The sequence below is a fragment of the Zootoca vivipara genome, chromosome 10, assembly GCF_963506605.1.
Source record: "Zootoca vivipara chromosome 10, rZooViv1.1, whole genome shotgun sequence".
NCBI classification, from domain to species: Eukaryota; Metazoa; Chordata; class Lepidosauria; order Squamata; family Lacertidae; genus Zootoca; species Zootoca vivipara.
In genome coordinates, this window is record NC_083285.1 from 69,018,053 (window position 1) to 69,161,356 (window position 143,304).

General features: G+C 48.9%; 2 protein-coding genes across 2 annotated transcripts; one reads left to right on the forward strand and one right to left on the reverse strand.

The window, feature by feature from the left end:
- Positions 1-551: 551 nt before the first annotated feature.
- LOC118091543 (cadherin-related family member 5-like) lies at positions 552-38,928 on the forward strand. Its single transcript, XM_060279763.1, has 15 exons — positions 552-561; positions 2,932-3,081; positions 7,799-8,013; positions 9,043-9,102; positions 9,499-9,591; positions 11,460-11,546; positions 13,254-13,364; positions 18,025-18,195; positions 18,313-18,403; positions 25,833-25,939; positions 27,130-27,330; positions 28,532-28,663; positions 28,967-29,045; positions 31,879-32,069; positions 38,029-38,928. Exons 1-15 carry the CDS (start codon positions 552-554, stop codon positions 38,926-38,928), a joined length of 2,598 nt encoding a protein of 865 aa, XP_060135746.1.
- A 4,141-nt stretch (positions 38,929-43,069) lies between these two features.
- Positions 43,070-57,546, reverse strand: LOC118091544 (alpha-2,8-sialyltransferase 8F-like). Its single transcript, XM_035128632.1, has 7 exons — positions 57,479-57,546; positions 55,312-55,392; positions 50,970-51,122; positions 50,702-50,843; positions 46,913-47,025; positions 45,349-45,438; positions 43,070-43,511 (listed from the first exon to the last, which is right to left on the reverse strand). Exons 1-7 carry the CDS (start codon positions 57,544-57,546, stop codon positions 43,070-43,072), a joined length of 1,089 nt encoding a protein of 362 aa, XP_034984523.1.
- Between the last annotated feature and the right edge of the window lie 85,758 nt (positions 57,547-143,304).

A 143,304-nucleotide genomic window follows, 5' to 3' on the forward strand; every position in this document is an offset into this window, starting at 1 on the left:
TTCTTATAACACACCACAACTTGGAATTGCCTAAAACCAAAACGGAAGTTTAAACATTCCTGCATCCGTGGTTCTCGAAGGGTGTGTGGCAAGAGAGAATAGCAAGGGTGACAGAGAGATTCGAGGGCAATCCAAGAAACATTTAAACATTTCCGTATAATATCATCATCATCATTATTATTATTTTTAAAAATGTGGATTATGGATACCAGTAGATACCCTTTCAAAATGAGAGCAAAAACATCAAATGATACCGATTCAGAATCTCTATTCGAACAGAGCTTTGCAGGAGACTCGTTTAATTCTTGTGTAGCTGCATCATTTTACACTTTCTGAATGCCCCGCGATTGTATTATAAATTAGCTGTGTTCTGTGTTATAAATCCAGCACTGCTCAGAGTTCTTTATTTTTGTGTTCCAGTGCATTTCTTTCTTTCTTTCTTTCTTTCTTTCTTTCCTTCCTTCCTTCCTTCCTTCCTTCCTTCCTTCCTTCCTTCCTTCCAACACCTTTATTGAAAGTTCAAAAAGTACATAATTATACGTGCACTAAGCATGGTGAGACGTAAATAAAAGAGAGAAAAAGAGAAATGGAACCCACGTAGAAGGGGAAATAAAGGGGGGGAGCCCCCAAAACTGTATATTTTACAAGGTTGTTATCGTACTTCACCAGATCTTAACCTATTACAGTATTTGTAAGAACGGATTCCAGTTATCATGGAAATTGTCCATGGCAAATCTGCGTTTATACGCAAGTTGTTCATATGTTGCGAGTTTGTATAAGTCTTCGATCCAATTGTAGAAGAGAGCCGCGTTTTTCTTTTTCCAATTCATCAGTGTTCCCGTGCATTTCTTATCAATACAATTTTTCGATGTGGTGTGAGCAAGTTTTTATTCTGAAAGGGTGGTCCAGAGGAAAAAGTTTGAGAACCACTGCTATGCATAACACACCCCACCCTTTGAAGGAGGCCACATTATGTAAAATATTAGTATTCACATTCATATTGGTATGATATAAATATGGTGAAGGGCCTTAGAAATATTCTCTCTCTCTTTTATTTTTTCTCTTGCTTTTATAACTTTCAGTTCTCTTTAATATTACTGTTCCGTAGACTAGTTTGATCCTTATTGTATTTTATGTCGAGAGATTCCAATAATTTTTTTAAAAAAAAAGTAAAATACAGTATTTGCATTGGGCACAGCTGTCAACTTTTCCCTTTTCTTGCGAGGAATCCTATTTGGCAATAGGGAATTTCCTTTTTAAAAGGGGGAAACTTGACAGCTATGGCATTGGGAAGCCCTGTGAGATTTGAGGCTGCTTTTCCCCGCTTCCATGCCAGGCTGCTTTTCAAATCCTTGGCATTTCTGCTTCGGCAAAGGGATATGAAAAATACTCAGAGTCCTGTACAGTGGAACCTCGGTTTATGAACACCTCAGTTTATGAATTTTCGGTTTACGAATGCCGCGGACCCATCTGGAACGGATTAATTCACTTTCCACTGTAAAACAGTGAATGATGTTTCGAATTGTTGTTGTGCTCAGCTCTTGCTTGCCACTGTGAGAACAGGATGAAGCCAGGCTAGGATGGTCCTTTGACCTGATACAGAAGGTATCTTCTGATGTTCCAATGCTCTCTCACATCCCATACACCTGGAGCTCGGTCAGATGTGTTGATTTAGTGACTGAACTCTGCACGTGGTCAGAGGCAGCTGGTTCTGCATTTTGCAGGGTTCTGTGCATTGAAGTTTTGCATCTTTTGTTCTGGAAGCAAGTTCTGGAAATGGCCTTGGTCCTGTATACCTGAAGGAGCGTCTCAACTCCCATCATTCAGCCCGGACACTGCGGTCCAGCGCCCAGGGCCTTCTGGCGGTTCCCTCCCTGCGAGAAGTGAGGTTACTGGGAACTAGGCAGAGGGCCTTCTTGTTGGTGGCTCCTGCCCTGTGGAATGCCCTCCCAGCAGATGTCAAGGCAATAAGCAACTATTCTACTTTTAAAAGACAACTGAAGGCGGCCCTGTTCCCTGTTTAGGGAAGTTTTTAATGTTTGATGCAGTATTGTTTTTAATATTTGGTTGGAAGCCGCCCAGAGTGACTGGGGAAACCCAGCCAGATGGGTGGGATATAAATAATAAATTATTATAATAATATTATTATTATTCCGGGGCTGAACCTTTGAGCTCGGATCAGTCTTTCAGCTCAGAACCGGCTTCTTCTCCTCCCTGGGGGAAGGATCTACTGTAAAACCCCGAATTTGGTCTCGAATTTGGTCTTCTAGCAGAATTCGGACAAATAAATGGAAGGAAGTCAGATTAGGTCAGGAAATGCCAGCTGGCTCTCTTCACTGTGTAGATTTGCTTCTTGCGGACTGTGCAAAACTGTGGAACCGGAGGTAAAATGAGCCGACCTGGACTTTGCTAGGGGGGAGAAAGATTAGGAGAGGCTGAGTTTGTAGAGCCAGACGAACCACTTGGGACACCTTGGCCCTTGAGCTGGTGTGGCATTTTGGAGCCAATAAAAACGTTTAGGGGTACTCTCATTTTGACTCGAGAAAATCACCATTTTATAGCCCAAATCGGGAAAAATAAATACAATCAACGGACAAAAGTACAAAGATTCACAAAATGTTTAGGGGTGTGCGTACCCCTGCGTAACCCCCAGGAGAAAAAAAGCACTGTATTCAGGAAATGTCACTTGCAAAAATGTGGATATTAGTCCCGATTTCATGCAAAAAAAGAGAAAGAAAAAAGTTTATATTGGTAGAAATTGGCACTAAAATGATGCTGAGTTTTCATGTGGATGTTTTATATATGTTTCTTTAAAAATTGCAAATGGATGTGGAAATCAACTGAAGTTTGGGGGAAGTGAAATGGTCCGATTGGATTCCCCTGATCTGTATTCAGCTCATCCATTGGCCGTGACGCTTTCTTCCGCTCCAGGAAACCTGCTTGCGGCTGCCTCGCCTGCCCTGCCCTGCAGTCCTGCATGTGAGAACCGCTTCTCCCGGGTCGCCTGGCTGCAAAATATGCCTCCTTTGACATGCGGAATCCTCTTCCTCGCCATCGACATGTCCTTCCGGCTCATCACAGGTGAGTCCAGGAACTGTGATTGGCAGAGAGGTGGAGCCACAGGCAGGCAGGCAGGCAGTCTGGGCTCGGAGGTGCCACGGTGACCTTCTCGGGATCCAGGTGGTCTTTTCGGCATAGCACTCTCGAACTGCGTAAGAGGCTTTCGAGGCCAAAAGCAGCTCTTTGAATTGGGTCCATAAACGGATTGGCAGCCAGTGGAGTCGGACCAGAACTGTCAGGGGATGGACTGAGGAGGAATGGTGGAGTCCGACCCCCTCCCTCTTCCTGTACCTTCCTGAGAATAGGAGGAGAGTATAGATTAAGAACAGTGGTTTGCAGAAGGGCATTGTTCAGAGGCTGCAGAGGGGAGAAGCTGGGAAATATTGGAAGACGAATAGCAGGAAGAAGAAGCAGCAGCAGGGGAGAGACAGCTGACACACTCAGTGTCTCTAGAAAGCATTCCTGATCCCCCTTCTCCCAGGACCAGGCGTGCTGTGAGAGTAGGAGAACAGAAAGCTCAGCGGCAGAAAGCACAGGTCAGCAGGAGTAGTGTAGGATAGGGACGACGTAGTGGGGTGGGACTTTACTCGGAGCAACGGTCATTATCTAAGAGAGACCGCATTCCTTTGTCTCTCTCTGTGAATATTGAATAAGGTACCTTGGTTCTCAAACTTAATCAATTCCGGAAGTCCGTTCCAAAACCAAAGCATTCCAAAACCAAGGCACACTTTCCCATGGAAAGTAATGCAAAACGGATCAATCCGTTCCATGCTTTTAAAAACAACCCCTAAAACAGCAATGTAACATGAATTTTACTACCTAACAAGACCATTGATCCATAAAATGAAAGCAATAATCAATGTGCTGTACTATAAAATAAATAAGACAGTATTGTAGATGATAAAAATTAAAATTATTATTTTTTCTTACCTGCATTGATGATAGTCATTGTTTGGAGGGGGGCTTTTAACCATTTCCGCAGTCACACAATCAATCGATCAATCAATCAATCAGTAGCTGAACTGGGTTCCACACAGTCACAAAAACAAATTAACCGAAAAAGCCTCAAAAACAAAAACACAAAATAAATAGCAAAAACAAAAGCGCCAAACTTAATCCGTTCCGGAAGTCTATTTGACTTCCGAAATGTTTGAAAACCAAGGCACAGCTTCTGATTGGTGCAGGTGCCCTGGAAACAATAGCCGACAGCCACACCGGACATTCCGCTTCCAAAAACCGGAACACTTCTGGGTTTTTGGCGTTTGAGAACCAAGGCGTTTGAGAACCAAGGTACCACTGTACTTGGTAAGAACTGTTCTTGTTCTCTGCTTCTTGCCATCCCACCGTAGGAGGGATAGGATTCCTTGAAGCCTGACAAGAACATGCTTTCTTTCTCCTGTTAGCAATCCATCTGCCACACTGGGCATCCGCCATAGCTTCCGAACAGTCTCCGGGGGCAGCCCCACACACAACACATTGCAGGAGTCTAGCCTGGTGGTTACCAGATAGGGACACAGCTCGGCTATGACCCAAAGCTGGCAGAAGGCACTCCTTAAGGGAAATGGTTTTGCTAGGTAGATGGATCTGTGGCATTGCAGAACAGATCCGCCCGATTCAGGAGGAGAGAAAGGGCTCTTGTGTTCGAATCTCGCGGGTTTTCCCGCAGGCAAAATGTTCAGCCACTGTGAGAACAGGATGCTGGACTGGCGATGCAATTGGCCGTATGTTAATCTTACCAGTGATTTGGGAGGTGCCATGACAGGACAGGATTTCTGGGCAGCTCAGTCAACAGGAGGGACTCCAGACCCAGGCAGGCAGCCTTCCTACATCTTGAAATAAATGGAGAAAATACCACGTTGCTACCTAAAAGCAGGGGTGGCGCTGTGGGTTAAACCACAGTGCCTAGGGCTTGCTGATTAGAAGGTTGGCAGTTCGAATCCCCGTAGCGGGGTGAGCTCCCATTGTTCGGTCCCAGCTCCTGCCAACCTAGCAGTTTGGAAGCACGTCAAAGTGCAAGTAGATAAATAGGTACCGCTACAGCGGGAAAGTAAACAGCGTTTCCGTTTTCTGGTTTGCCAGAAGCGGCTTTGTCATGCTGGCCACATGACCCGGAGCTGTACGCCATCTCCCTCGGCCAGTAAAGCGAGATGAGCGCCACAACCCCAGAGTCGTCTGCGACTGGACCTAATGGTCAGGGGTCCCTTTACCTTTACCTAAAAGCAGGGCGGTTGGGAACAAGTCCAGAGTCTGAAACGTTCTTTCTCTACCACTGGGTACCAGACAGGTTTTGTCCGGGGGTGAAACTTGTTAATGAGTCCAGAAATCTTAGTGGATGCAGGAAGGAAGAGCTTCTGGCACAAGCTGCTTTGGATAAGGGGTTTAAAGCACGCTACGAAATTACAAGGTTTCCCCAAGTCCTTCTCAGGTCTTCCAGCTGCCAGGCCTTTCCATTTGTGTTGCAAAACAGAAAGCTCTGAACAAGAACAAACAACACGTCAATAATACTGTAAGCTGGTCCATGGCCATTAGATGTACCTTTGGGGACAATGTAATAAGTTCTGGAAGAACTGTTACCCTATTGCTACATTTGGAGCACCTACCGTATCATTGCATTTGCAGGATGCTGACTGTGGAAAGGCTTTTTTTGCCTCCATCTCAGTGATCTTTGATAGTGACTCACCCCTCCTATATTCCTGTTCAAGGAACATTTATTTGATTCCTATTATTTGTGACTCCATGCACATATTCTATATCTTCTGTTTATGAATTTTGAAACAATATAATGTTATAAATATTTTGTCAGTATATTATTACCCGATGTGTTGCTTGTTGTTGTTCAGACCTTTCCGTTTGGCTGGCCGAAGGCAACGTTGTGCATCCGTACGCTTAAAATAAAAACAATTGGAATAGAAAAAATATCTCCCTGCTCAATTAAATACAGCACATTTCCCCCCTCTGAATCTTCCTGTGTTCTGCTTTGGTTGAAATTTATCTGTACATATTTAGATATTAGATCTTGCTCCCCAAAATGGCTTCAGTCTGAAAACCAAGATGGCTGTTCAACCTGTGGATTCTGTTTTGCTTATGTTGTGCTGTGGAGTTCAGGGATGGTAAAGAAATTCAGGCCGGTTTGCTTTCAAAGGCAAACCTCCCTAATGTACATTTCCCAAAACTAAGCGCAAACCAAATGCTCATTCCCACTTCTGTTTGTCCTGCCGTCCCCCCCCCCCCCCAGGAAAACCCACTCTCTGCCACTGAATTGGAGCAAACCTCAACTGAGTTTTCTGCTGAATGGTGTTTGCTCTGATTCAGCAGTAGGACTCGAACGCATGGCTTCAAATTAGAAGAAAGGAGATTTCGATTAGACATCAGGGGAAACTTTCTGACGGCAAGAGCTGTTTGACAGTGGGAACGGTCTCCCTTGGGAGGTGGTGGACTCTCCTTGGAAGTTTTAAAGCAGAGGTTGGATGGCCATCTGTCCTGGATGTTTCGGTTGAAATCCCTGCATTGCAAGGGACTGGACTAGATGACCCTTGGGCAATCCTTCCAACTCTACAATTCTGTGATTCTAAAGAGAAGGTTTTCATGGCGTGGCAAATGGAAAAAAAACTCTCAGCTCCGTGCTTTCTAGGTGTGAGGCAAACGGTATGGAGAAACCCCAAAATGCAGCCATCATTCAAAAGCCACACCTCTCTGAATTTCTCCATTTCTCAATGGAGTTACAGTGGAACATCGGTTTCTGAACACCTCGGTTTACGAATTTTCGGTTTACGAATGCCACAGACTCATCTGGAACGGATTAATTCACTTTCCATTACTTTCAATGGGAAAGTTCGCTTCAGTTTATGAACGCTTCAGTTTATGAACAGACATCCGGAACCAATTGTGTTCATAAACCGAGGTACCACTATATCTAGTTACATTACACATCTAAAAATGCTTTCCATATTTTTCCGTGTATAACTCGCCCCCATGTATAGGACACCCCCTATTTTGGGGGGACTAAAAATTAAGAAAATGGGGTAAGATTGCCCAGAGCTCTTGAGCTTTTTTTTTTTTTGCAGAGGACTGCACAGAGTTGTTGAGCTTTTTTTAGGGGGGGCATTGCCGAAAATCAAACACCCGCATGGCAGATGCTAACACTTGCACCCGTCGCGACAGTCGATCGCCGGCCCAGTTGTTGCAGCAACACCCAATCAACACCACCCCTTGCTGCGCGCTGAAGACCATCTCAGGCTCGCGGCATCAAGCAATCCCACACCACCACCCCTGGGCACTACCCATGTATAAGACAACCCCCTATTTTAAACATAATTTTTCAGGAAAAAGCCCCCCTAGTTTTATATACGGTAGAGGATGTTAGATTTGGGTAAAGTGTGACCGCTCTGGGGTGGATCCGAAACTGCGACAAATGCAGAAGCGAGATCGGTTGGGGTGTCTACACCACAAGGCCCTCCATCAAATGCCCAGGTTGTAAATATGTGCCAATAAAACCATTTATCCTCCACTGACCTTTCTTCCGAGGAAGCAGGACGCCAAGTAAGTGCTGGAACTCTAGAGTTTTCTCACCCATCGGAGATTGGGGCGGCATGGAACAGTCTCGCCCAAGCCCTGAATACTCATGGATGTGGATCGAGCCGGTCGAGGGGTGGGGTTGGATGACCTTTGGGGGTCTCTGCCACTCTGTGAAATTCTCAGCGGTGTCTGACCTGTCCCTTTCCCCCTCCGGGACTGCCAGCGGTTGCTGACCAGTGCAGCGGGGGGAGCAACATCTTCACCGAGATCCCGGAGAACAGTCCCTACGGCACCTTGGTCTGCCGGTTAATGGTGTCCGCCGATCCCGAGGGCGACTCTGTCCAGCTGACCTTGGGCGGGATCGATGCCGATTGGTTCTACTTGGACGGGAAGGCTGTGCGGCTGAACGTCTCCGAGGAAAAGGTGTTGGACCGAGAGGTGAGTGCAGCCCCCCCCCCCTGCCAGTGCCAGGTTTACGAATAAGCTAAACAAACTATAGCTTACGGCCCCACTCTCCTGGGAGCCCTTAAAAAAAACTACAGTGGTGCCTCGCTTAACAAATGCCCTGCTTAACGAAATTTCCGCTTAACGAAAGGATTTGTCGAGCAGAGCTTGCCTCGCTAGACGAATGCGTTTTACGAAAAATTCGTCTAGCGAATCACGGTTTCCCATAGGAATGCATTGAAATTCAATTAATGCGTTCCTATGGGGGGAAAAAATTCCAAAAAAAATGAATGCATTCCTATGGGATTCGCTAGACGAATTTTTCACTATAAGAAAAGACTCGTGGAACGAATTAATTTCATCTAGCGAGACACCACTGTAAAGGGAAAAAAAACACTGGATGTACATTTCCAAAATATAAAATGAAAAACAAATAAAATAAAGCCTACATACCATAGCTGCCAAGTTATCCCTTTTTTACAGGGATTTTCCCTTATGCTGAATAGGCTTCCTCGCGAGAAAAGGGAAAACTTGGCAGCTATGCTACATACAGCAACAGTGTTTTGCGTTGTGTAGGCTCCTAGGATGTACAGATTCTATTATTCATCCTATATTTGTGCCTTAGATTTTTTCCCTGCCTAAGCGCAGTACCATCTCTTTGTCCCTACTGAGATCCATTTAGTTACTTCTGGCCCTGTTCTCCAATCTTTAAGGCCGTCCTAAATCCTGATTCTGTCTTCTGTGGCATCAGCTACCCCTCCCAGTTTGGTACCACCTGCAAATATGGCGAGCATCTTCTCAATTCCTTTTATCCAAGCCATTTATAAAATTGTTGTACGACACCGGGCCCAGGAGAGAGGCCTGCAGCGCCCATCTTCTCCTCTTTCCCCCCAGAATGATGAGGAACCCTTGGTGAGCACAAATAAAAAGGATTAAAAAAATAACAATTCTGCATTTGCAAAGTTGAGGAAAGAGATGCTTGAATGATGTCGGGTGACGCTCTCTTTTCTCTCTCTCTTCCAGGCATTGGAAACTCCTGTTCTGATGGTTTCCTTCACATGCACGGAAGACGGCTTCTCGCCGGTACAAAACATTGCATTTTATTGTTGTTGTTATTTAGTCGTTTGGTCGTGTTTCTGAACTGATCCTGGAATGTCCCACTTTTCCTTATTGTTGTTTAGTCGTTTAGTCGTGTCCGACTCTTCGTGACCCCATGGACCCCGTCTCCTGTAGCTCTGGCGCCCTGTGACACTTCTCCCATGGGAGCCTTGCTGTAAAATGTAGCACAAAATCGTAAACAGAGATCCAGGATCCTCGGGGGACCCGCTGCTGCATTGCTGTCCATGATCCCCGTCTCCCAACTCCAGGGCGCAGGCCCACCCCCCACCCATCTCCATTTCTCCCAGCAAAGGGAACTATAGTTTTCCGGGGCAGGCGGCGCTCGAGGGAAGCTCACAACACCCTCTTCTTCCCTGGCAGGCTGAGTACAGGATTATAGTCCAGGTGATGAACGAGAACGACAACAAGCCGCGGTTCCGGGAGGACACCATTTTGACGCAGAACATCAGTGAGGTGAGCGCCTGGCGCCCAGCTGGGACTGGAGGGGTCAGGAAGACCCCGGGCTCCTTCTCCAGAATAGGGGACTCGAGAGGAGAAAGACCAAGCATTTTGCGGGGAGTTCAGGAAGAGAAATAATCATGCGTTTCACACACACAGAGGAATTTTTCTGGCTTTTCCTTCCTTCTTCCTGAGAGTGGGGGTGTCACCCCATGTTGGGGGGTGTGTCCTGCCAAGGTCCCGGTCCTACCATTTGGCAGAGTGAGCTAGCGGCCTCCGGTGGCGGCGGCTGGGTGTTACGGATGTCGGGGACTCAAGGAGTGGTCGCTCTGAGTAGGATGAAAGGAGCGAGCTCAGTCGTGTTCACTCGCTTTATTTCTTTATTTGCTGCATTTGTAATAATAATGGAAATGAGTTATAACCCGCCTTATCCTGAAGTTGGCTCGGACATGGTTAGAGTCATAGACTCGTAGTGTTGGAAGGCACCAGAAGGCCCATTTAGTCCAAATCGTTCTAGGTATGGGTCCAAGCGGTCTGGCTTTTCCCAAAGAAAACCCGCTCTTTATTGCTCAATCGGAACAAACAGCAAACCACAGGAAACCAGGTTCTTCCATCCCCTGTCCAACAGGTTGATCGCAATCTACTAGTCGATCACGGGGCGCCCCTGGCTGATCTTGGTTGATCGTGTGATCCTGGTTGATCACCCCCCCCAAAAAAAGCTCAACAACTGTGGGTCTTCCTCCCACATACCCCTCAACATTTAGTGGATCTAAGTTTGGTCTCATTGAGGGGCAGTATTTGAATATGAGTAGGAAAATGAGAGTACCCCCTAAACATTGTATTAAAGAAAACAAGCACTGGCTCTTGGCAACATCCTTTGGCTCACGCAGAAGTGCTGGACCCCAAAAATAGGACATTCTGGGATCCAATCCGAAGCTGTGAACGGCTTCTGTGATTCTGGGGTGTCTCAGTCAAATCGGGGCGGCTGCGGGACATCTTATTTCAGTGCTAAAGATCGGGTTTCTTTTTATTATCTTCTTCCTCCAAGGAGCAGACGATGTTCTCTGCACACCTCTAGCCATTTTATCTTCCCAACAGCCCTGCAAGGCAGGTTAAACTGAGTGATATTAGTGACTGGCCTGAGGTCAGGGTGCTGGATATAGGGGGCAGAAAAAGGTTCACCCCACTCAATATTATGAGGCAGGGGGCTGAGCCCCCCCTCACCCAATATTGAGGGGGCCATCATGCCCACCACCCCTGGGCGAGCACTGGGGTGCCGGGTGAAGGCGAGCGGCTTAGAGGGTGATTTTTGCCCTCCATGGTCCCCGCCAGAGCATCCCGGTAGGCATGGCCCAACTGGAGGGGGGGCGTTGTGACATCATCAATGTGCAACAGGGCCCCCCCCCCACATGTTGGGTGCAACTCGGCGCGCCTGCCTGAGGTCACTCAGTAAGCCTTTGATAGCGGCATGAGGATTTGAACCCGGGTCTCCTTGGTCCTCAATGCATGACTTAACTGCGAAACCGCGGTGGAAAAGGCTAATCCTGAGGAAGTTGATATTCTGCCAAAAAAGAGTGTTTCCTGTTCCCTCTCACAGCGGGCAGATGAGACGTCACTGGTATGAGGGACGAGGTTCTCTAGCCAGCCACATTGCCTGGATTCGCCCTACCTAATTTCGTTTCATTTCATCACTTTATAACCATTTTTTTTAAAAAAAAAATGCTTCGGGGGGCAGCTGCCCCCCTGCCCCTTGCTGGGTACGCCCATGCCTGGGTATGCTTTATCCCCATATCCCAGGAAGGATGAGAGAGTGGATAAGGAGGACCCCTCTCACTAGACCTGACTTCCCACCTAACCCTGCTCTCCCACTCTCTTGTCCCCAGCTGGCTGCCCCCCACTCCGTGATCTTCAGCACCCAGGCGGAAGATGCCGATGGCGACACCCTCATGTACGTGATCGACGGCACGTCGGTGAGTCCTCTCCCCAAGGCCACAGGGAGGAGGAAGGCAAACTTTTAGTTGGGGATGGGGATTGCTTTAGTTTAAGTATAAATGTTCTGGAAGTTGGGCAATAAGGGCAGTACAGGATTCCTTTTGGTGTACCGACCTCCCCGCTGCACCAAGGACCAGGTGCGCAGCCTGGGAGTCATTTTGGACTCACAGCTGTCCATGGAGGAGCAGGTCAATTCTTTGTCCAGGGCAGCTGTCTACCAGCTCCATCTGGTACGCAGGCTGAGACCCTCCCTGCCCGCGGACTGTCTCCCCAGAGTGGTGCATGCTCTGGTTATCTCCCGCTTGGACTACTGCAATGCGCTCTATGTGGGGCTACCTTTGAAGGTGACCTGGAAACTACAACTAATCCAGAATGCAACAGCTAGACTAGTGACTGGGAGCGGCTGCCAAGACCACATAACACCAGTCTTGAAAGACCTACATTGGCTCCCAGGATGTTTCTGGGCACAATTCAAAGTGTTGGTGCTGACCTTGAAAGTCCTAAACGGCCTCGGTCCAGTATACCTGAAGGAGCGTCTCCACCCCCATCACTCAGCCCAGACACTGAGGTCCAGCTCCGAGGGCCTTCTGGCTGTTCCCTCACTACGAGAAGCCAAGTTACAGGGAACCAGGCAGAGGGCCTTCTCGGTGGTGGCACCCGCCCTGTGGAACACCCTCCCATCAGATGTCAAGGAAATAAACAACTATCTGACTTTTAGAAGACATCTGAAGGCAGCCCTGTTCAGGGAAGTCATTGATGTTTGATGCTGTATTGTGTTTTAAATATTTAGTTAGGAGCTGCCCAGAGTGGCTGGGGAAACCCAGCCAGATGGGCGGGGTATAAATAATAAAATTTATTATTATTATTATTATTATTATTATTATTATTATTATTATTAGAATTCTAGCACCCCAAAACTTGTGCTGGGGTGATGTTCCGGGGCTTTGCACGCAAAGGCAAAATTGCACTCGGAACAACTGGGCTGTGGGAATCATAGAACTGTAGAATTGGAAGGGATCCTGGCGGTCATCTAGTCCAACCCCCAGGGAAGGTCATGCAAACTTTTAAAACCCTACCACCTTCCTCAGGGAAGTTTGCATGAGATTTCACTGGGCCATCGCAAGAACTCAGGCGCCCCTTCTGACTGCTTCCCTCTCCGTTTATGGATCCATTCTCCCGCCAACCACACAGAGCCACAACCGTGTCAGCAAAAAAGTTGTGTGTCTCCTGCGGTCAGCACTGGCGCCACCTGCTGTTCAGCTCCCGACCTTCCGCCCTACCAGCCCCAAATGGGTCGCCGGCAGCAGAAAGCAAAGCAAGCAAAGGCGTTGGCACCGTTTTGTGTTGAAGCCGTGGCTGAGTTGGACGGTGCCCAGCCCTCACTCAGCCAGAACCGTGGGGCTGCAGTGCACCTGCCCGTCCCTCGCCGACCCCCGTTGCTCCATGGCAACGCCAGCGTGGGCGTGGGATTAGCCAAGGGGGAACCAGGACACCTAGACCTGGCCGTGGGCGTAGATTACGGCCAATACCTGTGCGGGTGGAGGAAATGGATTTGCAGGGCAAAGGGTGAGCGGGCGGGAGAAGCGCCTTTGGGAGAGGGGACCCTGAGGGATGCTGGGCTTGTCACCCTCTGTGGGCATCAGCCGTGCCAGCTGCGTGGCTACCACCCCTGTTTGAACTTCCAGGCCGACGCCAAATATTTCCGGATCGACCTGCCCAACAGCGGGAGGATCGTCCTGGGCAAAGCGCTGGATTTCGAGACCAAGAGGCACCTTGAGTTTGTGATCCATGCTGTGGTGAGGAGGGGAGCGGGATATTGGGGGGGGATGGGGGCACCCACAAGGGCCAAATCCTCTCTTCGCTGGTGCCCCTCGCTGCTCCCACACATCAGGATGCCAGCCAGTATGCTGTGTTCTCAGTAACTCGTAAGAACATAAGAAAAACTTGCTGGATGAGGCCAATGGCAACCTGTTCTCACAGCAGCTAACCAGATGCCTTTGGGGAGCAGAATCCAAACACATTATTCTTATTCTTATTAATATCCCACCTTAAGGCCCCAGGCCGGCCCACAAGATTTTGAACGTTAAAATGTTAAGTAAGACCAGTTTAAAATAACTTGCAGTTACAGAAATAAGGTGGGTCCTAAAAACATATACCTGAAGGGTCAAAGGCCAGGGACAGGTTTCTTCAGCATCCTCCAGAAGCTGTGCAATGAAGGTGCCAGACATGCCTCTGTAGGGAGGGAGTTTCATGGCTTAGGGGCCACCACAGAAAAGGCCCTTTCTCCCAGGCTACCATCCTGAGCCTCTGAGGATGGAGGAACTCTCAAGAGGTCCCCCTCTGGGGCCTGAGTCACTTAGGGCTTTAAACATTAACATGAGCACCTTGTGAGAACATAAGAACGCTTTTCTCCTGCTCTGGGATGTAGGACCCATGGATTCAGGCTAAACATCAGGAATAACTTTTTGACGGTAAGAGCTGTTCGACAGGGGAGAACGGTCTCCCTTGGAAGGTGGTGGACTCTCCTTCCTTGGAGGTTTTTAAGCAGAGGCTGGGTGCTTATCTGTCCTGGATGCTTTAGCTGAGATTCCTGCATTGCAGGGGGTTGGACTAGATGGCCTTTGGGGTCCCTTCCAACTCTACAATTCTATGATTCCAAGGCAAGTCTGCCGGATTAGGCCAACGGCCCATCCAGTCAAGAACTCTCTTTTCACAATGGTCAGCCAGATGCCTGTGGGAAACTCGCAAGCAGGATCCGACCACAAGAGCCCTCTCCTCTCATGTGGTTTCCAGCAATTGGTATTCAGAAGCATTGCAGCCTCCAACTGCAGAGGAATCGTGGAACCGTGGAATTGTAGAGTTGGAAGGGTCCTCTAGCCCAACCCCTTGCGATGCAGGAATGAGAGCACAGCCATTGTGAGCCCTCGAGAGCCCTCACCCGGTCCTCTTTCAATGCCGTTCATGTTGGCGGCCATCCCAAAGGAGACTTCCTTTGGTCACGGGGTGCCCTGGGTAGCCACGCCAAGACGGTGCCCTTGAGATGCACGTGCCGTGCTGATCGGAGACGTCGGCCGAAACATCTGGCGGGCGCCAGGTTGGGGAAGGCTGTCGTGGAGAAAGTCAAAGGGTTCTCCCGTCCAACTGCCCTGCGGTGCGGGAATCACCACCAAAACCTAAGTGGCGGGAGAGAGCGAGGCCTTTCGGAAAGACCAGGAACCTCTTCCTTGTGGGCAGCTATTTTCAGGCACACCCCCACCCCCACCGCTGCTCGCCGGCTCATTAACAGCTGCCTGGGCCTCTCTAAGCTGGCTAATTGGGGGTGACGTGATCCTGTCAGCTCCCCCCCTTCAGGGCTAATGGCTTAAATCTCTCCCCCTCTTCTTTTAATTTCCCTAAGAGGGCTCACGTGAAGCGGCACCTCGCTGCATCCAGAGCTGGCCCCCATACCCTCGTGGCCCCAGGAATGCCAAGAGCCCCCCCCCGCCATCTGTGTGGCTCACCCCCTCTTTGCCCAAACAGGGTGTGCCCCCCGGTTTCGCTCCAGCCCTTCTGCATCACTTGCCCTGAGAGGGAGATTTGGGCTGCTCTCCAGGTGGCACGGTGCCCAGCGGCGCCACCTTCCTTTGCACGAGGCCCATCCTGCTCCCTCTCCCACCTCTTCCTCCTTGCCCCCCCCCCTGCTTGTTTGCTTCCGAGCCAGGCGCCCTTCAGGTATGCCCTGGGGCAGCCACCCACGGCACGTGCCCGCAGGTGCTCAAGGCAACGCCGGGGCTTCCGTCTGACGTGTTTGGAGAGCATTTGCCGCGATTCGTTTGCAGGAGGATGCTTTGCTGTTCAATGAGCGTTCGTTCTGATTTTGTAGAATCATCAAATTGCAGAGTTGGAAGGGACCCCAAGGGTCATCTAGTCCAACCCCCTGCAATGCAGGAATCTCAGCTAAAGCATCCAGGACAGGTGGCCATCCAACCTCTGCTTAAAAACCTCCGAGGAAGGAGAGTCTGCCACCTCCCAAGGGGGAGACCGTTCCCCTGTCAAACAGCTCTTACCGTCAGAAAGTTCTTCCTGATGTCTAGTCAGATTCTCCTCAAAGCCATGGGTTCGAGTCCTACCGTTGCATCGCCAGAAGACCTCAAAGCTGTTTACAAAAATCACATCCTGCTTCCCTTTGCTCCCATTTTGCATTACCAGATTAGTTTTTTTAAAAAATAAATAAATAACAAATAATAATGGTTACAGGTAGGTAGCCGTGTTGGTCTACCGTAGCCGAAACAAAATTTAAAAATTCCTTCCAGTAGCACCTTAGAGACCAACTAAGTTTGTCATTGGTATGAGCTTTCGTGTGCATGCACACTTCTTCAGATAATGATGATGATGATGATGATGATGATAATAATAATAATAATAATACAGTAATGGATTTGAGTCTGACCCTCCAGAACAGGAGAAAACAAGCTTGCTCCATCCACCACGTAACAGCCCTTACGGTAGTTGAAGATGGCTGTCCTATCTTCTCCTCAGTCTCCTCTTCTCCAGGCTAAACATACCCAGATCCTTCAACCGTTCCTCATCAGGCTTGGTTTCCAGACCCTTGATCATCTTGGTCGCCCTCCTCCACACACCTTCCAGCTTGTCAACATCCTTCTTTAATTGTGGTGCCCAGAACTGGACACAGTATTCCAGGTGTGGTCTGACCAAGGCAGAATAGAGGGGGACTATGACTTCCCTTGATCTGGACACTCGACTTCTGTTGATGCAACCCAGAATAGCAATGGCCTTTTTTGCTGCTGCATCACACTGTGGACTCATGTTCAGCTTGTGGTCCAACAAGACCCCAGGATCCTTTTCACATGCACTGCTAGTGAGGCAGGTGTCCCCCATCCTATATTTGTGCATCTTCCTGCCTAAGGGCAGAACCCTGACATTTGTCCCTATTGAGATTCATTTTTGTCTACCCCGAACCTGAAGATGCTCTAACACTGAGCTGTAGCCCTTCTCCGAGGTTCTGCGCATGCAACCTCTCTTTTTCTGAGCCTGAGCTGGAACCTAAGGAGAAATGCAGAACCTGTATTTAGTTCACCTGGCCGCCGGGACTCAAATCCCCTCTGCTATGTTTCTCTGCTGGAGGTGTTTGTGCATAAAAGCGGGTGTTAATTTTTCAGGGCAAAATTTGTCCCACTGAGGGGAGTGTCCGCCTGCATAAGTGACCGACCCATACGAAGGCTGAGCCAGGGAAATAGAAATCTGCAAATCTGCTTTTCATCTCCGGGAGATAGGAAGCCAGCCTTGCAATTAGAGGATGGGAAGAGCCTTCAGGATCAGGCCAATGAAAGAAGTGAAAATCCAGAAACAAAAGTTTGGGGCAGAATTACAGGATTTTGGCAGATTTTTTTCTGGAAATTCGCCAAAAACTACACTTCCAACCTGGGTTGGCATACATCCGATCTTTCCCAGACATTTCCGCGATTTCTGCTGTTTATGAGGGCCGAAGCCCAGCTACGTTCAGGGAATTCCCAACCTTTTGCAGCCCTACCTCTGAGGTGTGTGTAGAAATGCATGGATTAATGAAAATTACATTGTGCGTTACGATGAGGGGGAATTTCCTTACAAAATGGCGTCTTTGTTAATATCAGGAGATGAACTTGCGGGCGGATTTTCACCTGGACCGATAAAAGAAATTCCTTTTAATCGCAGCGTTCACCTGCGGAACTCCCTCCCACAGGAGGCAGGGATGGCCACCAACCTAGATTGCTTTAAAAGAGGGTTAGATAAATTCATGGAGGAGGAGAGGGCCATCCATGACTACGAACCACAATAGCTCTGCTCTATCCTCCACCAGTTTCTGGAAGCCACAGGAGGGGAAGAGGGGTCTTGTGTTCAGATCCTGCTGGAAGGTTTCCTGTTGAGGCCTCTGGTTGGCCCCTGTGAGTCTTCTTCCTTCTTCTTTGGTGATCACTTTGCCGAGTAAGATTGTCTTCCATAAACACAGTTTTAACAATGGGTCCGTAAGTGACTGTGGAGGCCAATTCTGGATCCACACGTCCTTCTAGTGGGGACATTGGTTTCCGGGCAGGAGTTAATCACGGTGTGGATTTGCCAAGCGTGCCTTCCTCTTAGCACGTTTCTCCCTTGCGTCCTGAGATAGAGTATCTTCAAAGCCCATGACACCTTTGGTAAAGGCTGTTCTCCAACTGGAGCCCTTGCAGGCCAGTGTTTCCCAGTTGTCAGTGTTTCAACTACATTTTTTAAAGATTTGCCTTGAGACAGATTTTAAACCTCTTTTGTTGACCACCAGCATGACGCTTTCCATGTTTATGTTCGGAATAGAGCTTTGGAAGACGATCATCAGGCATCCGGACAGTACAGGATGCTGGACTCGATGGGCCACTGGCCTGATCCAGAAGCACTCTTCTTATGTTCTTACACTGGGGCGTTTAACCTGAGCTTTCTCTGCCCCAGGAAATGAACACAAAGGAGAGGTACAATTCCTCAGCCAGGATCCAGGTCAACGTGATGGACGGGGATGACCAGTACCCCCAGTTCCTGCCGTGCAACTTCCTGTCGCACGACGGGGTCGGCGTCTGCATCAGCCCTGTCTACACCACCAACATCACGGAAGGGGAGGTCAAGGTGAGGAGGGGCACCTGGCGTTAAAAATGTGACGTGCAGGGCAGAAACTCGCACTCGCTCCCCTGCCGCTTCACGTTTCTCTGCCTGCTTTCCCTGAAGGTTGTTTATCTTTTGCAGACAGGACCCCTCCAGTTCCTGCCTGGTCCCATCCACGCCGAGGACGGAGACCGCGACCTGAAGGCTGCCATCACCTATTCTATTCTCTCAGGTACTGGGCGGTCCCCGGCTGGCTCCTGGATAAGGTCTAAGAGGGGTGATCGAGCCCAGCATGCTTTTGTTCTTCCCATGGCCCAGCAGGTTCTAGAATCAGGGCATCTTAGAGTTGGAAGGGTCCCCGAAGGCCATCTAGTCCAACCCTGTGCAATGCAGGAATCTCAGCCAAAGCAGCCAGGACAGGTGACACGGCGAGCCTCTTCAACATGCAAGGCCTGTGCTTAGAGGTCTGAACTGGTTGCCTTAACAAAAAAGATCATAGAGTTGGAAGAGACCACAAGGGCCATCCAGTCCAACCCCCTTCCAAGCAGGAAACACCATCAAAGCATTCTTGACATATGCCTGTCAAGCCTCTGCTTAAAGACCTCCAAAGAAGGAGTCCCCACCACACTCCTTGGTAGCAAATTCCACTGCCGAACAGCTCTTACTGTCAGGAAGTTCTTCCTAATGTATAGGTGGAATCTTCTTTCTTGTAGCTTGAATCCATTGCTCCATGTCCGCTTCTCTGGAGCAGCAGAAAACAACCTTTCACCCTCCTCTATAGGACATCCTTTCATATATTTGAACATGGCTATCATATCACCCCTTAACCTTCTCTTCTCCAGGCTAAACATACCCAGCTCCCTAAGCCGTTCCTCATAAGGCATCATTTCCAGGCCTTTGACCAGGCATCCCCAAACTTCGGCCCTCCAGATGTTTTGGACTACAATTCCCAACTTCCTAACTAAGTTGTTGCATTTGTTTTTGTTTGTTTATGCCCTGACGGGACTCAAGGCGGCTTACGGATAAAACCAAGAATGGCTAAAAACCAGGTGGCCAGGGACCCAGGTGGTGCTGTGGGTTAAACCAGAGAGTCTAGGGCTCGCTGATCAGAAGGTCGGCAGTTCGAATCCCTGCAATGGGGTGAGCTCCCATTGCTCGGTCCTAGCTCCTGCCAACCTAGCAGTTCGAAAGCACATCAAAGTGCAAGTAGATAAATAGGTACCGCTACAGCGGGAAGGTAAACGGCGTTTCCGTGCGCTGCTCTGGTTCGCCAGAAGCAGCTTTGTCATGCTGGCCACATGACCCGGAAGCTGTCTGCGGACAAACGCCGGCTCCCTTGGCCTATAGAGTGAGATGAGCGCCGCAACCCCAGAGTCGGACACGACTGGACCTGATGGTCAGGGGCCCCTTTACCTTTTATGCCCTGATAGGACTCAAGGCGGCTTATGGATAAAAACAAGAATGGCTAAAAACATAGAAAAAAACCAATCATTAAAAAGGCAACGAAACACTGGTAGTACAGTCATACCTCGGTTTAAGTATGCCTTGGTTTGAGTACTTTCAGTTTAAGTACTCCACGAACCCGTCTGGAACGGATTAATCCCCTTTCCATTACTTTCATTGGGAAAGTTCGCTTCAGGTTAAGTACGGACTTCCAGAACCAATTAAGTACTTAACCTGAGGTACCACTGTACATTGATTATTGCCTTAATTTTATGGATCAATGGTCTCATTAGACAATAAAATTCGTGTTAAATTGCTGTTTTAGGGGGTGTTTTTCATCGTCTGGAACGGATTAATCCACTTTCTATTACTTTCAATGGGAAAGTTCGCTTCAGGTTAAGTACAGACTTCCGGAACCAATTGTGTACTTAAACCGAGATACCACTGTATTAAAATTTTGTCTGTGTGTGTGTGTGTGTGTGTGTGTGTGTATTCTCTCTCTCTCTCTCTCTCTCACACACACACACACACACACACACACACAGAGTGGTACCGCGGTTTTCAAACGTCTCCGTTGATGCCCGTTTCGGTTTTCAAATGCCGTAAACCTGGAAGTAAATGCTTCCATTTTTGAACACACCTCGGAAGTCGAATGGCTTCCTCTGAGTGCGTATGTTATTTTTCTCTGTTTTCTCTTTTAAATTTGCAGACCGCCCTTTGTGCCTCGGTTTTTGAACGTTTCGGAACTCAAACGGTCTTCCGAGACGGATTACGTTTGAAAACCGAGGTACCGCTGTATATCTGGACAAGGTAGTAAAAAGCCCTTTAGCTTAAAGCAGTCGGTTCCCTAAAGTCTGTTGGAACAAGAAAAATCTTCATCTGCCGGCAGAAGGACGAGGAGGGGAGCCAGTCGAGCTTCCAGCCAAGTCAAAGGTGTTGCGGTTAAAATACAAAGCCTGTAACAAATTGGGGCGACGAGATTGCCTGACCCCCCCTTCACCCCCTCAACCGCTTCACTTGGCAAAACTGGCACAGCCACAGGGGCCGTCCAATTCCCGCTATCCGTTGATAAAAACTCGGTTGTTTTGTGCTGCCTCCCCTTTGGAACTCCCCGCCGATTGAGATTGAGCAGGCGCCTTCGCTGTGACCATTCTTCTATAGACAGGCCTGCCTTAGAAAGTCGAGGTGAATTTCATCTTGTTTCAGCCTTTTAATCTTTCACGAGCGTGGTTGTGAATTTTTCTCTATTTTGCTGTTTTATCTTTTGTGAGCCGCTTAGAGGTTTCTGGCTTTCCCAGCCCAGCAGCGTATAATTTTTAAGAAAGAAATGGCAAAACCAGGGTTTGCTCAGCTAAAGCACACTGCTGAATCTGCTCCCTCCAGCAAATCGAGGAAGGAATGGCAGGTGCCTCTCGGCGCTGCTTAGATTACCTGGATGTTGGGGTCACGTGCCAAAGATTATTTCCAGGATATCTGCCAGTGAAGTAAAACTCCTCTGAAGTGCATATATTAGTGAAAATAACACACAAAGGTGCATAACATTGGGGATTTTTTGGGGTGGGTGGGTGTGCAAAATTGCATACTTGTGTTTATCAGAAGTAGATATATAGGAGATGGACTTTCATGATTTTTTTTTTATTAAATTGCTTTTTTATTGAAAAAAATCAATTATAAAGCAATAAAGTGATACAAAAATAAAAAAACACACACAACTGTGTAAAGGGGGAAAACATTATATGAATATGTACAAAAATAGCCTAACCCATACATTCTTTTAGAAATTTGATATTCTTATCCTAATACTAATGTAAATATTAATAGCCTCCTACGTTTTGCATAAATTTGTTCCAAATATTGTCGTATTTATCCAAGCAGAGTCCACATCCATAATCTGTCCGTTCGTAGTGTTATCCTATAATCAGTCCACTGATTGAAGGAGATACAGTTCATCAATATCAGCTACCATTAGAGTGCCTAAAATCCATTTTTGTTGTCCCATGGTTAACTTCCATATAGTAGGCATACGGCTGGGGGTTATTGCTATTAATATTTTTATTTTGCAAAATTGCATACATGTGTGTAACGGGGGTTGATATATATAAAGGAGATGATTTTTCATGATAAAAGAAAGCCCTTCTTCGCACAGAGTAGAGCAGGCATCCCCAAACTTCGGCCCTCCAGATGTTTTGGACTACAATTCCCATCTTCCCCGACCATTGGTCCTGTTACCTAGGGATCATGGGAGTTGTAGGCCAAAACATCTGGAGGGCCGCAGTCTGGGCATAGCTGGAGTAGAGAGTTCATCTGTGGAACTCCCTCCCACAGGAGGCAGGGATGGCCAGGATTAGACAAATTCATGGAGAAGGAGTTGTTGTTTAGTCGTGTCCGACTCTTTGTGACCCCATGGACCAGAGCACGCCAGGCACTCCTGTCTTGCACTGCCTCCTGCAGTTTGGTCAGACTCATGTTCGTAGCTTCGAGAAGACTGTTCAACCATCTCGTCCTCTGCCGTCCCCTTCTCCCTGTGCCCTCCATCTTTCCCAACATCAGGGTCTTTTCCAGGGAGTCTTCTCTTCTCATGAGGTGGCCAAAGTCTTGGAGCCTCAGCTTCAGGATCTGTGCTTCCAGTGAGCTGATTTCCCTCAGAATGGATAGGTTTGATCTTCTTGCAGTCCATGGGACTCTCAAGAGTCTCCTCCAGCACCAGAATTCAAAAGCATCAATTCTTTGGCGATCAGCCTTCTTTATGGTCCAGCTCTCACTTCCATGGAGAGGAGAGGGCTAGCAATGGCTTTATAGTCATGACGGAGGCCATTCCCTTCCTCTGTGGTTGGAGACAGCAAGGCTTCTGAATCCCAGTTGCAGGAATGCAGAGGGGAAAGGGCTGTCGGGCTCAAATCCTGCATGCAGGGCTTCCCAGAATAAGCATCTGGTGGGGCATTGCAAGGACCCAGTGCCGGATTTACGTATAAGCTAATCAAGCTATAGCTTAGGGCCCCCCCAAAAAATTAAAAGGAAAAAAACCACTGGATGTACATTTCCAAAATATAAGATAAAAAACAAATAAAATAAAACCTACATACAGCAACAGTGTTTTTGTGTTGTGTGGGCTCCTATTTTTTATGTGCAAATGGCTTGAGATACCTATTAGGTCCATCAGTGACCATATAGGATATATTCAACACAACAAACAGCGACAATTGGATGTTGACAATGGACAGCTGGACATAGAAAAGGCCCCAGGACTTTCAGTAGTTTAGGGCCTCATCAAGCCGAAATCCGGACCTGCAAGGACAGGATGAATTGCCACATGCCATGGATCATGGGTAGGCAAGCTAAGGCCCAGGGGCCGGATCCTGCCCAATTGACTTCTAAATACGGCTCACGTATGGCCCGGGAATCAGTGTGTTTTTACATGAGTAGAATGTGTGCTGTTATTTAAAATGCATCTCTGGCTTATTTGTGGGGCATAGGAATTTGTTCATTCTTCCCCCCCCCCAAAAAAGTATAGTCCGGCCCCCCACAAGGTCTGAGAGACAGTGGACCGGCCCCCTGCTGAAAAAGTTTGCTGACCCTGCCATGGATGCTTTAGCTGAGATTCCTGCAGAATCTCAGAATTCAGAAATGAGTGCAGAAATGTGAGGAACTGAGAGTAAGATCGGGTAAATTTATAGATGTTTACGGCCTACTTTTTTAAAAAATGATTTTTGAGATGTTTTGAACTGTTTTAATTTTAATGCACTTTAATTGCTATGACCCGCCCTGGGACTTTGGGGGGGGGGGAGGAATAGCAATAAATGGCTGGCTCACCCGCTCCGGCTCATAGCTGCCAAGTTTTCCCTTTTCTCGCGAGGAAGCCTATTCAGCATAAGGGAAAATCCCTTTAAAAAGGGGATAACTTGGCAGCTATGCTCCGGCTGCAACACAGAGTCAGATTCTGCAAAACTGTGTCACCTGCAGAGTGACGGCTGAGCAATCCAATTGCCTGGTCCAATGGCTGTTCAGGGAGCAAATTGGATGGAAGGTGCTGGAAGCAGGTGCTGGAGGTTGGAGGTGGCCGGGGGGGGGGATTTGAATCCCTCCTCCCCGATGCAATTGGGAGGGTTATTAAAGAGTTTAAGCTGGGCTGGGATTATGTGGCAGGTGAACCTAGTGGGTGGGGGTGGGGAGAGAACTCTTGGGGGGGGGCAGATTCCTGCCTCTCTCCGCAAGATTCAGAGATGCACAAATTTCAAAGGGGACCCGCGTTTCAGCTCGGATTAGCAGTTTCTGAAGTGCAAACTAGGTAGTTGCTCTCCTTTTTTTGGTCAAATCTTTTAAATTAAGTTTTACACTGCAAATTAAAATCCAAACATTAAACATCAGCATCATCATTTAGGATTCCCTGAATTCTTCCACTCGCCTTCGCCCTTCCATGGTTTCCATTATCAATCTTTTCCCAACTGCTTCTCTTATTTTCTGTATATATATATATAGTTTTAAAATAGTCCATTTTAAGTACATATTTTTAGTATATTACAAGCATTACTCAAATCCTGCCAAAGTTTTTAGTTTTTTTACAGTGTTCTCTTAAATACATTGTAAATTTCTCCCATTCCTTCTTAAAGTTCTTCTCTTCCTGGTTTTCCCGGTCAATTTCGCCATTTCGGCAGAGTCCATCATCTTCATCAGCCATTCATCTCTGGTCGGGACTTTATCTTCTTTCCATCTCTGGGCCAGTAGTGTTGGTTCTCAAACACCTTGGAACTCAAACAACTTGAAACCCAAACACTGCAAACCCGGAAGTAAGTGTTCCGGTTTGCGAACTTTTTCGGAAGCCGAACATGCTCCGTTTTGAGTGCCCACTTCTGTTTTGAGTGTTACGCTGAGGTCTGCCTGTTTTTGCTATTTATTTCGCGTCTTTGTGGCCCTTTTTTATGTTTTGTTTTTGTGCCTGTGTGGAACCCAGATCAGCTACTGATGGATTGATTGTGTGACTGCAGTACATTGTTTATTGCTTTTATGGATCAATGGTCTCGTTAGATAGTAAAATTCATGTTAAATTGCTGTTTGAGGGGTTGTTTTTAGACGTCTGGAACGGATTAATCTGTTTTGCATTACTTTCTATGGGAAAGCATGCCTCAGTTTTGAAACGCTTTGGTTTTGGAACGGGCTTCCGGAACGGATGAAGTTTGAGAATCCAGGTACAGTGGTGCCTCGACTTACGAATTTAATCCGTTCCGAAGGCACCTTCGTAGGTTGAAAAATTCGTAAGTCGAAAAGCGCCATTGGAAACATGATTTCCCATAGGAATGCGTTGGAAATGGAAAAACTTGTAAGTCGAAGCAACCCCATCTGAAAATTCGTAAGTCGAAAAAACCTGCCGCGGTTTCCGTTCGGATGTCGAGAAATTTGTAAGCGCGCAGTCATTTGCCCCATTCGTAAGTCGAAAAATTCGGTTGTCGAGTCGTTCGTAAGTCGAGGTACCACTGTACCACTGTAATCGTTTCTGCTCCTTTGGTATGTCTGCACCTAAGATTCCTAATAGCAAAGCCTCTGGCTTCAAACTAGGTAGTTTCTGATCAAAACGGCAAAGAAAAACCAATTTCTCCCCCTGATGCAACAGAGATCAGGTGGCCCTCTGCCATAGATACTTCAGTTGAGATTCCGGCATTGCACGGGGTTCGACGATGTAAGAGAGAGGGCTTGCAGAGAGCAGCCCACTCTGCTTACTTCCATCAGATGGGAGAGCAGCAGCAAGTCTGGGAGGGAAAACCAGGAACAGGAAGGGTTAAGAATGGTCCAGGGCTCTGCAGAGTCCTGAAGGCTCAGCTCCAGGCTGCGAGAAGGGAAGCAGGGGTGGAGCTAGCTTCAGCAGGGACTGAAAAGGAGGGAGTAAGTAGAACGGCACCTCAGGAGCCTGTTTTGGGACCACGGAGGACCCATAGAGCAAGGAGGAGGGGCGTTTGGATGCCCAGTCTTAAAAGGGGGGTCAGAGCCCACGAGACGCCATTGTGGGCTTCTGCCCCATGCAGAGCAGACATGATTTGAGACATCTCACCACTGTATATAGCATGCACAATAAAACTCTGAAAATCCAGAGGATGTGTGGAGTGCTTACTCGGGAGTAGCCAACACCCATCTGTGACAGACGACATGACCTTAGGGGGTCGCTCCGAACTCTACTATCTTATGATTCAATGGTCCCTATCGTAACCCTGTCTCCCCTTCTTTCCTAGGGACAGACCATGGCTACTTCCACATGGACAATGTCACGGGTGCCATCACCATGCTGCGGCCTGTGGAGAGCAGGATTCGCACTCCGGTCTACAGCCTCAGTGTCATGGTAGGCCCCTGCAGCTGAGAGAGCAGAGGTCATGTGTCCCCCTGGCTTCTTCGCATCCGGGGCAGGAGGGGGAAATTGCAGTTCTCAACTCAGCCCCCAATCCCGGTGTAATTTATTTTCTTTATTTTTATGTCACAGGTATTTTTTTTAACACTGCTTAATTTTTGGTTCCTAATTGCTTTGAGTTGCCCTTGGGAAGAAAAAGCGATGAATCAATTTAACCGATCGATCGATCATCACCAAAGCATCTAAGCCTAAAATATACATCCCAGTTCCTGTTAAAATGAGATGTTAGAAACCAATTAGCCAGATTTTTTTTTTCAAAACGAGCGCTAAAAATAGAAATATACATAATAAGAATTAAACTGCGTGTTGCAATAATACATGCCAGATCTGGTTACATGCCTAGGTGGGCTTGCTTAAACAAAGAAAATAAGAATAATACCGTATTGGCCCGAATATAAGCCACACCTGCAAATAAGGCACACCTGTAAAATTGAAGGGGGGGACAAAAAAAGACAATACTCGGGTGATCCCGGGGGGGGGGGGCAAAGCCGCGCTGATTTTCCTGGCGGCATAAGTTCGTGAATATAAGCCGCACTTTAACTATTCATGGCTGGAAACTGGAAAAAGTGTGGCTTATAGCCAATACGGTAATAATAATAATAATAATAATAATAATAATAATAATAATAATAATATACTCCGCCCATCTGACTGGGTTGCCCCAGTCCTCTGGCTGGCTTCCAACAAATTATAAAACCACAGTAAAACAGCAAACATTAAAAACTTCCCTATATGGCGAAGGCTCCAGTCTTGCGTGGCGTCAATGGGCAGGGAGTTCCAAAGTGCAGGTGCTCTTTGCTTTATTTCTGCCTCCAGCTCTCCTGCCTTCCTGCTCCCCCCATGGATTTTGCACCGCTGAGGATCAGAAAGAACGGCATGCACCCACTCCCTCTGCGCATGCCCCCCCCCGAAAAAGCTTGCCCATTAATTGATTCATTTAAAAACAGTCAAACGTAAAAGGAAAGAATTAACGGAGGGTCTTTTAATCCCACCGTGCAAAGCCAAAGCCAGGAACTGCGGCTGGATTCAGCCCTGCCCTGCAACTGAATTCTGCTGCTCGCCGGTCGCATTTCTTCTGCAAACTGCCTTCTCTCTCTCCCTCCCGCCTGCTTCCCCCCCCCAAGGCCTCTCAGGTGAACGACGCCAAGAAATACGCCGTGACCGAGGTCCGCGTGCGAATCCTGGCAGCCAACAGCCATGCGCTGCACTTTGAGAAGCCGCAGCTCCAGGCCTTCGTCCACGAAGGCGAGAGCACGGCCTCTCTGGTCCTGACGTACAGCAGGAGGGTGCTCTTTGTCCTGGCCACCGACCTGGACTTCCATGATGTGAGTCGCCTGGGTGCGGTTTGGGTGGGGCAGCCCAGAAAGGGCGGTTGTGGCGAGGAATCCTAGTCGCAGAGTTGGAAGGGACCCCGAGGGTCATCCAGTTCAACCCCCTCCAATGCGGGGATGTCAACCGGAAGGCATGCAGGAGGTCCCCGGCCCCCAGCCCCAGTGGCAAAGGAATCACGCCCATCTTGAAACCCTGGAGAGATGCTGCCGGCCAGTGTGGGCAATGCTAAGCCACAGGGGCCAAGGGGCTTGCTCAATACAGTGGTACCTTGGTTCTCGAACATAATCCGTTCCGGAAGGCCGTTCGACTTCCGAAACCATTCGAAAACCAAGGCGCGGCTTCCGATTGGCTGCAGGAGCTTCCTGCGCTCAAGAAGAAACCGCGCCGGACGTTCGGCTTCCGAAAAACGTTCGAAAACCAGAACGCTCACTTCCAGGTTTTCGGTTTCGGGAGCCAATTTGTTCATCAACTAAGCCGTTTGAGAACCAAGGTTCCGTTGTATAATAAGGGAGTGAAAATAACTCTGCAGTGGGGTGGGGTCTTTCCTAGTCTGTTGGGGTTATTGGATGTGGCTGACTGAGGCTCCTTCGTTTCAATGGGTCTACTCTGAGTAGGGTTTAGCCAAACACAGCCCAGTGTGTTTCCTGAATACTCCTTCAGGAATGACTTGTCCTCACCCAAGTTGCCACCGGCGACTTCTCTTGTGCTTCCTCCCCCCCCGTACTTCTCCCCCCTCCCTTCCCTCTTCCCTCCCCCCTCTATCTCGCCTCCCCCCCCCCCACTTCTGGATGTCCAGTATAAAACCCCTATTACTGCACATGCTGCTGTATTCAGAAGCTGCAGAGCCCCAATTGGAGCCTCCCCCCCCCCCGTTTCCTCTGCCCCCATTTCCCCATCCCATTTCGAGAGGCACTATAAGCAGCCTGGGCCTTCCTGCTCTCCTATAGCGCCAGCCCCACCTCCCTGGGTGCATAGCAACATGGGATCCAGACCCTCCCTCCTCCCCGCTCAGAATTGACCCCCCCCCCCCGACCGGCAGTGGCTGTTTGGGATTTCGGCCAAGGGATCTTCCCAGCCCTGTTTGGAGGTGGGACCTTCTGCATGCAGATGCTCTATGCACCGAGACACACCCCTTTCCCGTTGCCTTTGCCCCGGAGGCTGCTTCCTCCCCTCACGTGGGTCCTTTCTCCCCAGGGCTTCAACCCTGCAGTGCGGTACAGCCTCAGGCGCCAGTCCAACCACACTCAGCTCTTCCAGGTCACCCCTGGCGGACTCCTCATCGCCCGCGCCAACCACCTGAGCGCTCAACAGCGATACGCCTTGCAGGTTCGAGCCGAGCCCTCCTTCCCCCCCCCCAGCGGCTGGCCAGGGTCGCTCTCCTGCACTGTACAGGGACAGGGGGAAGCTGGCTCCTGGTGGGTCTGGTTGGGCGGAAGGCAGGGAGCCCAACAGCAGGTGGCGCCAGAGCCAAGAGCGTGGGAATCCCTGGCAGGCGGCGCTCGGCCCTCTGCTCAAAAACTCCCTGGGAAGGAGAGTCCTCCACCTTCCAAAGGAGACGGTTTCTTCCCAAATTCTCTTGGCACTCACCTGTGTGCTTCTGGCGATGCTCAGCTCTCGTTCCTCCTTTAGATCCTTGCGCGAGACGAGGAGTCGGGTGAGACCGCCAACGCTACGGTCAACGTGGAGGTGCTGAGTCCTGGCCAGGCAGGTATGCTAGGGCAGGCAATTGGGTGGGTGGGCGACCGGGTGGGCAGGCTCCCTTTCTGCACATGGCCTCTCAGCTACCCACGAAAGGACATACGTGCAATGCGTTGCTGAAGGCTGGCGGTGTGTAGCAATAGGCCCTTATTCAGTTACAGTCAGGCATAGGCAAACTCGGCCCCCCAGATGTTTTGGGACTACAACTCCCATCTTCCCTAGCTAACAGGACCAGTGGTCAGGGATGATGGGAGTTGTAGTCCCAAAACATCCGGGGGGGCGAGTTTGCCTATGCCTGTGCTACAGTGGTACCTCGGTTTTCTAACGCAATCCATTCCAGAAGACCGTTCGACTTCCGAAAACCGAGGCGCAAAGGGCGACCTGCCAATTCTGTAGAGAAAATTGTGAAAAAACAACAGATACACGCCACGGAAGCAATTTGACTTTCAAGGCGCGTTTGAAAACAGAAGCATTCACTTCCAGGTTTTTGGCTTTTGAAAACCTAAATGTTCAGCAACGGAGACACCCGAAAACCGAGGTACCACTGTATTATATAAGCCTGGGGTCCCCAAACTTGGGGGGGCACGGCCCCGTTGGTTTTCCAAACTCATCGCCAGTGCCCCCTACCCTACAAAGAAGCATTATTCAAAGTAGCCATTTGCACGACACATTGAGGAATGAGAACAATACAATTCAAAATGAATCACACCTTTATTCCGAACCCAATCGAAACTCCTTGGTTTAATTAATTCCACGAAATTGCTAAACTTGCTCCGGAGAGTCCAGCTTTTCACTGCCATAAAGCCGATGGCTAAAACTCGCCTACCTTACGGGATTGTGGTAAGGATCTATGCCAATATGGCAAAAATGACCGAAATAATCTGAAATCGGGAAGGCCAGAAATTTTAATAAGGAATGAGGGACAATTATAATTTATCTTAAAAACCATTGTAAACAGTTAGAATCGTTAGTAGGGTTGGCATAACACTTCAATGGTGAATTTTGGATACGATGGAGATGTAAAAGATTTGGATTGTTATAAAAGATGCAGGAGGAAATGATTAATAATAGGACCCACAAAGCGGAGGAGGGAAGTCCAGGAGATTCTCTGGAATCTTGTTTTTATGTTGTGTGTTGGATATGTGATTGTGAAATTCTTATTTGAAAAACCAAATAAATAAATATTTTTTTTTAAAAAATAGGATTGTTGTGAGGATCACCAACCACACATCAAGAAGGCCCTTTGAACAATCAGCGCTTTGTAAATATTGTTGTTAGAGAGGAATCTGATCGACGCAGGGCCAGTGGTGGAGGAAGGGTGTGTGTTGGGGGGGGGGAGTGGTCCGCCCCGGGTGTCATCACTAAGAGGGGGTGACAAAATGACAAAAACATGAGTTTTACTAAATGAAAAATTGGGCTCATGGAACTTTTTAGTTCAGTCAACATAGTAATGTCTTAAGGGTATCCAGCGCCGTGCTGCAAAAATCCTCCTGCGCCCCCCCCCCGGCGGCAGTAGCGCATGGCCATTGAGCTTCCTCTCCTCCTCTTCTTGCCCATGAAGCAGAATCAGCGAGACTCCTGCCTAGAGCGGCAGCAGGCTCATGGTGCCACTCTAGGCAGGAGTCTCGCTGATTCTGCTTCATGGGCAAGAAGAGGAGGAGACGCCAGCCCATGAAGCAGAATCATGAAGCAGATTGGCACCCCTTCTGCGCCCCCTGGTGGCCAGGCACCCTGGCGCCTTGCGCCACCCAGCCCGGCCCTAGAGACGGCCCTGAGTCAACAAACTGGGTGCCACACCGCGGGGGCCGGCACTTGCCGCGGGACCTGCAGCGTGCCTGAGCCATGCATCTGTTGGAATGTAATATATAAAGTAAAAATAATATTGGGAATGACTGGGTACTAAACACAAATCACCCAGTTACCAGTGGCCCCTTAAAGTATGCTTCACGCAGAGTATGCGCAGTTAGAAGTTGACCTGGCTAAGCAAAACACCACCAAGAGTGTAGGTATAATCTGCCTTTTGTGACACCCCTTACTAGCTGTATGCTTGTCAAAGCATACAGATGAAAAACAACCTGTTGGGTTTCTTCAACGGAAAAACAAACTGACTCTAAAGGCTTTAAACTAAAGATAAATACTTTCTCCCACATCCAAAACCTCCCACAAAAAACCTCCCACAAAACTCTCATTAAACTACCCGAGAACTATCAGCAAACAAAGTAATTATACTAAGGTTTAACTAAAGGGATCTCTTAAACTAAGAACAAACAGAGAGTGATCCATAACGAGATGTATCAAACTGCAAGATCTAGCAAAGAGATGAGGAAGGCTTTCTGGCAGAGCCTTATATACAAAAAAACCCCAAAAAAACAGAGCCCACGCCTGTGAGCAATTAAGAGAAACGCTTGCACCTGTTTCTCTTAAACAGACAGTGTTTACATTAGACCGGCACTAAAGTAATGACTATTCAAAACAAAATCCAACAGCATCTCTCCTGGGAGTGACGTGGTGGCTTGGTCGCCTGCAGGCTCCGCGCTGCCTGAAACGGCAGTGTGGGGCTTGCGTCTGTCCTCTGTCTCTCCCTCAGCTGAGGGGGAGGAGGCGGAGAGACCACACAGCGTGCCCCGCCTCCATGGGGGGCTCACCCCGCACCCGGCTGAAGGATGTGTGCGCCGCACCCAGCACCCAAGCGGCTAGCTACGCCGCTATGCAGGGCCCCTGCAGTCCTGAGCTCTCTCTGCTCCACTTATTGCAACTCAGAGTGAGACCCAATACTCTTTTCCTCTCTCTCTCTCTCTCTCTCCCGCCCCCCATCTCCGGCACCCTCTCTGCTTCCTGAGCAGTCCCCATGGATCCTCTCGAAGCCGGGCACCAGGGGACGATGGACGCTGGGATCCTGGCAGGCGGCCTGGGGGCGCTGCTCTTGGTGACGGCCATCATCCTCTTCCTCATCCTGCGGGCCATGAAGAAGAGGCAGCGGCGCCAGCAGAACATGGAGAGGGCGGCTCTGGCCATGGAGAAGCACCCCAATGTGGTAAGCGGGAAGGGTGCGCGCTGATGTGCTTGTGGGTGAGCAAGCGCCAAAGAGCGGGCACCGCAGGAGAAACACCTTGTCTGGAGCCATCTATGGGAAACTTCCAGCTATGGTGTTTGATGCTCATCTCCTAAGCAGGGCTGGGAATGTCCCCCAGTGTGAAATCACGGAGAGACACGCCTACACAATCCCAGTCAGTTTGGACAGCACTGGGTGAGATGGAACAAGGGGTCTGATCTGCGCTGGATCTACATGGATCTGTAAAAAACGTTATTCAATATAACATCATACCTGCCAAGTTGCTGTCAGAGAAATAAGGGACCGGGCGGAAATAGCAGACCGGAAGTAGCACTGCCACCATTTTGAAACTGGGCGGAGCATGCTCAGAAGTGACTTTTGATGCTGCTTTGCCCAGTTCCAAAATGGCCGCCGCGCCAGAAGCCGCACTGCAGCCATTTTGGAACTGGGCAAAGCAACATCAAATTCGCTTCTGAGCATGCTCTGCCCAGTTCCAAAATGGCCACCGCGCCAGAATAAACCGGGGGGGGGGGATCAGTTTTTCCAGCTAGGAACAGCTGGAAAAACGGGGATTTCCCGGGGGAAATGGGAGACTTGGCAGCTATGTATAACATTATATAACTCTCCGTGCATTTTTCCAACAAACAACAACAACAATTTATTATTTATACCCCAACCATCTGGCTGGGTTTCCCCAGCCACTCTGGGCGGCTCCCAACAGGATATTAAAAACACGAAAAATACATCGAACATTAAAAACTTCCTGGAACAGGGCTGCCTTCAGATGTCTTCTAAAAGTCAGGTAGTTGTTTTTCTCTTTGACATCTGGTGGGAGGGCTTTCCACAGGGCGGGTGCCACTACCAAGAAGGCCCTCTGCCTGGTTCTTTGCAACCTCACTACTCGCAGGGAGGGAACCGCCAGAAGGCCCTCGGAGCTGGACCTCAGTGTCTGGGCAGAATGATGGAGTTGGAGACGCTCCTTCAGGTATACAGGACCGAGGCCAGTTAGGATTTTAAAGGTCAGCACCAACACTTTGAATTGTGCCCAGAAACGTACTGGGAGCCAATGTAGATCTTTCAAGACCGGTGTTATGTGGTCTCGGCGGCCGCTCCCAGTCACTAGTCTAGCTGTTGCATTCTGGATTAGTTGCAGTTTCTGGGTCACCTTCAAAGGTAGCCCCACGTAGAGTGTTATGCAGTACAGTGGAACCTCGGTTTATGAACACCTCGGTTTATGAATTTTCGGTTTATGAACGTCGCGGACCCATCTGGAACGGATTAATTCACTTTCCATTACTTTTAATGGGAAAGTTCGCTTCAGTTTATGAACGCTTCAGTTTATGAACAGACTTCCGGAACCAATTACACCCATGTTTCAGTTTATGAACGCTTCAGTTTAAGTACTCCGCGGACCCGTCTGGAACGGATTAATCCACTTTCCATTACTTTCAATGGGAAAGTTCGCTTCAGTTTATGAACGATTACTCCGCGGACCGTCTAGAACGGATTAATCCACTTTCCATTACTTTCAATGGGAAAGTTCGCTTCAGTTTATAAATGCTTCAGTTTATGAACAGACTTCTGGAACCAATTGTGTTCATAAACCGAGGTACCACTGTAGTCCAAGTGGGAGATAATCTTATCCTCCACAAACTCATCTAATCCTCTTTGAAAGCCATCCAGGTTGGTGGCCTTTGCTTCTTCCTGTGGCTGTGAGTTCCATAGGTGCATTGCATGAAGAAGGACTTCCCTTTATCTCTCCTGACTGCTCAGAGAGACCCCCCCCCCAAATATCTGGCCTTCCTTCCTCAGAAAAAGGCCTTCCGCTGTCTCTAGATGCTCACAACCCCCACCCCTGCATTTTCCTTCTGCTTTTCTCCTCTCTGTTACTGAACTGCCTTCAACCACCCTCCTCTTTTCCCACCCTTACCTGGCCTTTTGACACTCACCCCCCCCCCAGCCTGACATGAACACCCCCCGTTTCCAGGGATGCTCTGGCCTCTTAGATGTAGCTGGACTCCAGCTGACACCAGCCTGGGCCAATGGTCAGGGGAGGATCATAGAGTTGGAAGGGACCCCTGAGGGTCATCTAGTCCAACCCCCTGCAATGCAGGAATCTTTTGCCCAAGGCGGGGCTCGAACCCGCAACCCCGAGATCAAGAGTCTTGTGCCCTAACGACTGAGGTATCCCAGCAGCGGGATTTTTCTTGCAAATCATAGGAGGATGGGAGTTGGACTCCAACAATATCTGCAGGTTGTGAGGGGAACAGCCGTTCACAGAAACTCCCTGAAGCCCCTTTTTTCGGGCTGTTTACCAGTGCAAAGCTTTCTGCAGCTGCAATAATGATTTTGCAAGTGTGAAATTTTGTGAACGGGATCATGAAGAATTATCGGGCGAGGCCGTCCTGATTTCATTGTTCCCATGTGCAAATTCAGTTTAAATCACCATCGCATGGGCAGGTCAGAATACGCCTAGGGCTGCCTTGCCCAACCTGGAGCCCTTCAGCTGCCTGGCGCTACAACTCCCAACAGCCTTTGCGTAACATGTGCTGTGGCTGATGGCAATTGCAGTCCGAAAATCTGGAGGGCACCGAGTTGGGGAAGGACGCTCTAGACCAGGCATCCCCAAACTTCGGCCCTCCAGATGTTTTGGACTACAATTCCCATCTTCCATGACCACTGGTCCTGTTAGCTAGGGATCATGGGAGTTGTAGGCCAAAACATCTGGAGGGCCGTAGTTTGGGGATGCCTGCTCTAGACACTACTGGAACCCAGAAATCCTGACTTATCGACAACTATAGGAGAAGGAAAAATCTCCAGCAGTTAGAAGAGATTTGGACAAATCACTCCGGGTAAGTCTGAGTGGTTTAACAAGCCCTCGTGAACTGCCCCTGGCTAGTTTTAGCCGCCTGCTAGCCATTCATAGAATTTAAAGCATTCCAGTTGTTATTTATGATTTTCACAAACTGCATTTATCGCTTGGTTTTCTTTCTTTTTTAAAAAAAAAAAGTCAAAGCAATTTACGAAATGTGTGCATGCAAAATTCATGCATGCTTCTGCCCGGGCCTCTTCCCAAAGTCCCTTTGCAGCACCTTGGTTGCTTAAAAAGGGTCGTGCAACACTCTCCGCCCCGGTCAGGCTGTGGGTCTCCCCTCTGGCGTGCCTGCCTTGCTGTGGTTCTCTGTGCATGCTCGTTCTCAAGCCTTGACCTTCTCTTTCTCTCTCTCTCATTCTCTCTCCCCCGTCTGTCTGTCGCTCTCGGCTCGCCCTGCCACCCGACAGAGCTTAAAATGGTTCCAGCCGGTGAGTGACCAGATGGGAGGGGAAGGGGGGAGGGCAAGCGGGGGGGGGGAGAAGACCCCACCCTACCCCCTGCCACCCACCACCCAGCACCTCCGCTATTGCTGCACCTACCTCGTTCCAAACTGATGCCCGGGGATAACTAGACCACGCTCGCGATCCGGATATTCATGGCTAGCAGCCTCAAACAACCCAGAGGAAGCCAATGTTCTCAGAATTGTAGAGTTGGAAGGGACCCCCAAGGACCATCTAGTCCAACCCCCTGCAAGGCAGGAATCACAGCTAAAGAATCTCGGATGGAGAGTTACTGAACGGAACCGCTATGTGCCAATTGGGGGGAAAGGAGAAGGACTACCTGTTGGATGCCGTAGCAATCATGGCCAAACTTGGCCCTTCAGCTGTTTTGGGACTACAGTTCCCATCATCTCTGACCACTGGTCCTGTTAGCTAGGGATGATGGGAGTTGTAGTCCCAAAACAGCTGGAGGGCCGAGTTTGGCCATGCCTGCCTTAGAGGCTTAAGGGAAGGATCACAAAGAGGGTGGGTGGCCCCATAGGAAAGGGGGAGCTGAGGGGGGGCAGATCTGGGTGACCTAGGCCAGGGGTCCCCAGACTTACCGAGCGGCGGGCCGGTGCCCGCCGCGCCGCCCGCGCGGTGGGCCGGACGGCAGGGGAGTGCGCGCGCAGCGGGCCGGAGGGCGGGGGAGTGCGCGCCCGTGCGCATGCGCACACGCACACGGGCGGAAAAAAATAGCCGAAAATCGCTTGTGCGCATGCGTATGGGCCTCCCCCGACCCGGAAGTGCACCAGAAATGACCTCTTCCGGGTCGGGAGAGGCCTGTACGCATGCGCACAAAGGATTTTCGGCGATTTTTTGCCGATTTTTTTGATTGTCGCTGCGCCGCGCGCCGTGAGAGCAGGCAGCGGCAGCGGGCGGCGGGGGTCGTCGCGGGCCGGATTGGAAGGCCGATTGGGCCGCATCCGGCCCGGGGGCCGTAGTTTGGGGACCCCTGACCTAGGCCAAAGACAGGGGTCCTTCAAGCCTTAATGAAAGTAGGCAGTGTGGCACAGTGTTGGACTAGGACCTGGGAGAGACCAGGGTTCGAATTCCTACTCAGCCACAAAGCTCATGGGGTAACCATGGGCCCATCACCACCTCTCTCATCCTAACCTCCCTCCCTCGCAGGGTTGTTGTGAGGCTAAGGTAATAAACGGGCTGAAAACCACTAGTAGAATTATAAAACTGCAGAGTTGGAAATGACCCAAAGGGTGATCTAGTCCGACCTCCGAAATGAAGAGAAGAACTTTGTGTGCTTCTAGGAGGAAGGGTGGGATACGAAGGAAGGAAGGTAGGCCTGCATGCACATTTGAAACATGTCTTGACCAGACAGCCTCTGAGAAACAACAAAAATTTATCCCAGCGGAGGCTTCTTCTGTGCCACCAATGGATTAGGCCAAATAAAATGTGACTGGGAGGGAGGTGGTGCGGGTGGGGAGCCCATAACAAAAGAGCGAGCCGGCAGTAAACTTATTGATTAGCAAAAACGCAATCTTCACAAACTTGGTGGAGCGCTAGGAACGCAGCAGCTCAACCCTGGTGGATCTTGCCCCATGGATCTTGCCAAGGCTGAAAGTCCCCACCTCCCCACAGCCGTCAATGTCTCCTCCTCTCCAGGGCTTTCCCCAAGCGATCGGAGACTGTGCCTGCATGCAAACAGCCTGTCCTCCGCCCTCTTCACGCCTCTTCTGGTTCTGGGAGACCAGGGGGGAGGAGAGCTTGTTGCAGCAGCAGCAGGGGGAGACATCAATGACTCTTCACCAGCTGGACTCATCTCTGCCTCTTGGCCTCCCTCCTCTCCCGATTCAGCTTCTGCCTCTGATTCTGGACTTCTCTCTGCCACAAACTCCTCCAGCTCACGAAGCCATGTTACCTTTTCAGATTCCGACACCTCCTCTTCCCAGTCTTCTCCCTCTGACCACTCATCTTTGTCCCACCACCAACCCCTGGGCTCCGAACCTTCTTCCCTTGGTGGCTCCCCAGTTGGTACCTCCCACCATTCCTCTGCCTCCAACCAGTCCATGACACCCCAGGATTTTGTTTTCAGGGGGAGGGGGTTGCCTCCAATAACCAGTCAGAGCATGGCCCGGGCACGGATAGCTCAGTTAGTTAGGGCATGGTGCCGATACAGTCAAAGCTCGGTTGTCGAGCGTAATCCGTCCCGGAAACCCGTTCCGACTCTTGAAACGTTTGACAACCGCAGCTTGGCGGTTCCAAGAGCTTCTTGCAATCAAGCGGAAGCCGTGTCGGATGTTCGGGTTCTGAAAAACCTTCAAAAACCGGAGTATTTACTTCTGGGTTTTCGGCGTTCTGGAGCCAAAATGTTCGAAAACGGAGCCGTTCAGGAACCAAGGATTGACTGTAATGCCAAGGTTGCAGGTTCAGTCTTTGTACAGAACAGCTGCATATTCCTGCATTGCAGGGGGTTGGACTGTATTATTATTATTATTATTATTATTATTATTATTATTATTATTATTATTATTATTATCATCCTGAGATGAAAGCCCCTGACGCCAGGTCCTGCCATCTTGCCTGGCTCGCCTCTCCTAACGGGGCCCTTTCCCCTTCTCCCCTTCTACAGGTCAATGCTGGAAAGCCCTCCCCGCACCCCGATAACGTCTACTTCCAGAACGAGGGGTACAGCGACCTTGGCGACGAGGCGCCCAGGACGTACGGAGGCCAGGCGTCCTTGAACTCCAAGCTGGATTCGGCAAGGAGCGGGAAAGGCCTGCCCGTCGGTGAAGCACCGCTGGCCAACTCGGTGCCCAAGGCCGGGGGCCAGGCCCGAGCCAGTGCGGCCCCCAAGAAGCCCGAGGAAGAAGAGGAGGCCAAGACGGCTCTCGTCAACGGAAAGGCCCTTGAGCAATGCCCCTCTCTCTGCCTGGAAGACGAGACCTTGCCCAAAGGTGCGGAGCGGCCAGTGGAAATGCAGGTGGTGGAAGACGAGGACGAGGAAGACGAGGAAGATGAGGCTACCCTCTTCCCTGTGGACAGTGAGGAGAAACAGTTTGGAGACACCGCAGGAGGACCCGGGGAAGAACCGTGCTCCGAGGGCAGTTCAGAGCAAGGGGGAGAGTCCGTGCCAGAAGGCAAGATGGCTGCCAACGGGGGCCCAAGCCACGTGGAGCCCGCTCCTCAGAGCCCCACTGCTGACAGAAACTGTGAGGGTGGCAGAGGGGCTGGGGAGCACCCTGGGTCCCCCAGCGAAAGCATGGACACATCCCAGGCTGTTCCCTGTGGCATTGCCACTCCAGGGGCCACAGAGCCCAGCGACGCAACCCCGGTCCCCAAGGAACCCGTCCCCCCACTGCCGAAGCTGGAAGAGCTGCCCACGGAGGACGAGGAGGAGGAAGATGACGGGGAGGAGACGCCGAAGGCCACGTCACCCACTTATCAAGACCCCCTGGCACCTCTGCCTGTCAGCGACGTCAGGATGCCCGCCACGCTTTTGCAGCTTCTGGAAGATTCCATCGAGTGCTAGCCTGCGTCTCGCTGCCCCACCCCGAGCGCGGCCTGCTCGTCCAGGGCGGAGGGAGGGAGGACAGTGGATGGTGTAGAGACAATCTCCTTTCACTGAGGCGAGCGTAGCGGGGCAACCGTAGCTCCGGGCATTGGTTTGTGCTGAGCGGGCAGACTTAGCGGGGGGGTCGTCTGCCCCTGGATCCCGGGGCTCGTGCCAACATTGGGGGGCTCCTTTCCTCAGCTCTGTCCGCCGTGCGCACAAAGGCATTTTATTTCCTTGAATGGGGCGTTGCTGACTCTTTAAACCCACAATAGACCCGTAAGGATCCCCCTGTAAGTTGCGGTCGGCCAGGCAGCCCACCAAGGCGCACCAGCTTCTACCTACCAACCAGGGAGAGGGGAATGCTTTAGCCTGGGGTGGGGTGGGCGGGGGCGTATTCCCTTCTCAGCAGCTTCCTTGGCTGGATGAAGAAGAGTGGGGAACCCCCAAAGGAGGAAGGCTCAGAGCCGAGGAGAGGTCAGAAGTGCTAAATGATGCAGAGGCAACAGGGTTTAGTGAGCAGGAAGAACAGGTGACAGGGTGAAGTTCAGACTCCGAAGGTGAAGCAGGGGGGGGGAGGGGTCAAGAGGCTGCTGAAAAATCCAGGGCGTCTCCCTCTCCGGCTGCAAAAAGCTCCCCTCTCCCCTGGTCTCTGAGAGCGCACAAAGTAATGAGAGGAGCAGAACAGAGACCAGAGGTGTGCAGATGCAATTTGAGACAGCTTGGGAAACATGTGGGAGAGGAGTCAGCCTTAGAGAGGGTGGATGGAAGGCAGGGACCGTCACTCCAGGCAACTGCTCACCTACTGGGGTGTGTTGCTGAGTTGTACATTCATTTCCGGGAATAAAAAGTCAACTTCACCGACAACAGAGCTCTGCCTCTTTCGTGCCAACTCGCGTCCGACTCCAGCCCTGATAGCCAGATGTTCTGGACGGCAACATCCATCATCAGTTCCAGCCAACGCCCAGCTGGGTCGTCTGAAAACATCTGGAGGGCAACAGGTTGGCTAGGGATGTTCTAGAAGCTCTCCCGACGTCACGCCGTGCGGGAGCTGCTGGTTCTCATCCCGAAACACCCCAGTGGGATGCCCTCAGGGTGTTGCTGGACTCCATCTCCCATCAGCCCCAGACAGCGTGGCCGATGGCCAGGGAAGATGGGAACTGTAGTCTAGCAGCATCCAAAGGGCACCATCTTAGATATCTCGGCAGTACCGATGGTGTCGGAGGCCCTTTTCCCGGATGCTGAAGGAGAACAAAAACGCCCGCGAAGCTGAAGGATGGAGAGGCTGATTGCCCCAAGGGTCTAGATGTACAAGGCTCTCAGGCAAAGCAGCGTCAAACCTCCCCTCACCTAGCCAGGAGCTCACCTGTGCTACTTCTGCAACTGCTCAGTCGAAGCCATATCCCTGGGGCTGGAAGCGCGTCCTGGGGGGCTTGGGGACACTCTGCCCAGGAAGGACCAAGGCCAAGGAAAGCCCAGGGCTACCCCAATGTCTCACCACCAGCCCTTCCTCTGCAAGCCTGTTGGTGGCTGTCCTGCAATATAAAACTGAATGTTTGTCTAGCTTGCGTCTTGGGTTGGTGGGTCCGAGGAAGCTGCGTTCCTCACTCCAGAAGCTACATCTAAAGGAGGTGTGGGACGAGTGGCCCGAGAGGACATTGTGTTAGAGAGGAGGAGGAGGAGGAGGAGGAGGAGAAAGCCTCTTCCTTGGGCAATCCATGCCACCTTGTCCATTTGTATTTTGAAATTAAAGAAAACGTTTTAAAATAAAATTTTAAAAAGCCAGATGACCTTTGTGTTCACCAGGGGGGAGGTTCTGGGACAGGGTTTAGCAGCGATGTCCCAGAATTTGCTCAGAGTTGCAGCCAGCTCACGACTTGCAGAGTCCACAGGTGGTTTTTTTTTGGGGGGGGGGTCATATGGAAGTTTTTAATATTTGATGCATTATCGTGTTTTTAATATTTTGTTGGTAGCCGTCCAGAGTGGCTGGAGAGGCCCAGCCAGATGGGCGGGCTATAAGTAATAATTTGTTATTAAAATTATTATGGGTGCTGCAGAGGATTCTGGGGCACAGCCTTGGCTTGCAGGTAGTCATGCAAGAACCAAGAATCTGCGTGCATTATGAACAGTGCCATTCTAGGCATGGCCGTGGGACCAGCTGCTTCCAGATGTGTGGTTGCAGTGGAATCAGTGAGACTCACACGTCCCAAACTTTTTTCTGGCATCCACACGACATCTGCATAAAAATGTCAGCCCATGTTCCTCCCCGCTACTTAACCTGGATTTACCCTTTCACGAGAGCATGAGTGCAGCCTGCGAGAGATCAGGCCAAAGGGTGCCCACTAGTCTGTGGTCCTGTTGTCACGGTGGCCAACCAGGTGCCCCGATGGGATTTGAGCAACCCTCCCCTCCTATGGTTTTGAGCAACTGCTATTTAGAAGCATCGTTGCTGCCTCCAGCTGTGGAGACAATGCCTAGCAACTGGATTTTCTGCGGCCTGAGAAAATGCAGGATGACCCTAATGGAATGACGACATGGCAACTCAGCATAAAATGTGCGGAAACCTGGTGCGGAAAGCCCCTGGGCTTACCTTTGCAGAAGCCATGCTGGTTCTCCTTCAGCAAGACTTGTCCTTCACTAGGCTCGATAGTTTCATTTACAATTTGCAGCTGTTAAGATGACTGACCAGCAATTTCCTCTATAAGTCCCCCTCTTGACTCTAGTGGGGAAGCCGAACAAAGACCTTTGCAGACCCCAGCTGAGGCTTCGGAGTTTAATGAAGACTTACGTTCTATGCAAGCTGAGTTGTGGTTGGGGAAAGTAGAGCTGTGCTTGTATCAAGTTTTATTTCAGAACCTCTCTGATTTTTCTTTACACTTGTTTCTGAAGATCTGAACAGACATGAACCTGGGCCCTGCAGCCCCAACAGAACACATGAAAAAGCATTCAGCTGTAAAAACAACAACAACTAACAACACAGTAAAAGTAGGATTGGTGTGGAAAGCAGGTTGGGGATCAGACCGCCTATTGCTCCGCTACAAATCTGGGAAGTGTCTTTCTGCATCCCTGGCAAGGGCAACTTTTTGCCCAAGCATCCAGCAATGCGCTCTTTGATGTGTCCCAAAACTGACCGTGTAGTTTTCCAAAGAGCTGAGATGAAGAAGGCAGCGCGATGGCCAGTTCCTGCTCTCCAGCGCAGACATCCCACAAACACAACAAACACCAACGAAACCTAGAAACTCAACTGGGGGAAATCCTCACTTCCGGTCATGGTGGCCGAAGCTGCTTCCTGACTCCTGACTGTTTAGAAGCAGCTGGAATCAGAGGCTGAGGTTTGAACACCCTTGCACCGCAGACAAAGCTTGGGGGTGCCTTGTACCCCCCCCACCCCGTCTCTGCAGCTGGGATACTGTCCCCTTCAGGAATGCACCAGAGACCTCCCTTATCCAGGGACAGGGAACCTGTTTGTGTGGCCCCGCAGCCGGCCAATGAGACCATTTTGACCCCTTGTGGCAAAAGCAGCAGGTCCGGGACAGGTAAAGAAGACACAGCTGGGTCGAAAGGGGGCTTTGCAAGCCCTGACAACCAGCTGATTCTCTAGACTGCTTTTTGCATGGGTCATGCCGTTATGGGGATGGCTCCTGGAGGTCAATGGAAAACCATTGCCCAATCCTTATTTCTGGGGTGCAGGGGCGCATGACGACCTCCAGCTCTTTGTTCAGGCTGTTCATAGAACTCTACTCTCAGGAAAAGAGTAGGGCCAACGTTAGCCTTTCGAAAGGACCCCCCCCCCTTTCCCCAATTCGGGAGACTCCGGTAGTAGGAGCAGGGAGCCCGTGAGGTCCCTCCAAGCGGTATCGCCAGACTCCAGCTCCCATCATCCCTCTGCGCTCCTGGTGGAAGATGGGAGATGGAGTCCAGCAACACCGAAAGCAACACCCAAGCCCCTCCCCCCCGCTCCCGAAGAAGGGCATCAGTGCTGCAAACCAACCCTCCAGGGCGGGCTTCTCCAAAATGGCTTGCCCACGCCAGAACGGAAGTCTGCGTGGAAACCTCCAAGCGGTGCCTGTTTGAAAACGCAACCTCCTCCTTAGCCCAGAGAGAGAGAGACTCCTGTTCCTCAATGGCACTTGCCCAGCCGCAGCCTCAGGATGCCCTGCAGGTACATCTTCAGGTAGCAAGAGAACTCGCTGGGCCTGACGCGCACCTGGGAGTGGCGCGGGATGGGCTGGCCACTCAGGCTGTGCGCGAAGGGCCAGAAGCCGTAGAGAGTGATGCGCTGGCAGAGCTCCAGAGCCAGGCTGACAAAGGCGAAGTTGGGCGAGAGGCACTCGGGCTGGAAGCCCTCGCGGGTCCAGTAGCTCCCCAGGGCAGCCAGGTACTGGGGGTTCAAGAAGGAGGCCCGCTGCAGCACGTCCGAGTCCTCCAGTGGGTGCAGAGGGGGGTTCCTGGGGCGGCTTTGGAGGGTGGGGGTGACGGAGGGGGCGAGGAGGAGGAGGAGGAGGGCGTCCCGGTAGGGGCGCAGGGTATCTGCAAGACGCTTCCGCTGGGAGCCCCGGGACCTGTGGGAGGAGGAAAGGAAAAGGAAGTTGCCTTCAGGAAAAAGCAATGCATGCGTGGGAATACATCACCATCTTTTATTATTTATACCCCACCCATCTGGCTGGGTTTCCCCAGCCACTCTGGACGGCTCCCAACTAATTAAAAACATGCTAAAACATCAAACATTAAAAACTTCCCTAAACAGGGCTGCCTTCAGATGTCTTCTAAATGTCATATAGTTGTTTATTTCCTTGACATCTGATGGGAGGGCGTTCCACAGGGCATGCGCCACCACCGAGAAGGCCCTCTGCCTAGTTCCCTGCAACCTCACTTCTCGCAGGGAGGGAACCGCCAGAAGGCCCTCGGAGCTGGACCTCGGTGTCCGGGCAGAACGATGGGGGTGGAGACGCTCCTTCAGGTCTACTGGGCTGAGGCCGTTTAGGGCTTGAAAGGTCAGCACCAACACTTTGAATTGTGCCCGGAACATAGCTGCCAAGTTTTCCCTTTTCTCGCGAGGAAGCCTATTCAGCATAAGGGGAAATCCCTGTAAAAAAGGGATAACTTGGCAGCTATGGCCCGGAAATGTATTGTGAACCAAGGTAGGTCTTTCAAGACTGGTGTTATATAGTCTCGGTGGCCGCTCCCAGACACCAGCCTAGCTGCCGCATTCTGGATTAGTTGTAGTTTCCGAGTCACCTTCAAAGGTAGCCCCACGTAGAGCACATTGCAGTAGTCCAAGCAAGAGATAACCAGATAAAATAAAAAAATTTAGAAATTGGACTCACGGCACTTTTTGGGGGGAAAATAATATTATTTAAAATGAGTTTAATAACTTCATCTGACAATTAATTAACCTCAACAAGTCAACATAATATGTATTGAAACTTTTTAGTTCAGTCAACAAACGCGCAACGTAACATGGCTAAACAGTTTGTACTCGAGTGGGGGGACGGACAAGAAATTTTCCACCTGACCTTGCTACGCCACTGAGTCCCACCTGGGCCTGATGAAGCCAATGGCTCTACTGATGTGCTGAAACCCTTTTAGCTGGTGCACAGAAGTCTTTTTTTGGCCATCATTTATACACAGGGCCTTTTTTTAACAATTAAATCATGCACTTGTATTGAACAGCATTAGCTGTTTCTTGAGCTGCTTGGTTTTGCGCTGTTCATGTGCTGTTGTGGGTTGTTTTGTTTTTTAAAAAAACTTTTTGCTGATTTTTAAATGCTCTGCTATTCTGGCGAGCTACGCTGAGCTCAGTGTCGTTCTTGGGAGAGCAGGCCAGTATCAGTTCGGACCTAATTTGGGGTGAGGCCATAGCTGCCAAGTACCCCGTTTTCCCTGGGAAACCCCCGTTTTTACTTACCTTTTCCCGGTGGTTCCCCCGTATCACTTCGTCTCCCATTTTTCTTCATTATTTTCTCCTGCCGGAGGCCATTTTTTTCTTTCCGATTTGCCCTTCTATGGGCACTAAAAATGGCCGCCGCCAGCTTCAAAAGTCGCATCTACGCATGCCCGGAAGTGCATAGACGCGACTTCTGGCGTCGGCCATTTTTGGTGCCCATAGATGGGCGGAGCGACACCGGAAGTCGCGTCTATGCACTTCTGGACATGCGTAGATGCGACTTTTGAAGCCGGCGGCGGCCATTTTTGGTGCCCATAGAAGGGTAAAGCGACACCGGAAGTTATGTCGATGCAACTTCCGGTGTCACACGGCTGCCAGTCCCGGATTCTGCAGTCCAGGACTTGGGAGGTAAGGGTGAGGCAGCAGCTCAGTGTCGCCAACTGCACCTGCTCCCCAAAGGGACAAGGCGTTTCAGCATGCCAGACACCCCCCCGGCCCCCCACTCCTCTTACTTAATGTCCAGGCTGCTGAGGTTCAAGGCCACGAGACTCGTCTTGGACCCCACATCTTCCGAGGAATTCGTGGGGGGAGGCAAACTGAACCTGGTTTGCAAGAGGAGAGGGTGAGATGGAAGAGAAAATCAAAGTCTGCGTTAGCAGTCAGATAAACACTCTCCTATTTGTTTATTTCATAAAATTTAGGAGATATGCTGCTCTACCTTCCCGATATTTAGCTGTTATAATCTTAATAAGGTTACCAGACGTCCCCGTTTCCCGGGGACAGTCCCTGGATTTAAAAAACAGCCCCCCTGACAAAATCCTATCATTTCTACCAGGGCCGTCTTAAGCATATCTGGCGCCCTGGCGCGAAGATCCCTCCGGCGCCCCCCCCCTCGCCCAGTTTCCCAGCGCGGCTGTTTGGCGGGCATAGCGCAGCTGCCGCAGCGCGGTACCCCCTGGCGGCCTGGCGCATTGCGCCACCCAGCCTTGCCTTAGGGCCGGCCCTGATTTCTCCTGAAGTTGAAAAGTGTCCGTGGATTCATTGAAAATAATCTGGTAACCTTATCTCAGTAGCAGGTTGAAGGTTATTTTTGGATCATTTTCCGGACGAGTGTCTTTTAGATAACCAAGCAGAAGTGTTTTACATTCCAAGGGTATTGGAGGCATCCTAACATATCAAGAGATCTGGGCCTGATCAGATTTAATTTCTATTTGAGAACAATTCCAGAAACCTCCCTCCCTCCCCAGAACTGCTGACCTTTAGCTGAGCAAATTCAGCGGCGTGCATTCGCTGAGTGAACCATGGTTTTGTGAGTTATCTGTTTATCCGGTTCATAAAATCTATTTAAACCTCCCCCCCCCAAAAAAAATAAACAGTCTTTTCATTTTTGTTTTTTTGCAACTGTCAGAGGTTCTTGCGACTACTCTAGAGTAACGACGCTCCGCGTGCTTGTCTTTAAACAGTTTTTATTAGTGCAGTCTATTTACAGTGAGACTGCTGTGTAAAACATGTCTGCTCAGTCCGATGCAGAATCCGGCACTGAACCGCCCCTTGACTTCCTCCAACATAAGAGTCTTGGGACAGCAAACCTCCTTCCCCTCCTTCTCCTGCGTAATTCCGGAACCGGAGGAAAGGGTCTACGCTCCATGTTTTCCTTCTCCCCCCTTTCCCCCCTCTCTCTTCCTCCCTCCTGTGTAGCAGGGGCTCCCCCATGCTGAGAGTGCCCCGGCCCTCTCTCTCCACTTCCTGACTGGTCTCCTCAGCGTCCTCGCTGCCATCGCTGCTTGGGGAGGAGCTGCTTCTGATGAGAGGGGGAGGTTCTCCATACTCTCTTCCCCTTACAGCAACAATAACTGAAGACTTTCAAAAAGTTAAAATAACAACAGGTTGAAAACAGATTAAAACTCGCCTCACTTTTCAAAACATCCCGGTAGTCTGGCCTAAACAATATCTTGGCTCAAAGGGTACGACAGCAAAGGCGTTTGCCTGATCTCAATCGGCAGGGAGTTCCCAAGTTTAGTAAGGAACGTTTCCCCTACTTGAAGAGCTCTGAGTCACTCTCAAAGGAAGAGTTACCTGATTACGAAGTCTGCCTGGTCGATCTCTTTCCCGCAGCGGCTCCTCTGCAGGATCCCACCATTGCCCACCACGGCGCAATGCTTGTACTCAACTTCCGAGAAGGTGGATCTCTGGAGGTTTCGAGGGGAAAGGGAGAGATTTCGAAACATCTGTGTTTTAAAACGTTTTCAGAATCAACGTGCAAAAGAAATGCTGGGTTTTGTACACAGGGGGGCAGCCTTGGGCATCCCGGTGCCCAATGGCGGGTGCCAGTTTGGCCAAAGGCTGATTCCACCCTGGGAGACCCCAAGGATCCTATATAATAATGTCCATGTTGTCCCTGCGTCCAGTTGTCCCGTGTGTCCCTGGGGTACTGCGCATGTACCCCAGAGACACAGGGATTGGACGGAGGGACAACGGCCAACCGCCGCTCCGCCAACCGCCGCTCCGAAGCCCAGTCTCATGCTGGAGGCGGCGGGGGAAAGAAGCGCTCCCCCGGCAGCCTTGCCGCGCACCGCCGGCATGGGACGGCGCTTCCTCGGCGAACACAAGCAGGCAGACAGCCCGCCTGCTTGCTTCCCCGAGGAAGCCGAAGCGGCAGCGGGCGCCGAGGGAAGCCGGCTTTCTCCGAAGCCCCTTCCCATGTCGGCGCTGCGCGGCGAGGCGGCGGGGGGGAGAAGCGCTCCTCCCCCCCGCCGCCTCACCACGCAGCGCCGACATGGGAAGGGGCTTCGGAGACCTTCTCCGAAGCCCCGTCTCATGCGGGAGGTGCCCGGCGAGGCGGCGGGGGGGGAAGAAGCGCTCCTCCCCCCCCGCCGCCTCGGCACGCAGCGCCGGCATGGGACGGAGTTTCGGAGAAGGTCTCCGAAGCCCCGTCTCATGCGGCAGGTGCGCGGTGGGGGGGGGCAGAGAAGTGCTTCTCTCCCCCCCGCCGCCTCGCCGCGCACCTCCCGCATGAGACGGGGCTTCGGAGACCTCCAAAGCTCCGTCCCATGCCGGCGCTGCACGACAGCAGCGTTCTAGCGCCCGTTTTTAAACGGGCTGAATTCCACTAGTATGCTATAAGAATGCTAAGGTCTCAAATATAGAAAATAATAATAATAATAATAATAATAATAATAATAATAATAATAATAATAATTTATTATTTATACCCCACCCATCTGGCTGGGTTTCCCCAGTCACTCTGGGCGGCTTCCAACAGAAATATTAAAATACACTAATTTCTTAAAGATTAAAAGCTTCCCTAAACAGGGCTGCCTTCAGATGTCCTCTAAAAGTCTGGTGGTTATTTTTCTTTTTGACATCTGGTGGGAGGGCATTCCACAGGGCGGGTGCCACTACCGAAAAGGCCCTCTGCCTGGTTTCCTGTAGCTTTGCTTCTCGCAGTGAGGGAACCGCCAGAAGGCCCTCGGAGCTGGACCTCAGTGTCCGGGCAGAACGATGGGGGTGGAGACACTCCTTCAGGTCTACTGGGCCGAGGCCGTTTAGGGCTTTCAAGGTCAGCACCAACACTTTGAATTGTGCTCGGAAATGTACTGGGAGCCAATGCAGGTCTTTCAAGACTGGTGTTATGTGGTCTTGGCGGCTGTTCCCAGTCACCAGTCTAGCTGCCGCATTCTGGATTAATTGCAGTTTCCGGGTCACCTTCAAAGGTAGCCCCACATATTCATAAATGCACACACGTCTAAATATATGAACCATGCATCTGAAATAGCACGGGAGAGCAATCCTGAAGCCATTTGGACTCTCCCAATGACCTCAAATATTCCTCTGCAGTAAGGGAGACAAATGGGGAAAGCCTTCCTGTTGTCTTTTTGCTTACAAATCCTGTCTTAAGGACATACCCGTATATTCCGGCGCACAAGACGACTGAGCGTATAAGACGACCCCCAGCTGTTCCAGTTAAAATATAGAGTTTGGGATATACTCGCCATATAAGAAATACGACCTGGCGTATAAGACGACCCCCGACTATGGAGAAGATTTTCCTGGGTTAAAAAGTAGTCTTACACGTATTTGTGTATGGATAGGGTGAGCCTGTGACCTGGACTCAGGAACTAATCCTCCCTTGTGCATTTATGAACATTTATTCTATATTGGAGGCCTTAGAATTCTTGCAACGCAGGCAAGCAAGAGGCATCTCACAACCGCAGCTGCTTTTGCTGGAGGATGCAAGGCCTGAACTTGTGGCCTTCTGCCCTCAAGGCAAGTGTCTTCCTGCCGCTGTGCCTTGCCCCCATCCCAAGCTCCTTTCCCCGCTGCCAAAAGCAAGGTTGGTTTTTAAATGTTCTATCTGTTTGGCATCCCTGGGCTCCTTGCCAAGGAAGGGAAGGAAACAACAACAACAACAACAACAACAACAACAACAACAACAACAAATAATAATAATAATAATAATAATAATAATAATAATAAGATCAACAACAACAACAAATAATAATAATAATAATAATAAGATCAACAACAACAACAACAAATAATAATAATAATAAAAAGATCAACAACAACAACAAATAATAATAATAAAAAGATCCCAGCCTCCAACACATATAAAAACATAATAAAACATAAAACATTAGCAATCTGATCCAGTATGAAAAGTCACCATATATTTTAAAGTGATTTTATTTATTTTAAACCATTTATATCAAATACAGTGGTACCTTGGTTCACAAACTTAATCCGTTTCAGAAGTCCGCTCCAAAACCAAAGCGTTCCAAAACCAAGGCGCGCTTTCCCATAGAAAGTAATGCAAAGCAGATTAGTCTGTTCCAGACTTTAAAAAAACAACCCTTAAAACAGCAATTCAACATGAATTTTCCTATCTGATGAGACCATTGATCCACAAAATGAAAGCAATAAACAATGTACTGCAGTCACACAATCAATCAGGAGCCGAACTGGGTTCCACACAGACACACACACACACACACACACACACACACACACAGCTGGAAAAATGCAAAATAAATGCCGTGTTTCTCCAAAAAAATAAGCCATACTCCGAAAATAAGCCATACCCTGAAAATACCCCCCCCCCCCCGAAAATAAGCCATACCTTGAAAATAAGCCATAGTGATAGGCAGTTTAACCTTGTAGGTTAAACTGTACCATACTTAATAAAAAAAATATAAGACATCCCTTGAAAATAAGCCACCGTGTTTTTTTTTTTGCGGAAAAATAAATATAAGACGGTGTCTTATTTTTGGAGAAACACGGTGGTAAAAACCTCGGTGTAACACTCAAAACGGAAGTGTGGCACTCAAAACGGAGAACGTTCGACTTCCTGAAAAAAGTTTACAAACCAGAACACTTGCTTCTTCCAGGTTTTCAGTGTTTGGGTTCCAAGTTGTTTGAGTGCCAAGGTGTTTGAGAACCAAGCATAGCTGCCAAGTCTCCCGTATTCTCCGGGAAATCCCCGTTTTTCCAGCTGTTCTAAGTTGAAAAAACGGATTTTTTATTATTTTCCCCCGGTTTATTCTGGCGCGACGGCCATTTTGGAACTGGGCGGAGCATGCTCAGAAGCGACTTTTGATGCTGCTCTGCCCTATTCCAAAATGGCTGCAGTGTGACTTCTGGAACGGCGGCCATTTTGGAACTGGGCAAAGCAGCATCAAAAGTCACTTCTGAGCATGCTCCGCCCAGTTCCAAAATGGCGGCAACGCTACTTCCGGTCTGCTACTTCCGGCCGGTCCCTTATTTCTCGGACAGCAACTTGGCAGGTATGGAACCAAGGTACTACTGTAACAACAACAACAACAACAACAACAACAACAACAACAACAACAACAGTCTCCCCAGCACCTCAGGGAGCAGGTCCACCAGCTCAGGTGTCACGGCCACTTTTCGTCCATCCTTCCCAAAGACGATGTTTGATCCCAGAGGGGTGTTTTCCTTGGTCAGGATGAGCAAGGAGGAAGCGTTGCAACATTGCTCCAGTTCTACCCTGCAAAGGAAAGGGAAGGAAGGTTAGGGATGTGCCCTTAGGGAAAGGCAGGCGGTCCACACACACCCTCACCTGTCGTCTCCAAGGGCACCTCGCCGACCAGGTGAGTAGGAAGGGTATTCTTACCTGTACTGGGCCACAGCTGCCGCATCCGGGTCCCAAGGGCATTCCTCCGTGAGCAGCATGTGCTCCAGGATCTTCCTGTCCTCGATCCAGGTATTCCACTTCTTGACGGCACGGGTCCTCTTCTCATCCCTGGACGTCTTGCGGTACTGGAAGCTGACACCGGGGGAGAGAAAGAGAGAAGACGACCAAAGGCTCTCACGCAGCAGGACTTCTTCGCTTTCTAGTTAGGGCTCTGTGGAATTGCACCTGGCACCTGGTGGGTGCGCTAGTTTAATAAAATTAATATTACTACTACTACTACTACTACTAATAATAATAATATTTTAGAATTTTAGAAGACATCTGAAGGCAGCCCTGTTTGGGGAAGCTTTTAACGTTTAACAGACTATTGTATTTTCAAGGGAAGTAATAGTACCACTGTATTCTGCTCTGGTCAGACCTCACCTGGAGTACTGTGTCCAGTTCTGGGCACCACAGTTCAAGAAGGATACTGACAAGCTGGAACGTGTCCAGAAGAGGGCAGCCAAAATGGTCAAAGGCCTGGAAACGATGCCTTATGAGGAACGGCTTAGGGAGCTGGGTATGTTTAGCCTGGAGGAGAGAAGGTTAAGGGGTGATATGATAGCCATGTTCAGATATATGAAAGGATGTCATATAGAGGAGGCAGAAAGGTTGTTTTCTGCTGCTCCAGAGAAGCGGACACGGAGCAATGGATTCAAACTTCAAGAAAGAAGATTCCACCTAAACATTAGGAAGAACTTCCTGACAGTAAGAGCTGTTCAGCAGTGGAATTTGCTACCAAGGAGTGTGGTGGAGTCTCCTTCTTTGGAGGTCTTTAAGCAGAGGCTTGACAGGCATATGTCAAGAATGCTTTGATGGTGTTTCCTGCTCGGCAGGGGGTTGGACTGGATGGCCCTTGTGGTCTCTTCCAACTCTACGATTCTATGATTCTAATATTTTATTGGAAGCTGCCCAGAGTGTCTGGGGAAACCCAGCCAGATAGGCGGGGTATAAATAAATTATTATTATTACATTTTTTTGAAACGGTTGTGCAAGATCCCTGCAAAATACAGTGCTACCAGACAGGATCTGATGGCAAAATGCACAGACAATGCACAATTGCCCATCACCGCCGAACGCAAACAGACATGAAATGAAAGCAGGCTAAATAAACCGCAGGTAGGCGAATGTGTGGAGGGTAGAGACTGGAACACTTGTGTTTTGTTTGTTTGTTTGATTTATTTATTTAACTTGCATGTTGCCATTTACCTGCAGACCTTGGGGCTTTTCACAGCATTCTACCTGTACTCACTGTACACATATGACTGCTAATAATAATAATAATAATAATAATAATAATAATAATAATTTATTTATACCCCGCCCATCTGGCGGGGTTTCCCCAGCCACTCTGGGCGGCTTCCAACAGAAAAATAAAATACAATACAGTGGAACCTCGGTTTATGAACACCTCGGTTTATGAACGCCGCGGACCCATCTGGAACGGATTAATTCACTTTCCATTACTTTTAATGGGAAAGTTCGCTTCAGTTTATGAACGCTTCAGTTTATGAACAGATTTCCGGAACCAATTACACCCATGTTTCAGTTTATGAACGCTTCAATTTAAGTACTTCACGGACCCGTCTGGAACGGATTAATCCACTTTCCATTACTTTCAATGGAAAAGTTCGCTTCAGTTTATGAACGGTTACTCCGCGGACCGTCTAGAACGGATTAATCCACTTTCCATTACTTTCAATGGGAAAGTTCGCTTCAGTTTATGAACGCTTCAGTTTATGAACAGACTTCCGGAACCAATTGTGTTCATAAACCGAGGTACCACTGTAATCTATTAAACATTAAAAGCCTCCCTAAACAGGGCTGCCTTCAGATGTCTTCTAAAAATCTGGTAGCTGTTTTTCTCTTTGACATCTGGTGGGAGGGCGTTCCACAGGGCGGGTGCCACTACCGAAAAGGCCCTCTGCCTGGTTCCCTGCAACTTGGCTTCTCGCAGCGAGGGAACCGCCAGAAGGCCCTCGGTACTGGACCTCAGTGTCCGGGCAGAACGATGGGAGTGGAGACGCTCCTTCAGGTATACTGATATCTGATCCATGCACAGTAATGATTACGTTTGCAGATGATACTACCATAATGGGTCTAATTACAGGTGGAGATGAATCAGCGTACAGGGGAGGTTCAAAAAGTATCTACATGGTGCTTAGAGAATAACTTGCACCTAAATACAGTGGTAAAAAGGCCCCTGACCATCAGGTCCAGTCGTGTCCGACTCTGGGGTTGCGGCGCTCATCTCGCTCTATAGGCCGAGGGAGCCGGTGTTTGTCCGCAGACAGCTTCCGGGTCATGTGGCCAGCATGACAAAGCTGCTTCTGGCGAACCAGAGCAGCACACGGAAACGCCGTTTACCTTCCCGCCGGAGCGGTCCCTATTTATCTACTTGCACTTTGATGTGCTTTCGAACTGCTAGGTGGGCAGGAGCTGGGACCAAGCAACGGGAGCTCACCCCGTTGCAGGGATTCGAACCGCCGACCTTCTGATCAGCAAGCCCTAGACTCTGTGGATTAACCCACAGCACCACCTGGGTCCCTAAATACAGTGGTACCTCGGTTTAAATACACAATTGGTTCCGGAAGTCTGTACTTAACCTGAAGCGTACTTAACCTGAAGCGAACTTTCCCACTGAAAGTAATGGAAAGTGGATTAATCCGTTCCAGACGGGTCCGCGGAGTACTTTAAACTAAAAGTACCCAAACCGAAGCGTACTTAAACCGAGGTATGACTGTATTAGTAAGACAAAGAAGATGCTGTTGGACTTCCGGAGGAGGATGGGGGAAACTAGCCCCGTTGTATATGGGGGGGGGTTGTGTGGAGAGTGTCTCTTCCTTTAAATTCCTGCGAGTTTACCTTAGTGAGGACCTCACTTGGAAAATCAACATAACTGATAACATAACTCAGGTGGTCAGAAAGACTCCATTTCCTCAGGGTCTTGCGAAAGAACAATGTTAAACAACAACTGATGAACTCCTTCTAGCGGTCCACAACAGAAAGTGTCCTTTCATATTGACAGCCACAGACAGAAAGTCTTCTTTACAGAGGGTGGTGAACACAGCACATGATATTATGGGCTGTCCCTTGAGTCCGCTAGATGACATCGCAAGGGATCGTTGCCTTAGGAGAGCGAGAAACATTCTCAGGGGTGACTCACACCCCGGCCAGCACCTCTTTAATCTTCTACCCTCGGGCAGGAGATATAGAAGTATAATCAGCCGTACCAACAGGCTAAAAAATAGCTTCTGTCCATGGGCTGTTAGGCTGATGAATGGAAAAGAACATAGCAAAATTGACTTGCGAGGTGGTGCGTTGTTCGATAAAAGATTGAGTGTGGGGGGGTCGTTTAATTACATTGTAAACAGGTTGTACAATGACAATAAAGGAGATAGTAATAATAATAATAATCATAATTCTATCTATCTATCATCTATCTATCTCTCATCTATCTATCTTTCTCATCTACCTATGTTGTTGTTTAGTCGTTTAGTCGTGTCCGACTCTTCGTGACCCCAATATCTACCTATATTACAGGATAAAAACAAAAACAAACCAATAAGCCCCTCCCCCAAGCACTTTTAAAAGGAGAATAAGATGTCAATCAGCCCAAGGCCTGGTTGAAAATGAATATTTTCACCTGGCCCCTAAAGATATGTAATGCTGGGAATTGTAGTATGGGGGAGCGCCAGGTTGGCGAAGGCTCGCTCATAGTGCTTAGATCAGGGGTCCCCAGACTACGGCCCGGGGGCCACATATGGCCCCTGAGGCTCTTTTATTCGGCCCCCGGGGACCCCCGCCGCTCGCTCTTACCAGCGCGGTGCGGCGCGGCTGCCGACTTCCGACCTGGAAAAGCGACAGAAATAGCTTGTGCACATGCGCAAGCGTCATTTCCGGTGTACTTCCGGGTCAGATTAGGCTTCTGCACATGCGCACAAGCTATTTCTGGCGCTTTCCAGGTCGGGAGTGTGACAGAAATAGCGTTTGCGCATGCGCATGGGCGCACACAGCCGCGCCCCCCTGCGTGCGCTCCCCCACCCTCCGGCCCACCATGCAATCGGCGCGGCGGGCATCCAGCCCAAAGCCGGGTAAGTTTGGGGACACCTGGCTTAGATGGAGAGAAGGTAGAGAAGCGGTGAAGTTTTGGAAGCCGTGGGCAGGAATTTGAGATGGGACCTGAAAAGTGAGGGTAGTGGATTTCGGGTGGCAAGCCGGAGCAAGCCCGTGAGTCGCCCGTGACCTCTAGCGTTGGCCACCGACCTGTGTTAATACTCACTTTCCGAAGAAGAGGTTCTTAGATTCAAGCAACCAAACCAGTTCCTGGCATTCCTTCTGCTCTTGTACGTGAGCCCATTCTCTGGAAAAGGAAGCCGCAGGCAGAAAGAGGGGGTTTCATCTCAGGGGTGCCAGTCGTAGTCCTGAATGCCCACCCCGCGTGAGCCATGGTTTGAGCAATGTCTAAACCCCCCCCCCAAAAAAAGGGGGTTCTCTGCACTGTCGGGTAGCCCATGGTCTTTCCCTCGTGAAGATTAAAAATTATCAGGTGGGGTGTTATGTACTGAGCTGAATCCTAGAACAATAGGATCCAGAATGCAGCAGTCTGATTGGTCCGCAGGCGCCACCCAATCCAGCTCCAGGTGGAAGTGAATCAGCAACCTGATTGGCCTGCAAGAGCAGCCAATCAGGCTGCTGGCAGAAGTGACTCCACAACCTGATTGGCCGGAAGGAGCAGCCAATCAGGCTGCTGGCAGAAGTCAATCCGCAACCTGATTGGCCCACAGGTGCAGCCCTGAAGTAGCCAATCACACAAGGCCCATTGTGTAAATAATGTATATAAGCAGAAGTTTTTTGGGGAAAGAGCCATTCTTCTCTTCTTCCTCTTCCTCTGAATAAAGGGCATGAAATTAACTCTCGACTCCGAGTATATTTCAGGGATCTTCGTGGGATCTGCCTCGGCCGGGGCATTTTGAGGGAGCTCTGCGCACGCTAGTCGTGAAATGGCACAGAGTGGGTGCCACATCCAAAAGAACAGGGGGGAGGAAATAAGAAAATATTCCTTTATACTACAGGGGCTGCGAGAACACTTAATTGCCAAAAATTGGGAGGGGGGAGGGGGGAATACCCACCAAAAAAGAGTGGCAAAATAAATTATTTGACTATATTGAATTGACTAGATGACAGAAGCCATTAGGGGTCAGCAGCCCAAACAAAAATTTCAAAAAGAATGGGGAAAATATAGAGACTACCTTAAAAAGCAGTGCCCACAAATTAATACTTGGACTTGTTTTGATTAACTCCGGCAAAATAAATTGTGGTATAAAAGTTAAAAACAGAAAGGAAAGGGGCTAATAATGCACTAAGAAGGAGACAGTTAACCAAAATCGAAAAGAGAACCTTGTTGAGGATGAAGGAAGTCAATTATAAGAAACGAAGAATTGAAATATGATATAGAAATATTGTTGACTTTTTGATCTGTAGAAGTTGCCGTATGTTATTATGTTTGCTTCGTATTTCTTTTTTGTTGTTGTTTTCTATTGTACATTGTTATTTCTACGATTAGTTTTATGAGTGTGTGTGTGTTGTAAAATAAACTTAATAAAAATTATAAATTAAAAACAAACAAAAAACAAAATGACAGAGGGGGAGGGGGAAGAGGAGGAGACGGAGAAGAAGACAGGACCTGGTCAGCTGCTCTTGACCATGGGAAAAGGCATGGAAGAGGCCAGGCCATTGCAAAGAGGAACTGGGACGGAATATGATTCGAACCCACGACCCTGAGCTTAAGAGTCTCATGCTCTACCGACTGAGCTATGTACAGTCGTACCTTGGATCTCGAACGCCTTGCGACTCGAACGTTTTGGCTCCCAGACGCCACAAACCCAGAAGTGAGCGTTCCGGTTTGCGAACGTTTTTCCGAAGCAGGGCGTCCAATGAGGCTTCCGATTGGCTGCAGGAAGTTCCTGCCACCAATCAGAAGCCGCACCTTGGTTGTCAAGCGTTTTCGGAAGTCGGACGGACTTCCGGCTCAGATTCCGTTTGACAACCAAGGCATGACTGTATGTAGTTTTGATTTTATCTCTTTTTAGTTGTTTTTGCAAGGGTTGCTTCCCACCCCCATGTTCTTAGTTGTTCCTATCTGTAAGCCCGTTGGAGAAAAAGGCCAGTTATGAATCAATCTATGTCACGGCCATCTGTCACGGATGTTTTAGCTGACATTCCTGCCTTGGCAGGGGGTTGGACTAGATGACCCACGGGTCCCTTCCAACGCTACAATTCTGATTCTATATAATAAAGATGAAGGGCGGGCAGCCTTCTTGAGGGCAAAAGGTATCTTTACTGAGAGCTTTTGTGGGCCCCCTTGCCTTGCGGATCGCTGGCAAGGGGAATCAGCGCCCGCGGGCACCGTGTTGGGCAACCCCTGCCTTTAACCCTCGGAAACTTACCTTGCTCTATGCAGGAGCAAGAGGGCCACCCCCAGGAAAAGCAACGAACAGAGTGGTCCCAGCGCCATGGACCATTTCCGGGGCAGCCAATTCGAGGACATGATGGCACGAACCGCTGGCACCAAGAGAAACAAGCCTGTTTAGTCTGGGGAACAGAGCAGGGGCACAGTAGAGCAAGGAAGCTGAAGAGAAAAGATTGCATCCTGCCGCAAGCCTCATTTAATTGCGAATAAAAATAAAAAGGGGGGGGGACTGGGCGGAGATGGGTCCTACACCTTGCACCAGCCCCTGGCGACTGATGGGCAATTGCCTGGCTGAATAAAAATGACCAGCAAATGTAAGGAGATAATATCAACAGGCTTGTATGTAATTAAAATTATAAAACTATAATGGCCTGCGCAATGTAAAATCACTATACTGGATCAGGGCGGGGAGTCCTGTGTCCACTTCCGGGCACCACCATTTTAGAAGGATATTCACAAGTTGGAAGTTGTGCAAGGCCAAGAACAGGGGTCAGCAAACTTTTTCAGCAGGGGGCTGGTCCACTGTCCCTCAGACCTTGTGGGGGGCCGCTTTCTCTCTATTTTTTTGGGGGGGGGAGAATGAATTCCTATGCCCCACAAATAACCCAGAGATGCATTTTAAATAAAAGAACACATTCTACTCATGTAAAAACACGCCGATTCCAGGACCATCCGTGGGCCGGATTGAGAAGGCAATTGGGCCGCATCCGGTCCCCAGTCCTTGGTTTGCCTACCCATGGCCAGGACGGTCAAGGATCTGGAAACGGAGCCTGATGAGGAACGGTTGAAGGAGTTGGGGGTGTTTAAGCTTGTTTTCTCCTGCTCTGGCGGGTAGGACCCGAACCCATTATTATGACCTGTTTTAAAAGGCTAATCTGGTAAAGCAAAATGGTAGCAAAGGAAAGCAGGATGTGATTTTTGCAAACCGCTCCAAGGTCTTCGGATGAAGCAACAGCAGCATGTAAATCTGGTTTAATAACAGTGAAGAATTCATCCGAATCGATTTAACGACCTCTGATGAATTAAGCCGGCACCCTCCTGCAATGGTTATGGGCGCCCAGTGGGTCACCCATTTCTCAGCCCAACCCACCTCGCAGGGTCGTCGTGAGAGAGGCAGAACTGCCTAGGCCACCTTGAGATTCTGGGAGGAAAAGGTGGGATTTAAATGCAATAAAAACGGTGGTGGTGCGGGCAGGCGGCTAAATGTAGCGAACGGGGGAAAACCCCTTGTATTTCTTTTGGGGGTGGGGGGTGGGGGACACACAAAAAAACCCCAAGCTCTTCTAGTTTTAGAGATGAACTGAGCATGGTGCGCAATTTGCACCCAGGACTGAGCCAAAGATTTCCAGCCAACCCTCCGCCTGCCCCCTTTACGTACCAACAGCCCAAGGAGATGCTCGGGGGCCGCATTGGGGGGGCTGCCTGCCCCCCTGGGGGGGACCCTTCCCCTTCTGTGGAGCTGAGCGGGGGCCACCCGGCTCTTCCTGGCCCGATCCCCACATGAAGAAACCCCAACAAGGGAGAAGTGGAGCCCTTGGAGGTCGGAGCCAAAATGGGCTCAGCCTAGCCTGTCCTGCGGGTTCTTATACCAAGCAGCCGGCCAATCAGGGACCCCAAAGCACAGCTGTGTCCTTCCGGCCGGCCAATGGGCCGCTAGCATGCTGCTGGAGGGCGTGGCCTGCAGCTGTCTCTGGATGTCGCACATGCGTGGCTCCTTCCCCCCCTCCCAAATAACCGCAAAGAATCATGGGAACTGTAGTTGTGGGTGCCCAACTCAGAACTACGTTTCACGGCACCCTAGAAACTACGCTTCCCAGGATTCTTTGCAGGAGAAAATGTGCTTTCTGTGCGTGGCGTGTTTGTTTGGCATGGGAAGAGGCCTCCTTCTGCCACATCCCGGCTTTCATAGTGTTGTAGAATGGAGGAGCTGGCAGGGACACCCTGGGGTTATCTAGTCCAACCCCTGGCAATGCAGGGAATCACAACTATAGTATCCCTGGCAGGTGGCCATCCAAACTCTGCTTAAAAACCTCCCATGAAGGAGAGCCCACCAGCTTTGTTGCTGTGCTCTGTGGGGGTATAATAATAATAATTATTATTATTATTATTATTATTATTATTATTATTTATATCCTGCCCATCTGGCTCCCAACAGAATATTAAAAACATGATAAAACATCAAACATTAAGAACTCTCCTAAACAGGGCTGCCTTCAGATGTCTTCTAAAAGTCAGGTAGTTGTTTATCCCCTTGTTCGCCAGGGCGGGCGCCGCCACCGAGAAGGCCCTCTGCCTGGAGGTTTTCAAGCAGAGGTTGGATGACCATCTGTCATGGATGCTTTAGCTGAGATTTCTGCATTGCAAAGGGTTGGACTAGATGACCCTTGGGGGTACCCTTCCACCTCTACAGTTCCCTGATTCTAGGAGGTAAAGGTAAAAGGACCCCTGACAGTTAAGTCGAGTCGCGAACGACTCTGGGGTTGCAGCGCTCATCTCGCTTTACAGGCCAAGAGAGCCAACGTTTGTCTACTTCGCAGACAGTTTTTCCAGGTCATGTGGCCAGCATCACTAAGCCGCTTCTGGCAAAACCAGAGCAGCCCATGGATACGCCGTTTACCTTCCCTCCAGAGCGGTACCTATTTATCTACTTGCACTTCTACCTGCTTTCAAACTGCTAGCCCCCACCCCCTTCATTCTTCTTATAATAGCCTCCTCTGGCAAGGGAATTGCCACCTCCAGATGTGCCAGACAGCCGACTATCTTCTACACAATGGATTTTCCTCCCAAACTGGATTGACTCAGGATCAAATCAAAGTCAGCTATCACCTTCATAATGACTGTGAAACTTCTCTTTGTCCTGTGGAATGTAACAGGGAGGGGGTGAGAAGAGGCCAGGAGCAGCTGGCCAGGTACTCAAATTTCTACCTCTGGACCCCTCCTTTTTGTGATGTATCAATGACATATTAGTGATGTATCTATAGGGCTGTACCTTGGTGGTGGGATGCTAATAAAAAGGGAAGACCCCCACCCTTTGTTCGGGGTCTCCATCTTGCTTCACCTTGTTGCAGGTGGGGCCCTGTCGCGACAGTACTTTCTTTAATAAAGGCCAAGCCTACTGGCTGCTGTTTCGCTCTGATATTTTGGCTGGAGTCTTGGTTTGTCCAAGGGAGCCCTCAAATTTCCGTTAACAGTTTCATATATCTGAAAAAGTGTGCATGCACACGAAAGCTCATACCAAAATAAGAACTTAGTTGGTCTTTAAGGTGCTACTGAAGGAATTTTTTAAAATTTTGTTTCGACTCAGACCAACACGGCTACCTACCTGTAACTAGTTTCATATATAGAATGGAATGCAAAGAGATCACGTGCAGCAAGGCGCTGCTTAGAGAGAGTTCTTTGTTTGCTTGCTTAATGTGTATTCATTAAAGGAACCCCTGACCATTAGGTCCAGTCGTGACTGACTCTGGGGTTGCGCGCTCATCTCGCATTATTGGCCGAGGGAGCCAGCGTACAGCTTCCAGGTCATGTGGCCTGCATGACAAAGCCGCTTCTGGCAGACCAGAGCAGCGCATGGAAACGCCGTTAACCTTCCCGCTGTAGCAGTTCCTATTTATCTACTTGCATTTTGGCGTGCTTTCGAACTGCTAGGTTGGCAGGAGCTGGGACCAAGCAACGGGAGCTCACCCCGTCACAGGGATTCGAACCGCCGACCTTCTGATCAGCAAGCCCTAGGCTCTGCGGTTTAACCACAGCGCCACCTGGGTCCCTCTTAAGGAAAGACCATAAATGGTATGCTAATAGGGCAATGTAGCCTAGGATAGGAGAAGTTGCCTCAGTTTATGCATATGCATTGCCTTAGGAGATAACAGAAATGTACCGTATATTCAGGCGCGCACCCTTTTATGGGTTGGGCGCAGACTTTGCAGTTTACTCCTCTGTGCCTATTTTGCTGGCTTGCAAAAAAAAAAAAGCCCTTTGTTTTCCTCATTTGCTGCAGGAGTTTTCCCCGGAACAAAATCTGACAGGTGAAATGAAAGGTGTCAATTTTGAAGGGAGCTGCCTTTGTCTCCCAAACTCCATGGAATGAGGATGCAAATGAAGCTCTCCTGAAGGGAGAGTGAGCAGCCCAAGGCCAAGGAAGAAAGAGAGAAAGAGAGAAAAAAAGAAAGAAAGAGAAAAAGAGAGAGAGAGACCTTAGCTTCCAGGTCTATTTGGATTGTTTCATATTTTCTAAGATGCTGAGCCCGTGCTGGACAGCTCAGAATACTTCATGGATATGTTGGACATACATTGGATGTTTAAATTCTGCTTTTAAAGAAAGGTTCTGCCAGTTAAAGTTTGAATGATATTTGTAGGGGACTGGGCAATGCTTCATTTCCGAAGGAGCCAGTTCTTATGCTTCCAGTCGCTTCAAACGGCACACTATAAATACAGTGGTACCTTGGTTCTCAAACGCCTTGGTACTCAAACGCTGAAAACCCGGAAGTAAGTGTTCCGGTTTTCAAACGTTTTTCAGAAGCCCTACATCTGATGCAGCTGTCGGCTATTGTTTCCGGGGCGCCTGCACCGATCAGAAGCCACGCCTTGGTTTTTGAACATTTCGGAAGTCAAACAGACTTCCGGAACGGATTAAGGCTTTTTCGGTTCATTTGTTTTTGTGACTGTGTGGAACCCAGTTCAGCTACTGATTGATAGATTGTGTGACTGCGGAAATGGATTTAAAAAAAAACCCATCCAAACAATGACTATCACCAGTGCAGGTAAGAAAAAAAAATTCATTTTATTTTTTATCATCTTCAATACTGTCCTATTTATTTTATAGTACAGCACGTGGGTTATTGCTTTCATTTTATGGATCAATTTTCTGTTTAGATATGTCAGGGGGGCTCCTTGCAGGGACCCTCCCCCAGTCATCCTGACCAGCACTTCGCCCAGTGACAGCACTAGCAGCAGGTCAGGAGGAGGGAATGAGGAATGGAGCGGGATGGAGAGGGGACTCTCAGATGTGTCAGAGCCTAGGCACCGACCCAGCTGGCCAGAGGAGGAAGGACAGTGCAGAGAGGTGTCGGAGCCTCTGCAACGCTCCAGCCAAAGGACGGGAGAAGGAACGCAGCCCCTTCCAGCGCCCGAATTGAGGCACGCGCCCACACGCAGGGCTAGGGGGTGGCGTTTTGGGGTGCCCAGGCTTTTAAGCTGACCGAAGAGCCGGAAGCAGCCATTGCCGGGTTCTGAATCGGACTAGGCATGCATGTTTTCTGATATCTCTGCACTGTAAATAATATGCACAATAAAACTCTGAAAGGCAGAGCGGACTGGAGCGTCTTTACTCGAGAGTACCCCTGACAAGATAGTAAAATCCATGTTAAACTGCTGTTTTAGGGGTTGTTTTTAAAAGTCTGGAATGGATTAATCCGTTTTGCATTGCTGTCTATGGGAAAGCGCGCCTTGGTTTTGGAACGCTTTGGTTTTGGAGCAGACTTCTGGAACGGATTAAGTTTGAGAACCAAAGTCATAGCTGCCAAGTCTCCTGTTTTCCCCAGTGGTCCCCCGTATCACTTCGTCTCACGTTTTTCTCCGTTATTTTCTCCTGCCGGCGGCCATTTTTTTTTTCTGACCGGAAGTGCATAGATGCGACTTCCGGTGTCGGCGGTGGCCATTTTGGTGCCCATAGATGGGCGGGGCGACACCAGAAGTTGCGTCGACACACTTCCGGTCATGCGTAGAAGCTACTTTTGAAGCTGGCGGCGGCCATTTTGCGTGCCCATAGAAGGGCAAAGCGAAACCGGAAGTTACGTTGACGCAACTTCCAGTGTCACATGGCTGCCGGTCCCGGATTCTGCAGTCCGGGACTTGGAAGGTAAGCAAAGTACCACTGTATCTGCAACGACATGAGTGCGGGGGATTCCTCCCTGAGGAGCAGAGACATTTCACTGTGTTGGGCTGGCAGAAGAAGACACATGAAGAGAGGGCCTCCTTCCACAGCCCACATTTGTGGCATCCCACCTCTGGTGGAAGGCTACAAAAGGAAAGATCTCAAAGTGGAGCCACTGAGCATCAGTCCCAAGATCACCCGAGAGAGATCAACGGCCGAGAGCTGCAGAGGTAGTATAATACACATTTATTTTTTAACATCTATTGACTTATTCTTCCGGATCACCCTTCCCTCTGTCAGGATCACAGAACGGTTTACCATACACATGAGAACGGCAACGAAAACATCAATAAACCAACAGCCAAGCCGATGCACGGCCGGCCAAACAGTAAAAAGAACAGCTGCAATTGGATTTCAGCAGCAAACGGGGAGTTTCGATTTTGGCAGATCTCACCCAGCGGCTCAGTCCTGCCTTGCCTCCGAAGGCCCGAAACAAAGTCTTAAGGGGCAGAGGCAGAACCTTGCCAGAACACCAGGCCCACACCGTGCGCCTTCGTAGGGTAAGATGCTCCCCTTTGCGAGAGATGTCCATGGATGCTGTTTCCGCGAGGGTCCCTAGAGAGGGGCGCCTGGGCCCGGGGGGGGCGTGGCTGCCTGCTTCATTCCACCGATTTCTTGCACAGACACTGGTGCTCTCTGCTGCACTCATGGTTGGATGGCTCGCCTTTGCTGTAGGTGATGCTGATGTCCTCCGTGGTGTTGATGTACTTCCAGGCTCCAGGTCTGCTAGGGATAAGGAAGCTTAGCCTATTTTGTTTTTTAATGCAATTCCTTTGGATTGGGGTAGTGGCCTGCCATAGCGAATGGGAAGAACCTGCTGCAAGCAGAGATTGTGGGAGATAACCGCAATTCACACAGCAGCAAGGTGCTACCACTAAAGCATTTGCTAATAGCTAGCCGCCTAGTTGCGGCTGAAGGCTGCATGGGGGGGCTTCTGCATCTGCTATTAGGGGCTGGTTTTTTAAAAAGCTTTATTCATAACCAGAGAAATGAATCCACCAACTCTGGGTTCTTAGAGGGGAAGCAGACCTTTGGGGCTTCGCAACTGTCTGTCGGGTCATGTGTTTTTTTATTAGCTTATTTAAGGACACAGCCTCACGGGTGGCAAATTCCACCCAATTATTATTTTGCCTGTCACCATTTTCCATTATATGAGTTTTTCATCCCCTATTTATATCTTGGCTTGGAATACTGGTGTATCGCCTCTTTTGAAAGAGTTTCCTCCAAATATATAGTGCGTACAGCCAAACCTCGGTTGTTGAGCGCAATCCGTTCCGGAAGACCGTTCAACTTCCGAAACGTTGGACAACTGAAGCGCGGCTTCCGATTGGTTGCAAGAGCTTCGAAAAAGGTTCGGAAACGGGAGCATTTACTTCCAGGTTTCCGGCATTTGGGAGCCAAAACGTGCGAAAATGGAGCTGTCCGAGAACCGAGGTTTGACTGTACTGTTGTAAGAAATTACCAGAGAGACCCTTGGCCAATGCAGCTACTCAAAGGACTTGTGTAGATCTCTGAGAGCCCTCACAACAGTACACAGTCTTTTCATTATTATTATTAAATCAATACAGTGGTACCTCTACTTACAAATAACTACTTACGAATTTTTCTACTTACAAATGGAGCTTCACCCACCATCTTGGATGCGGTTTAGATAGGATTTTTTCTACTTACGAATTTTTAGATAGGGTTGCTTCGACTTACGAATTTTTTCTCCCAATGCATTCCTATGGGATTCGACTTACAATTTTTTTCGACTTACAAATGTGTGTTCGGAACACATTAAATTCGTAAGTAGAGGTACCACTGTATTATACGTAGGCAAAATCAATATACATCAAACACCCTTGCTTCTCGTACAGAAAAAAAGGAGGAGACTCACACCCTGATGTGCAGAGATGCCCCGTCGGCCCACTTCCAGTTATTGTCAGACATGGTGCAGATCAGGCCGATCCAGTAACTTCCACCTCGGAGGTGGTTGTTGTCCATCATGAACCAGTCCGTTGTCAGAAACAGCAGGAATTCCTGTGGGAGAAGGAACCCCAGAGGCCCATCATACGGGGCGCATCATGAAGGGCTGCCAGAATTTTGCAGGGAGCATGCAGGGGCGTCTTACCCATAGAGGCTAGTGGCGCAGGGCACCAGGGTGCCAAGTTCTGGAGGGCTCCAAGGAAGAGGCAGAGGCTGGACGCGGCACCTCCCAGCATCTGCTCACCGCCCTCGCCTGCCACCGCATGCCGCGCTGAAGAAGCGCAGCGCCCAGAGTCTACGCCTATCGTGGCACGAAGCGGCCAGCTGAGCCGGGAGCTGCCACATCCAGCCTCTGCCTCTTCCCTGCTGGAGGAGCTGCCCTCCAGCCGCTACCCGCCTCTTCCAGCCCCGCAAAGCTGGGCGCATCACCGGCAGCGCCGTCTTCCCTAAAAAAGGGTCAGCAACTCTGGGAAACCGGAGGCAGGGTGGGGGGCGCTGGAGGGATCTTTGCACCATGGTGCAGGATATGCTCAAGACGGCCCTGGGAGCATGCAAGTGTACACCAGGAAACTCAGGTTTGCACAAGCAAAGCACTCTGTCACTCTAGCATAACACTAAAAAACCCCAGACTTTTTGCAGTTAGGAAAGTGATGGGGAAAGGCACTGAAAAGCCTGGGCTGGGGACTTCCGGGTTGAGCGCCGGCCATCACAGTCGGAGGTTTGCAGACCTTGGTGCATCAAAGGTGGGGGAACAGACTCCCTCCGGAAGTTGTGGACTTTCCTTCCTTGGAGGTTTTTATGCAGAGGTTGGGCAGTCACCTGTCAGGGATGCTTTAGCTGAGATTCCTGCATTGCAGGAGTTTGAACTAGAAGACCCTCGAGGTCCCTTCCAACTCTACAGTTCCGTGTTTTTAAGAAATATTCAAGCACAACATATGAGGTCCCAACGCGCAACGAGCCCGAAAGGAGTGTCAGGGTTGCGTGTGAGAACGGCAGGTTTGTGTGAAAGCTGCACACCTACCGTTGAGGTTTATGCAATTTCTGCCCTAGGCACGTACATGCCCCAATTCCCCAACCCATAGCTGCCAAGTTTTCCCTTTTCTCGCGAGGAAGCCTATTCAGCATAAGGGAAAATCCCTGTAAAAAAGGGATAACTTGGCAGCTATGCCCCAACCCCGTTCCAGAGCAGGAACCCCACACCGCTCCAGCTCGAAAGAGCTTTCACCATTTCTCCTTCGGTGCTCCCCATCACGAGGCTGCTTTTGAGTGACTTGCAGTGGCTCACACAGTCTCTCCAGGTCATGGGTTCTGTGGTATACAGGTAGCAATTGTCTCCCCACTGCATCCAGTGCCCTTTGCAGGATCTGCATGTCAGGGCTGCGGAGATAAAAGCACAAGGGTGGGTGGGAGGGAGATATTTCGGAGGATTTCCGGAGGTTGAGCAGAGGCGGAGAAGGTACAGAGTGGCTGCTGGGTTAGGTCCAGGGGCCCATCTGGTCAGCATACCTGCCAAGTTACTGTCGGAGAAATAAGGGACCGGGCCGGAAGTAGCAGACCGGAAGTAGCACTGCCGCCATTTTGGAAATGGGCGGAGCATGCTCAGAAGTGACTTTTGATGCTGCTTTGCCCAGTTCCAAAATGGCCGCCGCGCCAGAAGTCGCACTGCAGCCATTTTGGAACTGGGCAGAGCAGCATCAAAAGTCGCTTCTGAGCATGCTCCGCCCAGTTCCAAAATGGCCGCCACGCCAGAATAAACTGGGAAAAAACAAAAAAATCCGTTTTTTCAGCTAGGAACAGCTGGAAAAACGGGGATTTCCCAGGGAATACGGGAGACTTGGCAGCTATGCTGGTCAGGCATTCTGTTCTCCAAGCAGCCAACTAGGTGCCCATTATGGGAAACCTGCCAGCAGGATCCAGGCACAAGAGCAACACTCTCCCCTCCTGCAGTTTCCAGCAACTGGGAGCATCCAGCCTCTGACTGGGCAGGCAGCGTGGCCTCCGTAGCATCAGCTGCATTTCTTTTTTAGAATGCACACACAAAAACCCTGCGTTATATATTTTCACTGCACTGATTTCCACATTCATTTTGCAGAAGAGCCGGATATGCGCTGCTGGAAGAACGGGCAAGAGTGTCGGTATCAAGATATCCCCTTTTGCACCCCGTAATCGCAGCGGCGAAATTTTTCATAGGGGAACGGTTAGGGCCAGAGGCACCAGCTTTCAAGGGCAATTGCTGGTGGCGTGAACAGAGCCAAATTTAGGTTTGATGAGGCCCTAAGCTCCTGAAGGTAATGGGGCCCTTGATATGTCCAGCTGTCCTTTGTCAACATCCAATTGCTGCTGTTTTTTTGTGTTGAATATACGCTATATGGTAATTGATGGACCTCATAGGTAGGCTATCTCAAGCCATTTGCCCATTTTGCCATGCATCCAGTCCATGCAGAATGTAGGCACCCTATATATAGAAAGGAGCAAACCAGGGATATTTTAGGGAGCAGGCGAGCAGGCGGGGCCCATGGCTTACATCATAGGAACCTATCACAACACAAAACACTGCATGTAGGTCGAAACATAAAATAAATAAATAAAATCCTTCCAGTAGCACCTGTTTGTCATTGGTATGAGCTTTTGTGTGCATGCACACTTCTTCCGATACACTGATACAGTACAGAAGTCACCAGACCCTTATATATAGTGAGAGGGTGGGGAGGGGTATTACTCAGAAGGGTGGTGGGAATGGGTGATTGGCTGATAGGAGTGGTAAACCTGTTGACGACTGTTAATGACTGTTAACGACTGCAATTGGTCTTGCAGGAAAAAGCAAGGGGTGAGATGGCTAAAGAAAGCTTGATCATGTATAATGAGATAAGAATCCAATGTCCTTATTCAGACCAGGTCTCTCCATGGTTTTAAGCTTGGTAATGAGTTGCAATTCAGCAACTTCTCTTTCCAATCTGTTTCTGAATTTTTTCTGTAATAAGACAGCTACTTTGAGATCTACTTTGAGGTGCTACTGGAAGGAATTTATTTTATTTTATCTTTTGACTACGTCAGACCAACACGGCTACCTACCTGTAACTAGTACTACCGGTATGTATGTAGGTTTTATTGTATTTATTTTTTATCTTATATTTGGAAATGTACATCCAGTTGTTTTTTTTCCTTTAATTTTTTTGGGAAACCCCCCCCCCCCAAGAGAATGGGGCCCTAAGCTATGGCTTGCTTAGCTTACATGTAAATCGAGCATATAAGCGAAACAAGCTATACCCTGCAGAGGTCAGCAAACTTTTCCAGCAGGGGACCAGTCCACTGTCTCTCAGACCTTGTGGGAAGCCAGACTACATTTTGAAAATAAAAATGAACAAATTCCTATGCCCCACAAATAACCCAGAGATGCATTTTAAATAAAAGCACACCTTCTACTCATGTAAAAACACCAGGCAGGCCCCACAAATAACCCAGAGATGAATCCTATATAATAATATCCAAGTGTCTCTGCTTCCAGTCCCTGTGTCCGTGCTACTGCGCATGTGCCCCACGGACACAGGGATTGGACGAAGAGGCACTTCGGAGAGGGGAGCTTGGTGCCCGCTCGGCCCGGCAGGGAGACGAGCCAGGCTGAGGCGGCGAGGCGGGCAAGAGGACCGCCCCCCCCGGCCGGCCGCTCCCCTTCAATCCCCTCACAGCCGGAGTGGCCGCCTCGAGCTCCAGGCTCCTTCCTCCTCCTCCTCCTCCTCCAGCAGCAGGAGTGCGACACCTCTGGCCGGGACAGTGGCGGGACCCCCTCCTCCCACCTCCCGGCAGCTCCGGCTGCCCCTCGCGGCTCCTCATGGGCGTGCCTCGCCCTCACGCGGCGGAGGCTATGGCGATGCCCGTGAGGAGCCACGAGGGGCGGCCGGAGCTGCCGGGAGGTGGGAGGAGGGGGTCCCGCCATTGTCCCGGCCAGAGGTGTCGCACTCCTGCTGCTGCTGCTGGAGGAGGAGGCGGAAGGAGCCCGGAGCTCGAGGCGGCCTCCCCAGCGGCCCCCTCGGCTCGCCGCCCGCCGCCTTGGCCCGGGCTGCCCTCCTCAGCCCGCCACCTCCTCAGCCGCCTCCCCTACGGGGAGTAGGCTCGCTGGCCCCGGGATCCACCCACCGCCACCTCCTTTCCGCACCTTGGCTGCCTGAGCCCCGACACCTCTTCTTCTCCCAGTGGCGCCCATGGTGGCAGGCAAACAAGGGGCGGAAAGGAGGAGACGGTGGATGGATCCCGGGGCCGGCGAGCCTACTCTGTGTAGGCCGGGCCTGGCCCGACCGAGGAGGCGGTGCCCCGGCCCCGGCTTCTCCTATATCCGAGTGCCGGGGTTGCGATCCGGCCTTGCCGCTGCCGCGACACACGCTCTAGCACCCGTTATTTTAACGGGCTTCAATATACTAGTTTGAAATAAAAGGACACATTTTACTCTTGTAAAAACATGCTGATTCCAGGACCGTCCGTGGGCCGGATTTAGAAGGCGATTGGGCCGGATCCGTCCCCCGGGCCTTAGTTTGCCTACCCATGAGCTATAGCATATAAGCTAAACTGGACATGAGCATTGTGCCCCCCCCTTAAGCTGGGCAGAAAGTTTCCTGGGCCTCTGGAAGGAGGTGCCAGGTTTTAATACTTCATTGCTCTAATTTACCGTGAACATTAAGGAAACTAGCCTCGTCCCCGTAGTCCCCTGACCGCATGCCACTGCATTATTGTTGAATTATTTCACAAGTGATGGTGGCATTCTTGCAGAGCGACATCAATTCTCCCTGGAGCAAGCTGAACTGGGCTGGGCCTTGGATATCCCCAGAGGACTAAGGAAAACCAGTGCCAGGAGGGTCATCAAAGGCCTGGCTCCTTCGCAGCCCGGCTGGGCAATTCAGAGGCCAGCGGCACAGATCCAGACCCAGGGACTCCTCATAAGCGCACCAGAGCTTCGTCGATGAGAAGCAAGGGCTGCTCCTTTTTTCTTTTCTTTTCTTTGCCAAAGATTAATTGGTTTCGTCATTTTACCCATTCCCACCGGTTTCCCTATTGCATCTCTCCTGCAGCAATGACTGACACTATTGCTTTAATAAACAAGTAAAGAAAATATCTCACTTCTGCCCCTCGCTTCCTTCTGAACCTCATCTCTGAGCCTCTTTGAGCGCTGCAGGTTTTGAGATTTTGCATTGATTTCTGTCGCGAAGGAGATATCTGAAATGAAAACATATTTCTCTCTGTGTTTTCCCCCTAATAATAATAATAATAATAATAATTAATAATAATAATAATAATAAAGGATTTATTGCACTAGGGCAACAGAGCACTTTCCTTGTGCCAACTTAAAGGTATGTGCTTGAAACCCTCCCGGCTGCTAGTCTTGTTAACTTGCCCTGTGACTGCAGAATAATAATAATAATAATAATAATAATAATAATAATAATAATAATAATGCCCTTGAGTTCGGCAGTCCCAGAGCCAGTTAACGATACAGAAGTATGCACATGGATCATGCAGCCCAGCCGCTTTATGATTAATCGGGTCCTCCCTAACCAGAGGGTACGTGTTGCGGTGCGACCCGGCAACCAAACCCTGTGTTGTGGGTGGGAACGTTTGGATGGCCACAAAACCCTGTTGGAGGTCCCTCAATGCTGGGAGCAATCAGACCAATGGGATGCCATCTGAAGTCCATCGAGGGACCTCTATTTAAGCCCATGCACGTTTCCCTGAGCTTTTGGGCCAGTGCATCAGAACACCCACCCACCTCTCCCTATATTTAGGGCTTGCACGCATGACCTTGCTATGCCGTTGTGTGTCATCTATCGTTGGGACAGGGGCACGCCAGGAATTTCCCCCTCTTGGCTGATTGGCTGGTGCCATTGGGGTTTCGCCTGCCGCGTCGCAAATCGTCACAACTTGTAAGGTTGCCGATAGGCACTGGTTCAGGTGGATAGGGGTGGCAGAGGGGTCTGGCCATCCCTATGCGATGGGTATTCCATTAAAGGAATCCTGGGACTCTATGGTTGGTCAACCCTGTGAGGGGTTGTGCCCTGAGCCCGAGACCAGGGGGGGGGCATCTGGTTGGTGGACTGGCTTGACCTCGCCTTCCACTTTGCCGGGTGTTCACCCAAGGCTGACCTATGGTTGGTGCCCAGGGTCAGCGCTGCCTGCAAGGGTGCAGGGAGCCAGTCGAACCAGAGCCTAGGCAACCACTCACTTGATTGTAATCAATAAAGTTGTGGCCTAAATTCTGCCAAAAACCAAACCAAAAATTTGAGTCTTATCTGAATTTATTTGGGGGTGGTTAAAAGGTCTACACATGCAATTTCCACCCCAAACATTGCAGCAGGTGCCCTCCTCTAGGGCAGCATGCAGGCCCCAGAGGAAGGGAGACCTGGGTTGGGGGGGGGGGTCGGAAGCCTCTTTCGGAGCCCCCCGCCGGTACTCACAGTCGTAAATCAAAATGACCAGGGTGATAAATAAGGCCAACGAAAGAACCACCAAGAACAGCGCCGAGATCTGCCACCAGCTGGAGACGCCCAAACGCTCTGCGGGGGGCAAAGGAGAAGCATTAGGAGCACACCCGTTGCTGCTTTCCTGCCTGGCACGCCGAGGCCTCTGAAGAATTGCGGAATTGCAGAGTGGGAAGGGGACCCCAGGGGCCATCTAGTCCAACCCCCTGCAGTACATGAACAAATACAGAAATGTAATATATATATATGGTTTTCGAAATCTGGGACTGGTCCTGGAAAATAGGGACACTTGGAAGGTCTAGAATATCAGAATTGCAGAAAAGGAAGGGGAGCCCACGGGTCCTCTAGCCCAGCCCTCTGCAGTACATAAACAAAGACATCAATGTAATGTTGTTGCTTTTCATATATATATAAAGGTAGTGGGTGAATTAAGCAGGGATGGGGTGCGGGTAACAGCATCCTAAAATCCCCACCCACTGGGATGCTGCTATTGTTACTTTCTGTTTTGCAGAATTACCGTATTTTTCCATGTATAGGACTAAGTCCCCCCCCTAAAAAATAATGTCCAGGATTTGGGGGCGTCTTATACACGGGGGCCACCTCCATCCCGTTTTCTTAAACCGGAGTCACCTAAAATAGGAATTGTCTTATACATGGGGGTGTCTTATAGACGGAAAAATACGGTAACTGTATAATCCGGTATTTTAACAGGAGGGATTTTGCCTTCGGAGGTAGCCGCGTGAGGACCTGCAAAACTCAACCGAAATAAATAAATAAAATTAACAAAGAGGGCTGATAGAAACGATGTACAGGGTCGGAGCCGTAGACGAAAGACGGCAGCCGGTTCCAGTCCTCAGACTTTCAATCAGCCTTCCTCAACCGGGCGCCCTCTAAGTTTCTTTCGGCACCGGGTTGGGGAAGCCGCCTTTCACCAAACCAGCCAGCGAGTGTTCAAGTCCTCAAGGAGAGGTAGCTTGGAAGCGGAGAAGCCAGGAACCCGTGCGTGGAAAAGGGACTTATTCACAAAATCTGCATGCTCCCTGAAGATCTTGGGGGGCGGGGGCGGTAAATGAAATAAAAAACCCAAACCCCAAATAAGAAAATGAGGAATCTCGTTTTGAAACAGTAAGATCTCGTCAAAATAAATAAATAAAAATTAATGGTAAATTAAGAGACCAACTAAGTTTGTTCTGGGTATATGTAAGGTGGTCTCTAAGGTGCTACATGACAATTTTTAAATTTATTTTGACTGCGTCAGACCAACACGGCTACCTGCCGGAATCGAGTAAGATCTAGGTTTGAGATAGAATTACTGGATGATAGTAGGAAAATATTATCGGAAATGTATAAATTATTACTGGAGTGGCATACCAACAATGAGGAGGTTAAAGGGGTGATGATACAATGGGCTAAAGATTTTGGATATAATATTCAGCTGGAATCCTGGGAAAGGTGGTGGAAGGAAGGTATCAATTTTCCTGCAGGCAGAAAGAAAATGTTACAAAAATGATGTACAGATGGTATTCAACACCAGCTAAATTAGCTAAAATCTTCAAGACAAGAACTAATGAGTGCTGGAAATGTAAAGAGAGGGAAGCTATCTTCTACCACATGTGGTGGACTTGTAAAGAGGGAAAGGCTTTCTAGGAAATGGTATATAATGAGCTAAAGAAATTATTTAAAAATACTTTTGTTAAAAAAAACCCAGAAGCCTTTTTACTGGGTATAGTGGGGGAAGAGATACCAAGGGAAGATAAAAGACTGTTTATGGATGCGACAACCGCGGCAAGAATCTTTTTTAGCCCCAAGATGGAAACATCAAGAAGTAGCAATGAAAGAAGAGAGGCAGATGAAGATGATGGACTTTGCGGAACTGGAGAAGCTGACGGGGAAAATCCGAAACCGGCACAACCAAGTATTCCAGAAGGACTGGAGTAAATGTATACGATATCTGAAAGATTATTGTTAGCAATTAAACACCACTAGCAAGGTTCTTCGGTGACTTCGAAGGATAGGTTTTCCATCTCCCTATATTGATTTAAATTTTTGAGCCATTTTGCAACGAGCGTCATTAGAATTGGAAAACGCCTAAATTGCAACGATAGAAAGCAGGCACACCCAACAGGTCACTGGAAGTCTGTGGTAGATCACTGGTGGATCCCTGGCTCAACAACTTAAAAAGGTAAAGCTAAAGGGACAATTAGGTCCAGTCGTGACCGACTCTGGGGTTGCGCGCTCATCTCGCATTATTGGCCGAGGGAGCCGGCGTACAGCTTCCAGGTCATGTGGCCAGCATGACAAAGCCGCTTCTGGCAAACCAGAGCAGCGCACGGAAACGCCGTTTACCTTCCCGCTGTAGCGGTTCCTATTTATCTACTTGCATTTTGACCTATTTATCTACGGTACTTGGTTTCGAACTGCTAGGTTGGCAGGAGCTGGGACCGAGCAACGGGAGCTCACCCTGTCACAGGGATTCGAACCGCCGACCTTCTGATCAGCAAGCCCTAGGCTCAGTGGTTTAACCACAGCGCCACCTGGGTCCCTTATTTTAGGCTCCCCTAAAAATAAAAATAAAAGCTCGACAACTTTGAACCTGAACCCCTAAAAAAAACGGGCCTTCCTCCTTTCTAACCCCCCCCCCCCTGATATTATAAAGGTTAATTTAGAAAGCTGTAAGGCGGGAGGGAAGGAAGTCGGCAGGCTCCAAAGTGAATGATGATGATGATGATGTGGGTGTCTATTATTAAATGGAAAATAAATAAAAAAATTAAACAGTGGTACCTTGGTTTGCATACGTCTTGGTTTTCATGTTTTGGATTACAAACACGTCAAACCCGGAAGTTTGTGACCTTTTTTTAAAATTAATATTAAACCCCCCTTTTTATTATTATTACGAACAAATTTATTTGGGGAGGCCCCATTGGTGAAAACGCTTCTTGGGTTACAACCTGTTTGGGTTGACAAACGGACCTCCGGAACGGATTATGGTTGTAAACCAAGGTACCACTGTATATATCAATCAATCAGTCACTTAACCAACCAATCCATCTTCATGCTCCCCGGAGATCTCGGGGGGTGATAAATGAAATAAAAAACCCAAACCCCAAATAAAAAACGGGGAATCTCAAGGGCCTGGGGGGGGGCTCCTTGTGGCCAGGGTCGCCCGCTGCCACGCTCAGGTGCGTGCCCCACCTAACCCCTCACCTGGGGGGCCGGGGAGCCTGTTCTGCAGCGCCCACGAGGGCCGGCTGGGGGGCCTGGGCAGCTCCCGGCGCAGCTGGGGGGAAGACCTGCTCCAGAAGGCCGGCCCTCTGGGGGGGGACTTGACCTCCGTCGTGCGGGACTTGCCACCGAATACTTGGGACTTGCCCCGGATGGTGGAGGCCGGGAGCACCCTGCCCCCCGGCCTGAGCTCCAGGGGCATCTCGGGGCCTCTGTGGGGCAAGGGGGGGGTCCAGGAAGAGGCGTCAGGGACCCCTTTGCAGGGGGTGGGTGGGGGTCAGGAGAAGGGGGCTCTTGGTGGGTGGCAGAGGGTGCCCCTTAAGCAGGGTGGCTGGGTGGGGTCGGGTCAGGCCTAGCTGGGGGTGGGGGTACAGCCTGGCAGCGGGGGGAGGGGGGGCGTTTCCTAGGGAGGGGCTGGGATTCAGACTCCAATTCTATTCCTTCTCCTGGGTGGGGGTGGGGGGTGGGCCTCACACGTCTTTGATTCCAGTTTTTAATGTCTGACCTTTTAAAGTATTTTAAATCTTTTATTGGAAGCCGGCTAGAGTGGCTGGGGAAACCCAGCCAGATGGGTGGGGTATAAACAAGCAAGCAAAAAAGCAAGCAAACAAACAATGAATAAATAAATAATTCTGCTTTTTCCAGGCGGCTTGCGGATAGAAATGAGAGCAGCTGGAAAGAAAACAGCCGCCATCACTAAAAATAATCAAATTCATAGAATTGAAACAATATTGCTATGTTTATTTATACTCTGCCTTTCCCCAGGGGTGGGACTCAATAAATAATAATAATAGTAGTAGTAGTAGTAGCAGCAATAACAGTAGGCTAACAACAACAACAAAAAATCACCTTTCCAGGGGCTAAAGGCGGCTTAGAGATAAAAATACAGATTTTAAAAAATGGGCATGGTACAATTAACACAGTTGTTGTTGCTAAAACATGGGAGTGGGGGAAAACAACAAGAATGATTAAAATAAGGAATTATAGAATTAAAGCAATGTTGTTGTTGTTGTTGTTGTTGTTGTTGTTGTTGTTGTTGTTGTTGTTAATTTATTGCTTATACCCCGTCCATCTGGCTGGGTTTCCCCAGCCACTCTGGGGGGCTTCCAACAGGAGATTAAAAATACATTGTTGTTTTTATATATTTATTTATACTCTCCCAGTGGTGCCTATTATTATTATTATTATTATTATTATTATTATTATTATTATTACTACTACAGCATTTCCTCTGCCCAGGCACTCAAGGCAGGTTGGAGATAAAAATAAGAACGGAGAAAAAACACACGAGAGGTGGGGAAACAACAACTATCATTAAAAAAAGAGCAACCAATGGAACGTTAATGGAATTATAATAATATTTTTATTAAGGGATTTTCTTTACTTGGCAAAATTTGTAGACAGCTTAACTGTCGATAACACCTCCGAGCGGTTTGCAAAATAAATTAAAATATACATTGGAATAGCCAATGAATACCCACGTCGAAAACGAGACTGCAAAATGAACAAAAGCTTGCATTCTAAATTAAAAGTGCAGATTAAAGTGCACGTCCATTTGTTGTGGATTCATTTTCCCATCCTATTAATTCCATGTGTGTTTTATATGGGATACTTCTTTTTTTTGCTGTTGTTCAAAGTTTTTAAGTTTTAGGCGCAGCCTGCGTGTGGAGAGAAAGCGACGTGGAGCAAACAACATGCCCTTGCAATTCCATAGATTGTTTCATATAAATTGCAAAATGTGCAAGGGGAGCATCTTTGGGGCGCCCCCAAGGAAGCCCACTTGAAAACACTGTCACCCTATATGAAAATGATGTCTATCTGCAGTCAAATTATCAAAAATGTACAAAACTAAGGAAAGCAAGTGTTGGAAATGTAAAATAACAGAAGGGGCATTTTTTTCCAAATGTGGTGGGATTGTAAAATCATAAAGAAGTATTGGGAAATGATCTATAACGAAAGGAAGAAGATGTTTAAAATAACATTTGTTAAAAAAGCCAGCAGCTTTCCTGCTAGGCATTATAGTGATAACAATAGGAGTGGATGCACCAGGATTATAAAAGGCTTGCCACCCTATAGGCTTATTTATGTATGCAACTACGGCCGCATGAATATTGCTAGCACAATATTGGAAAGAAGAAGGCGTTCCGACCAAAGAAGATTGGCCTGTCAAATTAATGGAATATGCTGAAATGGCAAAAATGACAATGAAATTGAGAGGAAGAACGACAACGAATTTAAGGAAGAATGGAATATTGCATATATACAGAAGCATTGCACACAGGTTAATACATTAGCAGGGTTTTAGGAATACTTGTAATTTTGTTATGGACAATAGGCAATTCAATTCAAACGATTTTTTAAATTTGACCATGGACACGTGGTATGTTGATAAATCATGGAACCAAGGAAGGGACTAGGGGGAAGTCAATCTGTTTTATTTTGTTTCGATGTTGTTTTCGTTTCTGGAAAATTAATAAAATATTATAAAAAAAGGAAAACATTGCCACCCGTTTCAAGGCTTCGGAGGCCCAGAGCAGGAGAGGAAATTTGAGCCGGACTGGCGCCAGTGTGCCATCTGCGCATGCTCAGGAACCCTTCGCTGCTGCCGCCAGCACCCCCCCCTCACCCACTGGCCCTTCACCCTAATTCCTTTTGGGCCTGTTGGGCCATGACATGGGGGGGGGGAAGGACCCCTTAAAGCCGTGGAGGCCAAGGTTTCGGGACGTCCCAGAAAGCCATGTTGCAAAGGTTCCAGCATTGCCCAGGGGTGAGCTGGATGACCCTTAGGTGTCCCCCTTCCAAAATCTTCTAGGATCCTTTAGCTAAGTCCCCCCTCTCTCAGGGACAGATCCCACGATAAGATGAGAAAGTCAGGGGTCCCTTGGGGGGGAAAGCAGCCAGATTTGGAAATTTTAAGATGCAATGCATGCAAGAGCCAGTCGAAACATGGCTGACGTGGCCTCACAAAATGGCTGCCAGGAGGCCATGAAGGCGCACAAAATGGCTGCCGTTTCTGGAAGGCACTAAATTGAGTTTTGTGGCATTAAATGGAGCTTTTGCTCACGTTGCCTCTCTCCACATGCCCTTTTCTTCTCTCCACCCCCCCCCAGCCCTTCTTTTGGCATGCACATTAAAATAAAATAAAATAAAATAAAGCCAGGAAATCTCTCTCCTGCAACCCGGCCTTTGGCCTTCCACTATGGCTGCTGGCCTTTTAGAAGCTGGATGGGATGTTTTAAATAAATGCATTTCTTCCACTTTGCATTCATTCATTCGATGCATCTTTTTAGGGACTTCTCCTTCTTCGCTTTCGTGGGTTTTGCAAGTTCTATCTTCGCGTCGCAAGGCGAGAGCAAGCAGCAAACCCCACAAATGAAACCATTGGTTTCGTCTATTCATTCTTCATGTTATTGCTCAATTGGTTGTTATCTATGTAATCATCATTGATTGATTGATTGATGGATCGATCGTCGTTTTTATTTAACTGTTTACCATCTGTTTATTCACCATTCCTCGCTTATTAATTAATTAATTAATTAATTTGGATCTATTTCAGGGCTCTCTCTCATTTAGGGAACTTTTTAATGTTTGATGTATTTATCGTGTTTTTAATATTCTGTTGGGAGCCGCAACAGAATTAATAATAATAATAATAATAATAATAATAATAATAATAATAATATTTATTTAAATGTTCACGTTCAACTTTAACCCAGTGTTGCTGGTGGTTTTTGGTGATTTTTTTTTTGGCGGGGGGGGGGTTGTTTGTTTTTTCGACTTCAGTGCGGCCGCAGGGGTGCATTGTGGGAAATGGAGTCCCTCCTCGTCGTCGTCGTCCACCAGATCTGAGGCCCTGAGGGGGTGGTTGGCATCTGGGAAGGTATTTTTTTTTTAATGCCTTCTGTTGGGCTGCAGGGGTGCATTGTGGGAAATGGAGTCCGTCCGTCCCCTGCTGGATCCAACGCCCTGAGGGATTTGCTCGCGCCTGGGAACTACAACTCCCATCCTGCTGCCCTTTCCCCAGCCCGAGGCTGCCCCCGTGTGGCTGTGCCCTGAATGCCCCCCACCCAAGGAGGAGCCCCTCTTTCCAAGCAGGTCCTCCTTGGGAGCGGCAGCCTCCTCCCTTTCCCTGCTGCCGAGTGCGAAAGGCGGGCACCTCAGTCTCCCAGAGTGCCTGAACCCTGCGGGGGGGGGGGATACGTGGGCCAAATAGAAGTTTTTTTTTTTTTGGCGGGCTCGAGGCGGGTGCAGTCGCCGGAAGGCGCTCCCCAGAAGACCCGGCGCCCATGCTGAGCACCGCCCGCTCGGCACGCTCTTTCCGGTCTAATACTCCCGACAGGTCGCGCATCACCATCGCCAGCAGGAAACTCGTGGAGGAGGTTGAGGAGGGTGAGGAGGAAGCCGGCTGAGCTGAAGATCAGAAGGAAGGAAGGAAGGAAGGAAGGAAGGAAGGAAGGAAGGAAGGAAGGAAGGAAGGAAGCCATTTCCGGACGCAGCTCATGGCGGGCCTGCGGAACTCCCTGCCACAGGAGGGCCGCCAACCATAGCTGCCAAGTCTCCCGTATTCTCTGGGAAACCCCCTTTTTTCAGGCTGTCCCCAGCCGAAAAAACGGATTTTTTTTTTGTTTCCCCCCGGTTTATTCTGGTGCGGCGGCCATTTTGGAACTGGGCGGAGCATGCTCAGAAGCGACTTTTGATGCTGCTTTGCCCAGTTCCAAAATGGCTGCAGCGCGACTTCTGGTGCGGCGGCCATTTTGGAACAGGGCAGAGCAGCATCAAAATAAATGGAATGAAATAAAATTGTAGCTGTGAGGTGCCTGGAGTCCCTGTCAGGGAAAAAGGCAGAAAATATAATAATAATAATAATAATAATAATAATAATAATAATAATAATAATTGTAAAGGTAAAGGGGCCCCTGACCATCAGGTCCAGTCATGTCCGACTCTGGGGTTGCGGCGCTCATCTCGCTCTATAGGCCGAGGGAGCCGGCGTTTGTCCGCAGACAGCTTCCGGGTCATGTGGCCAGCATGACTAAAGTGTTTCTGGCGAACCAGAGCAGCGCACGGAAACGCCGTTTACCTTCCCGCCGGAGCGGTCCCTATTTATCTACTAATAATAATAATAATAATAGAGTAAGCTCCACTGAATACTGTGGGACTTACATTTGAGTTGACCTATAAAGGCTTTGCAAGAAAATGTTTGAAGCATCACGAGTGAAGAATTTAAGGCAGAGGTCAGCAAACGTTTTCAGCAGGGGGCCGGTTCACTGTCCCTCAGACCTTGTGGGGGGCCGGACTATATTTTGGAAAAAATTATGAACGAATTCCTATGCCCCACAAATAACCCAGAGATGCATTTTAAATAGAAGGACACAGTCTACTCATGTAAAAACACCAGGCAGGCCCCACAAATAACCCAGAGATGCATTTTAAATAAAAGGACACATTCTACTCATGTAAAAACACGCTGATTCCCGGACCATCAATGGTCCGGATTGAGAAGGTGATTGGGCCACATCCGGCCTCCGGGCCTTAGTTTGGGGACCCCTGATTTAAGGTGACCCTTTCCTTCAAAATCGTAGGAAGGGCTTTCGATCGGTGCAGATATTTTATTTTCAGCGTAAAGATCTCTCTCTCTCTCTCTTTTTTTTGCGGGAAAAGCTTCCTGATGTAGAATAGGATGTCCCTATTTTCCTTGGAGAAATGTTGGAGGTTATGTAGCAGGGAGACGTTTATCACAGCCAACTGGAGGGAGCTCAGTGGAGCCTCCAAGCCCAGTATACCAGTGCGAGAGACTGGGTTGTGTGTATGTGTGCAAACTGGGCAGGTGGACTGTCGCTTCCAGAATGGATTGGGAAACCCAGCCAGATGGGTGGAGTATAAATAATAAATAATAAATTATTATTATTATTATTATTATTATTATTATTATTATTGGAGTCCCTGGAGGCATCCCATTTGGAAACATGAGATTGCATTTGACAGAAACGTGGGCTGAACTATCAGGGCCCTCTTCCTGCTCAAATCCGTGTTCTCCGCGGAAAAACTGTACAAGGCAGGGTATATATGGAGGACCTGGGCATTGGGAAGCCAAAACCATGCACCATCCAGCTCTCTGTATGTTTAGGATGGGCCGAACCCGGGAACTTTGGAGCTCTTCCATCTAGCCCAGTGTCGCCTACTCTGACTTGCAGCAGAGGGTCTCAAAGAGAGGAGAGCATTTCACATCATATGTTCAGGGCGAGCGCCCTGGCGCCCCGCGCCACCCAGCCTACCCCTAGAGCCGGCCCTGCATATGCTGCCACTTGCCAGGATTGAACTCGAGTCCTCCTGCACGTAGCACATGCGCTTGGCTATGTTTCTTTGATTCCTCCCTCGCCATATATCGGCGGCTTCAGATAAGGTTACCAGATGTCCTCGTTTCCCGGGGACAGTCCCCGGATTTACAAATCAGTTCCCAGACAAAATCCATCTGTTTAGTAGGAAGTTGAAAAGCGTCCCCGAATTCATTGGAAAAAAAACCTTAGTTTAAGATGCCTGCCTACGCCCATTCTTAACTGGCCAATTTAACCGCAGGGATCTCCCTGGCAACCTGGGATTTCCTCCTCTCACACCTGTCTCTTTCCTTCCCATTTCCAAGACACCTGCTACTGGCGCTCGGCCACCTTTGGCGTACTCCTCGCCGCTGCCATTCTGGCGACGATGGTGACACTCATGGACATCCAAGGTAAGGGAGCGAGAGGGAAGGGGCTGCCTTGTGTTCCTTCACCTTAAAGAAAAACCACAAACCTCATTTTTGTTGCAGGTAGGTAGCCGTGTTGGGTAAAAATAAAAAAAATTCCTTCCAGTAGCACCTTAGAGACCAACTAAGTTTGTCATTGGTATTTGTCAGATCCGAAGAAGTGTGCATGCACACGAAAGCTCATACCAATGACAAGCTTAGTTGGTCTCATTTTTGTGTTGCCTTAAGCCACAGTGGTGTCCAAACTTTTTTCAAAGAGGGCCAGATTTGATGAAGTGAAGGGCCGTGAGGGTTGACCGAAGGGCCGACCAAAGTTCTTGACCTTTTTAAAATGATTTTACCCCAAAGTTCTTGAGCTTTTTTTAAGGATTGAAGTTATTGGGTTTTGTTTGTTTGTTTTTGTTTTTTGTGATTTTTTAAATATTTTGTAATGTTTGAAAACGAATAAATATTATTTGGGGGAGAAAGAAGAAGAAGAAGAAAATGAAGAAGAAGAAGAAGAAGAAGTTGTTATTGGTTTTTTTTAAAAGGATTTTATCATCCCGGGAAATAAACTGCCACAGGGGCCAGATTAAACTGACTGGCGGGCTGCATTAGGCTCCCAAAACAGACTTTGGACATGCCTGGCTTAAGGCATGGATAGGCAAACTAAGGCCCCGGGGGCCGAATCCGGCCCAATCACCTTCTCAATCCGGCCAGCGGACGGTCTGGGAATCAGCGTGTTTTTACATGAGTAGAATGTGTCCTTTTATTTAAAATGCATCTCTGGGTTATTTGTGGGGCCTGCCTGGTGGTTTTACATGAGTAGAAGGTGTGCTTTTATTTGAAAAGTATCTCTGGGTTATTTGTGGGACATAGGAATTCGTTCATTTTTATTTTTATTCCAAAATATAGTCCGGCCCCCCACAAGGTCTGAGGGACAGTGGACCGGCCCCCTGCTGAAAAGATTTGCTGACGTCTGGCTTAAGGGGGCGCACATCAAGCTCAGATCCTCCGAGTGTCCCTATGTTCTGGGGACAGTCCTGGATTTACAGATGCCATGCCTGTTTCTGATTTGATCCTAGAATGTCCCGCTTTTCCTTATCATCATCATCATCATCATCATCACTTTTAATTTGTATACCGTCTTTCTATCTTACAAAACGCAAGGCGGTTTGCAAGCTGAAGAAACAAAGAATGTACACCTTACAACAGGCACAGGCAAACATGGCCCTCCAGGTGTTTTGGGACTACAATTCCCATCATCCCTGACCACTGGTCCTCTTAGCTAGGGATGATGGGAGTTGTAGTCCCAAAACATCTGGAGGGCCGAGTTTGCCTGTGCCTGCCTTATGACAATCCAATGCAATACAAAAATGTGATAACAAAACATAACTTTAAAATAAGCAACCTACATCAAAAAAGTTGCATTCAACAATCATTAGAATCGTATAGAATAATAATATCAGCATATAAAAATTAAACAGGAATTCACTCTTAATAATTGCAATAAATAATTTCTAAATCAATAGAACAACGGCAAGCCGCAGTGCTTAAAATAATACAACGTCCCTATTTTCTTCAGAGAATTGCTGGAGGCTGTGGAGTTATGCGACCCCTGAGCCAAGGAGATAAGTAACTAGGCAACCTCTAGAAGACATCTGAAGGCAGCCTATGTTTTATTATTTTTTCATATCTGTTGGAAACCTCCCAGAGAGGCTAGGTCACAGGGCTCAGCAAACTTTTTCAGCAGGGGATTTAGAACCCTGGCGGGCCGGATCCAGCCCGGGCGCCATAGTTTGCTGACCCCTGTTATAAACCATGGGATCTTTCTGGGTCATCTGGGCAGGGTTAGCTCAACAAATGAACCAATGGCTTCAAAACCAGGGTTGCTTCTCCACAGAGGCTTTGTGAGAATGGCACGGATGGATTTTGGTCTTCAGTCCACTCAACCCGTCTTGTCTTTGGTTCTCTTTTGAAGTGGACAATGTGTCGATACAGGTAGAGAATCACAATGACCTGATAGATCTGCAGGTCCTCATCTTGACTGAAATTCTGAAACAGCTACAGATCGGCAAAGGTAGATGTGGGCATTGTTGTGTGTCCCTCCCCATTCTCTTAACATAGCTGCCAAGTTTCCCGTATTCCCCGGGAAACCCCCGTTTTCCCAGCTGTTCCCAGCTGGGAAAACGGTGGGTTTTTTTGTTTCCCCCTGGTTTATTCTGGCGCATGCTCAGAAGCGACTTTTGATGCTGCTTTGCCCAGTTCCAAAATGGCTGCAGCGCGACCTCTGGTGCGGTGGCCATTTTGGAACAGGGCAGAGCAGCATCAAAAGTCGCTTCTGAGCATGCTCCGCCCAGTTCCAAAATGGCAGCAGCGCTACTTCCGGTCCGCTACTTCTGGTCCGACCCCTTATTTCTCCGACAGGAACTTGGCAGGTACCGTGTTTCCCCCTTTTTAAGACGTAGTCATAATATAAGCCATGGCAGGATTTGAAAGCTTTTGTAAAATTTAAGCCATACCCTGAAAATAAGCCATGCCGCCGCCTGCCAGCGCTGGGCATGGGAGAGAGCAGGAGACTGATCAGCCACTGCGGCATCGCGCTGCCAGAGACTCGCAGCCACTGAGGAGCTCGCGGCACTGGGGCTTGAGGGCGGCTCTCGCCTTGCCGCCCTTTCTCCCGCTCCCGGGGGAGACGCGGCTTCCATCCCCCGTTGCCAAGGAAATGGCCCAGGGGAGAGACGCCAGAGCGGAGGTGCCGCCCGGCTGTTGCCACCGCCGAAAACGGCAATGCTTAGGGCCGCCTCCTCCTCGCGCGAGATGAAGTAAGGCCCCTCGAGCGGTCCAGGGCTCGCTTCCGAATGCGCAGGGATAGGGCTGCGCCATTAAACTGCTTGCAAACTCCTTGGAAAAAAGAAACGTGTCCTGCAGAGCCCAGATCAAGGAGGTGGCCTGCGGGGTTGTCGCCGCTCAGCACCGCGCAGAGCGCCGGATTAAGGAGCCGGTCTGCAGAGTCGGCGCCCAGCAGCGCGGCGCTGGATTGGGGAGGCGGTGCTTCGTGCGGAGCTGCTGGGCACCGACCCTGCAGACCGGCTCCTCGATCCGGTGCTCTGGGCGGTGCTTCTGGGCGCCGACCCGGCAGGCCACCGGATCGAGGAGCCGGTCTGCAGGGTCGGCGCCCAGCAGCTCCGCACGAAGCACCGCCTCCCCAATCCAGCGCCGCGCTGCTGGGCACCGACTCTGCAGACCAGCTCCTTAATCCGGCGCTCTGCGCGGTGCTGAGCGGCGACAACCCCGCAGGCCACCTCCTTGATCTGGGCTCTGCAGGACACGTTTCTTTTTTCCAAGGAGTTTGCAAGCAGTTTAATGGCGCAGCCCTATCCCTGCGCATTCGGAAGCGAGCCCTGGACCGCTCGAGGGGCCTTACTTCATCTCGCGCGAGGAGGAGGCGGCCCTAAGCATTGCCGTTTTCGGCGGTGGCAACAGCCGGGCGGCCCCTCCGCTCTGGCGTCTCTCCCCTGGGCCATTTCCTTGGCAACGGGGGATGGAAGCCGTGTCTCCCCCTGGAGCGGGAGAAAGGGCGGCAAGGCGAGAGCCGCCCTCAAGCCCCAGTGCCGCGAGCTCCTCAGTGGCTGCGAGTCTCTGGCAGCGCGATGCCGCAGTGGCTGATCAGTCTCCTGCTCTCTCCGATGCCCAGTGCCAGCGCAGCTGGGCGCCAACCCGGCAGGCCGCCTCCAGCAGCAGCAACGTGGCAGAAGGAGAAGGAGGCTTGCTGCACGTCCTGAGCCCTGAGTCCGTGGGACCCAGCAGCAGCAACGTGTACAGTATTTTTTTTTTTTAAAAAAAGACACCCCCCGAAAATAAGCCATAGGCTTGTTTTCTTGGGTAAAATAAATATAAGACGGTGTCTTAAAATGTGGGAAACACGGTATGTCTCTTAAACCAGCTAATCATTCGTTCATTATTATGGGGGGTTCACGTAAAAGTTGTTGAGCTTCTTTAGGGAAGAGGAAAGCGATGTTGAGCTTTTATTATTATTATTTTTAGGAGGGAAAGCCCTGTTTTTGGTGGTTCAGGTCATTTTAGGGGTTCAGGGCAAAGATGTTGAGCTTTTTTTAGGGGAGCCAAAGTTTTTTAGCTTCTTTGTGGGGAGCTAGTGATCTACCGGTAGATCATGACCTACCTGTTGGACATGCCTGCTATATGGTGATTTGTTGACCTAATAGGTATCTAAAGCCATTTGCACATCACAAAAAATGTATTTTATCAAAGTAATGGTTAAACTGAAATACAATTAAGAAGAAGTATATTTATAGTGAAATACAATTAAGAAGAAGTACATATTAATAGTGAAATAATTACTAAGCTCTAACTGTATATAGGTTTTATTTTATTTGTTTTTAGCTTATATTTTGGAAATGTACACCCAGTTTTTTCCCCCTTTAAATTTTTTTGGGGGGCCCGAAGACACCGTGGCCCTAAGCTAGAGCTTGTTTAGCTTATACAGTGGTACCTCGACTTATGAATTTAATCTGTTCCGAACGGACCTCCGTAAGTCAAAAAAATCGTAAGTCGAAGCCAATGGGGATTTTAAAATAAATAAATAAATCGTAAGTCGAAAAATCCTATCTAAAGCGCATCCAAAGTGGCGGACAGAACTCTGTTCGTAACTCGAAACATTCGCAAGTCGAATCATTCGTAAGTCGAGGTACCACTGTACGTAAATCTGGCACTGCCTTTCACCGTTTCGGCCCATTCAGGGGTAGGGAGGAGGGGGATAAATGATACTTCTGTACAACTGTCAAGCTTTTCATGCACAACCACCCCTCCCCCCTTTTTAGCTATCAACTGCAGTGTGTGCAAGATGCAGTGGGTGCAGCAGAAAGATTCCTGCTACCTTTTCCGAGAAAGGGCGATGGGGTGGCATTCCAGCATGGGCTTCTGCAGAGACGAGTTCTCCTCCCTGGCCGTCATCTACAACAACACAGAACAGATGGTACTGGGGCTTGTCCGCTTTTCTGCGGGGATGGAGATGGGCAAGGCTTGATAGCTTCAGGGTTCCCCCTCTCCATGCCTCACCCCCATAACACGTAGCGGTAGTTCAGCTGCGCCCCCACCAGATATTATACCTTTAGCGCAACCCCTCTGATGACTGGACTGTGTCCTTAGAGAATAATCTGCGATATATATATAAAAAAAACCCAACACCCGATAGGTACTGTTAGACGTAAAAATACCAATCTCAAGGCTTGAATCCTTGAGACCCTAAAAATAGTTTCCGAACATAATTGGTGAAGCAGCAAAAAAATTATTGAAAAGACACACTTGCAAGGCGGGTGACTCGAAAAAGCAGGCACACCTGAAAATCATCACAGCAGAATCTTTTATGCTATCTCCAAGCGCAAAAGGTAAAGGTAAAGGGGCCCCTGACCATCAGGTCCAGTCGTGTCCGACTCTGGGGATGCGGCGCTCATCTCGCTCTATAGGCCAAGGGAGCCAGCGTTTGTCTGCAGACAGCTTCTAGGTCATGTGGCCAGCATGACAAAGCTGCTTCTGGAGAACCAGAGCAGCGCACGGAACCGCCGTTTACCTTCCAGCTGGAGCGGTCCCTATATATCTACCTGCACTTTGATGTGCTTTCAAACTGCTAGGTGGGCAGGAGCTGGGACCGAGCAACGGGAGCTCACCCCGTTGCAGGGACCCAGGTGGCGCTGTGGGTTAAACCACAGAGTCTAGGGCTTGCTGATCAGAAGGTCGGCGGTCCGAATCCCTGCAACGGCGTGAGCTCCTGTTGCTCACAAACGCCGGCTCCCTCGGCCTATAGAGCGAGATGAGCGCCGCAACCCCAGAGTCGGACACGACTGGACCTGATGGTCAGGGGCCCCTTTACCTTTACCTTTTACCAAGCGCAAAATTCCCTCCCCTGTCTAGGGGTCACAGCCTATCACGTCCGCCTACTACAATATTAAATTCTCCGCCCCTGTTCCCCTTCTCCCATTCCTCTGAATGTGGCGACCATTTCTCATATTTGTGAATTCCCTGATTTAGCATTATGTTCTCACCCCTCTACATGCTGTTTTTAGCCACAAAGCCATGTTCCTTTATTTCACCGAAGCATGCAACATTTGTTTTTCTTGCTGCTCTTCTTCACCACAGTTTCTGCAAAAGCATAGAAGACCTGTTCTTTTGCTAGCATCTTTTAACTACAATTTGTTCCACAAGCTATACTTGGTATCGCGGTACCTCCAGGAATGGTGCACAAAAAAAAAGTAAAGAAAAAGAAAATCCCCAAACAAAAATCCCCTAACCATTATAACCTTATGGCCTTTATTAAAAAGCAATTAATAAGAGCAGCATTTGTTCTGTGAAATTTCTAGTCCCGGGTCCAGGAAAACCTGGTGTTTGCTGCTGAAACGGAACCAACGCCATCCAGGTTTTTGCAGATGGATGTTTTTTCCGATTCGGCAGTCAATGGCAGGCTTTCCTGGGGGAAATGGGTGGGGTGAAGGAAAAACCTCCTGATCCCTTGCCATGAGGCAAACAGAAGTGTGTAGGAGCCTTTAGTCTTCCTACATATATTTCGTACCTTAGCACTGAAAATCTGTAGCATTCCAAATGCTGAAATAGTGGTTTTGCTCAGGGGATCATTTGCAAAGGGGCGAAAAGCGAACTAAAATTAGTTCCTGTTTGGACATGTTGAAGTAGAATCAGCTCTGTTCTCTAAAGAACTTCCCAGGCTCTCGATGCGAAACCCTTGTATCTGCTGAGGGCCTCATCCCCCCAGGGAAGATGGGTCAGGGGCCGTGTGCCAGTGGTGGGTGGGGCCGAAGCCAGACATGGGCAGGAACAGAGACCAAAGCAGGTGGGATGCCCAATATCCCTTATTGCAGGGGTCGGCAACCTGCGGCCCATGGGCTGGAAGTGACCTACGGTGGCCCTTTAATCGGCCCCCAAACAAAGCCACCCGCTCAGTGAGTCCCCACGCACTGCACTAAACCAGCATGGTGCGGGGACTCTCTCCCGTGCCTCCGGAAATCGCTTTTGCGCATGCCCAGACGCCGGAAACTGCTTCTGAGCAGGCGTTTTCTGAGCAGGCGTTTTCCCCGGGAAATCCCCGTTTTCCCAGCTGTTCCTATTTTTTTAAAAAAACGGATTTTTTTGTTTTTCCCCGGTTTATTCTGGTGCGGCGGTCATTTTGGAACTGGGCGGAGCATGCTCAGAAACGACTTTTGATGCTGCTCCGCCCAGTTCCAAAATGGCTGCAGTGCGACTTCTGGCGCGGCGGCCATTTTGGAACTGGGCAAAGCAGCATCAAAAGTCACTTCTGAGCATGCTCCGCCCAGTTCCAAAATGGCGGCAGCGCTACTTCCGGTCTGCTATTTCCGGCCCGGTCCCTTATTTCTCTGACAGCAACTTGGCAGGTATGGCCCACGGAGGATCTGGCCCATACCCGGTAAGCCTTGCCGACCCCTGCCTTATTGCTTTCTGCCATCCCTTTGTTCCTCTCCTCCCATTTTTTGCTGAGCTGGTTGCAAGGGGAGAGCGGCAGATTTCCCTTGCCGGAGTCTTGAACTAACAGCTCACATACTCAGGCTTTTGAACATTAGGTTGAAAAGCGGTGGTGGATCTCCCCTCCTGAAGGCAGGGTACTTGTGGCTTTGCCTTGTAGAACTTCCTGAGGTTTGAATCAAGGAAACATTTCCGCAAGCACCGCGGCAAGAATCAATACTACAAATTCTGGATGGGCCTGACGTACGACATCGTCATGAAGCAATGGAGATGGGCAGATGGCTCTCTCTATTACCCCGAAATGTAAGTGAATCTGGCACCCCCATACTCCCTAATTCGTTTGTCACGAGATTGGTTACTCAGTATTAAGCTATAATATTATTATTATTATTATTGGGTTTCAATTATTATTATTATTTTATTTATGATTTTCAATTTTATACATTTCCGTACAGTGGTACCTTGGTTTAAGAACAGCCCTGTTCATGAACTATTTGGTATATGAACTCCGCAAAACCGCAAAAGTAGTGTCCCAGTTTGTGAACGGAAGCCGAATGGTAGAAGGGCACCACCGCCGGGAGGCCTCATTAGGGAAAGCGCGCCTCGATTTAAGTACAGTTTTGGTTTAAGAACAGACTTCCGGAACAGATTAAGTTCGTAAACCGAGGTACCACTGTAATTTTACAGTCGTTTTAACATTTCAAAACTCGACTCCCCTTCTTTCTGCGGTTCCTTAAATTTATTTATTTTATATTTTCTGCATATTCCAAATTAACTTAATTTGCTCATTTATTCATCTACTTTAAATATATCTATATACAGTGGAACCTCTACTTACGAATTTAATCCGTTCCGAATGCACATTCGTAAGTAGAAACATTTGTAAGTCGAAACGATGTTTCCCATAGGAATGCATTGGAAACGGATTAATTCGTCCCAGGGCCTTTAAAAAAGGCACTTTAAAGGCAAGCAGGAGGCCTGCGAGGGGCAGGGAGCGCGGGGCAGCAGGAGGCCGGCTGAGCGGCGGCGAGGGCCTGATCCGGCCATAGGGCCGGATCGGCAGGAAGCGTGGTTGGCGGGAGGCCGGCGGCAGTAGTGGCGAGGGCCCTATCCAGCCCTATGGCAGGTGCCGCAGCTGGCGGCAGCGGTGGGGGCCCGATCCCACGAGGCACAGAAGGCTGGCTTTGCAGCAGCGGCGCCGGGCGCGGGACAGTGAGGGCCCGATCCCCCGAGGCCGGCAGATGGCCGGCCCTTGCAGCGGCGAAGGCGGCGGGGAGAGCGCGATCATGCGTGCTACAGCAGCGGCAGCAGCCGATCACAGGGTCGATCCCCTGAGGCCAGCCCTTGCGGCGGCGGCGGCGGCGGGGAGAGCGCGATTCCACGTGCCGCGGCAGCGGCCAATCACGGGGCCGATTCCCTGAGGCCAGCCCTTTCAGCGGCGGAGGCGGCAGGGAGAGCGCGATCGCGCGCGACACAGCAGGGGCCGATCCCCTGAGGCCAGCCCTTGCGGCGGCGGGGGCGGGGAGAGCGCGTGTTTTTCGGACTGCCGTATGGAAAAGCACATGAATCTGACCTTTGGAGAGTTTGTAAGTAAATCATTTTTAACTTACCAACTGTGTCGTCTTCTATGCTATGGGAAGTGGGGAACTTTGGAAGCAACTTATAAGGGGATATTTTAAAGGTATGACAGCTTATATTTCCGTGCTTTGCTTTGCTGCGTATTTTGAGATTTTAAATCTCTGCCAGGGTTCTCTCATCAAGGAGTACTTGCCCCAAACCTAGATCTTGGTATATAGGGAATTCACCTTTTTATATATACCATCTCTCTCTCTCTCTCCCCAGCCCCCAAAGCAACAAAAAGCAGTCTTCTATTGCCTCAGGGCCTCGCTCATTTCTTTATCAGTCAGAATATTTTGCATGCAGCCATACACTTAAAGCAGGTGTGGGGAACTTTTGGCCCTTCAGACGTTGCTAAACTACAACTCCCATCATCCCTTGCAATTGGGCACGCTCGCTGGAGTTGATGAGGAAGAACGACTCAGAAACATCTGGAGGGTCAAAGGTTCCTCATCCCTGAATTAAAGGAAGGGTAGACCTGCCAGGTGTCATTCACTAGGGAGGTTATTACAACTCTAGGGCTCCACAATAGAGGGGGAAACCCCCCTGCTTCTGTTGGACTTTTTCGCCAACACAGTGTGCACAGCAACTGGAGCCTAGAAACAGGGCCGTCTTAAGCATATCCAGCGCCGTGGTGCAAAGATCCCTCCAGCTGTCCCCCCTATTTCCCAGACTTGTCAACTTTTTTAAAGGGGGGGGAGACCCCAAAGTTGTTGACCTTTTTAAGGAAAGGCTGCTCCCGCCCTCACGCTACTGCCCCATGCTGCTCACGCGCAGCCGGGCATCGGCTCGCAGGTGGGATCATGGTGTGAGACTGGGCAGCCGGGCGCGATGGGGACGGCAAAGGAGGCAGGCGGGGGTCTTGTCTGGGCAGGGACAGGCGAAGCAAACTGGGCCGTCTGTGTCGCTGCAGCAGAGAAGTGCGCTCACTCAGCCGCAGTCTCGCCATCTTCGGGAGGAGAGCTCCTCGCCATCTTCGGGAGGAGAGAGTGGGACTGGGAGGGGATCGGGCAGGGGAAAGAAACATGGTTCGTGTGAAGGAGTGCAGAGGTGGTGGGTGCAGCGGGAGGAAGCAGGCTCTGTGTAAGGTGGTGGAGAAGTAGGGGAAGGAGGGAGGGGCGCTGGGGGCAGCAGTTGCGGCGTGTAGCCCAGACTCTCCCCGGACTCTCCGCCTGGTGCCCTCCACAGCTTGGCGCCCTGGCTCACTGTGCCACTACGCCCAATGGTAAAGACGTCCCTGCGTAGAAATAAAAGGCTGTTCACACAGGGCCGGTGCCTCCATTTAGGCAAACTAGGCCATGGCCTAGGGCGCCGAAATGGAGGGGGCGCTTGCGAGCCTGCCCGCCGCCTGCCGCCCACCACCTGCCTGCCGCCCAGCCGCCGCCGCCAGCACCTCCACGCGTGTCGCCGGAACCTGGCGGGCGGCTGCTTGGCTCCTCGGCTCCGCCCCCGAAATGGAGGGGGCGCTGGACAGTCCACAATATCTTTGCTTAGTTTTATTTTGAAAAGCGTAACAGTCAAAAACGGCAAGCCATCACTCCTCCTCACTAGTCCTCACCAGCAGCCTACAAAACATTTCTTCAACCTAAATACAGTTTTCAAATATTCCATTATTCTATCCCATCCCTTCCTGCATCCGGTGCAGAAAGTAAACTCCCCTTTTAATTAGCCAAATAGTCAAGAGACCACAGGTGTGCAGCTAAGTAGGTGAAACTGCAAACACGCACCTCTGAGTAGCACCATTGACCACCTTAAGATAAAGAAAAACCAACATCTTCTCCTTTCCTGTGTCGCAGGCATGGGAAACTGCCTCCCAAGGGCTGCGCCTACCTCCAAAACGGATCGCTTTTCTCCCAGGAGTGTGATGAGTTGGCTTACGTCATGTGTCAGACAGAGCTCCAGTTGGGCTGGAGATGAGCAGCTGTGGAAGGGCGGGAAGAGGAGAAGGAGACGCAGAAGCCAGTGTGGGTATGTGCTTGTGATCCCAGCATCCCGTCGGATCAGGACCCACCTCCTGTCCCCCATCTCACGGCAGTGTTGTGGCCATTTCCCGTCAGAAGTCCCCAGACCGTTACAGTAAATAAATTTTCATTTCTCAGAATGTCTTGAGACTATTGATTCCCCCCCCCATTATTTTTTATTGTTTTCCCCCCATGTTTACAAATCAGTCCAAATTATTTAAACTTAATACATTTTTTGTTGTTGAAAAAAATCAGGTTTTACGCTCCTGTTGCAAACCTACGTCCATTACTTCCTGATGTAGCGACTTCATTCTTTAATCTCTCCATCCTTCTCTTGATGTTAGTCCATTCTCACAGCTGACCTTTATAAATTCCTTACAGCAGCCCCTCTGTTGTTTATATAAATATAAAATCCATTTCACGTGTGTAGTCCCTGCACAAATTCATCTCCGGCTGTCATTAAAAAAACTGGCAGTGAACTACCCATTGTCAGGGTTGCTGAGCTTTTTTTTTAGGGATCCCGAGTTCAGCTTCCCCCCTTTCCCTTCCCCCCTTTTTCTTTTTTGAATACATAGCAGGGTGTCCATAGATCAACCAGGATCGACCAGGAAAACCCCGTGATCCACCAGTACATTGCGATCGACCTGTTGGACACGCCTGCCGTAGCACAACGATTCCACTTAAAATAGCCACAGATTTTTGGGAAAGCGCTGAGAAAATGCATTGGGAAATGTGGGGTGTACGAATGAATAACAGCAATGCATGTGAACATCCTGCGAGCAAATCAGGATGAAAGCAGAATGAATATAACTGCCCCGATAAAGCTGGAAAAATGCTCAGTGACGTCTGGACATTCTCTAACCTCCACTTAAGCTTCGGGGGAGGGAATGGAAGGGGGGAATCAAGAATTAAATAAAAACATTAAAAAACAACAGGTCATAGAGGAGCTAGAATGGGGGGAATGGATTTAGTTCACATTTAGAGGTGAACTCAACTAATTGAACTTTCTGGAACATCATGAGAACTAAAACATAGCCATCCTTCAAAATCTACACTTCTCTGAATTCTCACAAAATTAGACACAGTGGTCCTGGAAGGGTGATTGGTGCCCAAAGCAAAGACAATGGTCTTTGCTGCTTAACAGCAACGGACCTGGCCAATTTGTTTGTTAATTGCATTTCTACCCCACCTTTTCCTTCAGGGAGCCTCATTTAACCAACAGTGAACCAGCAGTAAACCACAACGAATGAGTTGCAGTTAACTCTTTATTAGCAAAACAGGATCTGCACAGGAGTGTCAGGCCTAATGAGCACAGCAGCTCAGGTCTTGCCCCCCCTCCCCAATGCATCAGTTGCCGAGACTACGGCTCCCCGGCTCCCCACAGCTGTCTCCTCCTCTCCAGGGTTTCCCCCAAGCAACCGGAGACTGTGCGAGTCTGTCTTTGCTCCCCCAGCTTTATGCCACTCCTGGTTCTGGGAGACCAAGGAGAGGAGAGCTTGTCTCAGCACCACGAATCTTCACCAGACTGATTCCTGTCTGCCTCTTGGCCCCCTTCCTTCTCCTGCTTCAGCTTCACCCTCTGATTCTGGATTTCTCTCTGCCACTGACTGTCCCATCTCACTAAGCCCTGTTGCCACTTCAGCTTCCGACACCTCCTCCCCCCAGTCTTCTCCCTCTGAGCCCTTATTGTTGTCCCACACCCCTTTCTGGGGATCTGAGCCTCCTTCCCTTGGGGGCTCCAGAGTTGGTTCCTCCCGCTGTTCCTCTGCATCCGACCAGTCTGTGACCTTGAGATAGGTTAGGCCAGGGGTTGGCAATTTTTTTCAGCAGGGGACCAGTCCACTGTCCTTCAGACCTTGTGGGGGCCAGACTATATATATATATATATATATATATATATATATATATATATATATATATATATATATATATATAGGGGGGGCTCCGGAGAGGCGCTGCTTTAAATGGGGGCGCTCGAGAGGGGCGCTCAGCCAACCGTGGCTCCTGTGTCTTGCGAATGGCAAGGGCTGGTGGCGGCAGCGGCGGAGGTGCGATGAGTAGTAATAATAATAATAATAATAATAATAATAATAATAATAATAATAATAATAATTTATTTATACCCCGCCCATCTGGCTGGGTTTCCCCAGCCACTCTGGGCGGCTTCCAACAGAAAATAAAATAATCGATTAAACATTAAAAGCCTCCCTAAACAGGGCTGCCTTCAGATGTCTTCTAAAAATCTGGTAGCTGTTTCTCTCTTTGACATCTGACGGGAGGGCATTCCACAGGGTGGGCGCCACTATCGAGAAGGCCCTCTGCCTGGTTCCCTGCAACTTGGCTTCTCGCAACGAGGGAACCGCCAGAAGGCCCTCAGTACTGGACCTCATTTTCCGGGCAGAACGATGGGTGTCCGGGCAGAATGATGAGTGGCGTGTGAAAGGGCTCCGGAGAGGGGCTGCTTAAAATGGCAGCTGCTTGAGTGCTCCTGCTGCTAACACCAACAAAGCCCAGCTCCCTTCCTCCTCTAGGCAGGGCGGGGAGAAGCCGGGAGGAGGGAGGGAGGGAGGAGGAGGCGCTGCCACGGTGTGTGTGAGGGAGGGGTGCAGAAATGGTGCAGCCCCAACGATTAGAATCAGATCCACATGGCAATTCCCGGACTGTCTGCGGGCCGGATCCAGAAGGCAATTGGGCTGGATCCAGCCCCCGGGCCTTAGTTTGCTGACCCATGGGTCAGGCTAAGAGCCAGGGACTGGCCCCTCAAGGTCACCCTGTCAGCTTCAAGGCCCAGTGGGGATCTGAATGCTGGTCTCTCCCAGGTCCTAGCCCAACACTCTCACCACTACACCACACTGAATCTCTCGCCTTTCGATGGATCTTAAAAGGGCGTCTTGTCCAGACTACGCCACGGTGGAGAGACACTCCTTTATTTATAGTGGTGCCTCGCTTAACGAATGCCCTGCTTAACAAAATTTCCGCTTAACGAAAGGATTTTTTGAGCGGAGCTTGCCTCGCTAGATGAATGCGTTTTACGAAAAATTCGTCTAGCGAATCGCGGTTTCCCATAGGAATGCATTGAAATTCAATTAATGCATTCCTATGGGGGGGAAATTCAAAAAAAATTCAATGCATTCCTATGGGATTCGCTAGACGAATTTTTCGCTATAAGAAAAGACTCGTGGAACGAATTAATTTCGTCTAGCGAAGCACCACTGTATTTCAACGAAGAGGGTTGGTGGGAAACTTCAAAGAGCATTTCTCCTCCTTTCCTGCTACATGACATTTCCAGATAAAATTTCCCCTTTAAAAAAAATATTATTATTCGTGGTGCTTGTGAGGAAACTCCCCCGAAGATGGAAAACTGGGAAAGGAGTATACATGAGGAGGCAAATGGTTTTATTTTGGGTCTTCATCGTCTGCATCTTTGAGGGGTTCAAAATAAGGTCTCCCAATTTAGGGAAGCAACATTATTGATAAGGTGTGAGAGCCAGAGAGTGGAGGAGATTCCTTCCCCGTCTCTCTGTGTAGGCTAGCTGGCTGGGTTATCCTTTGGTTTCTTGGGATGAAATGGGCCTCTGTCCCTCTTGTGTAGAGATCGGGGAATGCAGAGCTTAAGGCAAATACATTGGCTCTGGGAACATCGTACAAACTGGGCTTTTTTGATCAATACAGTCTGCGTCATCCCAGCAGAAGCCTGGAGTATCGCAATCGTTGAGAACTTCGCCACATTCTTCCGGTACTGGCCCAGGGATCAGGGTTGCATTGTTCCAGAAGCTGAAAAAAAAGGAGAGGCAGCCTTCATCAATCCAGATTGCAATCCTACTTTGGTTATGTTCTGTACACCTAACAAAAATGCCCAGCACACCTGATACTCTGTCCTGCCTCTGTGTCCAACTACTTTCCAACTACCACACCTTTGTCCAGTTCTGGGTACCACAACTTAAGGAAGGGTTTGACATGTGCAGACGAGGGGAGGCAAGATGACCAAGGGTCCAGAAACTAAGCCCTATGAGGAACAGTTGAAGGAGCTGGGTATGTTTAGCCTGGAAAAGAGGCATGGGCGTACCCAGGATCAAAACGGGGGGGGCAAGCCATGGTCGTTTGGGGCGGGGCCAAGGCACGGGAGGGGAGGGACCACAAAGTGGGTGGAAACGTGGGCGGGGCTGCAAGGCCAGCAGGCCTGACGACACCACAATCCTCCCAAAGAAGTGCAAACAGACCAGAAATGCAGCCTCCACACACACACCCCCGCTTAGCTCGCCGGCAGGTTCCTCTGACCGGCGCTTGTGCTGCTCCCAGGGCTGGATCGCTGCCCCATAGCCAGCGGCCGGTGCCTCTTCCCCGGGAGCTACGATGGCGAGCTGCGCCATCATTCCCTTGGCTGCTCATTCCAAATGCGGGCATCAAGGGTCCGCTGCGTGGGGAAGGGAGGGAGAGAGGGAGGAGTGATGGGGAGAGTAAGCCACAAGAAGCCTCCCTCGGCGGGGAAGGGGGAAAGATATCCAAGGGGGAGCCTCCCTCCCTCGGCTCTGCTGCTCATGCAAATACCTCCCAAGACTCCAGCCAATCACCTCTCGGGATGCTCAATTAATCCCTGGCTGGTGGCGGCAGAGAGAAGGGCGCCTGGCGGAGCGCCCCGCTTCGCCTCCTGCCATTCGAGGGGCGTGAGCGACTGCACTTGCCTGGCCCAGCTCGGCTCCTGGAGCCGCGGCGAGCGCTGCTTCCAAGCGCAGCCTTTGCTCGCCGCACCGTGCTCCGCAGCCTTGCTAGGAGTTTGTTTCCAAGGCAGGCTCGCACTTGCTCCAGAGTCGTCTCTCTTTCCCGCTTCGAGGGAAACGGGCAGCAAAGTCTCCGGCTGAGCGCGGGGCAGACGTTTGAGCGAGAGGGGGTGGCAGGGCGGGCAAGGGCGAGGCAAGGCACGGCCGCAGTCACAACGGCTCCGAGGCGTTGCTGCAGGGGCTGAGCAGCCGCGGCTGCAGCGGCCGCCTTGTGCTTCTCGAGGAGCCGCGTGATCTTCTATATATATATATATATATATATATATATATATATATATATATATATATATATATATATATAGCTTCTGGGGGGCAGCTGCCCCCCCTGCCCCATCCTGGGTACGCCCATGAAAAGAGAAGACTGAGACGAGATAGGCTAGCCAGCCTCCAATCAGGGCCGTCTTAAGCATATCCGGTGCCGTGGTGCAAAGATCCCTATGATGCCCCCCCTTTCCTTTTTTTTTTAGGGCTGGAGGAGGCGGGCAGCAGCTGGAGGGCAGCTCCTCCGGCAGGGAAGAGGCAGAGGCTGGCCGCAGCGCCTCCTGGCTCAGCTGGCTGCTTCATGCCGTGGTGGCCACGGCAGGCAACACACAGAGCGAGTGGGCCTGTGCTGAGTGAGCGAGGGCGCATGCGCTGCTCCCGCTGAGCGTCGGCTCGTTTTTCCCCCCTTTTAGCCTTCTGGCGCCCCGCAGAATTCAGCGCCTGCAGGCTAAAAGGGAAAAAAACTGACCCAACGCTCGGCGGGAGTGGCGCACGCACCCTCGCTCACTCAGCGCACTCGTTTGGTGTTCCCCGGACTCTCGCCTGCCACCCTCCAGAACTTGGCACTAGCCTCAATGGGTAAAACGGCCCTGCCTCCAATATCTCAAGGGCTGTCACATAGAAGAGGGAGCAAGCTTGTTTTCTCCTGCTCTGGAGGGGAGGACTCAATCCAAGGGCTTCAAGCTACAAGAAAGGAGACTTCGACTAAACATCAGGAAAAAACTTTCTGACAGCTGGAGCTGTTTGACAGGGGAACGGTCTCTCTTGGGAGGTTGTGAACTCTCCTTACTTGGAGGTTTTTATGCCAATATAGAAAATGGGGTGTGTGTGCATGGTTTTTGCTGCCCAACTCCCCAAGTCCATGATCGGTCAGAGATGAATGGATGGAGACAACATCCAGTGAAAGAAAGAAGTTCTTTATTTCTGTTGCAACAAAGTTCCCTCCCCTGTTTGCAAGGAAGTGAGAGAGACCCCAAATAAAATGTGCAAGCCCCTTTTAAGACTTTTGAAATTGCACACCCCTTAGCCAAAGACCACATCGAAAGCATCATATATACATTACAGGAAGCCGTCTACACAGAAATGTGAATACTTGGCTTCTCTCCTGTCTGCCAGGATACCTGATAAGGTCTTTCTGATTTCCTTGCCTGGGTAGCCATTCCTCTAAGATGGAAAATCATTTAGTTCCTGAATATCTTATTTACATCCTTATACGCGTGTGGCGTGTGGTCTAAACTGCAGAGCCTAGGGTTGCCGATCAGAAGGTCGGCGGTTCGAATCCCTGTGACGGGGTGAGCTCCGGTTGCTCGGTCCCTGCTCCTAGCAGTTCGAAAGCACATCAAAGTGCAAGTAGATAAATAGGTACCGCTCCAAGTGGGAAGGTAAACGGCGTTTCCGTGTGTTGCTCTGGTTCGCCAGAGGCGGCTTAGTCATGCTGGCCACATGACCTGGAAGCTGTACGCTGGCTCCCTCGGCCAATAAAGCGAGATGAGCGCCACAACCCCAGAGTTGTTCGTGACTGGGCCTAACGGTCAGGGGTCCCTTTACCTCTACCTCAGCTTAACAGATACCTGCCAGAGTGGATTTGCGGGGAAGGGTAAGCCCCACTACATTCCAGGAAGTTTTGTTAATGGGATTTGCAAGTGAAAAGACAATCGGAAAGCTTTTCCCATCTCCTTCTTCCTTGCGGAGAAATATCTGAGGCCCTTTGGGGAGAGTTCAAATGGCTTCAGGATTGCCCTCCTGTACTATTTCAGACATGTGGCTTACCTGCTTATGTACGGTATGTGTGTTTGCCTTGCGCATTCATGAGCATTTATTCTATATTAGAGACCTTAGAATTCTTAGAACAAAGCAGAGGTTGGATGGCCACCCCTCGCGGAAGCTTTCGCTGAGATTCCTGCATTGCGGATCTCAGAGTAGCAGATCTCAGAGCGGCTCTCAACATAAGATTACAATATAAAAAACCACAAAATACATAATAAAAATAAGAGGAACAACAAACAAACCAATAATCCTCCCCCCCCCAAACACATTTAAAACGGCAGTGGAGGTTAATCGGCCAAAGGCCTGGTTAAAGATGATTGTTTTCACCTGGCACCAAAAAAATGCAATGAAGCTGCCAGGCGAACCTCCCTGGGGAGAGCGTCCCACAGACAGGGAGCCACCACAGAAAAGGCCCCACTCTCGTGTTACCAACCTCTGGAACATTTGTGGAGGAGGCACACGAAGAGGGGCCTCAGAAGTTGATCTCAGGGTCCGGGTAGGTTCCTATGGAAAGAGGTGGTTCTTGAGGTTTTGTGCTCCTGAGCCGCTTAAGGCTTTATGGGTCAAAACCAGCACTTTGAATTGGTCCCGGAAACTAATCGGCAGATTAAAACTCGCTTCCATCTTCCAAGCACCTTGTGTAGTAGGCCTATCCAAACAGGGATGCCTAGAATGGCTGGTGAATTGCGCTGCGAAATTCGGAGAAGACCAAAATTTGAAGCGCGATTGTGTTTCTGTCTGTGCATTGACTGGAGGTGTGAACAAGGTAGCTTCTCAGAGGTCCTCTGGCTGGGTTGGGGTGGGACCAACTCCCATCTCTTGCCGGGGCTCAATTAGTGCCAGCGCCTTCTGTCAAGAGTTTGGGTGTAACCTTCGACGCCTCCCTTTCCATGGAGGCGCAGGTTGCATCCACAGCAAAGGTGGCATTTTCCATCTCCGCCGTATCAAGCAATTGGTCCCTTACCTCTCTCGCCCTGATCTGGCCACAGTGATCCATGCGACGGTCACCTCCAGGCTTGATTATTGTAACTCGCTCTACGCGGGGCTGCCCTTGAAGCTGACCCAGAAACTCCAGCGGGTGCAGAATGCCGCGCGAGGCTCCTTACGGGGTCCCAGCCGTAGGATCACATTCATCCAGTGCTTTACCAGCTGCACTGGCTCCAGTACAGGATCAGGTTTAAGGTGCTGGTTTTGCCCTATGCGGCTTGGGACCCTTGTACCTACGGGACCGCCTTTCCTGGTATGCCCTGCGGAGGACCTTAAGGTCCACAAATAACAATATTCTGGAGATCCTGAGCCATAAGGTGGCTAGATTGGCCTCTACTAGGGCCAGGGCCTTTTCAGTATTGGCCCCAACTTGGTGGAATGCTCTTTCACAGGAGACCAGGACCCTGCGGGATTTGTCATCTTTCCGCAGGGTCTGCAAGACAGAGCTGTTCCACCTGGCCTTTGGGTTGGACTTAGTCTGACCCCTGTGTTTTCCTCCCTCGTGCCTTGGATTTATGGACTACTTAAAATGAGGCTGCATTTTAAATTTTAATACTGTATTTTAATCTGTATTTTAATTAATTGCTTTTTATGTTTTATTGTAATTTTATTGGTGTGAGCCGCCCTGAGCCCGGTTTTGACTGGGGAGGGCGGGGTATAAATATTATTATTATTATTATTATTATTATTATTATTATTATTATTATTATTTTCATCAGAATGCCAAGAGAACCTCGTTTTCCGAGTCTGCCCTATTCCCGCTTCTTCAGACTTCTTGTAGTAGGGGAAAGGCAGGCTTCCATAAGCTGCTTTCAGCATGGGAAGGAGAAAACACCCAGGGGTTCCTTTACAGTAGAGGCTTCCCCAGACACTTGCCTTTGATTTTTATGGTACGGTGTCCCATCAATCCACTTCCAGCCGCTCTCGTACTTTCTGAGCCCAATCCACACTCCATGACTCGACTCCCTGGCAATCGACTCAATGAAAAGCTGCAAGAGAGGCAAACAGAAGGCCTGACTGGGACGACTGATCATCAATTTTCTGGCAGAAAGCTCACACAGGAGTGGGAAAGCTGTGTTATACTGAGCCATGCCAGTCCATTGTTTCAGGAAGGTAACGTTCCCAGCCCTGCCTAAAGATGCCGTCAGGGAATGAACCGGGCATATTTAGTTTGCAAGGTATGTTCTCTACCAATTGATCTACTCCCCGTGCCACGCAAGGTCAGCTGAATCCCCGGCTTTATTGAGCATGCGTTCGGATTTGTCCAGTGGCATAGTGTGGGGGGGCGGGGGGGGCAAAATTATTAGGGATGCAAAATATCAACGCCTGGTGCTGCTGCAATGCACCTGTGCTCTTATAGAATCATAGAATCATAGAGTTGGAAGAGACCACAAGGGCCATCCAGTCCAACCCCCTGCCAAGCAGGAAACACCATCAAAGCATTCCTGACAGATGGCTGTCAAGCCTCTGCTTAAAGACCTCCAAAGAAGGAGACTCCACCACACTCCTTGGCAGCAAATTCCACTGCCGAACAGCTCTTACTGTCAGGAAGTTCTTCCTAATGTTTAGGTGGAATTTTCTTTCTTGTAGTTTGAATCCGTTGCTCCGTGTCCGCTTCTCTGGAGCAGCAGAAAACAACCTTTCTCCCTCCTCTATATGACATCCTTTTATATATTTGAACATGGTTATCATATCACCCCTTAACCTTCTCTTCTCCAGGCTAAACATACCCAGCTCCCTAAGCCGTTCCTCATAAGGCATCGTTTCCAGGCCTTTGACCATTTTGGTTGCCCTCTAAAATGGTTGCTGGACTTCGTTGCTGGACTTTGTTGAAAACGGCTTCTCCATGAGCACCAGGAAGCGGACCTCTCCAGACCACCAGAACGATTCTTCTTTTCTTATCTCTGTGGCTGCGATCTCTTGGGTGCCGTGGGTGCCGTTAGGCAGCCGATTGCGTGAACGTACTCTGTTTCCCTCCCTACCCCCGGGCTCTGGCAACCCACGCTACGCCACTGGATTTGTCTGCAGGATAGCAAGTCTGTTCCCACCCAAATCTGCGAACCAGCCAGAAACTGACCAGCACTTGGCTGTGATGGTTGAGGGTCTATTTTAGCCTGCTGTGGGCTTGAAACACTTCGGCAAAGCGATGGCCTTCCTTCATTGAATGGCGCTAACAGGGCTCTGCATTTATTTATTTTTTAATGAAAGCCAGATAAAGCAGCAGAGGAAGGTAGTCGAGTATAGATCCCTAGCTAACAGGACCGGTGGTCAGGGATGATGGGAATTGTAGTCCAAAACATCTGGAGGGCCGAAGTTTGGGGATGCCTGGGGTAAAGTAACTGCCTTTTGGTTCCAGAAGGTACAGCTGCTATTGGTTCATTTTAGCTACTGTATTTGGATCCTCTGTCTTATTGGTTTCCTCCAAAAGGCAGCACTGCGATTGCCTGATATTGTTCGCTCCAAAATGTATCCCTTTCTAGCTAGTCCCCCGTCCCTATAAATGTAGCTTTCCTCTCCTCAGAGCTCAGTCTTGTTCGCTTGAATAAAGAAGTGTTACTAGAGAACTGTCTCCAGCATATGAAGTCAAGAGGGCTGAAATCACGAACCCCACGTCACAACACCCATATTTTCTCCTCCCCTCCATTCCGCCCTCCTTCCCTCGGGCAACCCCCCGCCAAGCCGGGTACCCCTCTCCTCTCCTGGGTTGCCTCCTGGCTTTTGGCACCATTTCTGAGTGTGTTTGAGCCGGGGCAGCCAAGGAGAGGCAGGCAGGCACTCGGGAGCGATGGCTGGCCACTAGGAGTGGGCGAACGGGCAGTGGGTGAGCAGGCAGAAACTTCTTGCATGTGGGTATTATTTCCGCAAGGTGTAGAGCATTTCTGCAAATGAGCGTCACAGGAGCGTATTGACTTTGGAACAAACTTGGTTTCCTTCCCCCTATGATCCTGGCATGTGTGATCTAGTTGAGATTCCTGCCTTGCCTTGCAGGGGGTTGGAACTAGACGGGCCCCGGGACACCCCCCCCCCCAGCTCTACGGCTCTAGGATTCTATAACAAATGTCCATTTGCAAAAACAACGGTTGACATTTGTCCACAGTGCCCTTAAAGCTGACCCAGAAACTCCAGCGGGTGCAGAATGCCGCGGCGAGGCTCCTTACAGGGTCCCGGCCGCGGGATCACATTCATCCAGTGCTTTACCAGCTGCACTGGCTCCCGGTGGAGTACAGGATCAGGTTTAAGGTGCTGGTTTTGACCTTTAAAGCCCTATGCGGCTTGGGACCCTCGTACCTACGGGACCGCCTCTCCTGGTATGCCCTGCGGAGGACCTTAAGGTCCAAAAATAACAATATTCTGGAGATCCCAAGCCATAAGGTGGCTAGATTGGCCTCTACTAGAGCCAGGGCCTTTTCAGTACTGGCCCCAACTTGGTGGAACACTCTTTCCCAGGAGACCAGGGCCCTGCGGGATTTGTCATCTTTCCGCAGGGCCTGCAAGACAGAGCTGTTCCGCCTGGCCTTTGGGTTAGACTCAGCCTGACCCCTGTGTTTTCCTCCCTCATGGCTTGGATTTATGGACTACTTGAAATGAGGCTGCACTTTAAATTTTAATACTGTATTTTAATCTGTATTTTAATTAATTGTTGTTATGTTTTATTGTAATTCTGTTGGTGTGAGCCGCCCTGAGCCCGGTTTTTGACTGGGGAGGGCGGGGTATAAATAAAAATTTATTATTATTATTATTATTATTATTATTATTATTATTATTTCCTGGGGAAAGCGAACATGTGGGCGAGGCCCCAGACTAGGATCACTGTCCTCAAACCTACCTCCTCGTCCTTCTGGGTAATGGTGGGCAGTATTGTCCCAATCTTCTCACATTCACTTACAGCGAATTCAAAAGCCATTGTGTGCGTGATTAGGTGAAAGAGTCTGCCATTGAAGGGCTGCCACCCGCTGTTGATCAGTTTAATTATGTTGTCTTGCGAGGTGAACCAGAAGCATGCGGAAGAGAGAGAAAGAAAGAGAGAGAGAGAGAGAGAAGGAGATGTGTTAGAAACCAGCCGGTCCATCTCTTTAGGGTCAGGGTCTTTGAATGAATGATGCCGATCCTCGTGTGTGTGTGTGTGTGTGTGTGTGTGTGTGTGTGTGTGTGTCAGTGTGTCAGTGTGTCAGTGCTTACCTTACTGTGCCAGCAGCCGGATTGGGAATAGTACCAGAAAACCATCCAAAGTTCCTTTGAGGGAGCCGATGTGGTGTAATGGTTGGAGTGTTGGGCTAGGGCCTGAGGTGAGAGAGCTGGGTTCGAATCCCCACGCAAACATGAAGCTCACGGGGCGACCTTGGAGTCAGAAGCCGCTTTTCTCGGCCTGGCCTACTTTGCAGGGTTGTTGTGAAGGTGAAAGGGGGAGGGGGAGGGTGAACCAAGTGCACCCCCTTGAGATAAAGGTGGCCTGTCAATCCAATGTACAAATAAATAAAACGAAATGCTAATGTATGGAATGTTTAAGTTATAGGTTTAATGCACGTCATACGTAATCCTTGTGTTACAAGAATTCTAAGGTCCTAAATACAGAGGTACCTCGACTTACGAACGACTCGACAACCGAATTTTTCGACTTGCGAATGGGGCAAATGGCCACACGCTTATGAATTTCTCGACATCCGAACGGAAACCATGGCGGTTTTAGATAGAGTTTTTCGACTTACGAATTTTTCCGTTTCCAATGCATTCCTATGGGAATTTTTCACGTTTCCAATGGCGCTTTTCGACTGACGAATTTTTCGACCTACGAAGGTGCCTTCGGAACGGATTAAATTTGTAAGTCAAAGCACCACTGTAGAAAACAAGCTTTTATAAATGTACGAGGCAAACACATACATAAGTGTATAAACCACATGTCTGAAATAGTACAGGAGAACAATCCTAAAGCCATTTTGACTCTCCCAAATTGACCTCAAATATTTCTCTGCAAGGAGGAAGGAAATGGGAAAGAAAGCCTCTCCATTGTCTTTTGCCTTCCTGACTTAAGGGACATATTTGTGTATGGATAGGGTGAGCCTGTGACCTGGACTCAGGAACTAAAGTATTTACCATCACAAAAGAATGTCCAGGCTGCCCAGGTAAAGCAATCAGTGACCATTATCAGGTATCCTGGCAGACAGGATTTCTGCTGTAGACCACCTCCTTCTGTAATGTATGTATGATGTGTGTTTTTTTTTTGGGGGGGGGTGGTCTTTAGCTACAGGGTAGGCAATTTCAAAAGTCTATATCAGGGCTTGCGCACCATTGTTTGGGGTTCTCCTCCCTCCTGCGAGTGGTGAGTGGGGACCCTGTTGCAACAATTAACAAATAGCAGGCTATACATATACCGTACTATATAAACAACAACTATACATGCATACTATAGGATTTCTTGCCTGCTTATATTGCGATTTTGCCACCTGAAACAGCATTTGTATACCTTTTCTTTAATATAGTGGTAATAATAATAATAATAATAATAATTTATTATTTATACCCCGCCCATCTGGCTGGGTTTCCCCAGCCACTCTGGGCAGCTTCCAACAGAAAAATCAAACACAATAATCTATTAAACATTAAAAGCCTCCCTGAACAGGTTCTCAAACTTAATCCGTTCCAGAAGTCCGTTCCAAAACCAAAGCATTCCAAAACCAAGGCACGCTTTCCCATAGAAAGCAATGCAAAACAGATTAATCCGTTCCAGACTTTTAAAAACAACCCCTAAAGCAGCAATTTAACATGAATTTTACTAGTATCTAACAAGACAATTGATCCATAAAATGAAAGCAATAAACGGTGTACTGCAGTCACACAACCAATCCATCTTTAGCTGAACTGGGTTCTACAAAACAGAAGCGTAACACTCAAAACGGAGCATGTTCGGCTTCCGAAAGAAGTTCGCAAACCGGAACACTTACTTCCGGGTTTGCAGTGTTTGGGTTCCAAGTTGTTTGAGTACCAAGGCGTTTGTGAACCAAGGTCCCACTGTATCATGTAAAAAACAACAACAACCCCTCAATCTTTCTTCATTCCTCCTGTGGGAGAACTTGTGAGCGCATGGTTAAGAGTGAACACGTATTTGTAACAAACACACATTATAACTCTAGCCATTGGTCCTAAACCAAATACACGTCATTGCTGGGTTGGCCTTCAGCAAGGGCAGCCAGAATTGAAGAAGGGGATAAATTCTCCCGTTCTGGAAATGGGGAGGGGGGGGGGAGAGAGAAGGCTTTCAGCGTGTCTCCCCCCCATTCTTCTGCAGCTGAGTCTCAGACAAACTTACCCATTGCAACATTCACCGCAGAAATCCTTGTATTGACTTCGCGTAGAAATGTCGCTAACTCCTCTGCCAGCTCCAGGATTTCTGTATCTAGAACAATTTGCAAAAGTGCAAGTCAGGGAGGTCTCGGGCAGCCAAGCATAAATATATATATAGAAAGGATCCCAGGTGTGTGACGACATGCCGATTGCGTTGGGTACAAGCAACGTGGCCTGCCTCTAGTAAGGAGAGTAATAAAGGTAAAGGGGCCCCTGACCATCAGGTCCAGTCATGTCCGACTCTGGGGTTGCGGTGCTCATCTCGCTCTATAGGCCGAGGGAGCCGGTGTTTGTCCGCAGACAGCTTCCGGGTCATGTGGCCAGCATGACAAAGCTGCTTCTGGCGAACCAGAGCAGCGCACGGAAACGCCGTTTACCTTCCCGCCGGAGCGGTCCCTATTTATCTCCTTGCACTTTGATGTGCTTTCGAACTGCTAGGTGGGCAGGAGCTGGGACCGAGCAACGGGAGCTCACCCCGTCGCAGGGATTCAAACCGCCGACCTTCTGATCAGCAAGCCCTAGACTCTGTGGTTTAACCCACAGCGCCACCCACACACACACCCCAAAAAATCCCCTGTGTCAAAACATAACAATTTGAACAACATCAAGCAACACGTAGGCTAATAATATATCACTGAGACTGAGCCTTTCCACAGTAAATGTCATATCCAAAATGCTGTCGAGAGTGAGCTGGAACATGGTGGAGCTACGCAGCAACACAGAAGTGAGATGGTACGTGGGCCAAACGTCACAAAAGGTTTCCCCAAGCACAACAGCAAACAGAACAGTTCTTCCGGGCTAATGAACTGTTCCAATGACAATTCTTCATCAGCTGGCGATGAAATGAAACCCATTACACATTCCAATACAATGCAGAGAATGATATGCATGCATTTGAACAACCAATAACCAAATTAATTGTCCCCAAAGGTACATAAAAAGGTACGCCAAACGGTTTAATCTGGCCCCTGTGGAAGTTTATTTCCTGGGGTAAAATCCCCCCCAAAAGCTCAATAACTTTGGGGGGGGGAATCGCTAAAAAAGCTCAGCAACTTCAATCCCCTAAAGAAATGGTCAACGACCTTGGTCGACCCTCACGCATCTTAATAATAATAATAATAATAATAATAATAATTCCAAGAATCCTTGGAAAAGACCCTGATGTTGGGAAAGATTGAGGGCACTAGGAGAAGGGGATGACAGAGGACGAGATAGTTGGACAGTGTTCTCGAAGCTACGAACATGAGTTTGACCAAACTGCGGGAGGCAGTGCAAGGCAGGAGTGCCTGGCATGCTATGGTCCATGGGGTCACGAAGAGTCGGACACGACTAAACGACTAAACAACAACAAATAATAATAATTTATTATTTATACCCCGCCCATCTGGGCTGGATTTCCCCAGCCACTCTGGGCGGCTTCCAACAAAATATTAAAACACAATAGTCTATTAAACATTAAAAGCTTCCCTAAACAGGGCTGCCTGTTATAATAATAATAGTTTATTTCCTTGATATCTGATGGGGGGGCGTTCCACAGGGCGGGTGCCACTACTGAGAAGGCCCTCTGCCTGGTTCCCTGTAGCTTTGCTTCTCGCAGGGAGGGAACCGCCAGGAGGCCCTTGGCACTGGATCTCAGTGTCCGGGCAGAACGATGGGGGTGGAGACGCTCCTTCGGGTCTACTGGGCCAAGGCCGTTTAGGGCTTTAAAGCACCAACACTTGTGCTTGGAAACGTACTGGGAGTCAATGTGGGTCTTTCAGGACCAGTGTTATATGGTCTCGGCGGCCACCACCCAGTCACCTGTCTAGCTGCCGCATTCTGGATTAGTTGTAGTTCATCAAATCTGGCCCTCTTTGAAAAAGGTTTGGGCACCCCTGCGTGTAGACAGAACCCTAGTAGCATTATAAAGGTGCAATGAATCACATCAAATTCGGTCCTGTGTGCCTTCCAACTACATGATCCTATTGACAAGCGGGGGCCCCTCTGCCCCCTCCCTTCAACCCACCTGCTGAGCCATGACACTAGAGGATGGGGGCAGTGGTTAGGGGCTGGGTGAGAGCGGCAGGTGGGCAGGTAGGCAGGTGTATGGGAAACCATGCGGAAGACATTGTGACGAGGAGATAGGATGGCATGTCTTAAGAGTTCTCCCCATAGCCGTGCCGCGCCCCAAACTTAGCTTCTGTGCGGATGTTTCTTTAAGGGAAGAGAGCTTGTTGACCACAAGTGTTGCCAATTAAAAGAAGGCTCTCTATTAAAAGGCAGGCATTTGGGATGGGAAGAGAGCCTGCCTGCTTGGAGGAGAACTGAGAGAGGTTGCATGTCCTCGCTACCCGGGGAGCAGATTGGGGACATTGAGTATGTATGTTTTGTTTTCTGTAATAAAGGTTCTTTGGTTCCCCTTCCACCTCCTCATTCCTTTTGTCCTGATATCTGATAAAAGAACCGCTGCCTTTGGCAGAACAGCAGGACGCAGGCATTCTCGCGGCAAGCCATCTCTTACCGTTCAACGCATCAAGGGTTTGATTGTGACTGACGAAAAACACCCGTATCGTCTTCATAGCGTCGATATTGTCCGATAGGTGTTCGATCTTTTGCTCATCTATTGTGGAGGAAGGCAGGAAAGACGGGCTGTATTAATACAGGGCGTACGCCCCAGGCGAGACTGGCAGGTTGGCCATCCCTTGCCTCCCCCCCAGGCCAGAGCTTCAACCCCACCCCTCTTTGCAAGCCCCGGAGGGTGGGCAGCACAGAGAGGACATCAGGATTTATTTTTCTGTCAAGTTATTTTCCCACAGTTACGTTTTCACAACTGAAAACAAAAGTTAGCTCACATTTCTGTCGGATCTGGATTTATGCAGATACATTTTCACGAACCCTCTCTTTGAGATTCTTTGAATCTCTAGACTTCCCTCCCTACCCTTTTCTGGTTCCTTACGTAAGCAAAGTTCTGCTGCATTTCCATACTTAAACTTTCCCAATTATTATTTCCCTTAAAAGGTAAAGGGTAAAGGGACCCCTGACCATTAGGTCCAGTCATAGCTGCCAAGTTATCCCTTTTTTAAAGGGATTTCCCCTTATGCTGAATAGGCTTCCTCGTGAGAAAAGGGAAAACTTGGCGGCTATGGGTCCAGTCGTGACCGACTCTGGGGTTGCGGCGCTCATCTCGCATTATTGGCCGATGGAGCCGGCATACAGCTTCCAGGTCATGTGGTCAGCATGACAAAGCCGCTTCTGGCGAACCAGAGCAGCACATGAAAATGCCGTTTACCTTCCCGCTTGGAGTGGTACCTATTTATCTACTTGCACTTTGATGTGCTTTCGAACTGCTAGGTGGGCAGGAGCTGGGACCGAACAACGGGAGCTCACCCTGCCGGAGGGATTTGAACCGCCAATCTTCTGATCAGCAAGCCCTAGGTTCTGTGGTTTAACCCACAGCGCCACCTGCATCCCTAATTATTTCCCTTAATTTTATTTAATTTCCTGCTACTTGCAAGTGTTTACTTAAAATCCCGCCAATCTATCAACTTGTTTACAGTATTTTTGCACATAAACAATAAACGATTCCCACTCTTTTTAAAAAAAACGTCTCGTTGTTATAGTCCAGGAATGTCCAACTGGTCAACCGCAATTGACAGGTCGACCCTCGGGCTCATTTTCCTTCGTGGGGGGAAAAGGAGCATCTGGCCCCAGCCCCTATATTCACGCCCGATTTCAAGAACGGAAGATGGAGTTACGGCTGGCGGGATTACTTCTTCGAAACACAATAAAAAAATTCCTTCCAGTAGGACCTTAGAGACCAACTAAGTTGGTTATTGGTATGAGCTTTCATGTGCATGCACACTTCTTCAGATACCCCCCCCCAAAAAAAGTGGCAGAAGTATTTGCTGGTCAACAACCTTGGCTTGCCCCCCCCCAAAAGCTGAACAACTTCAGTTCCCCCTCCCTCAAAAAAAGAAAAGCGTAGATCACTGCTAGTTTATTTTTATCCGGGAGTAGAGAACAGTCTCTTGGGAGTTAGACGTCCCTGTCATAGTTTATGGGAGACATGTACAAAGTCCGTTTCGGGGGCTTAATTCAGTTTAATCCGGCTCCTGTGGCAGTTTATTTCCTGGGGTACAATCCTCAACAACTTCAATCCGAAAAAAGGTCAACAATTTAGTTGGCCCTTTGGTCAAGCCTCACGGCCCTTCACTTCACTTCATCATATCTGGCCCTCTTTGAAAAAAGTTTGGACACCACTGGTCTATGACATGGGTAGGCAAACTAAGGCCCGGGGCCCGGATCCGGACCAATTGCCTTCTCAATCCGGCCCGCGGACAGTCCGGGAATCAGCACGTTTTTACATGAGTAGAATGTGTGCTTTCATTTAAAATGCATCTCTGGGTTATTTGTGGGGCATAGGAATTCATTCATTTTCCCCCCTTCCCAAAATATATATAGTCTGGCCCCCACAAGGTCTGAGGGACAGTGGACCGGCCCCTTGCTGAAAAAGTTTGCTGACCCCTGTTGAGTCTATGGCAACGAGAGGACGTCACAATTAAACCGAAATAATGCAAGCACTTTGGGCTCCCTTAAGCCAAGGTGAATGAAGATGAAAAATCAGGGGTCCGGAAATATTTCCTGGTGGCTCCTTCACTGGGGTTTGCTAAGCACCCACAGCAGGCAACCATCTTTCTCGATGGGAGAGATTCAACAGCGGGGGTGGGGAGAAATGGGTCGGGCCGTCCCTAGAGAGATAGAGCACCCCTCCCCAATTCAATTCCTGGAGCCAAATCAGCCAGGAAGCCAAAGGCTGAATGCCCTTTATAGATCCTTCGGTAGATCATGAGAATTTTAATCTCAAGGTTGTGGGTTCGAGCCCCATGTTGGGCAAAAAGGTCCCTGCATTGCAGGGGGTTGGGCTAGATGACCCTCAGGGTCCCTTCCAACTTTGCAATTCTATGATTCCAGCCTTTTTTAAAAAAATATTAAATTAATTTTATTATTCACAAACAGAAAGAAAATGAAAAACATAGTTACAATTCATAAACCATATTTTACCAAACCCGAACTCATATATACCGGTAGTAATAAATAACTATAATTTGAACCCGTGTGGCTTCCCTCCACCACAACTCGACATCCTCTACTGCATACTCTTATTTGCCTTGTGTCCTTATAGTGATCATTTTATATCTATTAATAATTTCACCTCGAGCTAGTTCCCCTTTACATACCTATTCTATGCATATCAATGTGTTTTCTTTGGAACAGTATTTTTTTCATATATTCCTCAAAACATTGCCATTCCTTCCTTAGACTGATTAGATCGATTTCTGCCGTTAGTTTAGCTAATTCTATAAATTCACGTAATTTACTTATCCAATCTTCCTAGCAAGCAATAATCTGCCCGCAGCTGCGGCATGTAAGAACAACCTTTTCTTATCCTGTGGGATGTCTTTTCCTAAAATCCCTAATAAATACGCCAGCGGCTTCTCTTCTATCAAAATTTTAAACATCTTTTTTAATTCCCGGGGGACACATTTTCAGTAGGCTTTCCTTGATGGTAGTACAGGTGGTAAATCGAAATTCCATCCTCCTACTGTCTCCCACTGTCCTGTTGCATCTGAATTATATGGCCAACATCCTGGGCCCATTACATCATAACATCTTTTACTTCTTCGTCTTTCGGATCCCATTCTAGTAGTAAGTCATGAATTTCAGATAATAATTTCTTATTGGTTTTTAATAGAACAATTTGCAGTTAGGAGTCTTTTTTTCCGAAACCTAATTTTAAAAATCCCTATCAGCTGGCTATCAGCTCCATCTGGTACGCAGGCTGGGACCCTACCTGCCCGCAGACTGTCTCGGCCAGAGTGGTGCATGCTCTAGTTTTCTCCCGCTTGGACTACTGGAATGCGCTCTATGTGGGGCTACCTTTGAAGGTGACCCGGAAACTGCAATTAATCAGAATGCGGCAGCTAGACTGGTGACTGGGAGCGGCCGCCGAGACCATATAACACTGGTCCTGAAAGACCTGCATTGGCTCCCAGTACGTTTCCGAGCACAATTCAAAGTGTTGGTGCTGACCTTTAAAGCCCTAAATGGCCTTGGTCCAGTATACCTGAAGGAGCGTCTCCACCCCCATCGTTCTGCCTGGACACTGAGGTCCAGCTCCGAGGGCCTTCTGGCGGTTCCCTCACTGCGAGAAGTCAAGTTGCGGGGAACCAGGCAGAGGGCCTTCTCGGTGGTGGCGCCCACCCTGTGCAATGCCCTTCCATCAGATGTCAAAGAGAAAAACAGCTACCAGATTTTTAGAAGACATCTGAAGGCAGCCCTGTTTAGGGAGGCTTTTAATGTTTAATAGATTATTTTATTTCATTTTTCTGTTGGAAGCCGCCCAGAGTAGCTGGGGAAACCCAGCCAGATGGGCGGGGTATAAATAATATATTATTATTATTATTATTATTATTATTATTATTATTATTATTATTACATTACTGGAACCCATCAGTGAGGTAACTGCAGTTAAAAAAATAAATATGAAAAGTAATTGGGCAACCTATAATCGATTAAATGAAGAGCAAGGACATTTGAAATTAAAACGATTTTAGCCTTTTTCTTAAAGGTGCCCCCCCCCCCGGCCTTGCCCCACGTTGGAGTAAAGTACGCTTATTCTAAACAGAGGTCAACTTACAGTTATGGTAGAGCACACCTGAGCCAATTATCATGAACAAACACAGCCAGAATATCCTCGTTGCTCCCTTTTTAATTTTCTGGATAGCATCCTTTTTATCTAAAGGGAAGAGAGGGAATGGAAATTGAGCCGGGGCCCCCAGTAGCAAACGTGCCCCTCTCATCAGTTTGGCAAGGCTTTCAGAGACAGCGTGGAGCAGTGGTTACAGCGCTGGGCGAGGACTTGGATGAGACCAGGGTTTGAATCCCCACTTGGCCGTGAACTTCGCTGGGTGACCTGGGAAGGGCAATGGCCTGCTCTCAGTCTCACAGGGTCATTGTGCAGATTAAATGCATAGCAGGAGTAGGTCCAGCTCCAAGGAGGGCCTTCTGGCGGTTCCCTCCCTGCAAGAAGCGAGGTTACAGGGAACCAGGCAGAGGGCCTTCTCGGTGGTGGCACCTGCCCTGTGGAACGCCCTCCCACCAGATGTCAAGGAAATAAACAACTATCTGACTTTTAGAAGACATCTGAAGGCAGCCCTGTTTAGGGAAGTTTTTAAAGTTTGATGTTGTTTTTAATATCCTTTTGGAAGCTGCCCAAAGTGGATGGGTATAAATAATAAATAATAAATGGTGCTGATGGTGCTGATAATGATGGACGACCCCTTGAGCTCCTTGAAGAAAAAGCTGGGGGCATAAATGCAATGAATGAATTAAATATCCCGTGGCAGACCATGTAAATGAGGAAGAGACAGCCAGCTTCCAGGGCCGGATTTCGGTTTGATGAGGCCCTCAGCTCCTGAAGGTAACGGGGCCCATTGTATGTCCAGCTGTCCTTTGTCAACAACAAATTGTCACTGTTTTTTTGTGTTGAATATATGCTATATGGTAATTGATGGACCTCAAGCCATTTGCCCATGTTGCCTTACATGCCATGTTGCCATGCAACCAGATTCCATGCAGAATGTAGGCACCCTATATATAGAAAGGAGCAAACCAGGGATATTTTAGGGAGCAGGCTAGCAGGCGGGGCCCGTGACTTGCATCATAGGAGCCTACACAACACAAAACACTGTTGCTGTATGTAGGTTTTATTCTATTTGTTTTTTTATCTTCTATTTTGGAAATGTACATCCAGTGGTTTTTTTCCTTTAATTTTTTTTTTTGGGGGGGCCCTCCAAGAGAGTGGAGCCCTAAGTTTATCTTATACGTAAATCCGGCACGGCCAGCTTCTAAGACCTAGGCTCTGTTGCAGGGCAACTGGTCAGGAGCGGCCGTAGAGACAGTGTCAGAGAACACTCTGAAGACGAGGATTGGGGAAGGCAGGGAGATCGGCGTCTAACAGAAGAGGAGGGGGACTATTCGCCCCCCCCCCCCTGCTTTCAGCGTTTCCAGAAGCAGAGAGACAGGCAGACACAGAGCTACCCAGCTTTGAGATTGTTAAAAGAGAAGCAGCAGAGGAGGGACGTCCAGTTGGCGCGCTTCTTGCTGCGGAAGTGGGCGGGGGGGGGGAGGGGAGAGAGAGGAGTCAGAGCGAGCAACTCTGATCCATGCAGAGAGATGCCGATCTGTGTTCACAGCATGATGCTGTCATAAAAAGACTACCCATCGACCAGATGCTGCTCATTAATTCTTATCGGTGAACTACAAGAGGGAGAGGGGGGACTCCCATATTTGGCAGGTAGGCAGAGTGGGCTGAATCCACTTCTCAGTGCAAACCAACCTACTTTCCGTTTCCTGAATCGATACCAGGGCCGTCTTAACCATAGGCGCCAGAGGTGTGGGTTACCTGGGCGCTGGGCTCTCAGGGGCGCCAGGCTAAGAGCCGGGGCCTGAGAGTTGGAGTATGGGGAAGAGCCTGCCCGTCGGTCGGAGCGCCGCGACGGGCTCTTCTGCTGCGCGTGGCTCTGTGTCGCGAGTTCGGGGGCGAGCGAGCCAGCTGGCTCTGCCGTCGTGCACGCCTGGGATTGGCGTAGGGCCGTAGAGAGGCCCGCCCAGCGCACGCTCCTTACACCAAGAGGCACCCGGTTTTGCTCAGTCACCGACGCCTCGGGCTGGTTTATTGCGCTGGGCTCCTTATGTTTCCTGTTTTCTTTCCCTGAGCAGTGATAAGCATGGTGTCAGAGCTCCCTAAAAAAAAGTTGACAACCCTGGGCAACCGGGTGGGGGGGGGCGCCGGGCAGATCTTTGCACCCTGGCGCCACATATGCTTAAGACAGCCCTGATCGATACACAAACCGAAAGGTATTTAATGCTGTATCATGTTTTTAATAGTCAGTTGGGAGCCGCCCAGAGTGGCTGGGGAAACCCAGACAGATGGGCGGGGTATAAATAATAATTTATTATTATTATTATTATTATTATTATTATTATTATTATTATTATTAAAGGTAAAGGGACCCCTGACCATTAGGTCCAGTCGTGACCGACTCTGGGGTTGCGCGCTCATCTTGCATTATTGGCCGAGGGAGCCGGCGTACAGCTTCCAGGTCATGTGGCCAGCATGACTAAGACGCTTCTGGTGAACCAGAGCAGCACATGGAAACGCTGTTTCCCTTCCCGCTGTAGCGGTTCCTATTTATCTACTTGCATTTTGACGTGCTTTCGAACTGCTAGGTTGGCAGGAGCTGGGACCAAGCAACGGGAGCTCACCCCGTCACAGGGATTCGAACCACCGACCTTCTGATCAGCAAGCCCTGGGCTCAGTGGTTTAACCACAGCGCCACCTGGGTCCCACGATTATTATTATTACGGTACTAGTGTATTTCAGCCCGTTCAATAACGGGCTCTAGAACATCCTGGGGTTCGGAGAAGCGCTTGCGCAGCGCTTCTCCGAACCCTGGGACCTGTCATTGCTGTCGGCGGCAAGGGGACAGGAACGGAGGAGGAGAAAGCGCTGCTTTCTCCTCCTCCGTTCCTCTCCCGCAGCCGCCGACAGGAAGCAGAACTCCCAGGGTTCGGAGAAGCGCTTGCGCAGCGCTTCTTCGAACCCTGGGACCTGTCCTTGCTGTCAGCGGCAGGGGGACAGGAACGAAGGAGGAGAAAGCGCTGCTTTCTCCTCCTCCGTTCCTCTCCTGCAGCCACCGACAGGAAGCAGACATCCCAGAGTTCGGAGAAGCGCTTGCACAGCGCTTCTCTGAACCCTGGGACCTGTCCTTGCTATCGGCGGCAGGGGGACAGGAACGAAGGAGGAGAAAGCGCTGCTTTCTCCTCCTCCGTTCCTCTCCCGCAGCCGCCGACAGGAAGCAGACATCCCAGGGTTCGGAGAAGCGCTGCGCAGCGCTTCTCCGAACCCTGGGACCCGTCCTTGCTGTCGGCGGCAGGGGGACAGGAACGGAGGAGGAGAAAGCGCTGCTTTCTCCTTCTCCGTTCCTCTCCCGCAGCCGCCGACAGGAAGCAGACATCCCAGGGTTCGGAGAAGCGCTGCGCAGCGCTTCTCCGAACCCTGGGACCCGTCCTTGCTGTCGGCGGCAGGGGGACAGGAACGGAGGAGGAGAAAGCGGCGCTTTCTCCTCCTTCCTTCCTCTCCCCCAGCCGCCGACAGGAAGGACGCGCGCACTCTCCCCCCCCCCCGCCTCCTCCAACCGCCGCTCCTCACGGCCAGGGAGGGTTGTGAGGAGGCCTTCGCCGGCCTCCACCCCGGCGGGAGCGGCGGTTGGAGGAGGCAGAGTGGGGGGAGAGTGCGCGCGCGCAGTCTCTGCTGTCCAATCCCTGTATCCCTGGGGCACATGCGCAGTGACCCAGGGACACACGGGACATCTGGACGCAGGGACAACATGGACATTATTATATAGGATTATTATTATTATTATTATTATTATTATTATTATTATTATTATCCTTTGAAAGGTGTATTTTCTGGATTTTGAGATGTATGTGAGAACGTGCATCTTGTGTAACATATGAAATAGATTCCATTCAAGGCAACCGCTTGCAAAAATGCAACTCTAAGATTCTTTGATTAGGTGCGCAGGATACAGACCTTGTAGATCTTGTTCTTCTTCTTCAGTTAATGGTTTTTCCTCTTCTCCCCCCTCTTCTCCCCCTTCTTTATCTTCTTTATTTTCTTTATTTTCTTTATTTTCTTTCTTATCTGCAAAATAATGGATGTGTTAGATGAGACCAGCAACACACACCAAAATTACAAGCAGTCAAGTAGTTCTGCCTTCTCTCTGTCACCCAATACCATTTCTCCGTTTTCTCCACGTCGAGCACCTAACGCGTGCTTGTTCTTCCTCTTCCATCAGACATAGCTGAGGAAACCTTTTATTATTTTTCACCTCTCTGAGCTCATTCTGAGCTTCAGCCAGCCTGACTGCCCCCCTGCAACTGTTGGCTGCTTGTGTAAATGCCTCCTTTGAAATCCCTCTTTTCTTCTATTTCTTATACATGGTGCTGAAGGAGCGCCTCCACACCCATCGTTCTGCCTGGACACTGAGGTCCAGCTCCGAGGGCCTTCTGGCAGTTCTCTCCCTGCAAGAAGCCAAGTTACAGGGAACCAGGCAGAGGGCCTTCTCGGTGGTGGTGCCCGCCCTGTGGAACGCCCTCCCTTCAGATGTCAAGGAAATAAACCACTACCTGATTTTTAGAAGACACCTGAAGGCAGCCCTGTTTAGGGAAGGTTTTTAATGTTTGATCTTTTATTGTGTTTTAAAAAATCCTGTTGGAAGCTGCCCCGAGTGGCTGGGGAAGTCCGGCCAGATAAGCGGGGTATAAACAAACAACAACAACTACTACTACTACTCCAAGGAAGGAGAGTCCACATCCTCCCGAGGGAGACTGTTCCACTTCTTTCTTCTTGGAATTGTCTGCATGTAGAATTTCAATATTTCTCCTTTCAGAATCTCCCATACATCTTGGGCTCCCTTCTCTCTGAGTATTTCTGACCACGGGATCTCACCCAGGAGCCCTTTCAGCTTTTTGAAACTGGCCTTCCTAAAGTCCAGAGTGCATGTCCGACTACACTCCGTTCTCCCTTTCCTCTGTATCATGAAACCTGGGAGAACAGGATCACTTCCATCGACATATTCCATCAGTTTCATAAGCCATTCCTCCTTAGTTGGCAAATCCTTTCTCTTTCTACTTTGGTGCCTATAAAGTTCTAGCTGCTGTTGTTGCGTACATATATAAACTAGCCACCTTCTTATCATTCCTGAAGTGGGACTATTGTCCTTTGTTCCTTCTCTTTGCTGCCTGATGCTAGAGAGAGAGGGAGCCATGTTGCAGTGCTCCGAGTGTGTTAATAATAATAATAATAATCTATATATATAAAAATGTAAAAATCGTGAAACTGCGTTCTACACTTTTCTCCGTAACCGCTTGACCGATCGTCCTGAAATTTTGACACAACGATCCAGGCCACTCCCCGAGCGTTGTTGGGGGCAAAAATCCCTCAAATCACACACCTGGGCAGGTGTAGACCTGGTTTTCCACCAAGTCAAACAGCGCCCTCAAGTGGCGTAGTACCCTCCTCCACCCCCTCCCTTCCTGTGAAATGTAAGCCACACCCACAAACCAAATGACATCATCAACCAAGCAACTGAAACCACCAAGGCGGCCATTATCAGACAGACTAGGCCGCTTTCCAGACTAGGCCAAGTGGAGGTAGGGGGGTGAATAGAGGGCAGGGATAAGTAATGGGTCAGAACAGGGTGGGGGGGGGAGACACAGGGATGAAACCTGCCCTCTCCACAATATCTCACCTCGGCTTTGCAGACTCGGCCGCTTTCCAGACTAGGCCAAGTGGAGGTGGGGGGGGGCGCATAGAGGGCAGGGATACGTAATGGGTCAGAACAGGGCGGGGGGGACACAGGGATGAAACCTGCCCTCTCCACAATATCTCACCTAGGCTTTGCAGACTAGGCCGCTTTCCAGACTGGGCCAAGTGGAGGTGGGGGGGGGCAATAGAGGGTAGGGGTACGTAATGGGTCAGAACAGGGGGGGGAACACAGGGATGAAACCTGCCCTCTCCACAGTATCTCGCCTCGACTCAGGGGGACTCTGAGGCTCAGGGGTATCTGAAGGGGGGCTATTACCCTCCATTTCACAGACTAACACACAGCAATGCGTGCAGGGCCAGCTAGTAGTAGTAGTAGTAAGAGTAATAATTTATTTATACCCCGCCCATCTGGCTGGGTTTCCCCAGCCACTCTGGGCGGCTTCCAACAGAAAAATAAAATACAGTAATCTATTAAACATTAAAAGCCTCCCTGAACAGGGCTGCCTTCAGATGTCTTCTAAAAGTCTGGTAGTTGTTTTCCTCTTTGACATCTGTTGGGAGGGCGTTCCACAGGGCAGGCGCCACCACTGAGAAGGCCCTCTGCCTAGTTCCCTGCAACTTGGCTTCTCGCAAGGAGGGAACCGCCAGAAGGCCCTCGGCGCTCGACCTCAGTGTCCGGGCAGAATGATGGAGGTGGAGACGCTCCTTCAGGTATACTGGACCGAGGCCGTTTAGGGCTTTAAAGGTCAGCACCAACACTTTGAACTGTGCTCAGAAACGTGTTGTTTAGTCGTTTAGTCGTGTCCGACTCTTCGTGACCCCATGGACCATAGAACGCCAGGCACTCCTGTCTTGCACTGCCTCCCGTAGTTTGGTCAAACTCATGTTCGTAGCTTCGAGAACACTGTCCAACCATCTCGTCCTCTGTCGTCCCCTTCTCCTAGTGCCCTCAATCTTTCCCAACATCAGAGTCTTTTCCAAGGATTCTTCTCTTCTCATGAGGTGGCCAAAGTATTGGAGCCTCAGCTTCACGATCTGTCCTTCCAGGGAGCACTCAGGGCTGATTTCCTTCAGAATGGATAGGTTTGATCTTCTTGCAGTCCATGGGACTCTCAAGAGTCTCCTCCAGCACCATAATTCAAAAGCATCAATTCTTCGGCGATCAGCCTTCTTTATGGTCCAGCTCTCACTTCCATACATCACTACTGGGAAAACCATAGCTTTAACTATACGGACCTTTGTCGGCAAGGTGATGTCTCTGCTTTTTAAGATGCTGTCTAGGTTTGTCATTGCTTTTCTCCCAAGAAGCAGGCGTCTTTTAATTTCGTGACTGCTGTCACCATCTGCAGTGATCAAGGAGCCCAAGAAAGTAAAATCTCTCACTGCCTCCATTTCTTCCCCTTCTATTTGCCAGGAGGTGATGGGACCAGTGGCCATGATCTTGGTTTTTTTGATGTTGAGCTTCAGACCATATTTTGCGCTCTCCTCTTTCACCCTCATTAAAAGGTTCTTTAATTCCTCCTCACTTTCTGCCATCAAGGTTGTGTCATCTGCATATCTGAGGTTGTTGATATTTCTTCCGGCAATCTTAATTCCTGCTTGGGATTCATCTAGTCCAGCCTTTCGCATGATGAATTCTGCATATAAGTTAAATAAGCAGGGAGACAATATACAACCTTGTCGTACTCCTTTCCCAATTTTGAACCAATCAGTTGTTCCATATCCAGTTCTAACTGTAGCTTCTTGTCCCACATAGAGATTTCTCAGGAGACAGATGAGGTGATCAGGCACTCCCATTTCTTTAAGAACTTGCCATAGTTTGCTGTGGTCGACACAGTCAAAGGCTTTTGCATAGTCAATGAAGCAGAAGTAGACGTTTTTTCTGGAACTCTCTAGCTTTCTCCATAATCCAGTGCATGTTTGCTATTTGGTCTCTGGTTCCTCTGCCCTTTCGAAATCCAGCTTGCACTTCTGGGAGTTCTCGGTCCACATACTGCCTAAGCCTGCCTTGTAGAATTTTAAGCATAACCTTGCTAGCGTGTGAAATGAGCGCAATTGTGCGGTAGTTGGAGCATTCTTTGGCACTGCCCTTCTTTGGAATTGGGATGTAGACTGATCTTCTCCAATCCTCTGGCCATTGCTGAGTTTTCCAAACTTGCTGGCATATTGGGTGTAGCACCTTAACAGCATCATCTTTTAAAATTTTAAATAGTTCAGCTGGAATATCATCACTTCCACTGGCTTTGTTATTAGCAGTGCTTTCTAAGGCCCATTTGACTTCACTCTCCAAGATGTCTGGCTCAAGGTCAGCAACCACACTACCTGGGGTGTACGAGACCTCCATATCTTTCTGGTATAATTCCTCTGTGTATTCTTGCCACCTCTTCTTGATGTCTTCTGCTTCTGTTAGGTCCTTACCACTTTTGTCCTTGATTATGGTAATCTTTGTACGAAATGTTCCTTTCATATCTCCAATTTTCTTGAACAGATCTCTGGTTTTCCCCATTCTATTGTTTTCCTCTATTTCTTTGCATTGCTCAGAAACGTACTGGGAGCCAATGCAGATCTTTCAAGACCGGTGTTATGTGGTCTCGGCGGCCGCTCCCAGTCACCAGTCTAGCTGCCGCATTCTGGATTAGTTGTAGTTTCCGAGTCACCTTCAAAGTCACCGAGTCACATAGAGCATGCACCACTCTGGCTAGACAGTCTGCAGGCAGATAGGGTCTCAGCCTGCGTACCAGATGGAGCTGATAGACAGCTGCCCTGGACACAGAATTGACCTGCACCTCCATGGACAGCTGTGAGTCCAGAATGACTCCCAGGCTGCGCACCTGGTCCTTCAGGGGCACAGTTACCCCATTCAGGACCAGGGAGTCCTCCACACCTGCCCGCCTCCTGTCCCCCACAAACAGTACTTCTGTCTTGTCAGGATTCAACCTCAATCTGTTATATGTAAATAAAAGTAGATTAGCCAAATGCTGTGCTACTGAGTTCTGTTACGCAACTGTGCAAACCTCTGCGGATCCCGTAAGTGTGCTGGTGTCTCCAAGGCATCAGACTCTGTGATGTTTGGGCTGGAGAATGCTTAAGAAGCTCCCAAATGATCTACCAGGAGGGAGAGAACATGCCAGCCGGGCATGTGTCTCTGCCAAGTTTCTACTCGTGAGAACATCCTGGCACTTGGGACCCCCGTCCCCATTATTCCTAGTAAAAAGGCTTCAGGTTGTGGGTTTATTATTATTATTATTATTATTATTATTATTATTATTATTATTATTGGATTATCAATTTAAACATCCTGTTCCATTCATTATATATCATTTCCCAAAAGCCCTTCACTTTTACCACCGCATGTGATAAAACAAGCCTTCCTCCTGTTGGCAATTCCAGCATGAATCCGGAACATTTTTATACGTTTTTGCTAGTTGATGTGGTGCTAAGCACCACCACAATGTGGCCCAGCTCCTTATGAGATTCCCTGGCCTTGAAGCAATGATTCTTCAACATCCACTTGTTGAAGGACTGGTCATGTTGTGCGGATGCCTGATGATCGTCTTCCAAAGCAACTACTCTATTCCGAACTTAAAAATGGAAAGCGTAATGCTGATGGTCAACAAAAGAGGTTTAAAAACTGACTCAAGGGAAATCTTTAAAAAATGTACAGTGGTACCTCGACAACCGAATTTTTCGACTTACGAATGGGGCAAATGGCCGCATGCCTACGAATTACTCGACATCCGAACGGAAACCGCAGCGGTTTTAGATAGGGTTTTTTCGACTTACGAATTTTTAGATGGGGTTGCTTTGACTTACAATTTTTTTCGTTTCCAATGCATTCCTATGGGAAATCGCGTTCCCAATGGCGCTTTTTGACTTACGAATTTTTCGACCTACGAAGGTGCCTTTGGAACGGATTAAATTCGTAAGTCGAGGCACCACTGTAGTATAAACACCGACAATTGGGAAACACTGGCCTGCAAATTCCAGATGGAGAACAGCCTTTACCAAAGGTGCCGTGGGCTTTCAAGACGCTCGAACTCAGGACACAAGGGAGAAACATGCTAAGAGGAAGGCACGCTTGGCAAATCCACATCAATGATCAACTCCCGCCCGGAAACCAATGTGTGTGGATCCAGAATTGGCCTCCACAGTCACTTACGGACTCACTTTTGAAACCGTGTTTATGGAAGGCAATCTTACTCGGCTATGAGAGATCGCCAAATAAAGAAGAAACTTGAAAAAGCAGGACATGAAATCCTTGGCAGAGCAGCTGGCTGTCTAGGCTGGGCAGAGTTTCTCACCCCCTTCCACTGCCTGTTCCTGAACCCGGTATGGGAATGGCAACATACATACCTACTGCTGGAGGCATCTTTTCATGTTCTCTGTAAAACAACAAGGGAGAATACAGCAGACTTAAGGTTATAAGGACCTAGGAACGACCTGGGACGGATCTACACTCGTGGTTTATAACGTTAAAAAGGTGTTGTTGTTGTTTTTTTTTAAAAAAATGCCTCTTGTGGCTTAACAACACGAAAACTTTGCTACAGAAGATGTGAGCCACAGAAACAACGGCTGATTAGACCAGGGGTCAGCCAACATTTTCAGCAGGGGGCCGGTCCACTGTCCCTCAGACCTTGTGGGGGACTGGACTATATCTATTTTTTGGGGGGGAATGAATGAATTCCTCTGCCCCACAAATAACCAAGAGATGCATTTCAAATAAAAGGGCACATTCTACTCATGTAAAAACACGTTGATTCCCGGACCATCCACGGGCCGGATTTAGAAGGCGATTGGGCTGAATCCGGCCCTCGGGCCTTAGTTTGCCTACCCATGGATTAGACTGAGAATAAAGATGGATAATATTAGTTTTGAATTTGAAAAATACCGAAAATGTAGAGACATGAATGAGGACAGTTCTCTCTAGACATCTGGAACATGGGAAGTCCCAATAATTTTTTTTATAATTGGAATATATAATTGATGTCTTGTTATTATTGTAATTTGGATTGATTTGATTTGTCATTAATTGGAAGATTGTTATTGAAAATGAATAAATTCTTTAACAACAACAACAAAAAAAGCATTATTAAAATGTGGCACCAGAGGGCGCTGAGGAGCAGCACACCTTTGGCAATGGAGAAATGTGTTGAGAGTTAGATAACGTTATATGGAGAAACGCTTTTACTGATCAGTATAGATCCAGCCTTGGTGGAGCAGGCGCCTAGTCCAGCATCCTGTCTCATAGTGGTGAAGCAGATGCCTGCTCTGGGAAACCCAGAAGCCAGATCAGAGTCCTGTTGCTTCCAGCAAGTGGTTTTCTGAAGCATAGCTGCCTCCGGTCGTGGGGGCAGAGCAGAGCCATTGTGGCATATAAGAACTTCTAAAAACCACTCATATCTTTCTTGTCACTATGTGGGAAAGAGCAGACCCTAAAATGTCGGATGGAGAAACAAGGCACAACCTAATTGTACCCACTTCCTCGTCCACCCGGGTCCGGAATGGTTAATTTGAAAAACCAAATAAATTAATTTTAAAAGAAAAGTCACTGGCCAGCTGGAGTTTGGTGAGTTGGAGCTGAATGCCTGCATTCTGCATGTGGGAGTTTCCTAGGTTGAACCCAGGTTCGAAAACCCATATGAAGGGTCTTGGGGGTTATAACCGGGAGAGATCTCCTTTCTCCCGAGATTTTGGGGAGCTGTTTCCAGCAGTCGCCTGGGACACAGGTCACCAGGGAGCTGACGAAAGACAAGGTGATTTCCCTCCCTCCGCACTCCCCCTTTGGTTACCTTGGCGCATTGATGGATCGAACCCCCTTTGCTCTGCCTCCGACTCTTCTGGCAGATGCTCCTCCCTCCAACGGCTTCAACCACCTTCGGATTTGATGCAGAACATTCCAGAACCTCACCATTCAGCTCCTCCTGTGCCCTGATTGGCTTCCTGCCCCTTCTAATCTGCTACTTCTTCTTTGGCGATCCCTTGTAGCCGAGTAAGATTGTCTTCCATAAAGACTGTTGTTGTTGTTATTATTAACCATGAGTCCGCAAGTGACTGTGGAGCCCAATTCTGGATCCACACGTCCTTCCACAGTGGGGACATAGGTTTCCAGGCTGGAGTTGATCCTGGTGTGGATTTGCCAAGCGTGCCTTCCTCTTAGCATGTTTCTCCCTTGCGTCCTGAGTTCGAGTGTCTTCAAAGCCCATGACACCTTTGGTAAAGGCTGTTCTCCAACTGGAGCGCTCGCAGGCCAGTGTTTCCCAGTTGTCGGTATTCATACTACAATTTTTAGATTTGCCTTGAGAGAGTCTTTAAACTTCTTTTGTTGACCACCAGCATTACACTTTCCATTTTTAAGTTTGGAATAGAGTAGTTGATCCCGGTGTGGATTTGCCAAGCGTGCCTTCCTCTTAGCACGTTTCTCCCTTGCGCCCTGAGTTCGAGTGTCTTCAAAGCCCACGGCACCTTTGGTTTTGCCTTGAGACACGCTTTAAATCTCTTTTGTTGACCACCAGCATGACGCTTTCCATTTTTAAGTTTGGAATAGAGTAGTTGCTTTGGAAGACGATCATCAGGCATCCGCCCAACATGACCAGTCCAACAAAGTTGATGTTGAAGAATCATCGCTTTGACATTGGTGATCTTTGCTTCTTCCAGTACACTGGTATTAGTTCGCCTGTCTTCCCAAATGATGTGTAAAGCTTTACAGCAGGCATCCCCAAACTTCGGCCCTCCAGATGTTTTGGACTACAATTCCCATCTTCCCCGACCACTGGTCCTGTTAGCTAGGGGTCATGGGTGTTGTAGGCCAAAACATCTGGAGGGCCGCAGTTTGGGGATGCCTGCTTTACAGAGACACATTCCACCCATGGCCTAAGCTCAGGGAGATGTGGCGAAGATGCCTAAAAAGCACTGCTCTTCATAATACTCATGCTAACAGTAGCATCATAGAACTGAAGACATGGAAGGGACCATCTAGTCCAAGCCCCCCCCCCCATGCAGGAATCGTTTGCCCAATGTGGGGCTCGAACCCCCAACCCTGGGATTAAGAGCTCTACCCACGGAGCTATGTGGAATCTTTAATAATAATAATAATAATAATAATAATAATAATAATAATAATAATACTTTCAACAGCTGCTCTCTGAAGTGGGATAAAACATGCTTACTCTGTCTTCCATGGGACAGCTCTCTCTCTCTCTCTTTTTTTTAAAAAAATATTTTTATTAAAGATTTCTTAGTTTACAAAAATACATGCATTGCCTCTGTAAATCAAGTTGCACTTTCTACAGAGCATGGGGCAGCTCTTGAGATGTTTGAAGGTGACTCTCCTGCCTCCTCTCAGCCTCCTCGCCTCCAGGCCAAACATATCCAGCTCCTTCAACCGTTCCTCATCAGGCTTGGTTTCCAGATCCTTGATCATCTTGGTCTGGAACATAACTTGTGGTGCCCATAACTGGACACAGGACTTCCCTGTCCTGGCCCAGCAGAGTGATTAAAACATTACGTAATGGTTTTCATCCTGCCTAACGATGGTGCGATGGACTTTTGCATCATACGTGTCGTTACATTTTTATATTTTACATTATGCTGATGTTATCAGCTGATGTTTTCTGATCGTTCTTATTCACAAATGAATGAGCCAGGTAATCGCCCGTCAAATTGCCGCCTGCCCTCAGGCTTAATGAATGGGACAAAGACAGGACCCCCCCCCCCATTTTTTGCAATTATATGAGGCATGCAGCAGAACATGCAGTTTTTCTTCAGTTTGTGAAACTGAATCATCCCATCCTGTGCCCATGTCCTGGGTTCAAATCACTCTCCGGCTAATTAATGGCACTCGCTGGTGTTTCACCTGTGATTCCTGCATTGCAAGAGATTGGACTAGATCACACACACACACACACACACACACACACACACCGGTCCCTTCCAGCTATGCACTCCTATGACTTACAACCTTGGATTGCTTCTTGACCTTACTCTTAACCATTGTCGATGGAGCGCACCTCTGGGGTCAAACCTCTGGGGAATCACAGCGTCAGTTGTGGCTGCAGAGACCGGCAACTCGCCATTGCTCCCTCCTGCGCTGCTTTTGCTGCATTCTCATAGAACTCATAGAATCATAGAGTTGGAAGGGACCCTGAGGATCATCAAGTCCAACCCCCTGCAATGCAGGAATATGCAGCTGTCCCATATGGGAACTGAACTTGCAACCTTGGCATTATCAGCACGATGCTCTAACCAACTGAGCTATCCAGGCTGCATTCGTAGCACCAAAGTCACACACCCCCAGTGCAGAAATCTTGTGCTGCACAGACCCCCTCCTCTTGGCCACAGGGGTCCCAGGTCCCTTGAAAAGGTAGTTAAGCCATAAAAATGAACCCCGTTTTCTGTTGCAATCTTCTTTGTGGCCCTCCTTCCCAAACCATAGTTTCAACTGTAGATTATGGCTAGATTGTCTCTGAAATTTTTTACACATCACTTGGGAGGACAGGCAAACTAATACCAGTGTCCTGGAAGAAGCAAAGTTCCCCCATATCGAAGCAATGATTCTTCAACATCAACTTTGTTGCACCGGTCATGTTGGGCGGATGTCTGATAATTGTCTTCCAAAGCAACTACTCTATTCCAAACTTAAAATGGAAAGCGTCATGCTGGTGGTCAACAAAAGAGATTTAAAGCGTGTCTCAAGGCAAAACCAAAGGTGCTGTGGGCTTTGAAGACACTCACACTCAGGAAGCAAGGGAGAAACGTGCTAAGAGGAAGGCACGCTTGGCAAATCCACACCGGGATCAACTCCCGCCCGGAAACCAATGTCCCCACTGTGGAAGGACGTGTGGATCCAGAATTGGCCTCCACAGTCACCTACGGACTCATTGTTAAGACCGTGTTTATGGAAGACAATCTTCCTCGGCTACGAGGGATTGCTAAAGAAAGAGGAAGATAGCTAGACTGTAGCAAAGACCACTCTGGAACAGGGTGATGCTCCTTTGGAATCAAAGAATTTAGGACTCAGGAAGAAATCTCCAGGAGACTAAAGTCAGCTAAAGCCTTTTGATTTTATTTTTGACTTAGCAAGGATTCTCCAAACTTACAGAGTTGAAGAGGTTAGGTAGCAATACACACAACTGCAAGGCTGTGGGGAGGAGAGGGGAAGGGGGCTGGCTTGCCGGGGGCTGGTTGGTAAGGGGTCCCTCTCGGCTGGCTTTTCTTGGCTTCATTCGCTGAGCACCCAGAGGAACAGCTGCCATCATTTCAGGGGCAAGCTGCACATGAACCTCATCTTCAGCGAACACGGGGCAGCTTTCCATTTTGTGAACGCTGAAAGACAACGGCAGAGGAAGGAACATGTAAGGGATTTATTTTCCATCTCCTCAATGATTGGGGCCGGTCCTACCATTAGGCAGAATGAGATGGTTGCTTTGACACACACACACGTATTGGCTGAATATAAGCCACACCCAAATATAAGCCACACCTTTAAAATTGGAGGGGAAAAAGAAAAGAAAAAACACCCGAATATAAGCCGCTTTCCCTTTCCTCACTCACTCCATTCCGGGGGGACTACGCATGGGGCAGGGGCCGCTCCTGGCGCTGTTTGCCCCATGCTCCTGGCTCCATACCATGAGGCCGTGAATATAAGCCTCACTTTAACTTTTCATGGTCCGAATTTGGGGGGAAAGTGAGAGTTATATTCAGGCCAATACGGCATTTTAATGAAGGTGTGTTATGCAACTTGTCTTCAAATATCTCAAGGGCAAATATCCCAAGGTAGATGGAACAAACTTGTTTTCTCCTGCTCTGGAGGGTAGGATTCGAACCAGCGGCTTCAATTTACAAGAAAAGAGATTCCGATTAAACACCAGGAGGAAACTTTCTGACGGCAAGAGCTGTATGACTGTGGCATAGGACCCCCTCGGAAGGTGGTGGACTCTCCTTCCTTGGAGGGTTTTAAGCAGAAGTTGGATGGCTGTCTGTCATGGATGCTTCAGCTGAGATTTCTAGATTGCAGGGGTTGGACTAGATGACCCACGGGGTCCCTTCCGACTCTACGATTCTGCGAGTCTAAATAATTTCGTAAATGAGCAACCAGCTGTGGGAGAGATGCAGAGCCAACTAAATGGGGTTTGTTAGACAGCAGGCCAACTTGGCTGGGCTCTCTGAGCCCTTACTCCTACTAAAAGGCCGATATTGCCGGTAATTCATCGCAAAGGTAATAGCACGGCCCACTTCAATCAATGGATAGAAAACCTGGCAACTCTTGCATCCTTTGAACGGGTTGCTCTTTGACGCAGATTGTGTATGGATCAATATTACAATATTTGGAATCCATTTATAAAAAATAAAATGTTTTGTTAATAATTTTACATTATTTGGAACAATTGCTTTATACCGTATTTTCCTGTCTATAAGATGCCCCCTACTTTTTGAGCTCAAAATCGAGAAATAAATATTTTTAAACCTTCCATGTATAAGACGACCCCCAATTTTAAACTTAAAAAATATGGGGGGGGGAATATAATCTTATACACGGAAAAATACGATATATCCGAAAGTATCACAATTTCAGTTTTTGTTTTGTTTTGTTTCTTTCCTTTCGTCTCACTCCTTCAGTGAAAACTTTATATTTTTTTTATTCAAAGTTTTCAGTGAAGGAGTAAAGTGAAAGGAAAGAAAGAAAGGAAGGAAGGGAACGAAGAAAACAAAAACTGAAATTGTGATAAAATGGAATATGTATTAAAATGAGAGCCTCCCCCTTGCCTTTGAAAATGACATAATCTCCGCAAGAAACTCTGTAAGTTAGGTCACTGTAAAGAAGATTTTTAGTGAGGAAATAGGATATTATTTTTAAGCACTGGTTAAATACAGAAAGTATAGAATTTAGAAATGATTGTGAGAAAATCATAAGGGAGAATTGATGGAAGTCAGGCTTAAATAGCCAAAATGTATATACAGTGGTACCTCGGTTTATGAACACAATTGGTTCCGGAAGTCTGTTCATAAACTGAAGCGTTCATAAACTGAAGCGAACTTTCCCATTGAAAGTAATGGAAAGTGGATTAATCCGTTCCAGACGGTCCGCGGAGTAACCGTTCATAAACTGAAGCGAACTTTTCCATTGAAAGTAATGGAAAGTGGATTAATCCGTTCCAGACGGGTCCATGAAGTACTTAAACTGAAGCGTTCATGAAACATGGGTGTAATTGGTTCCGGAAGTCTGTTCATAAACTGAAGCGTTCATAAACTGAAGCGAACTTTCCCATTAAAAGTAATGGAAAGTGAATTAATCCGTTCCAGATGGGTCCGCGGCGTTCATAAAACGAAAATTCATAAACCAAGGTGTTCATAAACCGAGGTTCCACTGTATAAGAATGGACGTTAAGATGGAATTTAATAACATGTTATTGTAAAAGGAATAAAAATTATTTAAAAGAAAAAAGAAAATGACATAATTTCTCCTTGGTCTCCCACTTCCCAATGCAGAGAAATCAGCAATTGGGCTCTTGTGTCTGAGTCCCAGACTGCTGACGTTTCCTTCCTTGCCATCCAGCTGCCCCCTTTCTCCCACAAAGCTTTTGCATTCCTCATTTGCAAAGGCCCTTGACCCCGATTGCCCTCCTTTCTTCTTACCTGTGGTATGGCTCAGCATGGCACAGGATTGGGTCCATGATGGAGGTTTGGGGGCGGCCTTATCCCATGGTAAGTAAAGGACTATGGAGGAATCTGCCCACTTCCACTTTCCATTCTGCAAAGAGAGCAAAAAACGGACAGGTTCTTTCTTGGGCAAGGTAAGACTGGAGTGCGTGGTTCAGCCGGCACTCTGCACAGGCCCTGGAAAAACGGGAAACTTTCAGTTTCCCTGGAAAGGCTTCTGCATCATACAGTTTTCAGAAGCTGACGTGGAATTTCTGCAAAACTCGTTATTAGCCGGGACAGCGCCATGGACGCAAGAGTGCGGCCTGGCCACAAAACGGTTAAAGGAGAGCGAAAACCAACTCTACTTAAAGTCCAAGGGGGGCTCTGCATGTACAGTAAAAAATGGGTTGGGTGAAGTTGCATTTCAAGGACTGTTGCAGGACAAAAACATGGTGAAGCAATAAGGTGGCAGAAAATATTATTATTATTATTATTATTATTATTATTATTATTATTATTGCTGCTTTACTATTTATACCCTGTTCATCTGGCTGGGTTTCCCCAGCCACTCTGGGTGGGTTCCCAACATAGGACTAAAAACAGAATAAAACTTCAAACATTAAAAACTTACCATGTCTTCAGATAGTCAGATACAGTGGTACCTCTACTTACGAATTTAATGCGTTCTGAACGCACATTCGTAAGTTGAAAAAAAATTGTAAGTCGAATCCCATAGGAATGCATTGGGAGAAAAAATTCGTAAGTAGAAGCAACCCTATCTAAAAATTCGTAAGTAGAAAAAATCCTATCTAAACCACATCCAAGATGGCGGACGGAGCTCCGTTCGTAAGTAGAAACATTTGTAAGTAGAGTTCTTCGTAAGTAGAGGTACCACTGTAGTTGTTTATTTCCTTGACATCTGATGGGAGGGTGTTCCACAGGGCGGGTGCCACCACCGAGAAGGCCCTCTGCCTTGTTCCCTGCAACTTGGCTTCTCGCAATGAGGGAACCGCCAGAAGGCCCTCGGCGCTGGACCTCAGTGTCCGGGCAGAACGATGGGGGTGGAGACGCTCCTTCAGGTATACTGGGCCGAGGCCGTTTAGGGCTTTCAAGGTCAGCACCAACCCTTTGAATTGTGCTCAAAAACGTACTGGGAGCCAATTTAGTTCTTTCAGGACCGGTCGTATGTGGTCTCGACGACCACTCCTAGTCACCAGTCTGGCTGCCACATTCTGGATTAGTTGTAGTTTCTGGGTCACCTTCAAAGGTAGCCCCACATAGAGCGCATTGCAATAATCCAAGCGGGAGATAACTAGAGCAGACACCACTCTGGCGAGACAATCTGCGGGCAGGTAGGGTCTCAGCCTGCATACCAGATGGAGCTGGTAGACAGCCGCCCTGGACACAGAATTGACCTGTGCCTCCATGGACAGCTGTGAGTCCAGAATGACTCCCAGGCTGGTCCTTCAGGGGCACAGTTGCCCCATTCAGGACCAGGGAGTCCTCCACACCCGTCCGCCCCCTGTCCCCCCGAAACAGTACTTCTGTCTTGTCAGGATTCAACCTCAATCTGTTAGCCACCATCCATCCTCCAACTGCCTCCAGGCACTCGCACAGGACCTTCACTGCCCTCACTGATTCCAATTTGAAAGAGAGGTAGAACTGGGTATCATCTGCATATTGATGGACACCCAGCCCAAACCCCAAGTGGTTGGGCAAACAGCTACAATGATGTATCTTTTGTCCCTATATTGTGTGTCCTAATGGAAGCGATGTCACATAGTCTAGGGACACTAACCTGCAATGAATTCCTGTATAAAGTCTGACCCCTGTCAGCCTCCTTACTTCAAACCCCAAGGGGATCTGCTTTCACAAATCACAATGGAGGAAGCAACCTCTGGGTGCCAACTGACTGTGTATCAGAGCTGCTTTAGTTGAGAGTTTTGCATTTCAGGGGGTTGGACTAGATGACCATTGGGGTCCCCGCCAGCTCTTCAATTCTATGATTCTTTGACTGCTCTCATTTACAGAACGGTTGCTTGTATGCATGGAATTGAAAGGGGGCAAGAGACTCCAATGGTCACTAATAACTGTGTGCGTTGTAGGGGTTAGAGACCCTTCCAGCTCTACAATACTGTGATCTAGCCAAGGGCACTAATTAAATAAAGCCCAGAGATGGAAAGACGACAAGGTCCCCTACCAGAGAGGAATGGCAAACCAAGCTGATGGACCATGCCGAAATGGCAAAGCTGCTTGCAAAACTCAGAAACCAAGAGGATAAAAACTTTATAAAAGGATGGGGAAAATTTATCAAGTCAGGCATAGGCAAACTCGGCCCTCCAGATGTTTGGGGACTACAACTCCCATCACCCCTCACCACTGGTCCTGTTAGCTAGGGATGATGGGAGTTGTAGTCCCAAAACATCTGGAGGGCCGAGTTTGCCTATGCCTGATCTAAGTTATCTAAGAGACCCCTGTAAGCAGATGGAAACATGGGCAGGGTTTCGATTTCACCTGTAGCGAACAAATACCATGGGCAATACGAAGTGATTAAAAAGTTAGAATATGAAAAAATGCAGTTGAAAATGTTTAAAATGGGGGGAAGCCGTGAGATTCGGAGGAATCTCTGTATATGTATTTATATTTGGATTTTTATAACCTTGTATTTGTAAAATAAAATAAAATAAAATAAAATGATTTCCCCCCCCCCAAAAAAAGACCCTTACAGATCTACATAGGTCTGTTTGGTCCTCATTGGCCTTGGCAAAGCAAAGGCTCCCTTCTGCCCAGCATCCCAACTTTCTCCCACCCCCCTGCTCCCACCTACATGGACCCGCACTTTCTGTGCCCAGTCGAGGTGCCAGGGGGAGGGCCGGACACTCACCCGGCGTGGGTCGTGGAGTCCGATCCAGATTCCTTCGGAACCGGGCTGCTTGTCCACATGCTTGTCCAGGATGTGGCGGCTGATCAGAGCCCCCTCTGACTCAGAGAGGATGGAGGAGAGATGGGAGTTGGGGCCAATTTTCTGGCAGCTGTTCTGCGTGGGTGCAAGGGAAATGGGTTGAAGTTTAGACGTGTTACTTGGAAAATCAATCAATCAATCAATCAATCAATCAAGTCCACCTCCATTGAACTATACCCATTCCCTTGTTCCTATTTAGTTTCCCGGTATGAGTCCCTTAACAACTCGGGAGTGGTGCCCCTATGAAATCGCCCGACTCCATTTGTACCCACTTCGACCCCTTCGATCTGCAGAACTAGCTCCCTTGCAGGTACTGCTTAATTCCGCATTTGTGAGAAACTGGGCCCCGTCCTTTGGAACTCCCCGCCTCTTGACCTGAAGCAGGCGCCTTTGCTGCACACTTTCTGGCTCCTGCGAAAAACATTCTTCTCTCGGCCAGCCTGCCCAGAATACTAGTGCGTGCTTTGATCTGGCTTTTAGCATAACGTTGACCTTAATAAAAAAATTCCTTCAGTAGCACCTTAAAGACCAACTAAGTTTATATTTTGGTATGAGCTTTCGTGTGCATGCACACTTCTTCAGATACACTAGAAACAGAAGTGTCAGACCCTATATATATACAGAGGGTGGTGGGGGTGGGTGGGAATGGGAGATGGGCTGATGGGAGTGGTAAACCTGTAGATGGCGTAGGGTTTGGCCTGTTTGTCCAACATTGTGTATGCCATCAAATGCCAACGGTGCCCTTCAGCTCTCTATATTGGACAAACAGGCCAAACCCTACGCCAAAGGATAAATGGACATAAATCTGACATCAGGAACCATAAGACTGAAAAACCAGTAGGGGAACACTTCAATCTCCCAGGACATTCTATACAAGATCTCAAAGCAGCTGTTTTATTACAGAGAAATTTCAGGAACAGACTGGAAAGAGAAGTTGCTGAATTGGAAATCATTACCAAGCTTAAAACCATGGAAGCACCTGGGATGAATAGAGATATCGGATTCTTATTTCATTATGCATGATCAAGCTTTCTTTAGCACCTCAGCCCAGGACTAATTGCAGCCATCAGCAGCCATTAACAGCCATCTACAGGTTTACCACTCCCATCAGCCCATCACCCATTTCCACCCCCCCCACCCTCTGTCTATACATAAGGGTCTGACACTTCTGTTTCTAGTGTATCTGAAGAAGTGTGCATGCACACGAAAGCTCATACCAAAATATAAACTTAGTTGGTCTTTAAGGTGCTACTGAAGGAATATTTTTATTTTGCTTCGACTCAGACCAACACGGCTACCTACCTGTAAGTTGACCTTAATTGTTGTCCTTTTGGATCTTTCAAATGCTTCTTTTTCACTGTCCTGATGTATATTCCCCCCCCCCATAAAATATTTGAGAGGGCTGCCCCCCCCCCCCCAAGTTGATGAGCATTGCCATTCAAATGGTGTCTGTGCAGCACATCACGGGATCGAATATGAAGGGCAGAGCTTACTTATCCCCCCCCAAAAAAATATTTTATTCAAGTTGGTACCCCTGGAGTATACACTTCAAGAATTGACGCCAAATACATTACTTCTGGTAAATGGGCCACCATAGAGGGCCACTAGAGGGCAGTGAAAATCCATGTGCTATCTAAAACCCAAGGGGCGCATGGATTGCCAGAGGTGAAATATATCTGATGTTATTTTCAGATATGATTATTTTGACTATGATTATTTTAATTGTGCAATGCGGCTTGTTCTGTTTTTTTTATGGTTTCTTTGCAACAGCTTCGGCAGCACAAGTAAAATAATCTTTGCATTCATGAGGGCAAGAATCAGTTCCCCTCAAGGCACCGTAGGAAAGCTCCTTACTTCGGCTTCTTCCCACGAGGCTGGTACGGTGAAGACTCCATAGCAGATATCCTCAAAGTAGAACCAGTCTTCAGGGCAGGTCAAGGTTTCTGATTTGCCTGTTCGAGGGACGGGGAATTTAGGGCCGCCACATTTTGAAGAGCAGAAAAGAGCAAATTTTAAATTTTACCCCGAAAAAGAGGACATGTCCTGGACACATGGGAACCCTGGGTGGGAATGTATGGGCAGGGGCCAAATGCCGCAGTGGAGCGCCCCCAAATACCACAATACAATGAGGGACAGGACGACAGGTGTCTCCCCCCTGATAGAGCTCGAAGCTGGACTGTTCCTTTGTAATGGTCAGAGGATCGGATTAGGATCTGGGCAAACACACTTCAAATCCCTGCTCGGCCATGAAGCTCACCGGGTGAGACTTTGGTAGAGACTCTCCAGCGCCACCGGCAACCTGCTCTGTTGCGTTACGTGTGCTTCTTCCTACTCAGGCGGAGCGGCGAGGGGCGTCAGCGGAGATGCCCCTCGCCACTCCACCTGAGTAGGAAGAAGCACAAAGCGCATGGCAAGCTGATCCATAGCACACTTTGTCTTTTTCCTACTCAGGTGGAGGCGGAGCGGCGAGGGGGCACCGCGCTGCCCCCCGCTGACTGGAGCCCGGGGCCCCCCACCCCCACCCCCTATTGTGACGCCCCTGAGTCTCTCTCTCTCTCTCTCCCTCTCCCCAGCCTAGCCCACCAGATAATGGGACATACAGTCGTGCCTTGGTTCTCGAACGGAATCCATTCCAGAAGTCCGTTCGACTTCCGAAAACGTTCAAAAGACAAGGCGCGGCTTCCGAATGGGTGCAGAAGCTTCCTGCGCTCAATCGGAAGCCGTGTCGGACTTTCGGGTTCCAAAGAACGTTCGCAAACCGGAATGCTCACTTGCGGGTTTGCAGCGCTTGGGAGCTAAAAGGGACGAATACCAAGGCGTTCGACAACCAAGGTACAACTGTAAATGCATACAATCAATCAATCAATCAATCAATCAATCAATCTTTGCCTGAGGCTGGGGATTTGGGCTTCTCCTATACCCTGAAGCAGGGCTCAGCAAACCTTTTCAGCTGGGGGCCGGTCCACTGTCTCTCAGACCTTGTAGGGGTCCAGACTATATTTTGGGGGAGAAAAAGAATGACTTCCTATGCCCCACAAATAACCCAGAGATGCATTTTAAATAAAAGGACACATTCTACTCATGTAAAAACATGCTGATTCCCAGGCTCTCCGCGGGCCAGATTTAGAAGGCGATTGAGCCGGATCCGACCCCCGGGCCTTAGTTTGTCTACCCATGGCCTGAAGCTTCTAATCTCTTCCAATTTAGGAACGTAGGGACAAGATGGAAAAAAAGAAGTTCCCACCAAAGAAGAATGGATATGCAAGAACTGTGCAACTATGCAGAACTGGCAACATTGGCAGCAAAGTTAAGAGAACATTTTACGGAAGAATGGATGCTTTTTTCGGACTCCTTAAAGATGCATTATAATACAATGAACTCGCGAGCAGGATTTGAGCTATGAGCAACATAAGTACTGTAGATTGAGATTAATGGGAAGTAATTGGGTAATTTAGCTGAGATTCCCTGCATCGCAGGGGGTTGGACTAGATGACCCCTGGGTCCCTTCCAGCTCTAAGATTCTATGATTATAATACAGTGGTTATGGTTCAATGGATAAAAGATAGAGCAGAGCAGAAGGGGAGAAACAAGAAGTCCATGGGGAAAAGGTCTATTGATTGTAAATGTTGAAACTTAATCAAATATAATTCAGAAGAGCGTAAGAACAAGATAAGAGCCTGCTGGGTTGGGGCAAAGAGTGCCCATCTAGTCCACCCTCCTGCTATCACAGTGGCCAACCAGATGCCCGGGATTCGAACACAAGAGTCTTCTCCCCTCCTGCAGTTCCCAGCAGGTGAGATTCAGAAGGTGAAAAAGGAATGGGATTGCTTTAAGAACTACCTGACAAAATATGGTTCCAAAAGCAATACTTGGTTGTGCTTAGATTAATCTCACAGATATAAGGGAGGGGGGGGGGTTGAACTGACTTGAATAAATGAATACAGAATATTTGTCACTTCTCTTAAGTGTCGAAGCCGCAAAGAGATAGGGGGAAGTCAACTAGTATAGCGGGGATTCCAACTAGTTTTCCGGAACAGAAAGAAACTGACTATAAAGAGAGAAAGAAATGAAGGAATACAAATGCAACTTACTTCCGAGAACCCGGCGTATAGAATGTTCTAATTGCTGTTTGTATCCTTTGAACAAACAGTTTCATTAAAAGGTTTAAAGAACCTTTTAATGAGGGTGAAAGAGGAGAGCGCAAAATATGGTCTGAAGCTCAACATCAAAAAAACCAAGATCATGGCCACTGGTCCCATCACCTCCTGGCAAATAGAAGGGGAAGAAATGGAGGCAGTGAGAGATTTTACTTTCTTGGGCTCCTTGATCACTGCAGATGGTGACAGCAGTCAGGAAATTAAAAGACGCCTGCTTCTTGGGAGAAAAGCAATGACAAACCTAGACAGCATCTTAAAAAGCAGAGACATCACCTTGCCGACAAAGGTCCGTATAGTTAAAGCTATGGTTTTCCCAGTAGTGATGTATGGAAGTGAGAGCTGGACCATAAAGAAGGCTGATCGCCGAAGAATTGATGCTTTTGAATTATGGTGCTGGAGGAGACTCTTGAGAGTCCCATGGACTGCAAGAAGATCAAACCTATCCATTCTTAAGGAAATCAGCCCTGAGTGCTCCCTGGAAGGACAGATCGTGAAGCTGAGGCTCCAATACTTTGGCCACCTCATGAGAAGAGAAGACTCCCTGGAAAAGACCCTGATGTTGGGGGAAATGGAGGGCACAAGGAGAAGGGGACGAGAGAGGACGAGATGGTTGGACAGTGTTCTCGAAGCCACCAACATGAGTTTGACCAAACTGCGGGAGGCAGTGGAAGACAGGAGTGCCTGGCGTGCTCTGGTCCATGGGGTCACGAAGAGTCGGACACGACTAAACGACTAAACAACAACAACAACAACAACAACAATCCTTTGAACAATTTTGTGTACTGGACTCTTTTTCCTTTAAAAAAAATATTTTCCCTTTTTCTTTCCCCCCCTTTCCCCCTTTTTATCTTCTTTTTATATTTTTTTTTTTGTATTTTTCTTTTTGAATATTTGGATGGAATGTTTAATTCATGCTTTCTCTGTAATTTTTAAAAATGCAATAATGACAATAACAACAATAATACAGAAGCATCGCTGCCTCTGACTGTGAAGGTGAATCTGCAGAATCTTCTTTTAAAGCCATCCGACTTGGTGGCCACCCCTGTCTCACGTTCGAGCGATTTATCTTGAGGGCCTTGCATTTCAGGGGGTTGGACTAGACAACCCCTGGGAGTCTCTCCCCACTCTCCTATTATGATTCTATAACGGCTTAGGTTCAGTCACCAGGGCTGGACCCCGAGCATCCCCACAGGAGGACTCACCTTGCGAGACGACGCTGCCAACCAGGAGCCCCAGGAGGAAGAGATGGAGGCTGGAGACGGGAGCCATCTGGGAGAAAGAGAGAAAACAGGGAAGGGGAGGGAGAGCGCCGGGGGGGGCGAGGTTATTTTGCCGAAGGTCCTCGAAAAGAACTTGTAATATGTGCCCAGATGTCAAATCCAGAAACATTTGCTTTTCCTTCTCCAACTCTTTTCGATTGCTGTGGGATGTACAGCGACTGAGCGCCTCTCAAGTGACGGGCAGAATGAAACCATGAAGCTTACTCACTTCTTTCCCCGTGTCTGTTAGAAATGATGACAATCAATCTCCCTTCCTTAGAGAGCTCAGTCTTTCTTGCAGTGGTTCGAGGCGAAGGTGGGTGCTGTTTCGTTGCTCTGGTGCAAATGCTGGAAGCGACCGCTGTGTTTCAATGCCAAGGCAAACTCGGCTAATGTCCATTTTCATGCTCTCATGGTTGAGCAGTGAACCAGGTACCAGGAAGGACAGAGAAATGGGACTTGGCAGGTGGAATAGATCTTTTCAAGACAGCAAGTTATTTCAGTCCCCTGCATCTAGGAGAGGGGAGAGACTCCACTCAGTTTGAAATTAAAGATGAAACTACCTGGTTTGTTTGTTTGTTTACTGCATTCATATCCCACCTTTTTCTTCACAGAGCTCAAGGTGGCGTGCAGAGTTCTTCCCCTTTCTCATTTGATCCCTGCAACAACCCTGCGAGGTGGGTTAGGTTAGGTTGAGAGGCACTGCTGGCTGGCCCAAGGTCACCCCGTGAGCTTCATGGGCGAATGTGGGATTTGAACCCGGGTCTCTCCCAGGTCCTAGCCGGACATTCTAACCACTATCCCACAACTCATTTGCATTCTCCGAAACAACACACAAACAAACAAAAATTATTATTTTGAAAGTCACAGTTCTCTGTGTTTTTCAATGCCACGTAATGTGTGCAAAAATACAAAGACAAGGGTAATTGTGAACGCAAATGTATATAATAGTCTATAAATGCATTGGATCAGACAAAAGAGGGTTGCAAAAATATGCGTTTTAGGCAAGATTGCAGGGAAAAAATGTTTACATTTGGAGAAGATTGTGGTAAAATGTAAACGAACTTTTGCGAGGAATTAAAGAAAGGTGGAAAGGTGGAGAAGTGAACTTTAATAAAGTGGAAACAGCGGAATTGAGAAGAACAGTTTACCTGATTTGCAGAAAAAAAGAGGAAGGAGTCCTATGTCATCTTTTAACTTCTGTTTTATAAATCTAGCACTGCTAGGTTTCTTTTTGTTTTCCAATGTTTTTCTTAGCGATAAAAATATCAGTGTGGAGTGAGCAAATTTTTATTCTGCAAGCGTGGCCCAGAGAAAAAAGTTTGAGAGCCACAGATGTAAAACTTCACAGCTGTTCCAGCATGACCCCCACCCCCCCACCCCACAACCTCCTGGGAAAGGAGGAATTTCTCAGAACTGATCGAGGGTGCAATTTACTAAAGGAGGGGGAAAGCTGGTGGAAAACATGAGATTTGCATTTTAAAAAATACTGTGCAGTGTGATTCATGCGAGTGATTTTCAAATATTTGAAGGGCTGCCGCATGGAAGATGGAGCAAGCTTGTTTTCTCCTGCTCTGGGGAGGGGCGGAGGGCCTTGAACCTATGGATTTGAATGACAAGGAAGGAGATTCCCACTAAACATCAGGAAGAGCCGTGGACTCAGGGCCAGATTCAGGTTTGATGAGGCCCTAAGCTCCTGAAGGTAATGGGGCCCTTTCGATGTCCAGCTGTCCTTTATCAACAACAAATGGTCACTGATTTTTGTCTTGAATATATGCTATATGGTAATTTGTAGACCTAATAGGTTGTTGTTGTTGTTTAGTCGTTTAGTCGTGCCCGACTCTTCGTGACCCCATGGACCATGGCACGCCAGGCACTCCTGTCTTCCACTGCCTCCCACAGTTTGGTCAAACTCATGTTGGTAGCTTCAAGAACAGTGTCCAACCATCTCGTCCTCTGTCGTCCCCTTCTCCTTGTGCCCTCCATCTTTCCCAACATCAGGGTCTTTTCCAGGGAGTCTTCTCTTCTCATGAGGTGGCCAAAGTATTGGAGCCTCAGCTTCAGGATCTGTCCTTCCAGTGAGCACTCAGGGCTGATTTCCTTAAGAATGGATAGGTTTGATCTTCTTGCAGTCCATGGGACTCTCAAGAGTCTCCTCCAGCACCATAATTCAAAAGCATCAATTCTTCGGGAATCAGCCTTCTTTATGGTCCAGCTCTCACTTCCATACACCACTACTGGGAAAACCATAGCTTTAACTATACCTAATAGGTATCTCAAGCCATTTGCACATTTTGCCCTGCAACCAGTCCATGCAGAATGTAGGCACCCTATATATAGAAAGGAGCAAACCAGGGATATTTTAGGGAGCAGGCTAGCAGGCAGGACCCATGACTTGCATCATAGGAGCCTACACAACACAAAACATTGTTGCTGGATGTAGGTTTTATTTTATTTTATTTTTATCTTCTATTTTGGAAATGTACATCCAGTTTTTTCCCCTTTAATTTTTTTGGGGCCCCCAAGAGAGTGGGGCTAGAGCTTGTTTAGCTTTTACGTGAATCCGACGCTGGCTGGACTCCTTCATTGGTGGTTTTGAATCAGATGGCCACCTGTCAGGGGTTCTTTAGCTGTGATTCCTGCATTGCAGGGGGTTGGACTAGATGACCGCTGGGGGTACCTTTCGACTCTCCTGCTCCATGATTCTATGAGTGCGTGAGGAGAGCTTCTGTGTGGAGCATATAAAGGGTTCATAGCTGCCAAGTCTCCCATTGAAAAATAAGGGATCCCAGCGGCGCGGCACCGGAAGTCGTTTCTGCGCATGTCCAGACATGCGCAGAAGCGACTTCCGGTGCCGGCTCTGCCCATGACTGGTCAACCACTCCGAAGGGGATTTACGATGTGTGTGTGTCTATGTCTGTACACAAAAGCCTTTTAGAAAGTACACCCTCTTCTCATCAAGCCTAAGGTTGAACTGCTTAAGTGGAATTTGTCCGGCACTCAAGGTGCTGGCCTGTTATTAACTGTGCTGTGCTGTATTTGTTCATTTTGCTGGGGAACCAATGTCTGTTGTTGTTGTTGTTTAGTCGTTTAGTCGTGTCCAACTCTTCATGACCCCATGGACCATAGCACGCCAGGCACTCCTGTCTTGCACTGCCTCCCGCAGTTTGGTCAAACTCATGTTCGTAGCTTCGAGAACACTGTCCAACCATCTTGTCCTCTGACGTCCCCTTCTCCTAGTGCCCTCAATCTTTCCCAACATCAGGGTCTTTCCCAAGGATTCTTCTCTTCTCATGAGGTGGCCAAAGTATTGGAGCCTCAGCTTCACGATCTGTCCTTCCAGGGAGCACTCAGGGCTGATTTCCTTAAGAATGGATAGGTTTGATCTTCTTGCAGTCCATGGGACTCTCAAGAGTCTCCTCCAGCACCATAATTCAAAAGCATCAATTCTTCGGCGATCAGCCTTCTTTATGGTCCAGCTCTCACTTCCATACATCACTACTGGGAAAACCATAGCTTTAACTATACGGACCTTTGTCGGCAAGGTGATGTCTCTGCTTTTTAAGATGCTGTCTAGGTTTGTCATTGCTTTTCTCCCAAGAAGCAGGCGTCTTTCAATTTCGTGACTGCTGTCACCATCTGCAGTGATCAAGGAGCCCAAGAAAGTAAAATCTCTCACTGCCTCCATTTCTTCCCCTTCTATTTGCCAGGAGGTGATGGGACCAGTGGCCATGATCTTGGTTTTTTTGATGTTGAGCTTCAGACCATATTTTGCGCTCTCCTCTTTCACCCTCATTAAAAGGTTCTTTAATTCCTCCTCGCTTTCTGCCATCAAGGTTGTGTCACCTGCATATCTGAGGTTGTTGATATTTCTTCCGGCAAGCTTAAT

Excerpts from the sequence above, each read along its gene's own strand:
- LOC118091544 (XM_035128632.1), bottom strand. The coding sequence starts at position 57,546 with ATGGCGCTGGGACCACTCTGTTCGTTGCTTTTCCTGGGGGTGGCCCTC. Across the intron at positions 50,844-50,969 it reads GCAGCTGTGGCCCAGTACAG|GGTAGAACTGGAGCAATGTT; the intron begins GTAAGAATACCC and ends TTTCCTTTGCAG. Across the intron at positions 43,512-45,348 it reads CTCAGCAGCCTGGACATTAA|GTCCCGGGGCTCCCAGCGGA; the intron begins GTAAGAGGAGTG and ends CTCCTCCCACAG.
- LOC118091543 (XM_060279763.1), top strand. Across the intron at positions 3,082-7,798 it reads GTCCTTCCGGCTCATCACAG|CGGTTGCTGACCAGTGCAGC; the intron begins GTGAGTCCAGGA and ends CGGGACTGCCAG. Across the intron at positions 18,404-25,832 it reads CACCTATTCTATTCTCTCAG|GGACAGACCATGGCTACTTC; the intron begins GTACTGGGCGGT and ends CTTCTTTCCTAG.